The sequence below is a fragment of the Salvia miltiorrhiza genome, chromosome 1, assembly GCF_028751815.1.
Source record: "Salvia miltiorrhiza cultivar Shanhuang (shh) chromosome 1, IMPLAD_Smil_shh, whole genome shotgun sequence".
Taxonomy (NCBI): Eukaryota; Viridiplantae; Streptophyta; class Magnoliopsida; order Lamiales; family Lamiaceae; genus Salvia; species Salvia miltiorrhiza.
The window spans coordinates 63,230,130-63,373,217 of NC_080387.1; the positions used below are offsets into that span (position 1 = coordinate 63,230,130).

A 143,088-nucleotide genomic window follows, 5' to 3' on the forward strand; every position below is an offset into this window, starting at 1 on the left:
GACAAATCCAAGCCTACTAACATGTTTTCTGACCGTAGGTACATCTAAATACGCTTGATTCTTGCACTTCTTACACGGGCACCTAATGTTACCTTGTCCATCTGTGTACGCCGTTTGATTTCTCGCCCACTCAAGGAAAAACTCAAGCCCCGTTTCAAATGCAGTACGATCATTGTATCTCGCGTACATCCATATACGATTATCACTCATTCTTGCAAATTCTAATTGAAAAAAACAAATAAAATATAATAAATTACTTGAAATCCAACAAAATTTCGACAGCATAACCCCACTATCCTAACTACCAAGTGCTCGACTCTACCAGCAACTATAGTGACCATAGTGGTCCTAATTTACTAAGCCTATACTAGGTCTACCTGACCCCCCCAATGTCGAAGCAATAATACAATACAAATAAAAGCAATAAAAATCAGGGTAATTAAATTAAAAACAATCATTTGTTGGGAGAAGATCCTTAAGAAATAATCAATTTCTATCCCAAAGGGAGAAGATCCTTAAGAAATTGATTAAATCTATCCCACAATATATATAATAACATAACATTTCATAAACACATAGCACATAACATTTAATTTAACAAAATTATCCAACATATATAAATTATTCTAACAAACAACTTAAACTAATTGATTAAAATTAATATAATTTAAAATTAATCATGCTTCATAATTTAAAATTAAACTAACAACATATATTAATTGATTAATATAATTTAAAATTAATCATGCTTCATATAATTTAGTTATAAACAAAGTCAATTATAAATTAATTAACTATATATAACAAATAAATCTATTTAATTAATTTATAATTAAATACATAAATAAATTCATAATTAAATAATTAAATAAATAAATAAGAGAAGCGTACGGTGGTGGTTTCCGGCGGGTGTCGTGAAGAAGGCAGTTAAACGAGGTCGTCGAACTACAATAAAGAATATAAGTGAAAATTAAATAATTATATATATATATATATATATATATATATAATTAAAATTAATGAGATATATATATAGATCTAGAGAGAGAGAGAGAGAGAGAGTTACCTGGGCGGCGGCGGTCGGCGACGGCGGCGGTCGGACCGGAAGCAGCAGCAGGGGAGGGGGGGTTTCTTTTCGTGCGGCGCAAAACTGAAAAAAGAAGGGAATACGCTGCCCTATATTTTAACAATTAGCGACGGCAATTGCCGCCGCTAATTAGCGGCGGCAATATCGCCGTCGGTAATTGTATAAAATTAATTAATTATTGCGTATTTTAAAATTAACGGCGGCGATTTTGCCGTCGGTAATTGGCCGGTGATTGCGAAAGTTCGGGTCGCCTGAAATGCCGCCGTCGTGCCGCCGTTAATTACCGACGGCAAAATCGCCGCCGGTAATTACGCGTTTTTTTGTAGTGTGAAGATAATAAAAGTGATAAAGTACGAGAAAGAATGTAATAAGTACTCCTACCTTATTTGGAAATGTGTCGAGATTCGTGGAATGGCCCAACAAAGAATATGTGTCAAGATTCGTGGGACGGATGAAGTATTATTTTTAGAGATTATCTCATCACAAACTCTTTAATTTTTACTTCTACTTTATCAACTTATTTAGGGAAATCTTATTATAGTCCTCTTTCATAAAAACATGAGTTTTATAGCCCTAGTTTATAATAGATAAGTTATATAGCCATTTTAAGTTTAAAAGACTATAACACCCTTTGATTTTTTTGTACTCGATGGTGCCATCGTGTACACCATCGAGTACTTCGATTACTCGATAGTGTTGTAGAAAATCTTCATTTTTTTTATTACTCGATGGTGTATACGATGGTGTCATCGAGTACTCGAAGTTTCAGAAAAGTCAAAGGGTGTTATAGTCTTTTAAGCCTAAAATGACTATATAACTTATCTAGTATAAACTAGGGCTATAAAACTTATGTTTTTAACAAAAATGGCTGTATGTGATAATTCCCACTAAAATTTATCATACATAGCCCTCTACAAATCTCTTACTACATTTGTTTCTAAAACATCTTCCTTTATTTCTTTTTTCATCTGTCTCCAAATATATTTTTCTAATATATTTCTTAGAACTAATTTCACTAACTATTACCCTTACAATTTTCACATATTTAGGTATATTACCATTAATGACTTGTCTCTTTTCAAATTAATTGGTCCATTAGACACTATCATCACTTTTTATATCATCATTTTTTTATAATTTGTGGAACCTCTTTTTAACTTATTAAATACACAATTAATTTTTATTAAAATTCGTGTCGTCTCCTTTTAGAAAGATGTTTTAAGGATGAATGAAATATTTTTTTTTATCTCACTATCATAAGACTACAATGAAAGGGAGTCATTTATTTTACGCATAACACACTCGTCTAACATTTATTAAAATTCGTGTTATCAACAATCATGCATATTCTTAGGAGACGTTTGATTTTATTGATAAAATAATTCACTTTAATTAACTGTTTAATTTACATGATTGATAATTAGGCTCATATCTATTATCCAATTGAATTATTGTTTATCACTCCAAAGTTAAGTGAATTATTCAATTATCCATTCGATCCATGATCAATCTTATTTATCTAATCCACCGAAATAAAAGTCTTTTTTATGAATGAGAGAGAGTATTAATTATGCCGTTCGTGTTTTAGCTAGGCATGTTATCGTTTTCATTGCTATGGATTAAAGTAGTATTGTTATAAAGTTCAACTTATATTAATTTATTCTCTATTATTTAAAAATTCTGCAATAGAAAATCTTCACGATTTTTTGTATTTGAAGTTGATTGGAAATAGTGATTAAGATATAGAACGATTAACATTAAAACTTTGTTTTTTGGAGGACGATGATGGGATCGTTGAAACATCTTCTTGCATTCCATATTGATATGTGATATAAATGGGCCATTGCCATTGATATTGCACTGGTAAATAAAAATAAATTCGTAAAAATATAGATATAATACATTTTCTTCATTTTTAAATAAATGTCATGTAATACAAAAAATATATATCTAGAAAGAAGATACTTTTATATTTGTATCCTTAATTAATTCTTTTTCTGGATTAATATATTATCCCTCAATTGTTAAATTTTTGTTATTTTCGTAATTTTAAGATGAGGATATAATTGAAAGTATAGCACAATTTTATTTACACTAAAATTTTGTGATATGACACTTGAAAAGAGATAAAACAATTTCACAATTGACACTTTAATTTAATTTGATCCAATCTTTTTTCACAAACTCATCAAGATTGACTGAAGAAATACATATTATATAATTAAAATATATTTTTTGCTAAGAAACTTAAGAATGTTGTATATTAAATAAAACGTATTGCCTATGGCGTAGTTTTCCCCTTTTTGTATAGTGTTTTCGCCTACTTATTATTATTTTTTCACTTTTATGTTGTTAGAGATTTTGTCTCTATATGAATTGCTTATTTGATTATATTTAGATACATGTTATAATTCTGATTCAAAAAATATAAAATAAAAGGTACTGCATATATCTGATTATTAAAACCATATTTTGAAAACGTCAAAATTACAATTGACAGAGTGGAATGGACCTTAAATTACACTCCTTATGTAAGAACATTAATTATAGTAATTAAGAAATACATCACCATTTTAAATGAAGATATATATACATTAAAATTAAGAAATATATACATCACAATTTTAAATTACTCCTTTCGTCATAACTATCTAGAGACATTTTTTTAGCACGTAAATTAAAAAATAGTATTTGATGTATAGATGAAAAAGGAAAAAGGTGAATAAAGGTAAACTTTTTATAAATAAGAAAATAGATGGGATGCCCAAAATCATGTGGGACAAACGGAAGGGGAGTTCTGTATACCCCCTCCGTTTTTTTATAAGTGTCCAATTCAGGTCATTTTTTTGTTTCTCAATAAGTGTTTCATTTCAAAATTTGAGAGTATATTTATGATATTTTTTTTATTTTATCTTTATTTAATACTTGTATGAATATAATAATTAGTTGTATATATGCATTTATTATGATAATTATTAAAGTTATAAATATAAAATATCTTATTTTATTGGTATGTGTATTTTGACGATTGGGGACACCTCATCGGATGGAGTATCAATTATGTAAGAACTTTCTTAACTGATGTTTTGTTTAAAATTATATACTCATTGTGATTGCGTCTAGAAACTAGAAATCAATGCAAGTCAATCTTTATCTACATCTAGTCATTACTGCCCTGCAGCTAATCCAAACCAAACATAATCTGAACTTTTCCAAAAACGATTAATCATTAAATATATACTAACCATTTATTCATAACTTTAAATAAGTCTTTTTAGATTTTTGCATACTTATTAAAAAAAATTAATATGAAAGGCAATTCAGTATTAAATTTTATAATATCATTTAGATAAAAATAATTAAAGTTTTTCAAAACTTAGTATTATAAATGGGATGAAGTATAAATTTTAAAACGTTGAACATTTGTTAAACCCAGAAGTAGTAGTTTTTCTGCTGTCACAACTGAACTATGGGTAAAGTTTCCACTCAAAAAAAGGAAAAGAAAATGGAAACTTCATTCAGTGTTGACGGTAGATCGAAATTTGATAATGTCGGAACCAGACAAACCAAACACGGCGCTATTGAGCCGAGTAAGACGGAAGCCGATTAGAGCCGTCAAGCACTGCAGCTACCTAATTAGCTCAGTAAATTACAGTCTAATCACCACTACAAAAATATCCCTCTCTACTAAACCACGGTTTACTATCCGTACATCTCTAGCTGCCGCGTGTCCCGAGAAACGCGCTTCTTTCCTTCACCGCCCTATTTATTAACCCCTCTCCCCTCTCCTCCTCAATTCCTTCTCTCACCTCTACCTCTCTAGATTACTCATTACCTCCATTTTTGCACCGCGATACCAACTCAGATTTCTCCAACTTACGCTTTCACCACCTATTTTTCACATCTTTTCTCTGTTTCATGGCGTAATTGAAAGCCGTTTGATATTAAAATTCGCTTCATTTTCGTTATTCTGTTTGCTTTTTGGGGGGGAAGTGTGACGATTGTGTTCTAATTGCGGGTGTTGATTGAGAAGTGGAACCCAAAAAAAATGGCGTCTGATAATTTGATGGCGATGGAGCAGCCGTGGATGTTCCGCCCGACATTCGGCGACGCTTGGCTCGCCGATATCTTCACCAAGGAAACCGATACCCTAACAAAGGCTCTGCAGAAATCGATCTCGACGACGTCGTCCGACTGTGATGCTTTCTCCGCCGAAATGGTCGATTCGCTCTTTGCGAAGCCGGAGGCCCCGGCGCCGCTCCAGACGCCTACCGCCTCCGGAGGCTCCGAGAACTACGCGCCGGTGTCGAAGCAGCGCCGGAGCGTGCCGCCGAGCGGCAGGGTCGCGAAGCGGAAGTCGCGCGCGTCGAAGCGCGCGACGACTACGTTCATCACGGCGGATCCCGCGAACTTCCGGCAGATGGTGCAGCAGGTGACCGGGGTGAGATTCGGCGGCTTCAGCGAGCAGCTTCCGGTGCTGAAGCCGGAGCCGCAGAGGGCGTTCGGCCGGATGCAGCAGGGCACTGCGTTGCCGACATTCGACACGTCGGTTCGCTTGCTGGATGGCTCCGCCGCGTCTCTGGCGGCGCCGCCGTATATGATGTCGGTGGGAGCGGGTGATGGCGGAACTGGCGCGGGGGGAATTGACTTCGACTCCTTTTGCAGCTTCCCGACCCTGGAGTCGTCGAGGGTTATGTAGTTAGGGAGAAAATTGTAATTGTAGTTCTCTTTCTTTCTTTCCAGTTAGCCTGCAAAGAAACTTGGGGGAGGGGTAAAATGGGGAGCTCTGTTAATATCTGTGGTGGGGGGGTGGGGTGGGGTGGGGGAAGATCAAGGCGTGTAAGGATGGAACTCTGTTTTTCTAATTATCTTTAGTACTATATTTTTTTTCCATCACTATATGATGAAGTATTTTGAGTTAATGATGGTTGTTTAATTGTTTTGAATAGCCGATGTCTATTTGCAAATGATAAACACCATTTTTCTGGCTAATTAATTTCTCTTAATGTAGTTAGGAGGAATTCCAATGGTTTTTTTTTTAGAACAAATGGTATTGATCTTTGATAGTAAGATTAAATTTTACTGTTGTGTTTTGTCGAATGTCATAGTGTTTCTCTAGTTTCCTCACACCGAACATGTAAAACGAATGAAATATTACCTTACAAAGTAACATGAATCAAACTAATAGTGGTATAACTTTATTCAATGAATATAGTGGCAAATTGCTAAAAATATCTTGATCACTTTTTAAGCTCGCACTCTTATTTCTCTAATCACTTTCTTTCGACGGATCCAGTTTTAAGTAGTACGAATAATTGTAGGTTGGTTTAGTATTATTCTTTGATTCCATCTTTAATTGATAGACATAAGTATTTGTTTTTGATGGTATATTTGTAAAGTTTCAAGTAATAAATGTCTGAGTATCTATATGTATTTTAAATTTTAAAGAGTGTGTTCTTTTTGGTTGTAAATTTATCATGAAAAAAGTAAGAATAAACAAAATTTCACCATTTAAATCATTTATTTCTTTTCCCACATTTTCTACTTGACCCTAACTCATTCCTCATTTACACTACAAATGAGGGATAATATTATCACACCATTTTTGGAGGGATAATATTATCCCTCCTTTGTAATATAAATGAGGAATGAGTAAGGGTAAGTAGGATATGTGAGAAAATAAATAGAGGATATAAATGGTGAAATTTTGTTTATCCTTCATTTTCCATGATAAATTTACAATTAAAGAGAAAGCATCGTCCAAAGCGAAGAATACTAAAAATAACAGATAAGTGGTCTTTCCTCCCCATAAGGGATCAAATACTTTTTATGTTCCTAATTCACACGTATATTTCGAGTATTAATTAATCTGAAAATAGTTGCGTGGTCTTTTTAATTTCGTAAAGGAAGTGAAGTAAACGAATGAATATTGTAATAAGCATTGTTCTACGTAGAAATATCTAGCAGAAAATGCATTTTAATCTTCTTAACTTGACCCGAGTCAAGTCTAGTTCAATTAGCTCATCTAATGGCGCCCTGATTAGCTACTTTATAGTTTGTGGAAATTATATATTCTATTATTGTAAATTTATTGCTCACATCCAACTTAATTCATATTATATCATTGAATAATAACCAAATTCACATACCTGCGCGTAACTAATTAGCATTATCATTCATGACGCAATGTTAAACTAACTCAAACGAGTTCGGTAGTGTATCACTTGCTAATTATAGTTTTGTACTCATTAATTAGTACTAATTAAGTACCGTTGCCCGCTATTAACACGTTGATTATTTCTTCTATAGTCTAACAATAAAACTGGGACATCTGTCCTTTTGCCACAATTATATTGATAACAACAGGTTCGATGTGTAATGGCCTAAAATTATGAATTTAAGTTTCGTCAAAATTTAATATGTGTGTGTATACATAGAACCTAAAACTACGAAAGTTTAAAACAATTTATATTTTAAAGTAGGTTAGACTACAAATCGATCCATAGTACTAAAACTCAAATGTTTTTAGTGGGTAATTAGTAAATAAAATTCGTGTGTTTATATACGTGATGTGATTATCGATATGTAATCTTATTACTTATACCTTCTGTGTATTTTCAAACTTAAGTAGCCAGGGACGGATCCAGAATTTTTTTATTGTGGGGCACAAAATATAAGCATACTATAAATTTAAAATATGTTTAAAAAAATTATCTACGTAATAATTCAAGTCTATTACAATTAAAATCTACGAGTTTCATTGACTGAAAAATTTACATAATTGACTATCAAAAATATATTTTTCAATATAGACAATCAAACTATCATTTATCCATTTATCTCCTATTCGATCGTGTAGACAAATACCCTTTCAAATTAAGTACTCCCTCCGTCCCACGAATCTTGACACGTTTTCCTTTTTGGGCCGTTCCACGAATCTTGACACGATTCTATTTTGGGTAATAATTATTACATTTTCTCTCATATTTTATCACTTTTATTACTCTCTCTCTCTCTCTCTCCTACTTTATCACTTTTATATTTTACTATTAACTACACACTTAAAACACTAATCTACAACTCCTTAATTCTCGTGCCGAATCCAAACGTGTCAAGATTCGTGGGACGGAGGGAGTATATATTTATTGGGAATTGAAGATTTAAAAATGTACTTATTTATTATGTATTTTAATTATATATATATATATATATATATATATATATATAATTTGTAAACAAATTTTTTTAAAAATATTGTGGGGCCATGCCCCCGTGGTGCATACCGTGCGTCCGTCACTGTAAGTAGCAAAATAACAGATAGTATTGATAATAATATTTAATTTTTTTTTAGTTAATTGCGTATAATATCACGAACTTTGTTCAAAATTCATTTTCCCCATTAACTTTAGAATATCCAAATTTAATCAAATACTTTGATATCTGTTCGAATTGCCCATGATTTAATTATTGATTATTCAAAACAGATCCCATTAAATCTTGAATATTCAAAATTGATCCATTCAAAAAATAAATTACACAACAACCCCGCCTTTTGAATAAAGGTGTTTAAAAACCTCAATTTCAGACTAATGTCCCTAATGAATTTGTTCTTTTATAACTATAAAACATACGCATCACGTTTTCGCCTAAAATGGTATCAGAGCGAATTTTTATTGAGGAATTATATTATGAGTATTTAATTTATTGAGAAAATCATCGTTAATCACCTAATGTGTCTGTGTGGTTGAATTTTATCTGTAAAAAACAAGAATGATAGACTCTGGGTAATTCACAGTTGTTGCTAAAGGAGGAGTGTTGCAACCATCTCTTGCGAGTGTGTGGTTTGACGTACCCCGGAAGGGCGAAGGGTCTGTAAAACGCAACAAAACAGATCCCAGAAGCAGTTCGACTAAAGGTATAAAGTTGGTTTACGATAATGTTTATATTGAAGTGATACGAAAGCATGTTGGGCCTTATTTTATTATAGCTTTATAATTATAGAAAACTCATAAGGGTAATTCTGTCTGAATAATTACATGTACATGTCCTTTTTAATTTTGTACAAATATTGAAAGGATGTGGGGGTCTTTCTACAATTTTGTATAAATACGGGGTAGGTTTGTAATTATCATAAAAATTGGTATGGGGAGTTTGAAGAGTTTTGAAAGTATTTGATAATTATTGATTTTTTAAAAGTTTGTGAGGAAAATGGATTTTCTTCAAAGTTCGTAATATTACACGCAATTAACCTTTTTTTTTATGAAATCGGAGACATACCCATATATTAAGAATCATCTTCAGCGTCCAAAACAAAAAGCCAACGAGGTAAATTGACTGTCCAATACACTGGCTGCCGATAAGCACAAACTGCGCGAGATTATGAGCTACTCCATTCTCCTCTATATACATATGATTAACACTTAAAAGCATAGACGAACAAGTTACCGTTCTTAAATCTTAAACGAGTAACGGATAGTAATTTTTTTTTAAGAATACGAGAGTTATAATTAAGACATAATAAATAATCTAGAGATGAAAGTTTTTTTAAGAACTAAATAAACACACGTAACGACTTTACCGTGTGCTTAAAACTTTTATTCCAATCATGTTTTTTTTTTTCTCTTCCCAATAAATGACATGTCATACGCCTAAATTAGTTAAAGTGCAAGCAGACTTTATTTAGAAATCGCCATTAAATAATTCAAGTTAAACCACTATATATGGGCATATATTAATTCCAATAATAAAGCAAAAATCTCTTTTTCATATGCAACTATTTATGGCCCACGCAACTTCTTCAACGTACGATGAAAAACGAATGTCTCATTATTCTTAATAAAAGACTCGATTATGCGTAGATGATAGATCTTCACATACTCATATCGTTCGAAATCAAATTCCTTTCCAGCAATTTAAAATTCGAAATTTATGTAAATAAACAAATGAAAGATACTTAGTCAAAAGTATTTGCAGTAACATTAATAATTAAATAACATGTTAGGTAACAGCATTGTATTAGGCTGACTTGGGTCTCGAGATTTCTTTATTTTTGTCCTATTTAATTAGCAGGCAACAAGTTGAAGGTTGGTCGATGCGTTATCTCGAGGAAAGATTATTTTAATTAATTTCAGTTGACCTTTTTCGGTAAAATAGATATATTTTGAGTAATTAAACAAATTTAAGCAAATATATTATTGTAGCATAGATCTGGCATGATTCCCATTCGGAGCCCACTGTTTACTAATAATGACATGAGCATGAAATATTGTTGACATATGTATGAAGATAATTATGATTAATTGTATTGATAATTTTATATGACCTATATTTGTATTAATTAGTTCAAAGTTCAAACGAGATTAGGTAAAGCAACGTAATTACGGTTTCTTATAAACATTGATTCATATGTACCTATTACTCAATCCGTCCCGTATACATAGGTTTGTTTTCTTTTTTGGATGTCTCATTTATATAGGCTTATTTTTATAAAAGAAGATACAACAATCTTTTTTACTCATTTAATATTATATTCTTATTTAATTCTTTAATTTACTCTAACTTTAATTCATCATTAAATAATAAATATGGACATATTAAGAAGTTTACTTATATATTTTCTTATACAAATTGATTGCCTTATGTGAGTAATATGTATTCACTATTCTTGGAGTAAACCTATCCAAATAAATTCTCCAAAAAAACATACTATCTAGATACAGAAATGAAAAATGGGAGTATCAATTTTTTTTGCGAGTTAACTTTGAATCAATTAAATTTTTATATGATTTATGTTTGTCATATGAAAAGAAAGATTGCATAATAAGTAATTAAGTTGTTTCACGAATTGGGCATTATACAAATATATAGAAGCAATATTTTTTTTTTTGATCAATTAAAAATCTATTAAAAAACTGGGACGGTATCAGGAGTACCAAAAACATCATACAAGTGGTGCGTACTCGTTAGAGCACCACAAGGTAAAAGGAACATTGGACTCGACCACATGGTAGATTTTGTTCCAGCTCCAAAGCCTCCCTTTGACCTCATTAACAAGATTGGACACCTCCCAATTCTTGTTCTCAAACCTACTCTCATTCCTATACTTCCAGATCAGTCAAACAGTCCCGATCCAAAGAGCTTTAAGGAAGTTCTTGTTTCTCTTACCTCTTCCTCCTCCAATGAAAGACATGAAATGATGTTCGACTTTTTGTGGTTTAGCCGTTTTCATTCCGATCCATTGATTGATTTTGTCCCACACGCGATCGACTTTCGGACAATGGAGAAAAGAATGTTCAGAATATATAGAAGCAATATAACAAAATGAGTATTGTTGTATATAATTATTGTAAATATAAATAAGTGCACGCGGTTCCGGTGGGAACTAGCTAGTTCTTTATACTGGTCTATCTCTATAAGATATAGTTGAAGTTCTAAAATCATAAATCATACTATTAGTAGTATTTTAATTTTTACGATATATATGATATTATATCATGTAAGGGGTGGGCTAAAATAAAAACATCTTTAAGAATATAAAATAGAATCCATTTTCAGCCCTTAGATCATCAAATATCTACGGTTGATTCATCATCTTAGTGGATGAATTCATGAGTCCGAATTCGAATCCCATAGGTAGCAAAAAAAATTATTTTTCGCAATTCATCATTTACACAACGAATTCATTCATGTTCTACATAAAATTATTACATTTTAGGTAGTTCATATTTTATATGTTAAGAAGTGTTTATATCATAACCCTCCAAAATGTAAGTAAAAATGCAAATACTCTGCCTCTTAATTCTTGGTTTTCAAAAAAGAAAAAAAAAAAAGAGAGGCTAAATGCTTACTAAATCATAGTCGCATTTCAAGCCTGTAGAATTAAATGTTTTCGTCGACAGATTAATATCAAACATAGTAATATTGTGTCAACGTCTTATATATCCCATTAGATTAGTAAAAAATATATATATTTCAATAATAATTTACCATGATTTAAAATGTGGATTTACACTGTACGCTCTTTGAATTACTAGTAATTTGATGTGTGGATGTTAACGCTCCACAATTTTATAATTGCACTGCAATTACTTAATGCACCCACCTAAAAATTTGAAAATTAGTTAAAACATGTAACAACATTTTGTACGTGTATGTAGTTGGTTGAATGGCTTAATATTGCTTGTCCCCCTCAACAAAATAAATTGAAGTATGTTCGATATTGGCATATTTAAATAATTTAATAATTAACTTAATTTTTCAGGGTGATTCATGATTTCTGAGGATATTTTTTAGTTTACATTTGAGGTTATTATTGTTTAATCAAGAACATGAGGAATAGTACTAGTTTTTTGGAGTGTTACTATTTACTAGCAACTTCCATATATACCAATATCAATAATTAATAGATAACACCAAAAGTTTCGGTGTAAACTTATTTTCTTGTGTTTTAAAAAAAATGAGACTTTTTGTACGGTGCTAAATGAGAAAAAGGGTTTCTTCTGATTATTTTTCTCTTAAATTCGTTTATTTTTATGTCTGTATATTTTGCTCTTCTTCTTCCTTTTCTTTTACTTGGGCAATTTTCCAATATTATTCTTTTTTTAATTGGAATTTTTGCCTCTAATAAAATCTATTTTTTCCCAATAATTATATAATTGGAGTGTCATCGAAAGACTAAACTGGTCAAATGATGGGTGCTGTACTTGATTGTACTGTCTTGTCCTTTTCGGTTGACTTGACTTTTAATTCTATATTTTAAATCAGTAATGTTTTGCCTCGGCCCTCAAGTTTTGAAATGCGTCACTTTGATACTTAAATTCTCAAAATGGGCACATAAAGAGTATACTCCCTCCGTCCATGAAAGAACTTCCTAGGAGGGAGTGACACGAGTTTTAATAAAATGTTGTATAGTGTATTGAGAGTGGAGAAAAAGTTGTAAAGTGTATTGTGAATTGTGAAAAAGTATTAATAATTTATTGTGTTGTTTTAATTAATGTTATTTGAGTGGAGGGAATTGTCTTAAAAGGGGAGTATTTTTTAAGTGGTGGGGTATTGTCCCAAAATAGGAAAAAGTAGGAAGTTCTTTCGTGGACGTCCGGAAATAGAAAAATAGGAAGTTCTTTCGTGGACGGAGGGAGTATTATTTAGGCCAATAAAACCTTGATCAAGTGGCAAAAACTAAGAAATTACAAATTTCTTCTTTGTGAAAAAATTTGGGTTCAATTTTATATAGATACAATGTAATTTTTTCACTTGATATTAAGATCCCGTTTACATGTAGTGTAAATTTTTTATTTTTATATGGTGTAGAGATTAAGTGTATATTAAGTACAAACTAGTATACGCCCATACGTGCGATGCACGACGGACATTGAAATTAAACGATAAATTTAAATAAATAGATAAATAAATAAATAAATATAAATAATAAAAATCAAAATATAAACAAATACAACATTCACATCAATTACTCAATAAAATCCTGAATTTAGAAATTTAAATTTTCAATTTATACTAAGTTTAATGATAATTTAGTTATTAAATAAATTTAAAAATTATTCGATAATTAAAATTTGCATTATATATATTACTATTACATAGTATTATTCATCATAATAATTATTTTCATACACAAACATAAATAAAAAGTTTCAATTTTTTAATAAAGAGAGAAAATAAAATATTTTATATTTTTCATAACTTGTGACGTTTAGAAAATAATTAAAATATAAAAAAATAAAAAGAAAAAAATAGTGAAAAAATTGGTGGAAGAAGATAGAAAAAAAAAAGAGAAAAAAATGGAGGGAAAAACTCATCTTTTATATATTATATAGATGTCATAGTCGCTTTGAGGATCCTAGGCTTCCGATCCTTTGCATAATTAACTCATATTCACTTGTCCTAATTCAATTTGAGTTATAAGTTAAACAAATATTTTTCTTTTATTAGATATTCGATTCGAAATTTTAATATTTGTATTTGATATTATACGATTATAAATATTCAATTTCATTCGATTAATATTTAAATATGAATATGAAAATGTGATTTGATTTGAAATTAGTAGATATTCTATTTGACAGAATTCAATTTATTGATAAAAACCTATATAAAAATTCACCCTCCTCTAGATAAATATCGGTCATAAAATTTAAAAATATAACGTTGCATCATGAAAACTGAATTTACATATTTTACATATTTTTTACTTTAGAATTTAAAATCGAATCAAACAGCATGAAAAATAAATCGAATACTCGAATCAAATTGAAAAATCAGAAAACAACATTGTATTGAATTTAGTACTCAAAATTGAATACCGAATCAAATATTAAAATATTTTCACGAATACGAATTGAATATGGTGATATTCGCTTCGATTCAATTAAGTTACAATCCTAAATTCAATGAGCCAAATTTCCTTAGTTGAACTTCGCATTTCTCAACTCTCAAGAGTCGATAGCACATCTCCTTTCTCTTTTCTACTCTAAACATCTTCCTCTACCTCTCCAAAGTAAAATTCCCCTGAAAACTCTTGGAGATGCAGCTCCAGTGCTACCACCTCATTAAAGATGGTCAAATGTCAATTACTCCAAATTGTCACGCTAGCTCCATGAAAATCAGAATGAAATAGGGCATGGTTGCATGTATTTTTTGTGTGCAAAACGTGCCTACTATTCGGGTACAAAATATTGAAAACAAATATGATTTCATTGACATTGATTTTGGAAAAAAAGGTACTATAAAAATTCAAATCTGATGAAGAGTAATATATGCAGAGCAGAGGAATGAACTCGGACAGAGGAATTACCAGGGTTAGAGGAATGGACCTCGCCAGAGGAACGGATTCCGTCAAAGGAATGAGTTCGGCCAGAGGAGTTACTCGGGTCAGAGGAATGGATCCCACCAGAGGAACGCGGCTTACTCAGAGGAATCACCAAAAGAAAAAGGGATAATTTGTCTACGCGCCAGTGCGGAGGAATCGCGCGCCTGCGGGCAGAATTACTATTATGCCCTTGATCACGCGGGGAGCATGTTTCCAGAGATGAAATTACCATTTTACCCTTAGCTTGTACTCTATAAATACCCCATGCATTCCCTTATGTAAACTACGTGCTCTTCATTCAATACAACATCAATATCATTTCTTTCTCGGCAATTCAACTTTTTCTCTCAATTTTTACGCTCAACACTAGGTAAAACTCGCAACTTAGAATTAGGTGTTGATAAGATACTTTATCACCACCTAGCCCAAGAATTGACATTGTCTCACAACGGTAGAAATTTTGAAGACCTTTTCTCCAACGAAACTATTCGGAAATTCGCCTATAAATAGAGCTTGAGGAACGCCTGCAATCTTCACCGGTTCAAAGACTAACGCTGAAGCTCTGTCAAATTCACAGGCCAGCATCAACATAGACAAAACTTTGAATCGAAGAAGAGAGTACTCAATCGTTGTAAAATCAGTCTTAGTGATTACCCAAACTCTCTTAGATATCTAGGAAACTCTTGTTTTATCCTAAGCCTAGAATCGATTACTTGAGAACATGTTCTTAGTAATCTTAGTTGGAAGATTTCAAACCCCTTTTCAACCGAGCGAAAAGAGTGTTTGAGTAAAGCGGAGTTCAGACCAGTGTTCTGACTCCAGAGATCTTAGCCAAGCACTACAAAGGCATTTGTATGCCTTAACGTGCAAAGAGCGAGCAAGAAATCCAACCCAGTGTGTTGGTACTGAAAATTTAATTTTCAGTTCAAGCTTTACTGTGCACCCGTAAGCATTAGCGCAGAGTGTCTGTTAGACTAATCATCTGGCCGTCGTCCGTGGATATAGGAAAGTATTTTTCGAACCACGTAAAAATCCTTGTGTTCTTTATCTGCTTTCAGTTATTCCTTATTTGCATTAAATTCGTTTACAACTAAAACTGACTAACTGAAAAGAGTAACTAATGATTTTATCAAGTGACAAACTTTTCTAAGGCTATTGACACTAAGTTTAAATTTCCGCTGCTGAGTTATTAATCTAGCTGATCAATCAATTGATAGTCAGTAAGATTTATAACTCTACTCTATTTTAACAAACTCTATACTGAAGCCTTACGTGGATATCAGTTAAAGCTCTGTGTTTGATTGAAATCAAAATACTGAAAACATTTCAGTATCAGTCTACAACCACTTTCCAACTGAAATTTGCTTTGTTTGTTTTCCGCCAAAAATAGCCTACATATGTATTCCCACCCATACACCCTCCAGGACCCAACAAGAAGTTTTTTCCCACCAATTTTTCCTTCCCCTGTTCTCTCTTTTCTCCCATCAATTTTTTCACTAATTTTCTCATTTTTTTTTCTCTCTCTCTCTTTCTATTTTTTTATAATTATTTTAGGCAAATGTGCACATTAGGCCCTAAACATGACACCCCTATAGCTTTTACCCACCAGGGTCGGTCAAGGCGCGTTGACCTCCATGAACTTTCGAAAGAAGGGTGCAAATAACACCCCGCGTTAAACAGCTGTTTAACTTTAAATTTTTTTTTCTGGTCATCTTCTTCGATTGAATTTCTTCAATTTTCCGACGACATTCATCTATCGGAAAACACAATCCCCATCGCTTCCATCTCCTTCCACGACGAAAGCACGATTCACTGACCACTGCGGGAAAACTGACCACGAAAGAAGCCTCGATCCTGGCACATGGATGCCGCGGTGGGTGGAGTTCTGGAGCGGCGCCGCCGTGGATCGGCGGCAGAGGAGCTCGAATTCGTCGTTGGATAGGTACATCGACATGTCGAGCTCCGAACTTTAAATCGAAATCAAAATCTATGAGAGGTTGAGATTGCCGACAACAATGGCGTCGTCTTCCTCGCGGAGATGCAGAATGGTCGTACGGCTCACAATGTGTCGTTTTCCTCGCTCCAGAAGAAATTGGATCGGTCGCTGCTCGCTGGTATTCGCGTCGGATTTATGAGGAATTTCATCAGCAATTTGCAGGAGGTTTTACTGGGGAAATCGACGGCGAATTTTTTGAGGAGAAGCCTCAACGCCGGCACGTGGACGCCGCGGTGGTGGAGATCTGGAGCGACGCTGCCGTGGATCGGCAGCGGAGGAGCTCGAATTCGTCGTCGTCGCCGGATAGGTACATCGACATGTCGAGATCCGATTTGCCGAAGTGGGATGGTTTCGCCGAAAAATTGAAGAAATTTAGCTGGAGAAGATGATCAGAAAAAAAAAAAAAAGTTAAATGGCGTTAAACGGCCGTTTAATGCGGGGTGTTATTTGCACCCTTCTTTTGAGAGTGCAGGGAGGTCAACGCGCCTTGACCGATCCTGGGGGTAAAAGCTATAGGGGTGTCATGTTTAGAGGCTAATGTGCACCTTTGCCCATTCTTTTATAACAATCGTGAAATTTGATTCATGAAAAAAATATTCGATATGTATCTTAAATTTAATACGGTATAAAAATCTAAAATATTTTGTTTTCTTTTGACATTAAATTTTTACTTTTCACTTATGTTTGTGAATGTAAATATTTATTTATCTAATAACTACTCTCTCCATCCATGAAATCTTGTCCTAAATTGCCGTTTTAGTCCGTCCACAAAAAAATGTCCTAATATATTTTAGTAATAATTTGTGGATCTCTTGCTCCACTCATTAACATGTGAGCCTCATTCTCCACTCACGAACTTAATTAATTTTTTCCACTTTTCTTCATTTGTTGGTCTTATCTCTACTCAATAAATAAACATCACATTTTTTCTTAAAACTTGTACCTTCCTCCTTTAGAACAACATTTCGTGGACGGATGGAATACACTTTATACAAAATAAAAAAATTTATATTTTCAATATTGAATTTATTGAGTAATTGATGTGAATTATTTTATTTTAAAAATATATTTTAATTTTATTTATTTAAATATATAATTAAATTTTAATGTTCACCGTGCATCGCACAGATGGTCGTACTAGTAGATGAATAATTACACAGAGGGCTGATACTAATTATTTTCATGAAGAGGGCAGATACTAATTAAATACCAACCCCCCTATAAGTCAAGATTGGCATCAATGCGCCTTAGAGCATCCACAGTGGGCTTACTTGATAGTAGGGGACCACATTGAGTAGAAGAGGCCACAGTGGGGTTACTTGATAGCCTACTTGATTTTTATGGTTTTCATTTAACTTTAATTGCTTAAATTTAAATAACACAATTTAATTCAAATTTAAATTGCATTAATTTAAAATCTTACAACATAACAAAAAAAAAACCTAAAGACATAATTTAAAAATACTTACTTGAAGAAGAGAAAAAAAGAAAAAAAAAAAGTAAAATTCACAAACGGTCAAATGGACCGAAAAATAAAAATAAAAATTGGAATTTGCCAAAAAGTTGCCGTTTTCAAAATTTAAATTTTTTTTTTTAATAAGGGCGCGTGTAGAACACGCGCCATAATTTAAGCAAGATCATGTATACTCGAACGAACGAGTAGCCTTCGAATAGGCATGCCTTGCATTGAGTTACTCGAATAAGGGCCATCGAATTGTCCAATGCGGCTGCTCTTATACGCCTTATACAACAAACATTTTCGGTTTCACGAATTAATCTGGTAAAACGAGTCAAATAATCATTATACCTACCTTAATTATTTGTTTTGACAAACAACAATATGAAAACAAATGGGGGTTTACCTTTTGCAAATTCATTTAAAACCTGTCAATTTATCCAACATATACTTTTTCTTTTTTCTATTACTACTTACTTCAAAGCAAGTTCCGTCCATTAATTGTTAAATTTATCTCATCTTAGACTCCCACTGTATAATCCAGTTACTCAAATAAAAATTTGAAATTACAGAATGGGTTCAATCGATCTAACCATGCAATTAAGTCAATTTGTTGACACAAATTCTCCGTGCGAGAAAAATGTTTATAATTAACCTCAAATATTATACCCTAATCTTGTTTATACATACCTTGATAAGCATTAATTTATCCAATGACAAAAACTTAATACCAGGGGGGTGCGTTTGTCTTTTATTCCTTCAAATAGAGAGATAATATATGAGGCATAAATGTATTATTTAAAGTGAGGATTATGTTTTTTATATCTTATTTATTTTGAATAATAATATATCTATCTCAATGTAGGTGGTATAAAATTATAACATTTCCCTTAAGTATAAAATTATACTTTGCCCTATGATGCCCATAATTTTATACGGTTTGGTTAAATTCTTTATTACGTCAAAGCAAATAAAGTATAAGGTACTCCTTGTGCCTATGACATTCACCAAAAGTATGACAATTTCCTTCTTCAGGACATGCATCCCACTGTATTTTTTACCTTTATAAATACTCTTTATTTACAAAAAAAAATCACTCGTCGCTTACACTTGATCCAATCTCAATCACCTATTTCATACAATGATAAGACTTTTTCTCCATTATATATAATTCACCAAATATTATATTAAAACCTATATCGAACTAAATTGTCATAATTTTCATGAACAAAAAAAATTAAAAAAAAAAATATTTATTCCTTATACCTCAAAGCGAACACATTTTCAATGTTTAAGGTACATAATGAACTAACATGCACCTCTCAAAAAAAAAAAAAATGAACTAACATGCATATATAAAAACGGAAGATATAACCTAGTTTGACAAAAAATATTTTGTGCTTCCACCAGCATTCCAAACTCCCAAATTAATGAGTCAATAGAGCGATGTTTGGCTTATTGTATAATTAATTAAAAATAAAGAATATTAATTAAATGTGAATAAGTAGTACTCCCTTCATCCTCATAAAATGTATTTAATTTGTTATTTTCGTCTGTCCTCCTAAAAGGTATTGGATCAATCTATTTTTAACAAGTTTTTTCACTCATAATAAAGTGTAACATTTTCTTTGCTCACAATATATTTTACTACTATTTTATTAAAATTCATAGTACTACTACTTTTTACAAGGAGCGACGAAGTATTATTTAGAAATGGTTGATGACCAGCGATTCAAGTTGCAGTCTTGGGATTCTGTAAGCAGTGACGTGCAATTGACTTTGTCCAAGTCTTTGCCATTTAAATAATTTTCGATCACAACTTTTCTGTCTGTTATATTATTATATTCTTTTGTACTTTTCCACCTGATCTCATGCTTATCATCTAATGATCTCATTATTCAACCAATTAATTCTTTTTCTTTCACAAATTATACATGTCTCGTCTTTGAGAAATTTGATGCTATTTTGATTTACGTCAAGAAATGAGAAATCTAAATTAAAATTTGGTATAAACGCATGTTCCAAGTGTTAAGATATTGTAAGATAATGCATAGCTATCTAATAACTATGGTATGCCCTAGTATACCTATATATACAGATGGTGATTCAAATAAATTTTTTCACTATTCTAATAGTACCCCAATATAAAAACAATATAATATTATATATATTATTCTCATAAAAAAGTATTAGTATAAAATAAATTAAACATCATTATTTAAAATAAAATAAAATAAAATTATATATATATATATATATATATATATATATATATATAGGAATTGGTTCAATTGAGATTTATATATATTTTGAGATTTTGAGATAAATGAACATATAAGTACATTTTGATGAACTTGTCAATTAATTTTTATGAACGCGCGTTGGTCTGGGGTTCAATCCCTACAAGTGGCGTGTTTTTTAAATAAATTAAATAGATTCATATGTTCATCAGTTATATTGGTTATGTTCAAAGAATTTATTGATATGTTCATTTATCTCAAAATCTCAAAAAATTTAAAATCTCAATATAAGCTAACCCTATATATATATATATATATATATATATATATATATATGTATAAAGAAACATTAATCTGCCTAAAGTAAATCTGTTGAATATTTTCACTGAACCCATTACAATTTACAACACAGACAAAAATATCTAATAATCGATGTAAAGTGTTGAAGGCACAATAGTACACGATTCATTTGGTTGAAAGAATTGTAGCATATTACATTACTGTATTATTTTTCTTTGAAATCATCAGATATTTAATTATATAAAGTCTACCTTGACCGTAGTAATAGTCCACATCTCATAATGCTTCTTTGTATCATTGTACGACTAGTAGGAGGAGATACAAATTACAAGTCGTTTCGTTTGAAAAAAGAAAAGAACAACTTTCATGTATAATCACATAATTGATCATTTTTGTTTTTGTTTGAGGGGAATAATTGATCATTTCATGCATACATATTTTAATTTTAGATGACATAGTTTTTCCGATAGGAGCATAGACAAACAATGGCAGAGCCACATGGAGCTAGGAAAAGTTTCAGCCCCTACCAACATTTTTTAAATATCTTTTTATATGTTGTTATAAATTAATCATAAAACTATTAGCACCACCAAATTGAATCAAAAAATGATTTTTCAAAAATTCGAATTCGATATATTAAAAACAGAGTCAAGTACAGACTTTTTCTACCTACACCCTTCAAGGCAAATACACTGCTCCATATGTTCTTGAAAAATATTTTCCTTTTGCTATTTTGGTACTTTCATAAAAAAAAAAAATTATTTCTATTTACAAAAACTATACACAACATATAATCATCAATTCATCAGTTTATTTATCTATTTTATCGCACAGTGAGTCACTTTTTCTATTCACAATACAATTTAAAAAATTACTTAATCCGTGAAATTTGTGGTGACACGCGTATCATAACGTGTTCTACGCCGGGGAGGAGCATTCACGTAAACACAAACATTACAGCAATAAACCAACACAATAATTTAGTAACCCAATTCGGTGAAACACCTAAATTTGGGGATCTCGCCCTAGGAGAAACACTTCACTACCAAGAGATAAGTTACATAGAGGACTTACACAATAAGACTTCCTCCTATTAATCCCTCGATCTTCTCTTGTAGCTCAAGTTAATATTTTTCTTACGTGAATGGTAACAGAATATAAGCACGAACACATCTAGCCATAATCTTAACTGATTATACTTTAAGGGTATAAATGTATCACTTAAAATGGGAACCATATTTTTTATATCTTGTTTGGTTTAAAGGATAATATATATTTATTCACTCCTTATAAGATATATGGTATAAAACTATATCACCATTTCTTAGTTATAAAATTATCCATTTCCCAAGGGATAAGGAGCTACCCGAAAAATTATACAACTTGCCCGGATTTTTTCATACATCAAAGCAAACGAGATATAAGGTGATAAATGATCTTATCCCTTCCTTATACCTCAAAGCAAACACACCCTAACTATAAGGAGATTATAAGTCACAAAATTTTGGAGTCTCACAAATATAAAAGCTTGAAGTATATCTTCTAAAAAGTTACATACATATAGTAGTGTTCGAAGGAGCACCAACCACAACGGATAACAGTCTACATAATGACAATAACTAAAGAGTTCAAATATATTCTAAAATAACTAATTATATTATTAATATTACTTTTAATGAGATCGTTTCTCTTCTCACAATACATTCAATTATTTTTGTTGGGGTCCCGGATGGTTGACTGACAGGTGTATGGGGAGGGGGGAAATACACCTGTAGGCTATTTTTCGCAAATCAAACAAACTTAACCAAATTCAATATGAAAAGGTTGTAGACTGATACTGAAGGTAATTCAGTAAATTGACAGCAGTCGAACACTGGGCTTGACTGATATTCAATTAAGGCTTCAGTCTAGTTTATATAATAGAGTAGAGTTATTAATCTCTCTGACTATCAGTCATCAGTAAGATTAATATCTGAACAACGGAATTTAAACTTAGTGCGAATAGCCTTTAGAAAAAAGTTTGTCACTTGTAAAATTATTCTTTTCACTTTTCAGTTAGTTCAGTTCAGTTGAAAATAGTTAAACATAGAGAAAGGAAATAACTGAAAGCAAGTAAAGAACATAAGGATTTTAACGTGGTTCGGAGACATCTCCCCTACATCCATAGCCAGATTATTTGTCTGACAAATACTCTGGCTTATGCTTAGAGGTGCACAGCAAACCTACCAATCCACCAGGAATTGGATTTAACACTTAGCACGTCCTGACACCGTCATATCCAATCAGCTATGCTAAGGTAATTGGAGTCAGTTCCTTTAAGCTGAACTCCCTCTTAGCTTTCTAGGTGCCAAGGTAACCCAACTGGTTTAGTTTTAAACCGGTACTAAACCACAACCATAACTATTTAATTTTCTGGTACTACACAACAACCACTTGGCTTGACTGGTGCCAAGGGACCATCTGTATGGTTTGGCGGTACCAAACAACCGTTGAGTTCGGTCTTAGTCTCGAACTCTATTACATACTCTCTTCTCTCAGAAAGAAAAAAGTTATGTAATAACCAACTAGGATTACTGAGAACATGCTCTCAAGTAATCATCAATCTAGGCTAAAGATATATCTATTGTTTGCCTATAGATTTTAAGAGAGTTGTAATCAGATATTCTGATTGTATGATCTCTGGTTGCTCTCTTCTTCGATTCAATGCTTGTAGCGGTTGAGCTCGAATTGATCTTTCGATGTAGCTTTATAGTGATGATTGAATCGGATTTTCTCTCTCTCAATCCCCACTTTCTTGAGGTGTCCTCCTGAGCTATTTATAGGCAGCTCTAAAGAATAGATCCGTTGGTGGAGATCTCTTCTTCGAATCCTGCCGTTGTGAGATAACTTCTTGAATCTGCTCAGGTACTCTGTCTTCATTTCTCTTCGACGGATGGAGAGATGGCCTTCTTGTCCCTTGGTACAGATGCTGGAGGCTTTTACACAAAAGGGGAAACTCCGTCCTTTAAGGTCAATGCCTCTGACTTCTTCAAGTGTTGCAACGTATCTTGGAGGCTGTTCACGTGGCCTTCCCGACTTCAGTTGAGGTGAATGCCATGACTTGTGGATTCCTCAGTTGCTTCCGATGCAGTTTCTTTCAGTTGGGATATCTTTCAGTTGAGCCTGCATCTCTTGGTGTGTCCTGGACTTGTGCGCGTCCTTCAGTCAAGCAAGTCTTCAGTTGAGCTGACACCTTCAATCATCTTGTATTCTCTGTCCGGTCTAACTATCCAAGAAGCTCAAAGCACCATCAACTAGAATGTGTCTTTCAGTGATTTTGATATCATCAAAATATAGGGTTGGATATTCTTTCATTTCCCAACAATTTTATTAAAACTTCGTAACATATCCATCCTTCTAGCTAGGACTGGTGGGGAAGGAGGGAGTAATATGTTATTATGTTCTCGACCGAGACGACTTGTGCACACCCACAGGCCACAGGTAAAGAAAAGTGAGAATAATTTGGTGGGATATGTAACTGCTCCAACTCTGCATACATAAAGGTAAGAATCAACATGAAGACTTGGTCTAAAGCAGATAAATGTAAGTGGGCTTCTTGACCCATAAAGATTAATGATTTGTCTTCATTCTTTCCAAAAGGAAAATTCAAGTGATTAATTGTGTTATCTTCTATCAAAGAATTTCTTAGAAATTTTGTTTTTGACCATCCCACTACATTAAAAATCTGGAAAGCAACTCAAAGAAGCCTTCAACGGGGGACAACTTGCAAAAATTCTGAAGTAATTTAGTAGGTTAATTGAGATTTTATTTAGTTTAGGAAAATTAGGCATGACAGCTTGCATGCATTCTAATATATATATATTTTTGAGGGGGTATGCATTCTAAATTAATTTAGTAATAAGTTAAGGATTATGGTTTGAGAAAACGATTTTTAGAATTTTATAGAAATGTAAGTGACAGGGTTGTTGGACCGAATCCAATTATCCAATTAGTGGTGGCCTTAATTTATGAGGAGCCTAGTACGGTATGTATGTTTTTATTAAGTTGCATTCAAATTTGTATATTGATGATCTTAAAAATTCGTATAGAACCGTATCATGGTGAAATAGATCAAGATTCGAATTTGGGTTCAAAGTCATATTGCAAATTTGCAATGACATATTGGACATGCCTTCTAAAAATTGGCATATTGAATTATTATTATTATTTTTTTTTATTTTTTTTGATCGGACAAAGTCATGTTAGATGTTAGTAATTAGTTCCCCATCCACTCCAAGAACCACCTTATCTCTTCATTCACCAAAATCCACCTTATATAATCTCCAATTCGCTCCCAAGAGGGATCGAACCCGGGTCACTTCAGTTAAGTGAGGACCCGGTGGCCAGTGGGCTAAGCCCCCTGGTTATTATTATTATTATTATTATTATTATTGTTGTTGTTGTTGTTGTTGTTGTTGTTTGTTGTTGTTGTTGTAGTACAGAACATATTTATGTCCTAAAATAAATATTATATGTAGGGATTGGTTACAGAAATATTTTGACAATTGTTACATGATTTTCTATAATATTTTTCATGTTTAATTTATACTAATACGTCCATTCTCACGACGAACATAGAAATTAAAAAACATATTTAAATAAATAAATCAATAAAAATATTAAACTAAATTAAAATATAAACAAATACAAAATTTGTTTTAAAAATAAAATAAAATAATTCACATCAATTACTCAATAAAATCCTGAATTCGACAATGTAAATTTTCAACTCTGTATAAAGTTTAATTATAATTACAGTTATTAAATAAATTTAATTTCTTTATAATAAAAATTAGAATTACAAACTATTAAGTATTACGTGCCATAAAAAATAAATAAATATTTTCCTACACAAATATAAATAAAATTTTGAATTTTTTTTAATTAATAGAGAGAAAATAAAATATTTTTATTTTTATTTTTTTTCATAATTTATTCGTTTTAAATTAATTTTTGATGATTTTTATACCAAATTATATTTAAGATGCATATTAATTTTTTTTTCATGAATCAAATTTGATGATGTTTAGAAAATAATAAAAAAATAGTTGAAAAATTTGTGGGAGAAGACAGGGAATTTTTTATTTTATATATATATATATATATATATATATATATATATATATATATATATATAGGGAGAGGTTCAAATAAGAACCACTAAATAAAATTAGAACAGAGAACCATTTTAAACCATTCGATCATCAAGATCTATGGTGGATGCATCATCTTGGTGGATGAATGCAGATCCTGGGTTCGAATCCTGAAGGGAGCAAAAAATTTATTATTTTCGGATGCATTAAATTTAATAGCGAATGCATTAATTTATATAGTAGATGCATTGATTTTAATGGTTCTTATGTTCTCACGATAAGTGTGGTTCTCACTATAACCGCACCCTATATATATATATATATATATTCTAGATTTGGTTTTTTCAGGGGTAGGACCAAATGGCCGAATGGATTTAGTACAAGTAGCACTGGGTTGACTTCAATTGTGGAATTCGTCATGGGCATCAAGGGGCCCAAATAAAATTGGACCTAAAATTAGTCTATAACTATCCAAGTTGGATGATATATGGGCATAGTCTTTATTTGGGTTGTATTTAAATTTGGACCCATGATATTGAACCTCAATCTCAAGTTGGAGGTGAATGAATCTATTTTGGGTAATTCTATTCATAGCCCCCATTTTACTCATCATAACCCCCTATTTAAATAAATAATAAAAATAACTATGAATTTACTATTTTATCCTAAACTTTATAACCCTCTAAATTAAGAGAAATTATTTTCATAACCAAATTAAAAATTTCAAACTTTACTATAGCTCCCAAATCCCAACCACGCAAAGCAGATTCAATTCATCATCTTCAACTTCTTTCTCCTTCACCTCGTTTCCAGGTGTTTCTTTTTTTCCCTACAGATACTTTGCTTATCTCCATGGGAGTTTCGGTGTATAAGAAATAGAGTGTAAAACTATTCCATCTTTTCAATTTTCCTTCCCATGCTTTCCAACCCCTTCACTCGCAAAATCAACAAAGGAATAGCAGTTCAAGAAATTCCACACTGTTATTTCACAAAGGAATATGATGAATGCAGAGACAACAAAATCAACAATACATAATTCAAATTTCACATCAAAATACATACATGATTCAACAAAATGAACACCATCATTCACTCAGATGCCAAAGATTCAATTTTTCAGTCCTACACCTTCTCCTCCTGTTCGCCTCGATTGTGTCTCCCTTGCTCTTGGAAGTCGTTAGAGAAGTCGTGCAAATCACCGATAACAGCTTGAGAGCCGCCGTTAACCACCAGGAAGTCGTTTCGTTGCGGTTATACATAAAATCCCATCTCTTCTGTATTACAAGAAGTCATATAAAGAAAAAGGAAAAAAGAGATGACAATGGAGACAAGGTGAAATAAGCGAGACGACAATGTAAATTAAATTTAATTTCTAGTCATCTTAAAGAAAAATTTGATTTGGAATTTAATATTTTATTAAAATATTCCTTTTAATTTGGGGCTATACAATAAAGGGTAAAATAATAAATTTCTAATTAATTATTATTAATATTTTAAAACGGGGGCTATAAGGAGTAAAACGGGGGCTATGAATAGAATCACCCATCTATTTTTGATAAGTTTGTATCGAATTGATAACAAATCAACTACACTATTTTTTATGCATCTTGTTGGATGAAAAAGGTTGACATTATTGCCCAAGTTGGATTATATTGCTCATAGATACTAAACAACAAGATAAACATCATCGAATCACATATCCAAACTCATAATACAATGATATATTCATGCATGTATTTGTAACTTCAAATTGTATATCATTATGAATTTGGTCCGGATCTTAACTCATCTTATAGTGAGAGAACATCACAGTCTTGATGAGGGGGAAAAAAATTCATACGAAAATTTCCCTAATCCAATATTGGAAAGCGTATTATGTATCGATTTACTTTATGTAGCATCGATTTAATATGTGATAATAGTTCGACCTAATTTGAGTTATCTAATAGCACACCCGATTTACTCGGGCCTTACTGATAAGTAGGACATATATTTGGGGCCCAACCAAGGAAACTAATTCAATATATTCGGGCCGGGTTATACCCTATAAGGATCCGAACCAATTTAAGGTTTAAGTCGGTAGGGCTCCATTTAGACATTCGGGTATGTATAAAACAAAGCAGACACTACGCCCTTGCTAATTCGCATCGCGCTTCGAGCTCGACACTTCAGTGGAAAAAGAAAAGAGAAAAAATCCCAAAATCAGGTTTGCTCCAATTTCCCATTTCGTCGTCGAAACCCTAGGTTTATGCATGTCCGTATTTAGTCGATTCATGTTATTTTTCGATTTGAATCTCTGGTTTACTTCATTTCCTTTCCTCGATTGTCGATCAAATCCCTTTGTAGTTTCTTATGAATAATTGGTATTCCTTTTCTCGCATCTTTATCCTCTCAATTCTATCTTTCCGAGTAAAGAGAACAGTAATTCGAGTTAATTTCTTCGGTTTATGTTATAGGTTGTTGTTGCTGGTTAGTATTTGTGTGTAATAAGTGATTTCTTTTCGATTTAAGCATCTTCTTGCATCGAAGTAATGCATTTTCCTATTTATTTTAGTTTTAGGAGCTGTAGCTAGTATTTTTAGGAGGCTTCCTGTTTATAAGTAGCTGGTTTTGTTTATTTGCTGCAGGATTCCAAATTTAGGGTTTTATATTTTCAGCTTTGGGGGAGTTCGAGGATCAGAAAGATGGATGCCGATTCAGAGATTCAAAAGTTGAAAGAAGAGAGGCAAAAAATGGAGAAGGACCTTGCTGCACTCACTTCTCTAACCTTTGACACTGATCTCTATAGTTCGAACAAGTTTGAAGGCTATGAACAATCTATAGCTGTGAATGAGGATGAGGATAATGCGGATCCGACTGAGAATGAGATTGCTCGAAAGATGGCATCATTTACTGCTCCAAAGCAATATTTTAAGGAGCCTCTGAGATCTGGGGAAGAGGATGAGATGTCCGGGTTCAAGCAGCCAGGCAAGATTATTGATCGCGAAGATGATTATAGAAGGAGGAGGTTAAATAGGATTATATCTCCAGAAAGGAATGATCCATTCCTGGACAAGACCCCTGGTCCTGAAGTGAGGACTTATGCTGATGTCATGAGGGAAGAAGCATTGAAACGGAAGGAAGAGGAGGTGAAGAGGGAGATATCAAAAAGGAAGAAGGAAGAGGAGGAGAACAAGGAGAAGGAGAAAGATGTGGAGAAGCCAAAGAAGAGGAATAGATGGGATATGTCCCAGGATGAGAATGCTGGTGGTACAAAGAAGTCTAAGGCAGCATCTGACTGGGATATGCCTGACTCAACTCCTGGAATTGGGAGGTGGGATGCAACACCGACTCCTGGGAGAATTGGCGATGCAACACCCTCAGTCTCTCGGAAAAATAGATGGGATGAGACTCCAACTCCTGGACGCCTTAATGATTCAGAATCAACTCCTGCTGGAGGTGTTACACCTGGAGCAACACCTGCAGGAATGGCTTGGGACGCCACACCTAAGCTGGGAGGGCTAGCCACTCCGACCCCAAAACGGCAGAGATCGAGGTGGGATGAGACTCCAGCCACTATGGGTAGTGCTACACCCGGTGCAACACCTGCTGCAGCTTATACTCCTGGTGTCACTCCTTTTGGGGCTGTTGACATGGCTACGCCCACACCAAATGCCCTTATGCGAAGTGCGATGACTCCTGAACAGTATAATCTCTTAAGGTGGGAGAAGGACATTGAGGAAAGGAATAGGCCACTGACTGATGAGGAGCTGGATTCAATGTTTCCAGAAGAAGGCTATAAGATTTTGGAACCCCCTGCCTCCTATGTTCCTATCAGAACTCCCGCTCGTAAACTTCTTGCTACACCAACTCCAATGGGGACACCTCTTTATAACATTCCAGAGGAAAATCGAGGACAGCAATTTGATGTGCCTAAAGAGTTGCCTGGAGGTTTGCCGTTTATGAAGCCTGAAGATTATCAGTACTTTGGCTCACTGCTAAATGAAGAAAATGAAGAAGAGCTATCTCCTGAAGAGCAGAAGGAGCGTAAGATCATGAAACTCTTGCTAAAAGTTAAAAATGGCACTCCTCCACAGAGGAAGACTGCTCTGAGACAGCTTACTGATAAGGCCAGGGAATTTGGTGCTGGGCCTCTGTTCAACCGTATTCTGCCGCTCCTCATGCAGCCCACTTTGGAAGACCAGGAGAGGCACTTGTTGGTAAAAGTTATTGATAGAGTGCTTTACAAGTTGGATGAACTAGTTCGTCCATATGTTCACAAAATTTTAGTGGTCATCGAGCCTTTGTTGATTGATGAGGATTACTATGCACGTGTAGAAGGTAGAGAGATCATCTCAAATCTGAGCAAGGCAGCTGGGTTGGCCACTATGATTGCTGCAATGCGTCCAGATATCGATAACATCGATGAGTATGTCAGAAACACCACTGCAAGAGCTTTTAGTGTTGTTGCCTCTGCCCTTGGGATTCCCGCTCTATTGCCATTCTTGAAAGCTGTTTGTCAGAGTAAGAAATCATGGCAAGCTCGGCACACTGGTATCAAGATTGTGCAGCAGATTGCTATTTTAATAGGCTGTGCTGTTCTGCCCCACTTGAGATCCTTGGTTGAGATTATTGAGCACGGGCTTAATGATGAAAATCAGAAAGTCAGAACAATAACAGCTCTGTCTCTGGCTGCTCTTGCTGAGGCTGCTGCCCCATATGGTATTGAAAGCTTTGACTCTGTGTTGAAACCTCTATGGAAGGGTATCAGATCTCATCGTGGGAAAGTACTTGCTGCCTTCCTTAAGGCCATTGGTTTCATCATACCACTTATGGATGCTATATATGCCAGCTACTATACAAAGGAAGTCATGGTTATTCTGATTCGTGAATTCCAATCTCCAGATGAAGAAATGAAGAAGATTGTGTTGAAAGTGGTGAAGCAGTGTGTGAGCACAGAAGGTGTAGAGGCAGAATACATTAGAAATGACATTCTTCCTGAGTTCTTCCGTAATTTTTGGGTCCGGAGGATGGCCTTGGATAGAAGAAATTATAAGCAACTTGTGGAGACAACAGTTGAGATAGCTAACAAAGTTGGGGTTGCTGATATAGTGGGAAGGATTGTTGAAGACCTGAAAGATGAAAGTGAGCCTTATAGAAGGATGGTAATGGAGACAATAGAGAAGGTGGTCGCCAACTTGGGGGCATCCGATATTGATGCTCGCTTGGAAGAGCTACTAATCGATGGTATTCTTTATGCTTTCCAAGAGCAGACCAGTGATGATGCCAATGTTATGCTTAACGGTTTTGGTGCTGTTGTGAACTCCCTTGGCCAGAGAGTGAAGCCATATCTTCCCCAGATATGTGGTACCATAAAATGGCGGCTCAACAATAAGAGTGCCAAGGTGAGACAACAAGCAGCAGATCTTATATCTAGGATTGCTGTGGTTATGAAACAGTGTGGAGAAGAACAACTGATGGGCCATCTTGGTGTCGTCTTGTATGAGTATCTTGGGGAGGAATATCCAGAGGTTTTGGGTTCAATATTGGGTGCTCTCAAGGCCATTGTCAATGTTATTGGTATGACGAAGATGACCCCACCTATCAAGGACTTGCTCCCTCGACTCACTCCTATATTGAAGAATCGCCACGAGAAAGTCCAAGAGAACTGTATCGATCTCGTTGGAAGAATTGCTGATCGTGGAGCTGAATTTGTTCCTGCAAGGGAGTGGATGAGGATATGCTTCGAGCTCCTGGAGATGCTCAAAGCACACAAGAAGGGTATCCGTAGAGCAACTGTGAACACTTTTGGCTACATTGCTAAGGCAATAGGGCCGCAAGATGTCCTAGCAACATTGCTGAACAACCTCAAGGTTCAAGAACGTCAAAATCGTGTGTGCACGACTGTGGCCATAGCAATTGTCGCAGAAACATGCTCACCGTTCACGGTCCTTCCTGCGTTGATGAACGAGTACCGTGTCCCCGAGCTCAACGTGCAGAATGGTGTCCTGAAATCGCTCTCTTTCCTGTTCGAATACATCGGTGAAATGGGAAAAGACTACATATACGCGGTGACTCCACTGCTGGAGGATGCACTCATGGACAGGGATCTGGTTCATCGGCAAACTGCGGCTTCAGCTGTGAAGCACATGGCTCTTGGAGTTGCAGGTCTGGGATGTGAGGATGCTCTGGTCCACCTTATGAACTATGTCTGGCCCAACATTTTTGAGACGTCGCCACACGTCATCAACGCTGTCATGGAAGCTATCGAAGGCATGAGGGTGGCCTTGGGTGCTGCCGTCGTTCTAAACTACTGTCTGCAGGGGCTCTTCCATCCAGCAAGGAAGGTTAGAGAAGTGTATTGGAAGATCTATAATTCGCTCTACATTGGTGCTCAAGACGCCCTTCGTTGCTTCGTACCCCGTGCTCGAGGATGAGGAGAACAACGTATTCTCTAGGCCTGAACTGCATATGTTTGTCTGATCCTGCATTTTTAATTGTTGTAGGTGACATAATTTTACTAGCGGTCTTATGTTTTGCAATTACTGTATTTGAACGCAGCTTATGGTTTAATTTTTTAGGCCGTGTATAACTTTTTATATGTGGAAGTGGAACTAGTTTTGCTCGCATGAATAAACTCTATGATTCAAATCTCTGCAGCTTGTGAGGCAACAACGTAGTAAATATAGAGATCTATTGAAAACAATAACATCATCATTTGAAGTAACTCTGCAAGATTGGGAGGACAAAATCACCATCTTTAGCAGGTACTCTTCCATTTTTGTCTCGAGGAACAGCTTCTCTCTCCTCATCTTGGTCTTTCAGCTCTCTAGTATTACGACAACCCAACAACATAAGCTCTAACATTTTTCTTCGAACATCATAAACTGCATTTGCCTGAACCAAGCAATCTCCTTTGTAAGCTTCTCTGAGAAACACAATCTGATTCTTGCCTCTTGTAGCTACGTAGAAAATCCCAGGATGCTTCAAAAGGAGCTCGCGCACGTTAACCATAATCCCGAGATCTTTTTTAAAATGCGCCAACCTCTCCACCTCCATCATCTTCTCCTCCGTCAAGCTCAGGAGCTCGTGGATGATTCCGACCGCGCGCTTCTCGTACCGCTCGACTCCTCCGCACGTGCGAGCTCGGACGCGAACACGAGCGCTTTCGTAAGGCTTCATGTAGGAAAGCCGCTGCCAGTTCTTCAGCTTCTCCTTAAACCCTGCAACTATCTTAAACCCTGTTGGGAAATCAATGGGGAATGCATATTTCGTCTCGAATTCGCTCAGCCATTTCTCTCTGTACTCTCTCTCTCTCCATTTCTCTACCTCTGCTGTGAAGCTTACCTCCCCTTCTTTCTCTCTCTCGTCCCAATCGATCAATTCCACTATCTCTAAATCTACCATTCTAAATATCTCGGTCCGTTTCCTGATTATCGAATCCCTAAAATTTTCAGGTAACCCTAATTCCCTTCTCATCAATCTGATCGCGTGGATGTGAATTCTCCCATTTTCGGACATGGCTAGAATCTTTTTGATCTTAATCACGTTCGCATCTTCCATTTTAAGCAAGATCTCGTCTTCCAGCTTCAGCAATTCAACAAATTTCCAAGTGAATTTGCAGCACGCGTTCCTTCTCACCGGGTGAGTGAACGCCTCGAAAACGTGCGGGTATTTCCGGATGAGCTCGCCGGCGGTGAGGGTGTCGACGCCGGCGTGCGGGGCCCACCGGGAGAGGAGGTTGACGGAGACGAAGGGGCCGCGTTTCTTGGCGGCGACGAGGTCGTAGAGGCTGAGGACGAGGAGGAGGCGGCGGTGGTGGGAGGCGAGGCGGTCGAGCTTGGGGTCAAGGGTTCGGGTCTCTAGACGGGTCTGGGCTGTGTTGGCGGGCTTCTTGAAACGGATTTGGATTGCGGCGGTAAACGGCCCCCCGGAGAATGGAGAGTGCGATGCGGCGGCGATTTTGTTTAGGATTCTCATACCGCCGGAGCAGACACCTCAGGTTCAGTGTATGTTTGAATTTGTGCTGCAATGTATCCTTAAACAAAGGTTTTTGGCATTTGTTGGAATTCTGTGTTTTAATTACAAATCAAGTGCCACATAATATTATTTAAATTAAATCTATTTGATGTTTTAATATGATTGAATTGAGAGTCTTTATTGAGTGTAGTACAATTTAATCTTTTGATATTAATTTGTTGATTTTTTTAAAAAAATATCTATATATTTATAATTGCAACATAATTTTTAATTTTGTAAATAAAAATGTTTTTCTTTTGTCATAAAGGACGCTACAGTATGAAAGGACAATTTATTTCCATTACACATTGGTTGAGTAAGCTCCTTACTCAATGAAGTGGGGTGGGGGGATCACTTATGAATAAACACCCTATATTATGCTTACTCATTCTCTTTAGTTTTGATTTTTGTAATTTTCATTTAATTTAAAATGCACCAATTTAAATAACACAATTACTTCAAATTAAAATTTCATTAATTTCAAAAACCTAAAAAAATAAAAAAATTAAAGACATAATTAAAAATTACTTTAAAAAAACTAGTTAATTTCCATCACCCCTTTGTCGAGTTAAAATCGCTGCCACTCGATTCCTGTGGATTCTATCTATTCTGGTGTCATGTCGGAGGACTTTATGAATAAGATTCGATCGTCGTGGATCTCTGTTGAGGGCATTCTTTGTGTCGTACAACTTGATCATTCAATCGAGCTTGATGTCGGTATTCGTTATGTACTCCTTGCATTCGGGTGGAGCCTTCGAACCTTGCGACGCCTTTACCTTTCCTTTCCCCTTCGCTGCTCTCTACTAGGGATGGCAATTGGGTACGATGGGCATGGATAGTGACTATCCATAACCATACCCGCGAACTAAATGGATACTAGATTTTAACCATGAAGCTATCCGTGGATATCAAATGCTATCCAAACCCGCCACCCATGAATACCCGCTACCCGTCGGGTATCCGCCACCCACTATCCGTCGAATACCCGCCACTCACTATCCGTCGGATACTCGCGAACATAATTTAAATATAAATTTATAACAAATTTAATAAAAATAAAAAATCACCACAAATTATATACTAGTAGTTTAAATCCACATCTTTTATCCATGTTGAATTAGAGTTTAAGTAGTGCTTGGGCCTTAGGAATTAGGTTGTGTTTAGGCCTTTTTTCATATATGATATGTTGGCCCATATCTGAAATGTATGTTTAAGCTCATATTTTTAGAATATTTTCACGAGTAATTGGCGGGTATTTTCGCGGATAAACAGGTTTCACGGATATGGATAGTAAGTATCCAAACCCATACTCACGAACTAAATGGATAGTGAATTGTAACCACGAAACTATCCGTGTATATCCAATGCCTCTCAAATCCACCCTATTAGGGTCTGATTTTCACGGATATCCGTTACCCGCGGGTAAATTGTCATCCCTACTCTCAACGCCGCCTTCGCCGTTTTGTTTCCAATAGGGCGAAAAGACGTGATTTCCTCACCCGAGGCCGAGGTGGTGAAGTTGTCAGTCTCACTAGTCTTTGTCCTCTTTGTTTGGATCTATTTTAGAAGAGTTCGAGAGAGAAAGCAGACACAAAAAATCCCTAAAGTCAGTGCAAAGTAGTGAAGATCTATGTAAAAACTCAAACACGCCGCTGCCACCCCTTACCCACTCAAACCCGCCGCCCAGCCTCACGCCGGACGGCCTGGAGCTTCTCTCGCTGTCACTCCGTCGCCCGCCCCCAGTCCCCAGCAGCAGCTGCCACCCCTCGCCGCCTCGCCCAACGGTCAACGGCCCGGACTTCGACTCGTGCCTATTCCCAGGCACCCACTCCCCAGCAGCCGCAGCTATTCCGGTGACCCCGCGACCACCCCTTTCCGCCTCGTCAACGGCCGCCTCCGCAGCAGATCGACGCTGTTCTTGCGCCATCCACCAGGCTTCGAGCAGATCTGCAGCCGTGCAGATTTGAGACAGCAGCAGACCGGCGCATCTCCTACGCCACCAAGCAGATCGTTCGGCGCCGCCACCCAGCAGTCCGGCTCCCAGCAGATCTCCGACGCTTAGGAGACAGAGTCGTAGCTGCCACCGGATCCGCCGACGCAGCGTGCAATACTCCCAGCAGACATCACCTTTGCGCAAGATCGGTCAACGCCGGTAGTCACGACGCTATGCTCTGAATCACGCCTACCAGCCACCTATCTCAACGCCTGCAGTCTCTCTCGGCCGATTCCTCCCGCTCTGGCCGGCGTCATCTGCTGTCACTGTACCCAAGTTCCAACGCCAATGTAAGCTTTCTAGTAATGGTTGAAAGCTCTGTCGTTGTGCCGTCCTTCATCCTTATCGTAGTCTCTTCTCTACTATGAAAATGGCGTATGGTTTGGAGTTTGAGATTTGGATTTCACAATACTTCGAATAGAGGCAGTTTACGGATTCATCTTCTACAAACTTATTTTCCTTGGATATGAATGCTTACTGGAATGGATATTTGCAATAGTGGATTACCTTGAATGTTTTACAACTGATCAGTGGCTGTTGAGTTGAATTAATTGTGGAGTAACTTGAAGTTGCTTGGTTGAGAGTTTTTTCCTATTCATTGACCGGAGAGCATGAGTCGCGAGGAGGTTTGGAGGGTGGTGAGGAGAAGAGGGCACGAGAGGACCAGAGAAGAAGGCAATGAGGTGTATCAACGGAGCAATAACTTTCATAGACAGCCGAAGACTTGGAGGACTGGTGCTGGTCGATCGACTGGAGAGGTTAAACCTCCTCCGAGATCACAGAGAATCACCTTCTTCTTCAACAACATCCCCGAACATTGCAGCTTTGATTTCTTAAGAAGGAAGTTTGGTGCCGTCCGCGTTCCGACAGACATTTTCTGTCCCAATAAGAGAGATAAAAAAGGGAAGCCTTTCGGCTTTGTCCGATTCGAAGGTGTCAAGGATACGGAAGGTTTGCTTGAACAGTTGAACAAACTTTGGATTGGAAGCTATAAAATTAGATTTTTTAAACCAAGGTTTGAGAGGGTGGTGAGGGATGAGGAAAAAAAGGGGTTCGACGCCAAAAGAGATATTGGAAAGAAACCGGACTACTTCCATTTTTTGGATTCTGCAAAGAAGAAGCCGGGAATTTCCTTTAAAGAAGTTCTCACTGGAGTCTCTGAAGGAGAACCCAGCACAAGAGAAAAGCTACAATTCAAAACTTCAGAGGAGGATTCAAAGTGGCTTGAAGGAACATTCACAGGTTTCATCAAAGATGATTTCTCCTGGGATGAAATCAAAGAAGAAATCAACAGCGAATGTGCCGGGAAACTGAAAGTTTCGACGATGGGGGGAAGTTTGGTGCTCATCCGAAGTATTTGCGAACTGTCAACACAAGAAGTTCTCATGGAGTTAGATGAATGGAGTGACTTCTGGTTTCTTTGGAAGAGGAAATGGAACTTCGTGGATGTTCACCAGCAGCGATCTATTTGGACGAAATGGATTGGGATCCCGCTTCATGCATGGAACTCTCGTTTCTTTGATTCGGTGACGGCAAAATTTGGGCGGGTTTTGAAAATTCACGAACTCACGAAAGAAAGAGAGAAATTGGACGAAGCTTTGATCCAAATCTCTACAGGTCTCAAATCCATTGAGCAAGTAGTGGAGTGCTGCATTGATGGAGCTAGTTTCACACTTCGCATTGAAGAAATTCAGGATAACCCACTCTCGTCCTTGTTCGGAGAACCGGATTTAGACGAGTCGGAATCGGAATCGGATCCAGGATGGTCGGATGGAGTGGAATCTATGGATCAGGCTAACGCTACCATTGGAATGATGGATGGCATCGGTGTGGAAGATGGAGACGTTTCGGTTCTCCAAGAATTAAACTCTTCGATTCCTTCGCAAGACGTCTCAGTTCTCCAAGAATTGAACTCTCCGATTCCTTCGCAACAAACCGTTGCAGATACGTCAGTAGAGGTTACCAATCATGAGGAGAAAACATTGGGAGGCTCGAGACTGCTTTTGAATGCGAGTGCTGTCGCAGTTTTAAGCCAGTCTTCTTGCAGGGCCGAGCAGGCCTCTCTTTGCGAGGTACCTATTTCCTTGCCCACGGTTCCTGCTGTGAGAGAAAAGAGAGAAAAGGAACCCATTCTTCTACAAGGGGGTATTGATGATCTGGAAGATAACAGTGAGAATCTCGACGGGAATGTTTTTGTAGAAGAAAACAACCATTCTGAGGGAGTGTCTAGGACCGAAAAGGATGATTCTTCGGGCTCCCAAGCAGGGGAAGCTAGGCTGCCTTCCAACAACAAAAGGACTGATCACCGATGCACAAAAGGAAAAAAAGGTAAAGGGAAAAAGAAGAATAGAGCGAGGGAGAAGGAAAATTGGGGGCGTTTCATCTCTGAAATAGAACCACTAAATGGGAGAGAGGAGGAGGCCGCAGAGGAGGAAGACATTGGGGAGAGACAAAAAGGGTTGCTTTTGACAGAGGAGGGGGGAATTTCAGGTCAGAAAATCTGGGACTTTGGGAAGAAGTTAGGTCTTTCAAGTCAGATTGAAGAAGAGGTGATTGTGCGCCAAATCGAGATGCAAGGTAACTTCCTTTCCTTCAATAATGTTGGGAGTCAGATGAATTGTCCATGAATTTACTGTCATACAACATTAGGGGCTTGGGGAGTATTGCGAAACAGCGAGATGTTATGGATCTTGTAAGAGGGCATAAGATTGATATTTGTTGTTTACAAGAGACAAAAATGGAGACTTTTAGTGATGTTTTTTGTAATTCTTGGTGGGGGTTTAATAACACAGATAAGGCAATCAGGAACTCTGAGGGGAGAGCTGGGGGAATTGTGTGTTTATGGAATAGGGAGGTGTTCGAAGCATCTAGTTCTTGGGATTTACCGGGGGCCGTGGTTGTTAACGGTAGGTACAAGGAGGACGGTCTATTGTGTTGCATTATCAATGTTTATGCGCCAACTGAATTAAAGGAAAAGAGGATTCTCTGGGATGCAATTGGTTCTATTGTTGAACAGAATGCGGATCGAAGTGTGTGTATTTTGGGAGATTTTAACGCAGTCAGGAGAAGAGAAGAGAGGGTGGGCAGCGGGGAGACGTTTCGAGCGTCGGATGCGAGGTTTTTCGAGGATTTTATTAGGGGGAACGATCTGAAGGAAATTCATACACAAGGTCGAAAGTACACTTGGTACAAGCCCAATGGCAAATGCAAGAGCAAGATCGATCGTTTCCTTGTTAACGAAACTTGGATGCTTACTTGGGAAGGAAGTTCTGCACGCGGTCTTCAGCGTTCGATCTCGGATCACTGCCCAATTGTTCTCACTACTAGAACGGAGGATTGGGGACCAAGACCTTTTAGGTTCCTAAATGCTTGGACGAATCACCCGGAGTTTGAAGATGTTGTAAAGAAAGTGTGGACGGGGACTGACTATCAGGGATGGAGCTTTTTCGTGGTTAAGGAGAAATTGAAGAAACTTCGCGAGGCTTTAAAAGTTTGGAATCGTACATCCTTTGGTGAGATTGATTCTAAAATTCACGAATTAAAGAAGGAGTTACAACAGAAAGATGAGCTTGACGAGCAGAGTTGTTTAGGCGAAGTGGATGTTATCAGGAGAAATGAGCTCCAAGCTCTCATTTCCCTTCAGATGAAGCATAAGCAGATGACTTTACAACAGAAGGCTAAACTGAAATGGCTTAAGGAGGGAGATGTGAATTCCGGCTTCTTCCATAAGGCGATTAAAGGGAGGCGGTTGAAGAATGACATAGGCGGACTGATCTTTGATAACTCATGGATCTCCAAACCGGAAGAGGTAAAAGCTAGGGTGAGAAATCATTTTGAAACCTTTTTCGAGCGGAAAGATAGACAGATGCCTGTTATTCCCATTGACTTTGTGAGAAGGAAAATCTCTGATGAGGAGAGAAATTGGCTGATTAGAGGTTTCGAACCCGAAGAAGTTAAAGAAGCGGTCTGGAGCTGCTCTGGCGATAAAAGTCCAGGACCTGATGGCTTTAACTTTTCATTCTGGAGATCGGCTTGGCATGTGGTTAAGGAGGATATCCTCCAGGTCTTGAAGGACTTCCACGCGAACGGTAAAATTCCTAAAGGAGGTAATGCTTCTTTCATCGTTTTAATACCGAAGAAAGAAGGGGCTGATTCGTTGAACGAATTTCGTCCAATCTCGCTCATTACCAGCTTGTATAAAATCATTGCAAAGATCTTGGCGGGGAGACTGACGAAGGTAATGGGATCGATGATCTCTGATAATCAAAGCGCTTTCGTTAAAGGGCGGTTCATTCTCGATGGTGCGGTCATTTTGAATGAAGTTGTTCTTGAGTCAAAAAAGAAGCGACGAAGCCGGATATTCTTTAAGATTGACTTTGCCAAAGCTTTCGACTCAGTTCAATGGGATTTTTTGGATACTTTGCTGGATAGAATGAACTTCGATGGGATTTGGAGGAAATGGATTCAAGGGTGTCTACAGTCAGCCACGGCAAGTGTCCTTGTTAACGGGTCATCAACGGGAGATTTCAAAATGGAGAGAGGCTTGAGACAGGGTGACCCGATGTCTCCCTTCTTATTCCTCATTGTTGCGGAAGGATTGAATGCGCTTGTTGAGAGAGCAGTGGAACGACAGTTATTGTTTCCTGTTAAGATTGGTAAGGATGAAGTGCCGATTACACACCTCCAGTACGCGGATGACACCATCTTTATTTTAGAGGCTGATGAGCGTAATGTGGAATCACTGAAAAGTCTGTTGCTTCTCTTTCATTTTGTCTCGGGTCTTGCTGTCAACTTTGCGAAGAGCAGCCTGATGACGGTGGGAGTGAATGTGTCAGTCGAGAGGACATGGGCTTCGTTTCTCCATTGCAAGATTGGTTACTTCCCGTGTCTTTACTTGGGAACCAAAATTGGAGGCCGAAGCAATGGTGTTAGCGAGTGGAAGTTCTTGGTGGATAAAGTCTCAAACAAAATTGCAAGCTGGAGAAAAAGACCTCTCTCGTTGGCAGGGAGGATCACTCTTGTCAAAGCGGTGCTTCAATCTATTCCGGTATATCAACTGGCCTACGCTTTCATTCCCAAGACTGTGCTCAAGAACCTCAATTCCTTGTTCTCAAGATTTCTGTGGGGTGGAGACTCTCAGTCGAGAAGAATCACCTGGTTTAAATGGAGCTCCTTGTGTTCCAATAAGAAAACAGGAGGTCTTGGGTTTCGGGATGTGGAATTGTTTAATCATGTTCTGTTAATTAAATGGCTTTGGAGATTTTTGGTGGATGGGGGAGCTTTGTGGGCGAGAGTGATCAAATCGATTTATGGGGAACTTGTCTGGGGCGAAGAGGGGGATTGCTCGATGGTGGGAAGAAGTAGACAGTTGGGGTGGTGGGCGAAATTTGTGGAGAAAGGGGGAGGAAGAGACGATAGATGGTTCATTGATCACCTTCAACACAGTCTCGGGGATGGAATGAATACAATGTTCTGGGAGGACGTGTGGGCTGTTAACAAACCTCTCAAGTTCTCTTTCCCGAGATTGTATAACTTGTGCTCGAATAAGAAAGCCCTTGTCGGAGAGAGTGGGTTTTGGGAAGGAGAAGAGTGGGTGTGGTCGGTGAATTGGAGGAGGGAATTGAGGGAAAGAGAGAATGGACAGGTGGAGGAACTTTTGAGACTTGTTGCTGCTTTTGTCCCTTCTACAGGTTTAACTGATGGATGGAGTTGGAGGGCAACTACGGACGGTAAATTCTCAACAAAGTCGGCTTATGATTTGGTGGCGGCTTCCAGAGAGGCGCAACAAACTCAACCGGCTGAGATGGCTATGGTTTGGGAGGCTCCAACATCGCACAAAGCCAAGGTGACAGCGTGGAGATGTCTTAGAAATCGTTTGGCTACATGTGACAACTTAAGAAGACGACAAATTCAAATTAGCTGGGAAGAGAGAGGATGCAACGCCTGTGTCGCTGGAGAGGAGACGACGGAACATCTGTTTCTTCATTGCCCGAAAGCTGCGGCGGTGTGGGACCAAATCTTCCAATGGTTACACATCAAAACGACAAATCCTAGAGGTACTCTCCATCATTACACTTCCTTCATCTCTGCTGCCAAAAAGAAGAAAGGAAGAAGATTGCTAAATGCGTTATGGGTGGGAACGGTTTGGACACTATGGGAAAAAAGAAACGAGAGTCGTTTTCAAGGAAAGATTTGGGATATTGAGAGACTTGTTTTACAGATCAAGGGTAGACTTTGGAGTTGGAATGAGGTCTATAAAGTTTTGGAGTTGAGAATCCCTTTCACCATGTGGTGCTCAAAGGGTTTCAATCTTTCCTTCTTGTTTTGATTGGCATCCCTGGTGCCTTGCTTTTTATCTTAATAAAATTTTAATTTTACTGATCAAAAAAAAAAAGAAGAGTTCGAGAGAGAGGGTGAAGAGAAAAATTGAAATAGTGCAAGAGAAAGATGACGAAGAGAATTGTGTGTGTGAAATGTGGTGGATAAATCGGGTATTTATAGAAAGAAAAAAGGCAACGAACAAATAGGGCGAAAGAAAAAAAAAATTCAAATGATCGAATTAAAAAAAAGAAGAAAAAGAATTTTTTTTTATACAAATGGTAGAATAGAATTCAAAAAATTCAATTTTTTTTTAATTATGCACGCGGCTTTAATTTCCGTCATTGAATTGTACTTGAAATAACAAGTAAGTCTTGAGCTCCCCTCCTCCCACATCGACTTACTTAATGGGAGGCTTACTCGAGTAAGTCCCATCAAGTCACTCGATGTGGGTGCTCTTAGTTGCCATGAGCTCAAATAAATTCCTCAACTATTAAATCATCCAAAAATTTAATTGATGTCAGACTGTTTAAAGAATATCAGAGATTTAATAAAATAATCATGTAATATTCAAGAAATTCGTTTAATTTTAATATGGAGTTTTTTAGGGGTAATATGGAGTTTCATATTACTCCAATTATTTTTAATTTATGATTCCGAATTGGTTAAATGTCGATATTCTTTCAAGGAAAAAATATTTGAAATAGTTGGAAAAGGGAAAATACATTACCCTATCTCTGTGCAAAACTCGTGTAAAAGACTCTTCACAAATCCCTTTTTTATTTTCGATTATTCAAAAATACTAGCAACAAAAATATATAGCGAGAGAAAGGCTTATCCATACTTTGGAAAAGCATTGGAGCAATGGCTCTCCTCTTCACCTCTCCTCTCTCCTCTCTTTCTCTAAATTCATCTTCAACTTCCAGAATTTCGGCTAAGCCTTGTAAGTATGAATACCATTTAAGTTGCGCGGCTATTAGGATGCAGTCGAGTATTGCCTCCACGTTTTTGGAAGAATTGTTGATATTCTTTTTTCCCCATTTTTATCTGCGAGAAATTAGCCCATTCATTACCATATAAATGCATTTGTTCTTAGCTTGTAATTGTTCTATTACAGATTTCTTTGTTGACTGACTATAGGAAAGAAATATTGAATTTTGTTTTTGGGTGAGCGCGGCATTTGATCTGGGTGTCGAGGAAAGATCAAATACGTTAACTCGATTCTTTCTTTTCTATTTTAGATTTTTTTGACTACATATTAGGATTCTGCTGTGAAAATCTTGGTCTTAGACTTGCTTTGAGCTGAATTTTAGTTTTTACTTTTAGATTGTGTTACTGTATCTGTTGGGTAATTGTATGAATTTTGCATTACCCCTTTGCTTATAGGTTTGTCTTTGAGGTATTTTCGCAAGCATGTAGTCTGCATTTTGATTGTCGATATCCGCTCCTTTGCAGTTCATGCTTATCTTATAAAGACCTCAAAATCATTGAAAATTTGGCTTGCCAATCTATCTTAATTTATTACGGGGTTAATTATAGTTTTTTTGTCCCTAACTTTCGTCATTTTTCAAAAAATGTTCACAGCTCACATTTTCACTTCAAAAACCTCAAACTTAAAAAAAAAATCGATTTTTACCCTGCACTTTAGAATGCGGCAAAGGAATAATTAATCACCTTGTCGGATTCTTAGGTGGATTAATTTCCCCCTAAGCATCAAAACGACATATAATCTTCGTAAGAATCCAACGAGGTGATTAATCATTCCGTCGCCCAATTATGTAATACGAGATATAAATTGAACTTTTTTCAAAGTTGGGGAATTTTTGAGGTGAAAACGTGAGTTAGTGACTTTTGTTGGAAAAAGTTGAAAGTTAGGGATACAAAGAATGATTACCTTTATTACGCTATGGTTGTGACAGATTGTTTTCTACATGTGGAATTGAAAGCGATATTGTCTTAATATGATGAAGCTCATTCATAACATCTGTTAATAGACTTTCAAATCTGCATCCATTAATGGAGTTGTGAATGCCACTGCAAATGTTTTGTTGTTAGGCTTCAGGGTGCCCCACAATGCCGTTGCTATGCATCAAAGATCCTTCGTGGGAGGCCGGATTCAAGTGCCCTTTGTTCTCAGCAACGGAGGTGCATTGATCGTTAAGGCATCCTCTGATATCGATGGAACAGAGTCCACCACCCCGGAGTCTCCCACCCCTGCTTCAGATGGGAAAGAGAAGAGCACGCCTGTTGAGAACCTCCCTTTGCAGTCCAAGGTTCAGGAACTGGAGCAGCAGAGGCTCAAGATGAAGCTGGCCAAGAAAATCAGGCTGAGGAGGAAGCGCCTCGTGAGGAAGCGCCACCTGAGGAAGAAGGGACGATGGCCACCTTCGAAGATGAAGAAGAACAAGAATGTTTGAACATTGTCTCTAGGAATTTTGCAGATTTACTGCTCACTCATTTCCCTTATTTTTTTTTGTTGCAGCTTCATGAAAAGTCACATTAGAATCCGTTCTTGTTCAATGTATATGTGACCTATTACAGTTAATCAGTTATCATCTTTCATATTACCAGAAGTTTGGTATTGGATGTAATATGATATTCTGAATCAAGTTTTTCCCCTTTTCTCTGTTTGCAGTTGGGCAAATCATATGGATTAAATAGAATTAGTCTTGTGATAATCTGTTTGGTTATGGACACAATTTGGTGCTCAAAATCAATATAGTGCCACATAGAATTAGTCTTGCCTTGTGACAAAATTATTCTTGGGTAATCTTAAACAAATTTAATCTCGATTTATTTCTAACTAATTTTATCTTGAGTAACCGAATGTATAGTTAAGAAATGTCAAATGTATTAGGGGAAATTAAAATTTTATGCCCCAACATTTAAATTCTTTTGAATCTCAACGTATGCGAAATTACAAAATGAATACATATACTATCGTTGTTGTTAACAATTGTATCAACCTATACGACCAGAATCTTGACTTGAGCTACAAAATCTCCAAACTAATTTATCAGCTCGATTTGGTTTTGATGTTGAAGATCGATCCACCTCAAACAATCACGAAACCCTAACTTTGTAGCATCAAATCGATGCGATATCGAAAAACTAGTTTGAGAGGCTTGTATAGTCCAAGTCAAATGGAATTTAGATTGATCGAAATTAATGCTGCAGTAGAAGAAAAATGACTTTTTCAGCAGTATAGAAGAATTGCTAACAATAATAAGTAGTATGCTTATTAATTTATAATTTCACATACATTAAGATTTTATTACGACAAAATAGTTCAAACATTAGGATATAAAATAGTGGAGTACTTTTTACTAGGTATTATTAAAATTTGACAAAACTGATCTGAACTCACCAACTCGATTTTATTGTTGTCAACTTTTGACTAAATATTAGGAGATCATATTTATGATTGGTGAACAATATTGGGTCTGACTAAAACCACTAACCCTATATAATGGAGCACAATCACAAAATCAAATTAGGAGAAATGTCACACTTAATTCCATAACCCTATGTGGTGGAGCCTCTTTGCTTGAAAATTATCAGTTGGAACACTCCAAATTCAGTTGGGCTGAAAAAAAACCAACAATATCACAATCAAAGCACAAAAACCTCAAATAGAGCAAGAAGTAGCATTGTTAATTTCTACTATTATAACTAATGGCCAAAAAGCCCTTCAAATATATCATAATGTAAATCTTCTTACAACTAAGAAAAGACAATAGAGAAAACTGCTCTACATTTCACAGGATTCACCTTTTCTTCCACTGTACAGTAGCTTGCAGATTAGCAAGAAGTTTTTCCCCTCATCTTTTTTTTTGGTGTTCCTGTAAAAGTTACGCGATAATAAGTATAGGGCCGGGATTGGTTAAACCAGAGTGTCGCCTCTGAGAATGTTGAACTTGCAAAGAGGGCATGTAGCGTTGATTCGGAGCCACTTAGTGATGCACTTGTGGTGGAAATGGTGGTGGCAGGGAAGGCTGCATAGCTCTGCTCCGTCTACGTACTTGAAAAGGCAGATGCAGCATTCCTGCACGGTGAAAGAGTCACAGAGAACATTCGATCAGATCAAGTTATAGAATCGGGATAAATATGAGTGTATAATTAGAAGATTAGCATTCCCTAAGGTTGTACTTGAAAAGGAATAAATCAAAGTGACAATGCACAGATTTAAGTTGAAGGTTAAGTAGTGGCTTTTACCAATTCGAATTGAAGGGTCATACGAAATCCATTTATTTATGACATCATATCCATAATTAGTATATTCATTATTTCATCATAGTTAGAAGTTCAGGCTCCAAATCAAGTTAACTAGTATAATTCATCACTCCAACTAGATGAACAAAAAGGTGATGATAGGAAGGACTTCATTCACTTCCTCCTCACACGAAGATGATGTTTAAAACATGAAATATTCACGATGAAGCATAAACGTATGAGGTAGGTTTTCATTTTTCCAATTTCCAAACTTCTAAGCATAAGAAGAAAGACAATCTGCTTATGGGTGATTGGCTGTTGCATATAAGCATTCAAAGATTGAAGCTGCATTAAACCAAGTTGTCGACTGAGGCATAGATTGTTGGTACATAAATAAAAGGCAAGAGATGATAGATACTTACAGAATCCTCCGGTTGAAGAACAAGCTCTGCCATGGAGATGCTATCGCCTTCCAGTGCAGTTAAGTTAACTTCTTGTTTCTTTTCGTTTTGAAAAGCCCCGACAGAATCTTGCTGGCCGATATAAATACTTGGGAAGAGACCTGATATCGTTTTCAGAGGCTCCGTCTCCGATAGTCATTGCATAGGCGACTGTGGCTAAGATCGGGAAACAACAGAACAGCAGAAGGAAAATGATGCACGCCATCGCAATGCAGAAGATCATGAAAAACACATCAAAGGCTAGAAAAACCACTGACAACCTACAGTTTAGACAAAACTGGTATTAACATAAAACTGTTTTTTAACACTCTGATGCATGACTGCATCAAAGTGTACAAGAAATTAAGCACTGCGTACCAGTAAAGACGAGGAGAATCTTGCAGAAGTGGCTGGCCTCCGATTACAATCCAATAAAAACCAAAAACCCACCAGACGGATGAAACAATAGTATTGACGGACTCCAATTTCTTGATGATGCTGAAAATAATAATAATTAAAAAATAATAATAATAATAATAACATGAGAAATTGATATATTCGACTCCTCAGTTATTCGATATGATGACCCACCGGTGTACCATTAGTGTAGAACATGGAACTCGGTGATATAAATGGCCACAGAAAGAAACTTATGGCGGAACGATTTCATCTTCTGTGGCCTCACCAACCTTCAACGCGAGAAACTAATGAAGAGTGACCAAAAAGACTAATTTCCACCTCACATTGCAACTATATGCCACTAATTATCAACCAATTATTTTTTTTGGAAGCTTTGCAGCCAAATTCTCCTCTCTTAACTTCACATATATAACATTACGTACTATTACGTCACATAGCAAACATTCATAACCTTTTTTGTTTTTCCAGATTAATTGGAGGAATCTTCATTACACCATTAGTACATTTTGATTGCCTCATTAAAATAATAACCATTCATATGCATAAGTACAATACTAGATTTGACAGCAGCAGCTTTGGTCCGATGAATGCATTGAGAAATTTTTGGCATAAATCCATAAATGTTTACTGCTGACGCACAAGTCGCGTTGAGGACATGAACTTAAGCCAAATTTTTGCAGTCTTTTATTACATAACATCCGCGAGAGAATGCTTTAACGCGACATAATCCTAAGTCGTAAACAATAATTAGCAAAAGGCTAACCTTTCGCATATAAACAACCCACAATTTGGTCTCAAACCAATAAAATAAAACCAGGGTCAATATCTAACTCCCCAGATTCTACTTCTATTATTGGACAATTCACATAGATGAAAGCTATTATTGCTTCAAGACTTCAAATCCTAGAGGACAGAAGTCTAATTAAAATACTCAACACAAATGAACATATCCACAAAATGCAGCAAAGAATATTCAAAGCTCAACCTCATGTCAAACCCCATCCACCAACATCCCTCTCAAAACAATAATACATAACCAATCACATATAGATATATATAGTAGATTAACATACAATATAAAAAAGTCAACACCTGCAAATGCAATTCCCCTAATCTGTAATTTGCAGCCCAGTAACATGGACAACATAAAAATTAAAATAAAAAATAATCATAAAACAAGAAACAAAACAAAACCCTCCAAAAAACCAACATCAATCAATCAGAAATTCACATAAAAAGTCCAAGATCAAACCAAAAAAAATTACCTATTGTGACAGAAAGCAGAGCACAAAAACCCTCTTGGAAAACAGCACTCTTGCCCCCCATCGCCGCCGCCGCCGCCGCCAACATCATCAAGACTCCGGCTTTGGTACTCATCCCACACAAACCCCACATGCAGAAGGCACTGCAAAGCGTAGCCACAAACCCACAACCTTAAAGGAGTGGAAGGCCGCTCTCGGACAGTGACCAGCAGCACGAAAACGGACACCACAACAAATGCCAAGTTCCATATCATGTCGAGGAACAGAAAGGGCCTCGAGTAGCCACAGTCTCTCGTCAGCGGAGCTAGAGAATCGCCGCTCTCATCGTCTTCATCACCATCAGCATCGTCGCCATTACTGTAAATTTCAGGTTCCACGTCAATCAAGACTCGATTTTGGTCGGAGTTGGCGGATGTTCTGGTAAAAGGGCGTGAAAAGGAGGTTCTTGCGAACCCTATATCGCTGCCGCTGAGTAAAAGCCGCGGAAACTCTTGGTTCATCATGAGAGAGAGAGAGAGGTCTGAGCTGGGGAGTGGTGGGAGATGAAGACTGGTGGAGGAACTGGTTGAGAAGGGAAGATGAAAATGGTTTTGTGTAGTTTGGTGGTGGGGGCCACTGGTGGGGTTTGAGGGAGAGGGGGTGGGGGTGGGGTGGCAGGTGAGCTTAGTCATACGACACAAATGGTTTGACTAAAAGACAAGTAGACAACATAAATCCTCGTACAAATGCATTTATCCTTAAATATCCTCAAATTTTAATATTTAAAAAAAATATTATTACTATTATTTTATTCAAAAACACTTAATTTTTAATATTTTTTTAAAAATATTTAATTATATAAAATTTGATAACAAAATAATAAGTCAACTTATCAAATTTTAGATGAAGGGAAGTTGTTTTATTAGACTATGTGAAAGAAATATCACTAACAATTCAATGAAATGACTCATTATTCTATAGTCGACTTTTATATAAAATACTTTTTAAAAAATATTAAAAATATAGATATCTTTTGAGAAATGTTAAAAGTTGAAAATACAAAATATGAGTAACATACGAAAAGAGTGGAAAAAAAAGAGTTGAAGGGAAAATCCAAAAGCCTATTTTTCTTTGATATTTGTCTCTTATTTTGCATCATTTTCCTGAATTTGGGATCCTTACATTAATTTGGTACTGCTTTTTGTTTCAAAAATTAATGGGGAATCGTAATTGTATGATATGGAGATAGATTTGAACGTGGGTGGGGATTTGGCAATATTACCCATTTGAAAAAGACACTATGCTGAAAATGTGATGAAATAGTGAAATTAGTTAAAAAGCAATAACTTTCTACTACAAGAAAACAACGGGGAAAAGGGGAATGGGATGCCTTCGCAGGGTTAAAGTTGTAAATTCAACCACTCCTTGTCCACAATGTTATCATCACCCTCACCCCTTTTCTATACAGAATTTTGCTTTGTTTGAGCCATTTATATACTAAAAATAAGAGAATAAGGCAGTTCGCAGATTTTGGACCAAATAAATGTTTGCACTAAATTATTACAATCATTGAATGATTATGTGCCAAATTAAGTAGGTTCGGTTTAAAGGGATTTGACCCATAATTAGACTCAACTATTCTATTCAATCGAGTTCCCTTTTTGTTGGGCCTATCGCAAGCCTAGCCCATAGGTTCTTCTTAATTGTAGTCTTTAGATTACATTCAACACTTAAATTATTACTACTAGCTATTTTCCTTTTTATTTGCTGATATAACTTTTGATTTATAAATTTTTGTAATTAAATTTTGGTAACATGAATCTAAAAAGTCTCGTTTTACTATAACGAGCTTAATATCGTTTGGCAGGATCATTTTATTTGAAACTCAATTATTTTAATCGAAAGAAATTGAGAATTTAGTATTTCAACTGCCGCACTTTAAAAGTCATACATTACAATTACAAAACCGACCAAAGCTTTTTTTTTTTCTTTTCTTTAAGCAATCATTCGTAGATACTTAGCATGAGTTTGTAGATATCATATTGACTAAGATTAGAGAACAAAACATTTATTTCCCTAAGAAAAAACAAAACATTTATTATTAGGGGTTGGCCGAATTTGTTATATCCACCTCATTCTTTTTTATTTCTCAAATATAAATTTTTCTTATACTTTTCGCTTTAGTCAATCGGAACACGTAATCAAATTTAATCTTTTTCTTTAGTAATATAACAGCATATGTAACTACTAACTAGAAACGAAAATTGCTTAAAGAAATGAGAAAACAAACACCATCATCTTATTTACTTTTCGTATTATTACCATTTTAATTCATTAAAACATATATCCAGATAGAATCATTCCCTCCCTCAGTAGGAAGATACATCAACAGAATCAGATCCCACAGTTGTGATGATATGGTTGGAGTTTATTAACAAGTCAATAGATGTCAAAGAATGTGGAGGAACCACCACATCCATCTCCTCCCCCACTTCGTCTAGCTGACTCTTCGTCGGCACCACCTGCAGACGAGGATAAACAAGAATCGAAGATGAAACACAAACAAGATTAACGCAATGCAGCGACTAGCGAGAGAAAAACATCGTCTCGTGCAAGAATAACTCTAGTCTGCATGGTTTGGACTATACGCAAGCAGGCAGGGCAGGGGTGGACGGAGAAAAAAATCTTGACAGGAGTTGTATTTTTTGAATTTCAATTTCGAGGTTTTTGGAAGACAATTTTCCTATGATTAGGGGCTTTTTGCACAAACATTCACCCAAAAATAAGATAATTTGATGAATTTATAAGAATAATAAATAATTTGCTTGGTGGGGGCTCGAGCCCCCCTCCCTCTCCCCTGTGTCCGCTAGCTGTCCAAGGAGTAAGGACAGGGCCGGCCGGGGCTGGGGTGGCCCCGCCCACAGACCTTTTTTTCGGCCTGCCTGGTCTGGAAAATGGGTTATAGTGTAAAATACCCAGGCCGGGGAAAATGCACTATTCGGGCCGGGCGGATTTTAGATAGCTTTACAAAGCAGGCATAACTATGTCAAGTTGGGGCAGAAAAAATGTGTGATCCAAGTACCTTGTTTGGCGCTTGGAAAGAATTCTCGTCCTTCACGTTGCCAGATGTCAGCACGACCTTGGTCGATCCCGATGATTGCAATGAGTTAACCTCCAACCCATCAACCGAAATCTGGAGTGTCACATTGTTGCTTCCAAAATTCACCGACCTACAAAAATTATGTTTGAACTTGTTGAATTTCTAACCATCTAAGAAGAAGCTAAGGCTTTTTAGCAGTTGGGAAAATTTAACGAACGTACCTTTATCCTCAGGTGTTTCCTGTTGTCTGCATCTTTCCACGTGATGGCAGAAGCAATGAGAGAGCTCGAAGGGTTGGACCGAAGGGAAGAATCAAGGAGGGTCGCCCCGTTTGACTCCCGGAAGAAATGCTGCATCCAGTAACTAGGAGTTCCATACGCGTGGGAAGAGTCGAACACAATTGCATCCGGGTTCCACCTAAAGCCAAAAGAGCAGCTTGACATGAGACACGCGAAGAATCTAAACGAGATGAAGAAATTAGAACGAGAGAACCAACACGTACGTCCTGTCGTTGGTGTTCACGAATAGAGGCGCATAACTTGCCATCTCGACAGCATCACTGCAGAGGAGGCAGAGGAAAGAGAAGTGCTCATCAGAATTACCAACGAGGAAGTCAAAGAGTCACACGTGCAGGCGGACCCAGAAAAAATCCCTGGTGGGGGGGGGGGGTATATTTTCTAAATTTTAAGTATGAGACTTCAAAAGGACAATTTTCTTACGATTTGATCGAGTGATAGAGGCTATTGTACAATGGTTCACACAAAATACCGATAATTTGACGATTTCAAAAGAGTTATATATATAAAAAATATCTTTTGTCAGTGCACATGTTCAAGGCAGCGTGTATATTTTGGAATACGACAAGATTAATACCAGTTCTTTTCAAGCCCGATGAGAAAGCCCGCTTCAGCAATCGCTGCTAAGAGACTACCATTGCCAGCATCGTCTCCTGTGACAGCATACTCGCTCACAAAAGCCTGCACCATTAATCACATCACCTAAGGGGGCGTTTACTTTGCATGATTGATAAAATAGAGGATTGAGTATTTTTATCCTCAAGAGTAGGATTATTTCAATCCCACTCTTTTGATGGGATAAGAATCAAGCAAAACTAGCTTAAATGATAAAAATAATCAAGGGCCTTGAGATATCCCAAAGTTTCAATCCAACAAAGTAAACAAGGGAATTAGCCTTACTATTTTTATCTATCAAGGCTAATCCTTCAAAGTAAACGCCCCCTAAGCATATTAGCCTGCACCAAACTTCTAACACTTGAAACTGGAAAATGTCGAAAGCAAACCTTTGGACCACTCCGTGGTGCTTTATCAAACTTTTGAGCTGTTCCAAAGACACTACTTCGCGCTGCTATATATCTGTCAGCATGGAAATAGAGGATTAGCGATAGATACATTACATCCGTAAAATACGAAGAAAGATAAATTCTTACATGATAATCATAAAAATCAGCTGGATGATCCAAAGGCTTGGAAGAACCATCACAATTTGATATTATTTTGATGTCGGGATAAGCACGCTTTATTGCATCGTAGAACCTGAGGTAGTTCCCTGCATCATCAGAAAATAAAGAAAAATCTCAGAAGATCATGCAACCGATCTATATTTTCTCGATTTTTAATTTTTGGTTCATTATTTTATACCGAGGTAATATTTCTTTCCACAATCCTCATTCCCCACTGCAACATATTTCAGGTCAAAGGGTTCCGGATGGCCCAATGCTGCTCGAACCGAACCCCATTTTGAATGAGCATCGCCTCGTGCAAATTCAAGACCGTCCAATATTTCCTGCAATGTGTAAAGAGCACATATCACTGTGAAACACACTAAAGCAGAACTCCAAACATAAGGAGCAGTCGATAGAAATAAATTTATTTGATAGGGACAGCAGGCTGTCGTTTCTAACATGTATTAGCAAGAAGAGAAAGGAATACATCTGTTTTTGAGACAGAGCTTCGACTGACTAGATCTCTAGAAGATGATCAAGTTCATACCTAAAACAGAATTTCCTTGCAGAAAACTTCACTATTTCCATAAACAGTAGCAAATTAAAAAAGAGAGTTTGAGGCTGTACTTTTATGAAAGGGGAGACGCTGGAAGTCTCAACTTCATCATTGTGGCTGACTCCTGAAAATAATAAAACGTTACGAACGAAGAAGTTAGAGTTAAAGCGACAAGCAATTAAAGAGATCTATTTATGTAGTATAAACTGTACCGTTGTTGAACACCCATATAGGTGATGTACCCAAATCCTCCGCTAGCTGCCAAAGAATTATATTTAAAAAGAACAAAAGAGACATTGAGGTAGTGAGAATATCAGCACTTATTCCCGTCGACTAAGCTTCAAATACAATGACATCATAAATCTTACCTGGAGAAATTCGAAATGGCCGAGCCCATCATCAGTCCAATAATGCCAGACGTCACCGAAATGCCCTGGCCGCTCCTCCCAGGGCCCGATAGTTTCCTTCCATCGGAATGCATTTCTTAACCAATCACCTTCGACAAAACAACCACCTGACACCGTGGAAAGATGTTATATCCAAAGTGAGGCACCACATAACAACACGAGTATGGTATAGTTATAGAGAATTTCCTATAGAACAAAAAAATTAACTCAAAATAGTGGATCTGCACTATAATCAGCTGCTGGTTTTCACTGGTCAAGTGTAGACAAGATTAATCCAAAACAGATTAATCTTTGAATTAAAGAAGATTGAAAAACTAAGAAAATTTTACTGGTTGTACCTGGAAATCTCATAAACCCCGGTTTCAAATCTTTCAGCATAGCAAACAGATCATTGCGAAAGCCATGTCCCTGTGTTAAGAAATAGTAGTCGCCTTTAATCAAATGTCATGACAGGTCTAACTCTTGATAACTTGGCATTTGGATGCTCACATAAGAGTCCATTATTCAAGTGACATGTAACGACGAGAAACTTAGCACCAGGTAAGCATTTGCACCTTATATGTGTCTGTGGGCATTAATGATACTTGATCAAACCATATGACACCTTTCTTGGTTGTTGTCAGTTGAAGTCTTGCTTTTGCATCACTTCCTTTTGCTTGTAAAGTAGCTTCCATCTTAGTCCAGTTTGAAACGTCAGAGGCTCTGTAAAACCATACACAACTTGAGGTTTAATAGAAGCAGGATTTGCTTGGTTATCAAAACTATACAAGGTATGAGTCACCGATTCTTACACAATGTTAGTAGCAGCCAGCATCTGCAGTCCAGTTGACCCAGTAAGTGACACAGACAAATTAATGGGCCCCGATGAACGTCCATAAAAAACCAACTTATACGTCTTCCCTTGTTCAATATTCTGCGAAAAAAAAATCAATACAGTTAACAAAAGTCAGCTGAAAGGTCGTAGAGGAACAACATAAGCTGGTTTTTTTTTTTTTGAGGGTAGAACGAACTGTTAAACAGTAGTCATTCAAGTATGTATCTTTGTCGAGATAGTATGTAAATCATGTCATTCCCTATTACTTATAGCTAAGAATCACGAATGCGTTTAGATTTCTAAAGAGAATGAGTTATACCATTCCCCAGAAACCGGGGTTGTATATACCGACACCTCCAGCTGGACAAGCTTTGGAACCTTCACCACAAAGCACCTCCATTCGTAATGCAATTTTATTTCGCTCAAAGCATGATGTACGGTCTGTCGATACAATCACAGATGATTCGTTCCCAATGAAAGACCAAGGATCGATATTTGAAGGCACGTTGGGGCCACCAGCTTCAAAACCTGCAGTTACTTACATAAGTCTCCACAAAAGAAGTTCATAACCTGTCTCATGCTAGCTTAAAAATAAGAGATCATAATTGCTAAAACTATGACATTATTATTATTATTATTATTATTATTATGTCCCTAATGGAAAATTCAAGCAAGAAAGAAGTTCAAAATCAAAATTCCTCACGAAAATCAAAATTTTATAACATTATTATCAGCAAGCATATAAGAAAGTATTCTTCAACCGACCTCTGTTGCTGACAAGCTCCGCCCACAATCCTCCGGCTCCAGCATGATTAATCTCCTGCAGATATCACAAAGAATCTCATCGACAAGCTCAATATACGATAGCCAACATGGCCATCACTTTACGTGCGTGCCATTTTGATTAGCAAATACATTTTCCGTTTTTTTAGCTGATATATTAAATTGGTGCTGCAAGATGTGTAACTGATGCTGATGAGCTATGGTGTATATACAAAATTCCGTGAACGCTGATCAAACTCACCTCAAAAAATATACCAAACAAGGTTTTTGGTATCTTTTTTGCTGATGCTTCGGACGCATTTACATAAAGAGCAACGGGTTGGTCTGCTTCGATCCCATCAGCAGAAGATTGGTAGAATGCACTCAGCGCAATGAAAAAGAAGAAAATTCCGGGCCACAGACTAATTGCACCCATCTCTTCCGTGACGTATCCAGTGTATGGTCAGCCTATTGTAAGAACATATGAATGCTAATTCAGTTTTCTTCTATCAGTCAAGAGGAGCAAACCAATTGACAGAAGCAAAGTACCACGACTAGACGTGAAATGGCTGTCTTTTATAACAACTTGATAAGATCTACATTACAACAGGTCAAATCTGCAAAACTTTTAGCTTTAAACTTTACATATCTAGGGACTAACTCGTACAAATTACAATCCTCTATCAACCTATCAAACTATCCTCTTTTTCTTTTCTCTTTTTTGAAAGTAATTTGATTTTATGACCTCAAACCATCTACCATCTGTTTATTTAGACATTGGTGTAAACACACAGCAACCAAAGAAGTTCGAGGACCAAAATATTGTCTGAAATCAGAATGCCAGTTTCTTTAACTATAGTTTTCATACAGATTAGTGTGATCTCTCCCATGTCACATTCTTTAAATAATTCTATGAATCCTAACACCCATATATGAAAGGAGAAAGAGTAGACTGGTAAAGATCATGTCTGATCATAAATTGGATGTACTAATAAAGGCTAAACTGCATGCTTTACAATGCCATGCAACAATCTTTTTCACTAATTTTCATCAATTTCTAATCATCAATCTCTTCCCCTATTGATGGTACACACTACATAAGAAAGTCAACGCTTTTGCCCAAAACAGCAAAAAAAATCAATAGCAGAATATGCCTGGCGCAATACCTTTTAAGGGACACAAACAAAACAATTTTCCTCTATAAAATATTCATCTCTATCAAGAATTGAAATAGAACAGACTATAAATAGAACAGAAGCTGGAATTGGAATCAACATCAAACGAGAAAGGATTCCACCGTCAAGTTTAACATCACAAAACTCAGAGATTAATTATTCAAGAATTGGTCTCCAATTGTACCCAAAAAATAAAAGCTAAAACAGAGTAAAAACTGAAACTTTATTCAGTAAAGCCAAGATTTCCTTATTTTGTCAAGGTAATTTTACCTGGAAATGGTCCGACCAGGTAAGAAGGTCTTGCGCCGAGATTTCTAGTTTTTTTTATTTATGTGCGACTGTGTGAGAGAAAAAAAGGATGCTCGCAAATTGCAATCTTGGAGTGAAAGATGATAGTGATGAATGGCGATGACGACGATGCTGATGACGAGAGAGAGAGAGAGAGAGAGGCAGTTAAATAGTGAGCTCGCAACTCCTTGCTTGCTTGTGATTACCATTAATCACTTTAATGGCGTTGAAATTTGTTGCCAAAAGCACACTGTGTGTGTGCCAGTGTGTGTCTTTTTCTTGCTTGAAGACACAAAATTATGGCTGCGAGAAGCAGCAAGTCCAGATTTTGATCTTTATCTTTGGCTTAACGTAAGCGGCTTCTGAAGGTTGGCTACTTGGCTTTTCTTGCAAATATGCTTTTGTTGAGAATCTTGAGATTAATGTTTGAGAAAATTGCTTTGTGCAGATTACTAACTTAATTTCTATGTGTTTAGATATGTTAATGGGACTCTTAATTTCCGTCACTTCCTAATTCCCATTTTAAGTTTGAATTCCTTATCAATAAACATATGTATAGTTAGTCTGTGCGTGCGTTAGCCTAACAATCAAACGTGATTAATATATAAAATTATGAGCGAAAATTTGAAGTAGTCAAAATGAAGCATAAAATACTGTTTATGATCACTCATTGAAAAATTATAAAATTTGGTATTTTTTAATGATTTCAAGTGTTTTTACCCTTAATTAGACGGACCGGGTAGGATTAGGCACGCGGGCCAGGTTAAACACTTATGACACTATTAGTGTCATAAATGTCAAGATTTTACTTAGTTTTATTTTGAATTTCCGTTTGCACTATGTCATAAGTGCCAACGAAAATTCAAAATAAAACCAAGTAAAATGATTATTTAGGCACTTATGACACTATTAGTGTCAACGAAAATCCAAAATAAAATCAAGTAAAATGGTCATTTTGGCACTTATGGCATTATTAGTGTCATGCGTGCAGCACAAATATAGAAACAACAACAATAGAATCAATAAATCATGATGTGAAGAAGATGAAACACATGAAACAAACAAACAAACAAAAAACCCTAAATGGATAATCTAAACCCTAAATGAATAATCTAAACCCTAAATGGAAGATCTAAAATGGTCCTTTTGGTAAGTGCCATATGTGCGCCATAAGTGTCATACGTGCACAACACAAATACAGAAACAACATAATAGAATGAAGAAATCGTGATGTGAAGAAGATAAAACACATGAAACAAACAAACAACCAAAAAACAAACAAAACCTCGCACCAAAACTCGTCGGCTCACTGCAAATTCGTCGAAAGCGGCGAGAGAGAGAGAGAGAGAGGGGGGGAAGCACGACTGCGAAATTGGAATCAAAATGGTACTATACTGATTTCTGCTCTTCATCGACGCGGAGGGAGAGAGGAAGGGAAGCTGGGATCTGAGGGATGAATTTTGAACCTGATTGGGGCTGGATCTGAGGATCCAACGGGTTAAAAGGGTATGTTAGTCACACAGCTTAAAAAATGGGCCAATTTTTTTTTTTTTTTCAATTGCGGGTTAAAAATTGTGTTTGTAACTTCAATAGGGCCATCTTGCCCTATTGTTTCTAAAATTATTGACCGAATTTATGGTCACAATCTGAGAACACGGTAATCAACCTATATAATTATTGTATTCATAGTTAAATTTATCGTATTAAATAAAAATAAATTTCTCCCTCTAAAATTCGAACACAAACGCTTCACTATATAATCTGCATTGCATCCAAATAGATGTTCACAGACAGTCAAATGACGGAGAATGATTCTCCATTCTCATTTTAAATCACGGTTCTCATTTGTAGATGGTTCTCATTTTAAATGATGGAGAATGATTCTCCATTTTAAATCACGATTCTCCATATATATATATATATATATATATATATAGTGGGCCGGCCGCTCCAATGAGACCCCCTAATTTTAGTGAGATTTAGGGCACGATCTGATGCGTTTATTTTATCAATCCTATGACTGATATTGTATCTGGATGGTGATTTTTTTCGCAGGGTTTGAATCCTAGAGGGAGCAGAATATTTTAAATTTTGTTATTCATCAGTATATACTGCATTGTTCATCAGTATATACGGCCCTATTCATCAGTATATATGTTTTATTCATTACGAATTTTTTAAATTTTATTTTTCATCAGTATATACATCTTGTTCATTAGTATTATATGTCTTATTCATTGTACTCATGTTACACGAAAAATAGGAGGTCTCACTGGAGCGCGCCCCTATATATATATATAGGAAGAGGTTCAAGAAAGAACCACTAAATAAAAGAATAATGGAGAACCATTTTCAGTTATTCGATCATCAAGATCAACGGTGGATGCATCATCTTGTTGGATGAATGCAGATCTTGGGTTCGAATCCTGAAGTGAGCAATTTTTTTTTTATTTTTTTGAGTGCATTAATTTTAACAGCGAATGCATTAATTTTTACAATGGATGCATTAGGTTTGATGGTTCTCATATTCTCACAAATAATGTAGTTCTCTCTAGAAGAGAGAGAGAGAGAGAGAGAGAGAGAGAGATAATGGTTCCAATTAAATTCCTCATATATGATGAAATTTTAGATTAATTTGTAGATGTTGATTTAATGCATAGTACGACTAATATTTACTAGATGAAAAAATTTAGAGTAAAAATTAAAGTCCACTTTTATTATGTTGTAATTAAAAATACTCATTTTTATAAAATTAATATGTTTATGCCCAAATTGACTTAATTATCCTTAATGACTCAATCAATATATTTGCATAAACAAAAATAGCTGTGTCAGAAAAGTGTAAGACTTTACAAAAAAAAGTAATGTAAAGCCATCAATATCCAATGACAATTTAGATCATTCACTTTCATTTGGGCATATGATCAAATTTTTAATAAAAATTGACATTTTTAATTAGAAGTTATAAATATGAGCATTTTTACCTAATAATACAAAAAGTTATATGAATTCGAATTTTGAAGGAAGCGAAAATTTACTAATTTTTTTAATATCATTCTTCAACACTATATAATATCTTATTCTGGATTTAATTAATTATATATTGGAGGTGTGAGGTTGTTGAAATAGGTGGTGGGTTCTGTCCCCAAATACATTTCCGTGGGTCAAATTTGGATTTAATTAATTTTTCAAAATTAATGTAAAAAGAACATCAATTAAATTTATTAAAATATCCAATTTAAAATAAAATTAATAAGACTATTAAAAAAATGAATTTACCTCAAAATTTTAAAAATCACAAATTAAACATATAATCATTTATCCATAAAATTAGAAATATACTTAAAACACTAAACGTTAATTCTTTAAATCTTGTGCCCAAAAGTAACTGGGGAATTTGGGACGAATATAGTATAATACTTCACAAATTAATATTTGGATTGTAAATTTATAGATTTAACAAAAAGTAAAAGCTCGATTTATTCAATCTTTTTTGTTTAACCTTAATTAGATGAATAAAAGAGTAAAACGAATTTTAATTTTATATATAAAATGTAAATTTTAACTTTAACCTTAACTCTTTTGATATGTAATGTCGATGGTGTTCATGATACATGTTCACAACAGGTGAACGACATATCACATGCATATGCATCACATACCTTATGTCAAAATGTTACGTTCTATTTATATTTTGTTTAAATTTTTTAATGATACGAGTTATCCATGAGAATTCGAATTAAAAAATCATTAATATTACTAAATCATGTACTCTAAAAAAACATGACAAAAATAAATGTATAATCACGCTTAAAAAAAAAACCCTATCCAATTAAATCTAGAAGTGGAATAAAATTCACGCTAAAAAAATAAGCCTATGCTATGTTCCATTTTGAGTAAATTAAAATACATGTATAATTCAATCATTCTTTGCCACCCTTGTAAGACTTTATCGAGAACAAGATCAAGAAAAGTTATAGAAATAGCTTTTTCTTCTTCTTGAAAACTAATCTAAGTTTATAATTTTGCAGTTTATTCACATTGTTAGTTAGTTGAGCCTTTCAGAAATAGTATGTCAATAATTATTTTTTTATTACCAAAGTGATACACTGACTCTAATAAAATGTTTACAAACTATTCATCTTCATTAAATAAAAATATGAGGTGATCTTGGATACACCTCCAGCCTCCAGGTGTACCGTACAATTGGGTTATACATTCACTTAAATTTTGACATGAACCCTGATTTGAATTCATATCCTAATCCAACCCATATAATATAAATAATATTATTCTGGATACGGGTCAACCCGATTGTACGGTATACTCAGATATGCCCAAGATTTTGTGTAAAAATAAATGGAATGCTCGCTGAAACTTATCATCAAATACATTCAACAAATTTGATGAAATTCCACCTTAAAGTAACATTTAACTTGTTATCCCTTACTTATTAGTCGATTTCTTCCCCTATCTTTTGCAACGCGTAGTTGTGAGTTAGTATCTTTTTTCCTTGAGGAAAATTAGTTACGTCTTTACTAATTCAAGAATATTTTATTATTTTTAAACTCTGAGATTTGGCAGTTCAAATTTTATTTTATTTTTCAAATTCATACATTATTTTTATTTACTATTTGATGATCATTATTTAACTTATTTACACTTTTTAGAATTTCAAATGGACCCAAAAGAAAAGAACACTGCTACAGTTTTCATTAGGAAAGGGGATAAGCTGGTCAATAAGTGATTTTCTAAGATATTGAAACTTTACTAATGTCATCCAAAATTTATTACTCCATTAGCTCCCCAAAGCTTGAGCATTATTTTTTTTCGGGTTATCCCGCGAAGTTTGAACACTTTAATTTTTTTATATGAAAAAAGATTTTTTTTATTCATTTTTTTACTTTTTCACCTATCACATTTAACATATAAAATACTAATTCCTTAAAACTCATGCCGAAAAGAAATTGCCCAAGTAGCACGGGACAGAGGGAGTATAAACTACGAATGAGCATTTCTCAATAAATAAAATGGGTATCACCAAGAGATAATAAGTGCAGTAAAAATGGGACACGAGTCCATTAATCCGTGAGCATTTTACTCTACTTTTTCTTTCATTCAATTTATCATCTCATCTTGCGGTAAGCAATCTATATTGTTCTCTATTTTTGTTTTATGATATTTTTCGGTGATTAATTATTTGAAAGCTAATAAATATGATGATTCACCGAGTGATTATACATCTCTCATGTAAAAATTGAGGTCAATAATTCAATTATATCGCTATGTCAAAAAAGAAGGTAAAGGGTATTATAGACTTATATAGTAGTGCCAGATGATTTATTAGATTTTAATATGATTTTTTTTTATAAATTTTTAATATGAATTTTAAAAAATAGTTTAGATCCAAACCGATTACAAGCTATAGACTAATTCAAGTTGTAAAGTTGTTAAACAAAATTCGTCTTGGCGACATCTAATGAACATATTGCTTGTGTAAAAAGGAGAGAGGTTCGAAAATACTAACCTAAACAGACTTTGCTAAAAATCTTACCGAAAAAAGAATATAATGGATAGAAACAATATTATATTTATATTTTATAGAAAAAAGTAATAGAAATTCATCTGATGTAACAATATTATATTTAATATAATGGATAGAAACAATATCTGTCTAAGGCTACTACAATAAAAGAAAAAAGTAATAGAAATTCAATAAAAGCAAAAAAAACACTATATATGAGATGTCTTTGAGCTATAGATAGATATAGTATATAGTTTCGGCAATCATACCTAAAAGTGGTGATTTATTTGAAAATCTGAATTAATTGATAACATATCACATGGGTCATAAATCGAAAAGAAAAATAAATACTGTAATTTTTTTTTTCTTTTTTTTTACATTGAAGGTAGGGGAACGGTGGGGTTTGAACCCTAGACCTCACTGTTTGTAGACAGGAGCTCACACCGCTTGATGTCCCATAAGAAACATATTGTAATTATGTTGGACGTTATATCGCTCCAATTGAAAATAAAGACAAAATGTAATTAATAATAATAAAAAGAATTTCCCATATCGCACAAACATATATTTTTATCTTTTTATTGGGGGTGTAGATAGCGTTGGATCTTAAACAATTAATAAACTTAGCCCATTATAAATAAATAAATAATGATTATAGACTATTTTACGAGGCTCGTTCTATGCCTTATTTTATTCTTTTTAACACTTAATCTAAAATTATAATAAAATATAATAATTAAAAATTTATTATTTTATTCTTTACTCTATGACATTACCCCAAATTAATTGATTTAGCGGGGCGGACTATAATTTATGGCTAATCAAACTATTATTATTATTATTATTATTATTATTATTATTATTATTATTATTATTATTATTATTATTATTATTATTATTATTATAAAGTGAAAATTTTAAATGCTCTATTTCTTAAGTTATATATGAAAAATGTTCTTTTTTCATAAACATAAGTTTCTTATGCCATATTCTTTAAAGAGCTAATTGCCGCTAAATTCATAGACTTTTTCAAAATTTGGTTTTTTCCCATGACAAAAAAAACCTGAACTAGAATCCATGAATTGGAAAATTGATAATAATTTTCCCCCGCGTCCTTTTTTTTCCCCAAATTCAATCTGAGCTGGCAGTCGGAGATCCAGCGTGTCATCGTCATCCGTTAAATGAAACGACCTATTTAGATTTAAATAAAACGGCATCGTTTTACTATCGCTAGCTGTTGAAAAATTAAACCTAAAATTAAGGGTTTTGATTCATTTCCAATCAATTGGGGTAGACGAGTTAGGGTTCTTCGAGAAAAATGTCCCAAAACTTAGCCACAAGCTCGAATTCAGGAGCAAATCAATCGAATGCACATTGTGGATGTGGAATTCCAGCCAGCCTTCGCGTATCTCACACCGAGAAAAATCCATTTAGACGATTCCTTTGTTGTAGAAATGTAAAGGTTGGTTTTTTTTTTTGCATCTTTGTTTTTTGGGTTGAATTTGTTGATAATTATTTAGTATTATAGGGCAATTGTGGCTTCTAGAAACGGGTGGATCCCGAGCTATCGCCGTATTACAAGGCCACTATACTGAATTTGGAAGCTCAGGCCGTGGATGGTGTAGATGGAGATGGATGTTCCGATGGGTTGTACTTTGCTAAATCAAATGATGGAGAATCAGTTAGTGTGGATGAAGTGAATAATATTTTGGCAAAATTGGAGAATGATGTGAAGAATCTTGAATGAAAGATTCAAGCTTTATTGGTTTTGTTTGTAGCTTGTACTTTGTTTGTTTATTTTGGCTAATTAGTTTGAATGTAAAGACTTCTTCTTGTAACATTGTTTTGATGATCAATGGAATGCTTAGTTGCTCATTTTGAATGTGTAAATGTTCCAAGCAATGGCTCAAAATCTGAACCTGAACAATGGACAAGGTCTTAACAAAATTTGGAAATGTTTCCACTCGCTAGGTTTGTGTACACCCCAACTCCTTTCTTAGAGAAATTCAATTCCCTTGAAATGACAGCTGATGTAGAATTACTTTGAGCTTGGGAGGGTGCTTGGGAGGTTGTGGGTTTTTCCTTGCTAGGCCTTCCTCTTTTATTCTGTGTAAAGAAGAATGAATGTAAAAACAAGTTTCCAAAATAATTGAAACAAAGTAAATTATCTATCAAGATCTCATCAGTTGACTCACTCTCTACAGGAACATAATCATCATCATCACTCTCTTTCTCAAAGTAATTATCTATCAAGATCTCATCAGGGTCCCAGATAGTTCCCTCAACCTCTCTAGTCACATTCTCAAACTCCCTGTTTTGCTCACTTACACCATAGATATCCCCACCCTCAATGAACACATCAACGTGCCTGTAATCCTCACTAATATCACTCAACATCGACATAACTCCCTTATCATCAACAATTTGTTCCTTACTGCTATCCTTCAGTTTTACATACCACAACCCATTCCAGTTTTTAATACCTAACTTATCTACTTCATTTTTGAGGTCAAAATAACCGAATAAATATAAGTTTACGCCGTACCTCCCAGTTGCAAATCCTCCAACGTAGCAATCAATTCCATCCTTGTTGCCATTTATTTCTTCAAATTGACCTCCATAGTAGAGGAAGAGGTCGAAGGTACTGCTGCAAAAAAGGGGGCAAACAACAATAAACAATTTTCACCAACCAAAGCAAGCTAATAAAGAATTCAATGTGGCCCTACCTGTTTGCCATCACACCAACGACCGAGAGAGAGAAAGAGGGAATACTTTGAGGGACCACTAATACACTGTATACTTAGACTATTTACTTAGTCAATGGTAAAAAGTGAAGCTTTTACAGTGCTATTGACTCAATGAGAAGGAATCTCTGAAAATCGCAGAGAAGGAATTTAGGGTTTGAAGTGTTAGGTGGAAAATGAGAGGATTTTCGTTAATTTAGGGTAAAATTAGGGGAATAGCAGAGGTGGAAAACATGTGTTATGTGGCTACCATGTCACACTTTTATTTTAACACTTGGAATCAATGAAGCCACGTTGGATAGGAGTTCTTTCGGAGATCGCCGGAAAATGGATGCGGAGGAAAATTACTTTCAATTTTTCAATTCATGGATTCTAGTTCAGATTTTTCTTTTTTCTTTTGTCATGGAAAAAAAACCGAATTCTGAAAAAATATATGGATTTAGCGGCAATTAGTCCATTCTTTAAATACCCTTGACGTTGATGGATTTGCTTGGTTTTTTGTGAAAGTATTACACATTTGACCGATTTAACAACTATCAGTCAACGATTTGCAGCTATCAGTCAAGAGTACACATGACCGGTGGATGGCTAGATTATTTGATCGCCCGGACGGTTAGATCATTTCATCGGGCGGTCACATAATTTTACCGGCCGGATCATCTGACCGACCAATAAAATCATGTGACCGCTTAGTGAAATGATCTGACCGCTCGGACGGTTAGATAATCTAGCCACCTACCGATCATGTGTACTCTTGATCTGATCAGCCGGTAAAATCATGTGATCGTCCGGTGAAATGATCTGACCGCCCAAGCGTTCAAATAATCTAGCCACCCACCGATCATGTGTACTCTTGACTGATAACTGTTAAATCGTTGACTGATAGCTATTAAATCAATCAAATATGTAAGACTTTCACAAAAAATCAAGCAAACACATCAACATCAACTGGTAAAATAAGTTCTTTACTTAATTTGAGTATAAAATACTTAAATTTATAAAATAAGGTATTTTTAACATACAATTTAAGGAATATGATATTTTTGCCTATTAACACTATTATTTAATGCGGCTGCAACTAGAATATTGACAATTTATATTGAAGAAACTTATAAAAAAAATACCAAATTTTAAAAGTGATATGTTTTTTAGCATCTCTTTAAAACTACTCCTAACTCTTTTGTATATCAAAATGAATTAAAAAACTTTAATTTTCGTGCAACATTACACGTGCCCACGATGGTGGACACGACATGATCATGCCCATCGTGTCCACGATCGCGGGCACGTGTCATATTGCGCGAAAATTAAAATAATAGGGACCGTAAAAGATATTTTATTCTTTTAATTCATTTTTAAAAATTGGTATTTATAATCTTGAACCCCATTCATATTTACTGCGTCTGCATGTGTATTACCTTTTGTATTTACTTTCCCCAATAAAAAAATTACTCGTATTTCCTCGACTACATTTCCTAAAATTAGTGCGTTCAAAAAAAGTCAAATTAGTAATCTAAAATATTGTTGTAAAATACTAGTATAAATTATTTAAAATTTTTAAAATATAATTCACTTTTAATTTTCCTAAATTGCACCTAGCTAGTCTAACCATTTTGAATTTTCCCTCAAAAAGATCTTGCACGAACTACTATTTAGCTGTCCATGTTCTACTTGATAAGTATGGTGGTAAAAACTCTCTTTCTGATGAGTTATGGGAAGTTTTTGAGCAGGCTCGCAATCATTTGATTTCTGGATTTCTGTCACGTTCGTAGATTTGCAAACACGGTGGCACATGAGCTAGCCCAATTTGCTTTGTTTTCTCATGATGTAATGATTTGAAAGTCGAATTTTCCGTCTTGACTTCTAGATATTTACATTCGAACTTGGAGTAATATTGAAGCTCGTCTTTCGTTTCAATTTTTTTTTCTTTCTAAAATCACTAATTACATCATACATTAATTAAATGTATATAAAAAATATTGAGTTGACGTTAACAATGTAAAAGTCACGCTTATTTCTTATTGCTAATTTTCATGTTTTGATTTTGCCTCTTATATTATTGGATAAATATTATTACGCCCTTATACTCATTTTATTAAAAATATTTTGAATTATAAAAAATATTTTTTAAAATTCCAAATTATTAGGTTTATATTAGAAATGTCCTACGTCCATTTTCCAGTCTTCAAAATCATAACGTGGTTCGTCGGATGCTATAATATAATTTATACATTTTTTATTTTAAATGACATAACACAAAACGACGTCGTATTGTGTCATATCATATAAAAAACAACGGTTCTTTGTGTTACTTCAGTTGATTCAAATCACGTTGAATGTCAGTTTATCCAATATTGACTTAATTTTTAAAAATGATATGACATAAAATAACGTGGTTTCATGCCATGTCATATCAAAAAAATAAAATATAAATTACATGGTAGCATCCAGTGAGCCATGTTATGATTATGGAGATTGGAAATGGACGCTAGACATTTTTAATACAATCTACTAATTTGGGGGGTTTTAAAAATATCAGTTATTATAATTCGGGATATTTTTGATAAAATGAGTATAATTTTGGATTTAATATGATATTTACCTAATATTATTTGTACCAAATCGCCCAAAATTACAAGGACGTGCATGCATAATATGATATTTACCTAATACTCCCTCCGTCCCAGCTTTTTGTATCCACTTTAGTGGTATTTAAAACTAAAAGTGGATACAAAAAGCTGGAACGGAGGGAGTAGTATAATTTGAGTAGGGATGTCAATGCAGCCCGAAACCCGTGGGCCGACCCGAATAACCCGATGAAATTAGAAGGTTAGGGTTGAAAAATCGCAACCCGAAAAAACCTCCAGCCCGATTAGCCCGCACCCGACTAACCCGAAACCCGATAGGGCTAGCCCGAAAATCCGGTGGGCTGGCCCGATGGGCTGACGGAATTGTGACTGATGCATCCAGTTACAACTTCTGCTATGTTTAGATCTATGGTATTTGCTTAAATATATATATGTAGCCTCATTAAAAAAAGTGAAATTAATTAGTTAGAATATATATGTGTATGTGTGTGTGCAATCTCATTAAAAAAAGTGAAATTAATTACGAATTTTTTGTAGAAATTGATTATTAGTATCTCATTAGTTAGAAATTAATTATTAGTATCTCATTTTAAAGTGATACTATTTATTTTTATTTATTTTTATTTTTTGTCAATGAGACGTGCATGGCAAATCCACTAATTATTCAGTAATAATCCAGATTGATTCTAGTGCATTGATACATGTTACTCCCTCTGTCACGCTAAAGTTGGCTACATTTGTTTCGGCACGGAGATTAAGAAATGGAGTGTTATGTTTTAATTGAGTGGGGCCCATCAAAATTAAGGTATTTAATTAAATCTGTCTTCTTCTCCAATGCGTCTCTGCATCTGTTTCATTTTCTGATCGACGCCGGCGGCGCCGGCGCCGACAATCGCCCCTCGCCCCTCTATCAAATCGCAAATCAGACACCCAAATCAAATTTCTCAAAGAGAATCGCATAGACAGAAATCATAAGAAATTTCTCCAGATCTTCAGATCTTGCCAATAAATTTCTCCAGATCTTCAAATCGCATAGACACCCAAACCAGATTTCTCCAAGAAATTCTTCAAGAAATTTCTTCATTTTCTTGCCCAAACCAGATCGCTCACGAAATTCACGCATAGATCCAAGATCTCCTTCTATTCTTTCTTCAATTCTCGGCGACTGCACGGCCGGAAGACCGCCGCCGCCGAGCCCTAGATCCTCCATTCGCGGCCCCTACTCTCTTCCTATTTCCGGTGACATCAACTGATCTACGCCTTGCCGCTGTCAACCACACCACCTCAGATCTAGGCGCCGGCGGCCATGGGGGTGGCGAGAGAGAGATAGTTGAGACGATGGACATGGAGGTCAGAGGTGGGGCGAGAGGGAGAGAGCAGAGGCCCGGGAGAAGGAAAGGGTCGGCGGTGGTCGCGGCGAAGACCACGACGACGGCGGCCGGAGGGGCGAGAGGAGGCGGCGGCGACCATGGGGGTGGCACCCGCCGGAGAAGAAGAGAGAAGGGGTGGGGCGCTGGGGGAGGTGGGGTGGCTGTGTGCGTGTGTTAGTGTGTGTTTTGTGTGTGTGTTTTTAAATAAAGATGATTTAGATTTAATTAGAAAATTTTAATTAAATTAACTAATTGGAACTTAACTAAAATAAATAGTGGCTTTAATTAAGTTAATTTTTTTTGCCATTTTTAGAAAGTGACCAACTTTAGTGGAACACCCAAAATGGAAATGTAGCCAACTTTAATGGGACGGAGGGAGTATATTTTACTATCTCATTTTAATATAATTCTGTTTATGTAATTTTGAATATCTTATATTTTTGCATTTTATGCTTTGCTATATAATTTATATCTTTAATATCTATGTATATTTTATACATTATACATTAGATCATTAGGAATAATAAAATACAAATGATAATTTTATTTTTACGCCTTTAACCTGATTAGCCCGATGGGCTAGCCCGAAACCCGAAAGTTTAGGGTTAGGGTTGAGGATTTATAACCCGAAAAAATCTCCAACCCTATTAGCCCGCATCCGACTAACCCGGAACCCGATAGGGCTAGCCCGAAAATCCGATGGGCTGTCACGACATCCCTAAATTTGAGTATATGATATTATAGGTGCTTGTATAATATTTCAAAATTACAAGGACGTGCATGCAAAATTAGCGCTATAATAATTTTTTTAAGGCAAAGCGCTATAATTTCTTACATACTTTAAAAACACTTTATTTATTTATTTGAGATACAAAAGCACTTTAAATTTACTCTTCCAACACAAATAACGCAGAAGCCTTCCTCAACCCAAGAGCCAAGAGGTATCTCTCTCTCTCTCTCTCTCTCTCTCTCTAAACCTCTGAATCTCGGATTGGTTTTTCTTCATTCCAAAACCTCTTGAAAAACTAAATTGTTTCTCTTTCTTCTATTCATGTTTTCGTTTTGATTTCCACCCCCTTGTTGGATGTTCATTTGCTTTAATTCCGGCATCTCAGAAACTTCGAAGCAAAAAAAGTGTCTTTTATCTTTAATCTCAAAAGTTGGAGCTAATTGTTCGTAGCCCTGCATGTTTAGTGCTTTTACACTCCCAACTTCTAGCTCGTTTTTTATGGGTTTTTGAGGATGGAACTTAAAATTAGGGATCTGCTAATTCTGAAAAAGTTGTGATTTTTAATTGATAAATTTGGTCAAATTTTGATTATGCCGCTATGCATGTTGCAGGAAGCTGATGCTTTGCTGGTTTTGAATAAGCCATGTAATTGAAGCTGGTGTTGTTAATTTGCAGTAATAAATGGTGTTTGTATGTATAATGATGGATGTGCATTTTTTGGTTGTTGAGAGCAATTAGGAAATCATTGCTGCTGATAGCTTCTCAATATAAGTTAAGCACTCATTTATCAGTTGATTGAAAGGAAATTTAGGAGTAGTGTTGTGTGTTTATAAATGGAGCAAGGTTTGGGATCTAATTCAAATGCTAATCCTGGGTCAATTGATAAGTCTAGGGTTTTAGATGTGAGGCCATTGAGAACCCTAGCCCCTGTTTTCCCAAATCCACCCGGTATGTCTTCAGTTGCAACCCCTCAACCCACGCCCTTTACATGTGTCCCGCCCTCTGGCCCGTTTCCTCCTGGAATCCAACCATTTTTCCCTTTTCTTGCTAGTGACACTCGGCAAGCCGGGCTGGGTGCACATAGTCAGTCTGGTAACTTTGGGTTTGGTAGCAGCATACCGGCTCCCATCCCTTTAAATTCGTTTAGGACCCCTACGCCTCAGGCGAATGGGGGCAGCAGTCAGCGTAAGAGGGCTTCCAAAGCACGTGGGCGGCCGCCTATAGTAATAGAGGATGACGGATATAGTGACTCGCAGAATCAGAGTGATCAGTATGGGAGTGGGTTTAGCACGCATGATGGTGATGCAGATGTTGCCAGTAATTCACGTAAGAGAAGGGGTCGGCCTAGGAGAGTAGCCGAGAATGGTGAAGGGTATGAGTCGTATGACATTGAATCATTAGTGGACAGCTTCATGGCGTCGTTTAAGCTTAATAATTTTGATGAGTTCAGAAATACCAACAGCGACAAGGACATTGTCAGGACCATACTCTTGACCTTTGATTTGATTAGGCGACGGGTCGCCCAACTTGAAGAAGCCAAGGATGCGTCTCGTGGGGCTGCTAGACGCCCGGACCTGAAAGCTGGTGCTCTCTTGATGAACAAAGGAGTCAGAGCAAATCACCCGAAGAGGATGGGGCATGTTCCTGGGGTCGAAGTTGGTGATATCTTTTTCTTCAGAATGGAGTTATGCATTGTGGGGGCACACACTCCGAGTATGGCCGGTATAGATTATATCACCATGAAACTTTCCGTGAATGAAGAACCCATGGCCATCAGCATTGTTTCATCTGGAGGATATGATGATAATGGAGACGATACTGATGTGTTGATTTACACTGGTCATGGCGGGCAGGCGGGGAAAGATGGGAAAATGTCTGATCAGAAACTAGAACGGGGAAATCTTGCTCTTGAGAAGAGTCTGCATCGTTCCAATGATGTAAGAGTCATAAGAGGTATAAAAGATACTGTTGGTGTTGGTAAGATCTATGTTTACGATGGTTTGTATAAAATTCAGGAGTCATGGGCTGAGAAAAACAAATCTGGATGCAATGTGTTTAAGTACAAGCTGGGCAGGGTACCTGGGCAGCCAGAAGCTTTTTCATTGTGGAAATCGATTCAGCAGTGGAAGGACGGATCTGCTATCCAGCCTGGAGTTATCCTTCCCGATCTAACTTCAGGAGCTGAAAGTCAGCCAGTCACACTTGTGAACGATGTTGATGGTGAAAAGGGACCTGCTCATTTCACATATATTTCTAGTCTCAGATACACAAAGCCTTTCCTGCTTCTAAACATTCCTCAGGTTGTCATTGCTTGGGTGGATGTCAACCAGGTGATTACAACTGTCCTTGCAATCAGAAAAACGAGGGCCTACTCCCGTACTCTTCAATCGGGGTTCTACTGACTAATCAATCTTTGATACATGAGTGTGGACAGGCATGTGCTTGTCCACCAAACTGCAGGAATCGAATGTCTCAGGCTGGTGTGAAGGTCCACCTGGAAGTTTTCAAGACAAAGAACAGAGGTTGGGGGCTTAGGTCTTGGGATCCCATTCGAGCTGGAGGTTTTATCTGTGAGTACGCAGGGGATGTCGTTAAGGAATTTACTGCAAATGATGTTGGGAAGGGTAAGGATGATAATTATATTTTTGATGCCACCCGTTACTACGAGCCATTAGAATCTGTACGTGATGATTCAGCTGGATTTGAAAAATCTCCTCACCCCCTTTGTGTGAATGCAAAAAATAATGGGAATGTAGCCCGCTTCATGAACCATAGTTGTTCCCCAAATGTGATGTGGCGGCCGGTTTTACGTGAACTAAACAGTGACTCGTATCTGCATATTGCTTTCTTTGCTATCCGACACATTCCTCCTATGCAAGAGTTGGCATATGACTATGGGATTGTTTCACCTGAGAAAGGAGGAGACAAAGGGAAGAAAAAGTGCTTGTGTGGAACTGCAAAGTGCAGGGGGTACTTTTATTGATGATGCCATGTGGCCGTAGCGGGTAAATTTTGTGGTGCTTAGATCCCTCGGGATAAAAGGTTAGTCAATTTCAGTTCATGAATTATCTGAATCTCGTGCTTATTTATATACTGTCATTATATCTTACCTGTCGATTTTCGTTTGCTGTCTTGGTAAATAGTGAGTTAGAACGTGCTAAAGAACTTGAGGATGAAAAACCATCGGCCTCAAGGCTACTTCAGCTATTTGTGATTTTAAACTCCATGGAGGCGTCAATATGAGATATTTTAACTCCTTAACAAATTGCTATACTTGGTAAACAGTAGTTGCTAAGTCCTATAGTATATTTGCACAAATAAGTTTATCCTATATAAGTGATTGCTATATATGTAAAAATTCATGATATTGTTTGTTTACATCCCTAAGTAGACGCACAGAGGGAAGAAAAGACCAAAAACAATTGTCTAGAGGATAATAATTTCTTACTTCAATTTTGAAAAAGGCACATGCTCGTGATTTTTGTCGAGTCAAAGTTCTGTGGAAGCCAAATCTTTTTAGTCCCATACTAGGTGAGCAGATAGGTTAACTGTTAATGACTTAATGGATGCATCTAACACAATGAGTCTGCTAAATGTTTTCACTTTTAAGAAAAATCACCAAGATATTGGGGCAACGAGGTTTAATTTTATGTAAACAATTGGATTGCCTAGTCCTTGCATTCTAACACAGGCAACACTTATTATGTATAGCTACTGTCCCATTTTATGCAATTAGGCCTCATTAGCACACTCATTGTGTTTGTTGTATTATATATACTCATAATATTACATTTAATATGACGTATTGGAGAAAGTCTACTTCTATTAATGATAAATTTTTCAACAACGTCATATTGTTTAAATGTTGCATTGATAGATCCATTCGAATGTCTGGTACTTAGTTTTCTGAATTTTTTTTCCATACTACACAATACACATGCTTATATTTTATATAACTTGCTGATTTTCTTATCATAAAAGAGCATGTCCTATCTTCAAACTTTGATTTAGATTTATGTGGCCGGATCAATGAAATTTTGTGATATCACTCTCTAAGTACCTTTTATATGTAGCTAACCAGATAAATTCTTACCCTGCTGCACTTATCATTTTTCAGTTCATGGAAGGATGAAGGTAGGATGGAGCTCTCGCCCCAAAACATGTAGTATTAGAAGTTGCAGGTATGCAATGAACCAGACTCTTTTAGTGAAAGGTAGCAATTGGTGCATATGCACACAGTCTTAGGTTTATGTATGTAGTTTGTATGTAAGATTATGCTGGAAAAAAGAAGCTGTAGTTTCTGACTTGGTGAGACGTAGCTCTTTTAGATCTCACTCGTGCTTTACATTTTGGCATCACTACTAACTCGAATTAGGAGGCTTGATGTTTGCAAACCCCGCCTCCATATTTAAGTCATGAAAGCGCGCAACTGTGTTTGTGTTGTGGATTTATGAATCGAGGCCCTTATGTGGGTCTCATTCTTGATTTTGTAGTCGTTATCTGTGGGTGTGCTCTGGCTAAATCCGCGTATTATTGTATGAATGAATGAATTTTGCCTGCTGGAATGTTGAGAATTGAAAATGTGACCAATTTCTGCCCTTTTGACGTTTGATTGATTGATTTTCTGCCCTTACAAAACTTACATTTTTTGTTTAATCGACTCGGTTTTGTTGGATTAGATTTGGAGTGTGTGTACATTATTGTAATAAGTTGAAAAATGTAAATACCTGAAGATTGAAAGTGATTTGATACAAAGATCGGAAAAAGTCTGGCGCTTTTCGTGACAGTTATATTTCCCTTTTAGTCCAAACCGTAAGTCCTAAACCAACGACTCCAAAGATATGGTTTATTTTGTCAAAGAGAGATTTGTCCTAATAAATAAAGACTCAGAGTAAGTACTAGATTCAGTGATGTATTAAAATTACAAATTAATCTTTAAATGCAATACAAAAGATCACGCAGATGGATATAATTATTAAGCTAACCAATACAACTATTAAATAAAGTTGATTTTATAAAATTTCCTCGTCAACTTCAAAACATAAATGATATATTATAATTAGAATCATTGTATCAAGTTATATAAAGTCAGTACATAAAACTGCAATTCACACCGTGGAAAATAAAAAACTACGAGGGGTGTATTCAATTTAGAATTTGAAAATTTTTGACAGATTTTTTATAATCTATAAATTCTGTCAAATTTCATAGATTGTTTAATTCTATCTAGAGTTCAAGAGATTTTGTTAGATTGATTAATCTATGTTTTCATAGATTTTATAAGTGTGTAGATTATTATAATAATTATTCCTCATAGTTGATCATCTGCAAATTTTGTCTGGACGAAAGTATCTCCAATGGCATGAGTTGAGAATCCATTCCTGCCATACGATGTGATAGAGCCTAATCACGTCTGCCCCACAATTCAAACATATAGCCCAAATGGGCAGGATTAATTGTGCAGCTGGAAAAGATTATCAATTGTTTGGGGAATAGTGAATCATCTAGGAATAGGATTGCCCTTATTTAAGGGTGAATATAGTGAGGCAGATGATAACTCTATCAACGCAAATGTTCGTCTTATAATTTTCGCAGGGGAGAGATTATACACTACTTAAAAATCTCTTGTGGAGAAGTGAGATATGTTTGTATTTATACTAAAATCCTCCAAAATCTATGACATATTAAAATTCTTGAAAGTTTCATTACCATTAGATTTAGTTGAATATTTAAAAGTCATAATTGAATACCAATAGATTTTTAAGGATTTTTTAAAATCTGAATTGAATATCTATTAATATTTGAAATACAAAAAAATCTTATAGAATCTGAATTGAATACACCCTGGTGGAGATACATTTTAATAAAATGAGTCGTGATTTTTTTATTTATAGATTAACAATATTAAATAAAGAAATTTAGAGATCGCGTCATTGTGGACTCGAATCCAAAACTTTTGACATTAGGCATTAATCACTCTATCGCTTAGCCAACACACGCACACATAAATGGTGATTTTTATGTAGTAGATAAATGATCCTATCATTATATGAAATCTGTGGTTGAAATTGAACTAAATGTATTTTTTTGTTAATAATGTGTATATTTATAAGGATAAAAGATAATGAAAAAATGATGTTACGTGTTCTAAAAAAATGTTATATTTTTTATGAAGTGGACATAAAAAATGACAAAAATATCTTACTTTTTGATGGACGGAGAAAGTAGAATTTTAATATATTGCATATATTAATTGAAAAGGCGTAATTTCAATTGTATTAACACTGATCTTCAAAATATTCAATATAAATATATAGGCTTGGTGGCAAAAACATAAATACAAAAATCAAACATATTTATTACCAGCGCGCGCGCGAAAAATCCGCATAAATTAGGAGAAGATGAAAACCAACCGTTTTGCAACTTCCAAGAATAGTGGGATTTGTAAGAGAAGCAGAGAGACATGGCTAGGAAATCATTTACGTTGTGAGAGAGGGCTGTAGAGCAGAGGGGGCCAGTGGCTAATGGTGAGGCAAAAATTACCCAGAAAAAAGAAAATTTAAATAAAAAAGGGAAGTTTTTTGCCATCCTCTCCATGTCTCCAACTGCTGGCCCATCTGAGAAATCCTGATTTTCTCTCACCCATTTTAGGGCAATTTTGTTTTTGTTTGCAGAAAATTTTTAGGGGAAAACTAAAGAAATAATAATTTATAGGGCAAAAATTAGGTGAGCAATTTTTCTCGATGGGTGGGCAAAAGTTCCCAGATTTTGCTCCACCCTCTAAATGCACTGATCGTCCCTCGGCGAAGAAAAGGCTCTATCAAGTTTGGAGGGGTCGAAATGTAAGATATTTCTTCCTCATTTTTTTAAAAAATTTTATTGTTAAACGCTAGTATTTCTTTATTAAATGTGTATCATGGAAGGTGGTTGTTTTTCCCATTTCATGGTTTAGTATAGTTTTGATTTAAGTTTTTCTTCATAGAAGTTTTGCTGTGGGAAAAAAAAATTTAATGTAGAACTAGGGTTTCATGCAATGGGATAGTTTTGTGTTTGGCTTGTCTCTGCAATGCCTGTGCTTACATTCATATCAGCTTGCTTAAAAATGTAGTTACGATGAACTCTGTTTTTCCTTTTCAGAAATTTTTATGTGGCGGGAGATTGGTCTTTGGTCCTGATGCAGGATCAGTCGTTTTGTCGACGGTCCTCATAGGTGGTCCTGCATTAACATTCTGTATAAAGATGCTTATGAGGATCTCAGAGGTCGATTTCTTGTACGGGCGCATTGTATTGACTGGGGGATTTTTCCTCACATTTTTGGTGGGCAAACCTCTATATATGTTGCATTTATCAGGAATAATTTTGAATGAGTTTTCTCACTTGTCATTGCATTGTTTGCAGGCTTTGACATTTCTCTACATGACAGCTGCAAGAAATCCTGGTATAGTTCCTAGGAACAACCGGCCACCGGTTGATTGTGAGGTAGAGTCGGTTAGATCCATGGATTGGGTCAGCTGTGGAACTCCTTCGTTCAAGATACCAAGGACGAAGGACGTTATGGTGAATGGCCACACAGTTAGAGTCAAGTTTTGTGATACTTGCTTGTTGTATCGCCCACCACGTGCATCCCATTGCTCTATCTGCAACAACTGTGTCCAGAGGTTCGATCACCACTGTCCGTGGGTGGGCCAGTGTATTGGAGTTGTAAGTCTCTGGATCAAATTTGGGATATATGCTAAATCTTGCTAAGAATTGAATCATTTGTGTTTCTCTTAGGGAGTTTGAATATTAACTAGTGAGAAATATGAACTTGTGCTCATCAGTGTCGATGCATCTTTGTGCTTCATGACTCGATTATTTGATTTGATGCAGCGAAACTACAGGACCTTCTTCTTGTTTGTGACAACATCAACAGCCTTGTGCATATACGTTTTCACGTTCTCTTTGTTGAACCTACTCAAGAAACCAGGTCCCCTGTGGCGAAACATGTCAAACGATGTTGTATCAGTTACCCTAATCGTTTACTGCTTCATCTCCGTGTGGTTTGTTGGTGGGCTCAGCGTCTTCCATTCCTATCTCGTATCAACCAACCAGGTTAGCCAACCTTCAACATTCGAAAGACCTTCTGTTTTGAGCTGTTGATATTGTGGGAGTTGTTGAGTTTCAACCAGCGCATATCATGATTCGAGCTAAATATTTGAACAGACGACGTATGAGAACTTCAGGTACCGTTATGATAGGAAGGAGAATCCATACAATCGCGGGATAGCCAAGAACATCAAGGAGATCTTCTTCTCTAAGCCAGTAGCTACTCCGATAAACTTCCGGGAATGGGTGGACGAAGCAGATTTCTACATAGAATCCATATCTAGAAAGTTCAGCGCCGACTTTATCAAGACACACGGGAAGCTAGACCTAGAACTCGGTGTTGTTGGCAAGGACGGCAAACCACTCCCGGGCATTCTGCAGCATCTGGATTACAACGGAATCGAGGAGAGCTTGAAGAAGGCCAAAGGAGGGAAGGTAATTCTTGATCCTTATTTCCTTCCCTCCGATCACGAAGACAGATACACAACAGGGGATAGTTTCACTGACGATGATCGGTCTGAGTTTAGCTCTCAGAGAACATCTTCTGCAGTGTTTCGTAGATAAGGTAAGCTGGTATTTTCTGCAATTTTCGAGTCTTATGCTCTATTTTTCGCAGTTTGAAAGAGTTTTTTTGTAGCATGAAGGTTGAATGGCTGATCACAATCACACAGCAAAACTTGCTTAAACCGCATTGACAGAGAAGAATATGGAAAGAAATGTGTATAGTTACACCTCTTTTACTGTTTGTGGCTGCATAGATTTTTCATTTTTCCTTGTTCTTTTATGGCTCTCATTTTTAGGGCTTTCCATTGTGATTTTCTTTTTTAATTTTTTGGTTAGGAAATATTTTTGCATTTTGTCACAGCAGGAAAGAGATGTATTCTGCGGTTTACAGTTTTACCAATTTTGCTACAAAAAGTTCCACAGCAGACTTCGTATTTTCCATTGTTTTTAACTTATTAGAGTATTGCCGTGATGGTGTTGTAATGTATTTGTGTAAAATACAGAGATTGGAACATGATACGAAGTTTAAAATTGAACTGCAAAATATTTGTCTGCTTTCATTTTTATTTATATGCATAAATATTTTGATTAAGCAGAGTAGTCTCCTCCTGTCATGGATTTTCTTGTTGAATGACAAAGTCTGACAGATGTTTAAGATATCTGACAAACATCGTGCTGGCTGATCAGGGTACCAATAATTTATTAAGAAATCATCCTCGAATATTACTACACAATTAAAAAGTTACTTATTATTTCAAATTTCCACATTTTTTCTCTTGGTAAAACAAAATAATAGTAAATGAGATTAATTCAAGAGTAAACCGCCACATTGTGGCCACCCACAATTTAACTAAGTAGAATATATTTAATTTATTTAACTTATTTTTAAAATAAAAATAAGATTTAGTTATTTTATCATATTCTCTACATTATAGTTATTTTTTTGCAATTTTTTGGTAACTTTTTTATTTTTATTAAAAAATAAATTAAAAATAAAAAATACAAAAAAATAAAATAAAAAAATAAGTACAATGTAGAGAATATAATAAAATAACTAAATCTTATTTTTATTTAAAAATAAATTAAATAAATCAAGATTATCCTCATTATATTAGTGTGTGGGTGGCCACAATGTAGTTGCATAGATTTATTGAAATTTAAAATGCTCTATTCCTTAAGTTTTATAGTAAAAATGCACTCTTTTATAAATATAAACATTTTATGCCCTATTATTTAAATACCATTTGATTTGATGGGTTTGCTTGGTTTTCTATGAAAGTCTTACACATTTGACCGATTTGACAGTTATCAGTCATAAAAGTCAACGTTTTGACAGCTATCAGTCAAGAACACATATGAACGATGAGTGGCTAGATCATGTGTCCGTCCGGACGGACACATAATTTCACCTGTCGGACACATGATCTGGGTGGCAGATCATGTGTCCGACCGATAAAATCATGTGTCCGGTCCGGCGGACACATGATCTAGCTACCCACCGATCATATGTACTCTTGACTGATAGCTGTCAAATCGTTGACTTTTATGATTGATGGCTGTCAAATCGGTCAAATGTGTAAGACTTTCACAAAAAATCAAGCAAACTCATCAACAACAAAAGGTAAAATAAGTACTTCATATAATTAGAGTATCGAATGCTTTGTATAATAACTTAGGACATTTTTACAAAAAAAACTTAAGAAAGTGGGCATTTTTGCCAATTAACTACTTAATTCAATATGCTTACAAAGTAACTTGCATTCCAATATTAAAATCTTTTTCCTTCGTTTTTACTCTAATATGCTGGCTTATAATATTGTAAATATATTAACTTCCATCGATGTCTTTTTTACTCTGTTATTTTAATAGAACACACGTCTGATAACCAACACATCAAATGGGAATCTATACAACTGGATCTTAGTAAAAATGGAACTATTCAATTTAGTTTTCTGTGAGGCGTTTTTGTAGGGTGTCACTTTTTATTTGAATTAATACAACGTGGGACACCTAATTCTTCCAAAAGATAGCTACAAGTGATTAACATTAACATGGGATTAACTCAAATAATCAGAGTTTAGACTATATTAATTGTGTCATAATTAATATGTTTATAGCCACCGTTCGAAAAAAAAGAAGTAACAACAACAAACCCTTCTTCTTAGCTGGTTTGATGCAAATTTGCACTGTTTTTTTTTTTTAGAAAAATTTTAGTAGATGCAAATTTGTTTATAATTACTCTATAAAATGTAGATACCTTGTATAGATTAATACTAGATAATATTACGTGGATTTTTTAAGCGAATGTTGACTTATACTACTACTATTTTAAGGTGGTCTTGGGTACATCCGAGTTGACCCGTACTCAAATCCTGATCCGCATCTTGATCTAAACTCGCATCCTAACTCAAATCGCGTAAATGACACTATTCGATTTTACAAATGACACTGTATGTAATTAACACTATTATGTTAAATAAATGACACTGTGTATAAATAACACTATAACATTATAAATGACACTGTGTATAATTGACACTATTCAGAAATATAAATGACATTTCCTGTAAATGACATTATAAGATTGTAAATGACATTATAATATTTTAAAGGGTTAATAGCCAGAAAATACACGAACTTTCTTCGAAATTGCATATTGCACACGACCTTCAAAAATAGCCCCATAATACACCACCTTTTAATTTAATCGCAAATTGCATCACGATTGGGTACTTCAAAGGTGCAATTTGCGACTAAATTAAAAGGTGGTGTATTATGGGGCTATTTTTGAAGGTCGTGTGCAATATGCAATTCCGATGAAAGTTCGTGTATTTTCTGGCTATTAACCCTATTTTAAATAACACTATAATATTGAAAATGACACTATAACATTTTAAATGTTACAGTGTCATTTATATAATTGAATAGTGTCAATTATAAACAATGTCATTTGTATAACTAAATAGTCTCATTTACACGACTTGGGTCAGGATGAGGGTTTGAATTAGCATGCGGGTCAGAATTTGTGTACATATCAACCCGAGTGTACAAAAGATTTTGTGTACTACTCTAGTGACTTTTTATCCCAATTTATTACTTTAGTTTTCGAATTATTTATATTATATATATGAATATATGATGATTGATTCTCTCTCTCAAATTGTATCACACAAGCATTCAAAGAAAGCATGCCCATCCTAATTCTGAATTCTGTACGTTTTAACAGTAAAATAAACATTTTGGAATCCCCCATTATTCCATTAACACAGAAATAGTATATCAAAATAAACAAGCACGAAAAAATATTTAAAGAGAAGAATTTTCCACGACAATTTGAACTTTCTGTCTTTCTCCACGTACAGACATAGTAGTAGTAATATAGGGATATTTAAAATGAAGAAAATTTTGAATCTGAATGCTGTGCCTGCACGTTCACCGTTCGGTGAAGTGATGTACATTAATTATTATGCTGTATATTTTCAATAAATACAAAGATATTTAAAAAAATTATACTATGTATATTTCTTTTAAAAACTCTTCAGTTATTTACCTCAAAAAAAAAAAAAAAAACTCTACAGTTATAACTTCCATACAAGTAGTTGATTATAGCGTTGACTCGTTAAATTAATTAATAACAAAATCCGCAATGTTAATTATTAGTATGATAGTAATTAAATTTTTACGAAGAGGACGGCTTAGATTATTGTCTCTGTCAATTTAATTATTGAAACATTTTGAATGGGATTGTATATAATTAATAGATTAGGCATTCTAAAGAAAATGGGAAAAATGAATATTCAATTTTTTGCATAATTTTTTCTACTATTGGAGCAATAAATTTGAAAAATAAATTTTATCACAACTTGAAAAAAAAGGAAATTTCGAATCACAACAAAAAAAAGGAAAAATAAAGAAAAAGGAAATACTAGTACTAAAGTAACCCTTGGAGTGCAGAAAATAGAAAAAATAAAAATAAAACACATTAACAGTTGGAAGATCCGCCAGCAGCAAAAACAGTTAATTAGTTAATTAAGAATTATCTGAAGAAATTAAAAAAAGAATTAAGCACAGATTTCAAAATTTTCGAAATAAACTAACAGAAGCAGATGCGAGGAGACGAACAAACATTCGGCCTAAGAAAATCCGTCTTGAGAGGGCGATGGCAGCTGTTCCTTGACCACCCACCCCATTTCCAACATTTCCTACTTCTCTCTCTCTCACAGCCAAACCCCATATAACAATTCTTGAAATCCAAACCCTCCACTCATAAAACTCTGTAATTAATGCATGTTCGTGCATGCAACAATTAATCAGCAACGGTGAAAAGGCGCGACTTTTGGGATCTTTGATGTCATTTCCTATGTCTATGTGGGCTTCTGTGACAGAACGAAGCAGTGGAGGAAAGAGAGGAGCTTTCACTATTGGAAATTAAGAGCAAAATCTGAATTGGGGTTTTGGGTTTTCTTTGTCATGGACCTGGGAAAACCCGAAACTAGGAGGCTTTATCAAGTTTGGAGAGGGAGTAATGTAATCCCTTTTCCCCTTTTTGATTGACTGTTTGGTGATGAATGAGAATCCCATTTGCTGATTTTGAAGTTTCCTGCTTTTTTCTTAGCGAAATGAACTGTGTTTTTGTAGTTAATATACTGTCACTGTGTTGTAATTAGTTTCTTGATTAGTGGATCTGTGTTTTGAGGTATTGTCTTATGAATTTTACATGCTTACAAGTTCGAGTTCACACTTCCGAATTCCAAATTTTTGGGTTCGAATGTATTTCATTTTTATTAAATTCAGAAATTAATGTGGATGCTGTTTAATGAGGGGCTATGCGTTCCTTTGTGTGTCAATATCTGCACTTAGATGATTCTTGTATATATGAATCCTATTTATGACATTTTTGGCACGATATTTAAAATCAAGCACTTATATGAAAATTTTGGTTTATGTTCTTTGGATGTTGCAGAGGTTCTTCTTTGGAGGAAGATTGATATTTGGCCCAGATGTGGCTTCTTTGTATTTATCCACATTCTTGATTGCAAGTCCAGCTGTTGCATTTTGTATAAAGATATTTCTCATCTCTAGGCATCGGCTCAAAGAAAATCAAAATGTCGTTCCTTGCTATGCTGTGCTTGTCGTGGCTATAGTGCTAACCATTTTGGTAAGCACTCCGAAACTTGCACTAATTCTTTCCTGATCAGCTCTACTTGAAAAGTTAAAATTTAAAGTTTGTATTAGCAATTTACAGTGATTAGTGTATTATGCTGGAAGTTGCTGCTCTGCACAACATGCTATTGATCTTTGTTTCATTCCTCTCTGTCCTTACTTTTTCTCTCCCTTTTTGGCCCGAGGCTACAAAATTACTGTAATCTAATCATTATTTGTAGTCGAGGTATGCTGAAGTGATGGCATATATGATTAGAAGGTTTACCTCATATTGTGGCTCACTAGGAAGAAAGAAATTGCTACCATCACGTTTCCTTATCTTGTGCAGGATATATTCTTTCTCTTCCTTGCGTCTAGTAGAGATCCCGGAATTGTTCCTAGGAACAAGAAACCCCCCGAGTGTGATGAGACAATCGAAATGAACACACCTTCAATGGAGTGGGTCAACGGTAGAACTCCTCATCTGAGACTTCCCCGAACAAAGGATGTCACTGTAAATGGACACACAGTCAAGGTGAAATTCTGCGACACCTGTCTGCTCTACCGCCCTCCCCGTGCATCACACTGCTCCATCTGCAACAACTGTGTCCAGAGATTCGATCATCATTGTCCATGGGTTGGACAATGCATTGGTGTAGTGAGTATTATCTTCTAATTTCACTTTCTTGGCATCACATTAACTTAATTGTATTTGGTTTTTGTGCATTCATCTAATTTTGCTTCACATAAATCTTCCTTGTGAAACTAACATGATCATCTTCTTCTTCTCTTATATCTGCAGCGTAATTATAGATTCTTCTACATGTTCATATCAACATCAACGCTCTTGTGCGCATACATTTTTGTTGTCTCATGGTGCAATATTGTCACCAGGAAAGGCACCGTGTGGAAAGCAATGACATCTGATTATCTGTCAGATATTCTCATCCTCTACTGCTTCGTTACCTTTTGGTTCGTAGGCGGCCTTACAGTTTTCCACTTCTACTTAATCAGCACCAACCAGGTGATCTTTCCCCATCAATCTGTATCATTTTCTATCGCAAGAAATTAGGTTGCTTGCACGAATATATGTTGTTTTCATTTGTTCTACGCCTCATTTGTGCACTCGTCGATGCAGACAACGTATGAGAACTTCAGGTATCGATATGATAAGAAGGAGAATCCTTACAACAGAGGGATGATTAGCAACTTCAAAGAAGTGTTCTTCTCTACAATCCCACCTTCTATGAATGATTTCCGTGCAATTGTCAAGGAAGACGATGCTGTGATCATGGAAACAACGGGCCAGAATTTCATGGGAGATGTCACTAGCAAGAAGGAGAAAATAGACATCGAGATGGGGTCAAGTTTTGTTGACAGCAATGGTATTGTGATTCCTGATCTTCTACGGAATCTTGAATTCGATGACATTGAAGACAATGTGAAGCACAAGGAAGGGAGTGAAGGATCCGACTCAACAGAGCCGACAAGTAGCCTAGCCGTTGAAGCCGAGGCCAACAAATATGATGCAACAATATCTGAACATAACATTAACGAAGGATGATGGAGATGCAGAAGAGTTTCTACTTTCATGTTTGAAGTGCCTGGTGTGTTGCTGCTGGATTTCTTTGTCGTATTTGAGCTTACAGCCGAAACAATGCTGTTGAGAGAGCAATCTTGCAGCAGAATGAGGGAGAAATCATGTCAGTACCAAGATGTGGATTGGTTCATATACATGTGCAGTTTGTTTATTGTGTTGAGAAAAATTTGTGTATTTTGTAAACATATAGTATTCTTTTCGGAGGCTGAATATATAGGGAGGGGTTCAACTTTTTTTTTTTTTTTTTTTGTTGGTTGAGTTAACAACTGCAGTTTATATACAAACATACCAACTTACGAATAGCTACTCTGCCTCATTAAGTGCGGGAGGAAAGTATTTGGCGGAAATGGTTAGTGTTCGTGTTTATTTGCATTGTCTGGGGCGTTTGATTTGATGGATATGATAGATAAAATTAGAGAGTGATTAAATAATTCATCAAATTTTGGAGTGATAAATAAATAATCATTTAATTACATAATTAGAGTCTTATTCATTTTTGGTCTAATCATTCAAATTAATACTTAATTAAATTGGATTATTTTATTAATAATATTTCATCACTAAAACTAAAACGCCCTTTTAGAGTACTAGCAGAAAGAGCTTACGTTGTACCCATAATTAATGTTATTTTATTTGATAAAATAAAAAATATGAATATAATATTTATTATATTTAATTTTTCAATTAACAATTTGGTCTATTTAATTTTATTATCTCTTACAACATTTTTTTTAAAATCTAATACTCCCTCCTATTCAAAATAAAAGTCGTTTTAGGGGTTTGCACAATTTTTAATGATAAAAATTTAGGCCTATAATAACCTTATTTAATGATTATTTTTACCATAAATGTTAGAATGAAAAACATAACAAATAAGCGGTCGATTAAAGGAGACAATTAATAATGGTAAATAAATGGGGTTAATTTTGGAATCTAAATCTAAAACGACTTATATAATGAAACTAATGAAAAACATTAAAACGACTTTTATTTTGAATAGGAGGGAGTAGTTCATTACTTCTACTAAATATAATTATTAGATAGATATATTTATTTATAAGCCTTATCAATAGCTATAGATATATATCACATATATTTAGTGTAATATTTAATGAATTGATATATTCTTACAAAATAATTTTAAAATAAAAGAGTAAAATAGACAATCCACGTATTATTCTCAAGGCTCTTTTTATATTGGTATACATATTCATACTTTTATACATAAGTTAAAGAAGTTATAACAAATTTTTCACAATAAAATTTAACAAAACACAAACATGTCTAAAATCTTAAATGGAGAGAGGTACACCACAAGAACACTTGAACCCCAAAAACCCAAAAACCACGATTTGCAAATCAAGATGGCCAATAGGAAAATTCCACGTGTCAGGCTCCAATTTATCTCCTAGATCTTCATTGGATGAGATTAGATTCATCCAAATTATATAACGCGAACGTCTCATCCCACCAAAAAAAACACCACACTTCAAATTTCTGCTGGAAATTCTGTAGAGAATGGCAGCAGAAATGGCTCTAGTGAAACCCATTTCCAAATTCAACAACTCCATCCCAAAATTCGGCAGCTCGGGACGCCCGAAGACAAGATTTTTCACCGTGAAAATGTCTTCCACCGCCACCCCGCCGCCGGCGACCGCCGCGAGCAAGAAGAAGACTCAGAAGCAGGAGATCAAGGAGTCCCTTTTGACGCCGCGGTTCTACACGACGGATTTCGATGAAATGGAGCAGCTCTTCAACACCGAGATCAACAAGAACTTGAACATGGCGGAGTTCGAGGCTCTGCTGCAGGAGTTCAAGACCGACTTCAACCAGACACATTTCGTGAGGAATAAGGAATTCAAGGAGGCTGCTGACAAGCTGCAGGGGCCGTTGAGACAAATTTTTGTCGAATTCTTGGAGAGGTCTTGCACTGCTGAGTTCTCTGGTTTCCTTCTCTACAAGGAGCTCGGACGCAGGCTTAAGGTATCTGTGTGTGTTTCATGAATTCTTGATTGGTTTTTCTGTATGAATTGATTCAAGTGTTTCTTGTGTTTTATGGTTCTAGTGATTTGGCTCAATGTTGGAGCTATTTAGTTTTATGATTGAGTTAAAGTCTTGTTTTTTAGTAGTGCTACTTGCTTATGATTAATTTTCTCTGATTGTGTTAGTGCATTGATCGCAGCGTGTTTCCCTAGTTGGTAGTGCTTGATGTAGTTATTGCAAACTGCTTACTACTTCAATTTTGATCTTTGAGGTCTACTTATTTAGGTTTTGATAAATGTGAGACGTTTACAACCTACAACTGCATGTTTGTATTTCTTGAATTATTGATTGGTTTTGTTGTATGAATTGATTCAAGTGTTTCTTTTGTTTTATGATTCTAATGATTTTTGCTCAATGTTGGAGCTAGTTAGTCTTATGATTGAGTTAAAGTCCTTTTATTTATTTATGCCAACCTTAAATTTAAAGTCTTGTTTTTTATTAGTGCTAATTGTTTATGATTAGATTTGTTTTATCATTTTAGTGCATTGATTGCAGTGTGTTCCCTAGTTGGTAGTGCTTGATGTGGTAATTGTAAACTGGTTTACCACAATTTCGAGGTCTACTTATTTAGGTTTTGATAAACATGAGAAATTTACAACTGCATGTAACAGAAATCTTGTACTTAATCACACCTTGTTAAGACAGCATTGCTTGCTAATTTTAGACAATAGTATTGTTGTCTACCACATCAAATGGCCTATCTTGAAATAGCCGTTTCTTTCAAATCATCTCATTGTTGGCTGCTTTTGCAGAAAACTAACCCTATGGTTGCCGAGATTTTCTCTCTGATGTCCAGAGACGAAGCGCGCCACGCAGGGTAAGTAAGACTCCCTTTTGACTTCCCAAGAGGCTGCCATGGATGCTGATAATTAAGGTTTTATGCAGGTTCTTGAACAAAGGTTTGTCAGACTTCAATTTGGCTCTGGACTTGGGGTTCCTCACAAAGGCCAGAAAATACACTTTCTTCAAGCCTAAGTTCATCTTCTATGCAACATACTTGTCTGAGAAGATTGGATACTGGAGATACATCACCATATACCGCCACCTCAAGGAGAACCCCGAGTACCAATGCTACCCGATCTTCAAGTACTTCGAGAACTGGTGCCAGGACGAGAATCGCCATGGTGACTTCTTCTCCGCGTTGATGAAGGCTCAGCCTCAGTTCCTCAATGACTGGAAGGCGAAGCTGTGGTCCCGGTTCTTCTGTCTCTCTGTAATCGCCTCGATTCCTACCTGCTTGTTTTGTTGTTTTTGTTTGAAGGCTTGTGATGCATCTATTCTTACATCTTTTGAGGTTGGATTTGCAGGTTTATGTGACAATGTACCTTAATGACTGCCAAAGAAGTGCTTTCTATGAAGGCATTGGTCTTGACACAAAGGAATTTGATATGCATGTCATCATCGAGGTAAAATAAAAAACTATTTCTTGTAGTGTTTTTGCAGATTCACGTCCAAGAATGGCTGAATCTTGGTGTCATTTCATGCAGACGAATCGCACGACTGCAAGGATCTTCCCTGCTGTGCTGGATGTTGAGAACCCAGAGTTCAAGAGGAAGTTGGACAGGATGGTGGAGATCAACACACGGCTGCTCGCAGTCGGGGACACCGATGACATCCCGTTGGTGAAGAACCTGAAGAGGATCCCTCTCATTGCAGCTCTGGCTAATGAGTTGCTCGCTGCGTATCTCATGAAACCCATTGAATCTGGTTCAGTGGACCTTGCTGAGTTTGAGCCACAACTTGTTTACTAATTTTTTTTTTCATGGAGTGTTAAATTCATTTTCAATCTTTAGAGTAGAGTATTGCAGCTTGTCATTGTATAATAACTATGATACAAATCATTGTATGCATCTGGCATTCTGCAGTTTCTCATGTTAGTAAAAAAAAAGTTGGAACAATGCATTAGGTTTCAATGTCTTGATTTCCTGCTTACATAGACCTTCTTCAACTACATGATTGAAGGTAGACATAAACAGTAAAGCATGACTTAAAAATTGCATCTTTTACTGTACAATTACTAAATGATAAACAACAGCGCGTTCAATCTGATTTTTCCAGCTTCTGCTGTGGGGAAGTCGCCTTCTTGACAGCAGAGCGCTCGTCCTTCTTCATCCGAAACAGTATCCCAGACAGCCAAACGGCTAGCAGAGTGGCCTCGACTGGCGCAAGGCAGTAAACAATCAAATGCTCTTTGGTGATGTGTTGGCGATTAGCAAAAGCCCAGCCCATTACCTGAGAGGAAGAGAGAGATTTTAGAGGGGGTGAGATGAGACGAAGAAGGAAAGAAATACTTACGGGAGCTGGATTCATGCATCCGCCTGTTAGATCTGCAGCAAGAATGTGGAGAGTAAGCTTGGCAAGGCTGGAAATCCAAGTCTTGGTAAGGAAATCCTGTGTAGCCAAGCCAAGGGTGATTGTGACGATGGCGAATGCCAGGAGACCTTCTGTCAGTGCGCCCGTTGCAATGTCAACTTTCAAGTGTGGGGCGTGCCCTATTCCAGGGAAGGTCCACAGGATGAGCCTCACACCATAAACTGACCCAACCACCTTTTCCAAAAAGAATCACAGATGCAACACTATTAAGCTTTGCCAAACACATATAACAACAAAGGCTAGGAGTCCATAGCTTCACGCCCTCAACTACCCCAAAACATAAACAAAAGATCGTTTTGATCATAGATCCACTAAACGCACGCCCTTCTCATTAACTACACCACTAACTTGGAAAATCAACAACGACTATAAATCCACAACAATTTCATCTATCTTCATTTTTTTTCTCTCCAACTCACAATTATCCCTTTAACAATTCATATGCTTCTTAGACATTAGCCTAAATCCTGTTCAAAATATGCAAATACACAAAATTTAACGGAAACAAAATAAACCAAGTCGTAGTAGCTCCTCCAACAACGAGCACCGCAGAGGAAAAAGTAACATAACAATTCCAACATCAATCCAAAAATTTCAAAAATCCTCCATGGAAATCATATCTAGCTCAAACACCAAATTAATAAAATGGGGGAAATAAAGGAACCTGTGCAGGGATTCGGGCGCCGACAGTGAAAATGAAATTCGAGAAATCTCCCGAAATGGCGGGGGCCAAGACGGAGAGTGGATTGTACGCGCCGCCGTCGGTGGCCTTGCTCATGTAGGCGAAGGCGAACATGTTGACAACGGCGAGGGCACATCTAGCAATGTCGCCCTCCAGCTGACTAGCGGCGTTACCCATCACGCTCTGCACGAAAATCTTGATTAGCTCGTTCGAGAACACCCACGTTAGCGAAATCGCGAAATCCGCCGCGAGCAGCCGCCGTGCGCCCGCCATTTGGGGGGAGGCCGAATCAGAGGAGCATGCGACGACGGACGAAGGTCGGAATTTTGAGCGCGTGAAGAAGCGGGGACGCCGTTTTGACTTTTATAGGAATATCTATCTCCGGCATTCCATTTGGTTGAAGATGATGGCTTCTTGGTAACGCTTTAATCTCTCTGGCTATGATTTTTCCAAGCTCACATACATGTTTGTTTAATAATGACAAGTCCAATGAAATAATTTTGCTTTTCAAAATAAATGGAGTAGAATAAATTTATAATGTTGGGAAAAACGAACAAGATATAATTGAATATTTTTTCTAAAAGAATAGTAATGCTATGAAATTTTTGACAGTAATAACGAACAAGAAAAATCAATGAAAATTAAACAATACACATAAAGAGTTAACTATTTTAACAAAAAATAACTAGTATAATATTTTTATTTTGTTTTTCTAGGTTTATTCATTTTATACATAATGGTAATTAGTTTAACAAAATAACAACAATAATAATCAAATCTTTATCTGAGCTAATAAAACTTAAATTATATGCTTGTGAATAATATATTTTCTACATAACATAACCACGGAGCTCTCTCCCAGTTGACGCTGTCGCTCGTAGGGTAAAGTCCTGCTCTCTCTCACACACACACGCACGCTTGCACACACGCGCGAAGAAGGATATACTAGCTCGTAATCGGACTACAGTTGTAACAATTCGTTAATCTCCGATTGTGAGCAGGTTATAGTGATTGCGATCGGTCACGGATTTCGAATCGATTTCATTTCTGTGCGCGAGGTACGGTTTACTTTCAGATTTGTTTTCTTTTTGTTAACACCGCAGATTTTGTGCGTTTGAATCTCTTAGAGGACTTCGATTTAGTATGTATGAACATTCAATCCCTTGAAAATCGTTTAGAGTCTTGAGTTTCTCACGATTGCTAGTCTAGAGAATTTATTTGTTTAAAGGTGGCAATGACATCGTAGCAGCTTATGTTTTGATTAATTTCGTCATATCAGTCGGTCTTATTTAAGATCTTTTCTGGTCATCCCCCAAATCTCGGGGGATGGACATGTGCGTGTAAATGTGTTGTTTGAATTTTCTGTGCTTTATATTGCAGAATTTAAGCTCTTACTATTATTTTTGCAGCTAGTGATTTCGAAATCCTTGAGGACATAACCTCTCAAATATTGTCACTAGTATGAAAAATGAATGTTTTCACAGTTTGAAGAACATCCAGAAATTGGAACGGAATGAGCTAAGGGGGGAATGGGATGGAGGTAGGAATGGTATGAAGGTAGGCTGTAGTAAGCAAGCCATGACAAACTTTGGATGATTCATATGCTTGGTATGCTCAACGAATATGGAATTGTGATTTTCCTATTATTGTAGGATTAATATATTATATTTGAAATTGATTGACAGCTTCATATCGCAATAAAATTTAGTGGAATCGTATGGCAGCCTATCCGCATGCCTGAGACTAGCTGCCTAGAACTGGAGATCATCTATGGCTTAAGAGAGAGAGAGAGAGAGAGAGAGAGAGAGAGAGAGAGAGAGAGAGAGATTTCACAGAGGTATGATTCTATTTTAGGAGAGATGCCCTATATTTTCTATGGCTAAAATTGTCAAATCATAAAATATAGTATATGGGTAATTTTGTTAAAACATAATTTTAGAAGGATTAGGAATGACTATTAGTTTAATACCGTACGTTGAGGAAGAAATGACTATTTCTAATCTAGTAGGAATGGTGTGATTCATCAGAAAAAGTTATACCAAGCATTAAGCAAAAGAATTGAAGGAAAGTAGGAATGGCCATTTCATTTCCTCCATAACATCATCATTCAAGCACCTCGTTAGTGTATTTCAATGTGAGTATTGTGTACTGGATCCATACTGTTTCTTCCTTGGATTAGATTTTTGTGGTGTCAAATAAACTGGTGATTAAATCATCTCTTGCAAGTCTCTCGAACCAATGTTTTCTTGATTCAGAAGTTTGTGCTGCTGTGCAAGCCCGGCAGCTTGATGCTTAACTGCCTATAGATTATTAGGCTTATTTATTTCTTAAGATATTTCCAAAGAAAGATCCCTATATTCTAACTTTCAACAAACAACTTTTAAGCGTATCTTTAGATATCGAAAAGGGGATGGATTTTGGCATCCTCATCCCCGCTTAACTGAAGGACCGGGGCAAGCTGGGGGTAGGTGGGGGTGAGGAATCTCCATGTTTTTTTAATTTTTTTTTTGAGTTAATAGAAAAATGGTCTAGGATTGGGTCGAGGATGGTTCCACTTGGATTATTTTTCATTCTTAAAATTAAGTTAGAAAGTATGGATCAGCTGCAGCTTTTGTTGTTCTTATTTGCTTTAACCAACTATAACCAAACAATCAAAGTATATCATTCATGCGCTTGATCACAGTAACCTTGTTTTTATAGGATCTCATCAGTTTTTATAGTTAATCGTGGCTGATGGTTACCAATTAATATTAATAAAATTGCAGTTACCAACGGTGTTACTATTTAATGAAAACCAACCATTTCATTTACTTGCACTGCTGCCATTCTGATCCTTTTTACTTGTGTATCCACATTTCATAAATAATATCAATAGCATCACTAATTTGATCCCCGTGTCTTAATAGCAGGAACAACGTGGGCTTTCGCTTTAAAGCAAAATGGCTGGTTCTAGGGTCGCTCATGCCACTTTGAAAGGTCCGAGTGTGGTCAAGGAGATTCTCATTGGAACTGCACTTGGCATTGTAGCGGGTGGCGTATGGAAGATGCACCACTGGAACGAGCAGCGAAAAGTTAGAGCATTCTACGACATGTTGGAGAAAGGTGAAATCTCTGTCGTTGCAGCAGAAGAGTGAAAACTCTGCTATTTCTTGCATTACTGATATCCTTATTGGTTCAATGGTGATTTTCTATCTTCATCGATTGACTCTTGAACCGAACACGAGCTCTTTTGGTTTCAAAATATTATTGAAATAAGTAGTATGGAACCACTTAACTGCAAATTCTGAAGCTTTCAAGGTTATTGTGTTGTTACTTTGTCTGAAAATTTGATTAATCATTTAATGGTTCTTTGTCTTGTACTACGCATACAAGTTACATATGTATGTTTCTTTACTATTTTGCATATGTTTCTAAATATATAAACTTTTAACATATTTTGATTTTGCATATCAATTAAAAATTTTGCTTTCCAAATACAAGAATTTGTAATTTGTTCTTACTTTTCACAAAGTTATCAATTCCCCGTAAATTAATATTGACGTGGACTAATGTAATATCTATATATGGTTAAAACAATGTAATTGAATACCTACACCGTTTAACTAGTCATATCACTTTACTTCGTCATGATGATATTAGTTTATAATTCAATTAGTCACGATGATATTAATTTATCGATAATTATTAATCGTGTGAAAAATTAGAACAATGAAAAATTTGGGGTTAATTTGGTATAAATACATCAATTTTCCACGATTTTGAAATTAGACATAAGCTTTGAAATCTTCCTGACAATACTCAATCTTTGCACCCATTTTTAATTTTGGCCCGCCTAAATTTCTTTGGTTGTAATAAACCTTTAATTTTATTATAACTACAAAATTGTCACTCAATTTTAAAATTGATTTTCAATTGAAAATTGTCTTTTTAATATGTTATAAATAACAGATGTTAATTAATAAATCATCGTCATTCCTTTTTTTTTAAATATATATATTTTTTTTTGATCGGTCAAAGTCATGTTAGATGTTAGTAATTAGTTCCCCATCCACTCCAAGAACTACCTTATCTCTCAATTCACCAAATCCACCTTATATCTCCAATCTCCAATTCGCTCCCAAGAGGGATCGAATTCGAGTAAGTTACTCAATTTTTTTAAATAAATTATTGAGTAAGTTTATAAATTGCATCACAATAAACTCGAATTCGAGAATTTTGATTTTAAACATTAATCAACTGTATTTGCTTAGCCGGCGGAGCTACTTGGTCTTGTTTGACTTAATTAGTGTAATTTATAAAGAAATTAGTAGTACGTTCGTCCGTACGATGCACATGAACATTAAAATTAGACCATATTATAAATAATATATCGTTTCAAGTCTACTTTTATATTTTATATTAGTATATATAAACTTAAGAGTAATAATATTTCAAACTAATGCGTACAACTTAAACATTGATTTTGTCGTATTTCTATTTAAACATTAATTATAAAGAATTAATATATCAGTCCATCCCAATTCATATAACAAAAGGAAAATTTCTATTTAAACATTAATTATAAAGAATTAATATATCAGTCTATCCCAATTCATATAACAAAAGGAAAATTTAACCATGTAAATAAAAAATCGGAAATTATAACCTTTTAGATATAAATATACTAATTTGCCCTTAATGATTTTTTTTAAATAAAATAATTCAAAAATAAGTTAAAGAAAAATAGCCACTCTTCTTGAACCCATCGCCCCTATCTCCTCGGGATAGCGCAGCCCTCCTCCCCGCCAGGGGCACCGCCACTCTCGCCGCGCTCGGATCAAGTGAGAGCCACATTCTTTTCGTGAGAACGGAGAAGTATGAACTAAACACATAAAGTACATGAACAAGAGATGATGAGGCCGTGAACAATTTATGTATTTGTTTATGGTTCTCCATCCTCCAAAAAGATGTGGTTCTCACTTGATCATTTACCTATATTTTTACGGTAGCCCTTCCTTAGGTTCTATGGAGAAATTATATAATTTGTGAAATTGCGAAACGTTGAATAAATCAATAATTTTGATGAATACACATTCTAGAGGGTAATTATTGAAAATCCCATCACTCCCGAATGTCTATTCATCAAAATTATTGATTTATTCAACGTTTCATAATTTCGCAAAAATATATATGGAAATAAATAAATTCAAAATAAATATGGAACGTAGGATCAATCAAGTTAAGTGGCTGAGATTTCTTCTCCATTCTCTAAATATTTCCATTTCTCTACGGATCTTCTCTCTCTCTCTCTCTCTCTCTCTCTATATATATATATATATATATATATATGAGTGCGCTCTAGTGAGACCCCCTATTTTTCGTGTAACATGAGTACAATGAATAAGACATATAATACTAATGAACAAGACATATATCTAACAAACAAGATGTATATACTGATGAAAAATAAAATTTTAAAAATTGGTAATGAATAAGACATATATACTGATGAACAAGACAATATATACTGATGAACAATGCGCAGTATATACTCATGAATAACAAAATTTAAAATATTCTGCTCCCTCCAGGATTCAAACACTGTGAAAAAAAATCACCATCCAGATACAATATCAGCCATAGGATTGATAAAATAAACGCACCAGATCGTACGTGCCCTAGATCTCACTAAAATTAGGGGGTCTCGTTGTAGCGCCCATATATATATATATATGAAAATGTTCAATTGAGAATGCTAAATGTGCTGAGAATTCAGAATTGGTCCGAACAACTGAGAACAAATCAATTTATTTTGATGAACATATTAATAATTTTTATGAACGGGCGTTTTGGTCTGGGTTCGAATCCTGGAGGTGACGTGGTTTTTAACAAATTAAATAAATATATATATGTTCATCAGTTATACTTGTATGTTCAGAAAATTTATTGATTTTGTTCATTATTCGCATTTCTTACGAAAATCAAATTCTCAATAGGAAAAGGTTCAATAGAGAAATGTAAATGTTGAAAGAAGGGATAAATAAATCTCGTGTCCAAATTTTGATGAACATCTCGCACTCTCAGGATTCGATCCCCAAAGATTCAATAAAAATATTGGTATGTTCATAAAAAAAAATATTGATATATTCAACGTTTCTAAATTTCTCAAAAAAATTAATTTATCCATAGAAACTAACCCTATATATATATATATATGGAGAAGTTCTATTGAGAAGCACAAATGTCATGAGAAGTGAGAATCAATCTAAATAGGCCTAGGGTTCGAACAAGTTAGTACATTTTGATGAACATGTCAATTAATTTTGTTGAACGCGCATTTGGTCTAGGGTTCGATCCCTGGCGGTAACATGTTTTTTAATAAATTAAATAGATTCGTATGTTCATAAGTTATATTGGTATGTTCAATGAATTAACTTATATGTTCATTAATCACTATTTTTTTGCTTCTTCCTTCTCCGTAAACCCTAGCTGACACTACTCCAAATTCGCTCATACTCTACAGTTTTAAACTGTAGAGTATGTGCATTTCGCTCTGTAGAGAAAAGTAGTGTAGAGAAAGACCCCCCCATTCTCTCTACGGTAGTAAAACCGTAGTCTATAATTAATGTAGACTACAGTATATCACGTACATACTCTACAACGTTCAACCGTAGTCTATTGTGTTCAATCGTAGTTTATTTATTTCGAACTGTAGTGTATTTGTACTTTTGTCTACGGTTTTAATGGATAATTGTAGTCTATATTTTCGAAATATTAAAGTTACGATGTTATAGAATATAGTTTAAAACCGTAGTCTTTATGAAATATAGACTACGGTGTTAATATCGTAGTTTATACCTATTACTACGGTATCATATTGTAGTTTGCTTGTTTTAAAACTCTAGAATCCAAAACGAAATTAAAATACAAGAAATTTCATTTGCATTCAAAATCAAAATATTTCATCCAGCAATCTTGTAGCAAGTATTAATACAAATGTCAAACCCAAAATTCAATTCAAAATTTACAATATCAAGTATTGACATATTACATAGCTAAAATAAAAATCTGTCATACTATATGTGTTCCAGCAACAAGCTTGCCCGCTCAACACGAACTTCATCAATGTCTTTTTGGCCATAAGTTCGATATCCTGTATATGTTAACAATTAAAAATTTAATTATTAACACTATTTTATATAAACAAAAAAAAAATAAAAAAAATAAAATGCATGTGTTAATCTTACAAAATCTTCAATTCATATATATAGTCTTCTTTAACTTCTCAACTTCTCGTCTTCTATGTCACCACTTCTAGGCACTCGTACTTTCTTCCACATGATAGCTCCATCTACATCATTTTTGCTGCATAATTCATCCTTCTACAATTATAATAGATCAAGCTTAAGAAAATATTGGAACAAAATGTTATAAAATAAAAACAAAACATAAATTTTCTCATAAATTTTAAAACAAAATGTTTTAAAAGATGAACTATTTTCTCATGAATGCTCACTGTCAGATTTTAGGATGGTTAAAACAGTCTGTTTGCGAGAGGATTTTATGGTCTTCTCGTCATCAAAATGTAATGAAAATTTTACAATGTCTACCTATATGTTCAGAGTTAACATACACCAAATTTCAGCCTAGTTGGTCTCTGTTTAGGGTTATTAGCCTGTAAATACACGAACTTTTTATATTTTTTGAAATTTAACACGACTTTTATTTTTAGTCCACAAATACACGAACTTTGCATTTTTTCTGATTTTTGACATCGACAAGAAAAAATTCTAATTTACTATTAACCTGAAGGTCGGTATACCATGTCATCCACTCTCTAATTAAAATAATGAATCAAATTACTCTATTCAAGTGCATATTTCGTAGTCCACGTCATGTATTCCGACCTCCACCTCAACAGTAAATAGAGTTTTTTCAAGTCGATGTTAAAAATAAGAAAAAATACTAAGTTCATGTATTTATGAGCTAAAAATAAAAGTCATATTAAATTTCAGAAAATATAAAAACTTCGTGTGTTTACAGGCTAATAAGCCCTCTGTTTACTATGACAATAAATTTTTACAAGTTTACTACACAAAATAGTGAAACTTTCCGGGAGAAACAGTTTTACGGGAGGATTTCATGATTTCTTTCTCTCCCTCTTTTCTCTCTTCTCGTCCAAGCTGTGGATGTTGCGGGTGCAGTCGAAAATTCTTCCACTGAAGAACCAGTGTCCAAGTTTGGTTTCGCAAATTTCTGTAATCCCCACATATATGCATGATTATTTCTTGTTCCTATATTCATTGGTTGGTTTCATTGCCTGAAATTTGATCCTTGTTTTGTTCATATTCTTGGAGCGCCATGTTTGATTAGGATACGTTTTCATATTGTATAGATAGAGATACTATTAATTCATACTCACTTATATTATTCGCATATGTATGCGTTTTCTTATTCATAGCGATACTATTACTTGATAATATTCCTACATATATACGCGTTTTCTTATTCCCTCTCGAAAAACGTGACGGCTGCCGTCTGAAGCGACCCCACCCTGCCCGTCTGCCTGAGTGTGGCAATGAGGGAGCCCTCGTCCTCCGACAGCAGCGAGCAGACAGTGGAGTTGAGCGGAAGCAACACTTGCACCGAGCACGTGTATTGGGGAACCACGAAGGCCAGCTGCTCCAACGAAGATTGGGCAATAGCAGTAATGCTGAAGGATCCCTCAGCATTCGTCGTGTTTCCCCCCACGTTCCTAGTAAAAAGTCGCACATTGCAGTTCAGGGACACGACGGCGCCGGCTACCGGGCTGCCGGGGCAGTTGCCATCATTGGTGCAGCAGAGCTGGCCGGTGACGCGCAGCCCTTCCGGCAAGATTTGGGCGTGGGCTCGTGGATTGCAGATCGCCAACAAAATGAGAGAGACAAACAAAGCCTTACTCATGGATTACTAATCAACCTAAAAAATCAAAATTATTTGATTTTGTGGTGTGTTGATGGGTGACGAAACTACAACTATTTATATATACACATATGAGTGTGTGTGTGTGTGTTTCTCTCTCGTAATTCAGATTTTGTTAGGCATTAATTAATTTTGTTTGAAAATTTTGGAGGAAGAGGGTTCAGGGTTGGGCTGCACTAAATAGCTAGGTTTTCAATAATAGTAGATGGAGTTGCCTTTCTTTTTTAGAAGAATGCATATATATTCTAATTAATATGTTTTATATAAGTTATACTAGTGTGTAACCCGTCGAAAATTCGACGGATAATTATTTTAATTATATTTATAATTATAATAAATAAAATAATATTTATTTCAAAATAATGAATTTTCTATGTAAATAAAGATTTCACTATTTTTTCTCATCACAAAAATGTATTGCAACATGTGATAAATATTCACACATATATATACATTTATAAATATAATTTATCACAATAATTAGTTATTCGTCTCAATAAAGACTCGAATATTAAAGAATAAACATTCATATACAAAATTAAGAGATTATAAATTAGAAGAAAAAATATGTAAACATGTTGATAAAATGTTCGTACGCGTCAAGAATGTATGTTACTCATATCCATATAATTTGAATAACAAAACACTTAAAATTAGAGAAAATTCCACGAAGACATGTTGATAAATGTTGTTACCCGTCTAAAATGTATATACTCGTACTCGTCTCAATTTTGATTAGTTACACAAACTCATTTAATTTTATAAATACAAGTTATTATAAATTTATATATTTATTTCCGTTTATATTTTATATACTCACCTTAATCTAAAATTCAATTAAAATATATTTTTGTACCCATTCATGTCTCAATCTCTTACATCCGCTACTTATATAACATACTCCCTTCGTCCCCCAAATAACTTTTTTATCCATTTTTGAGACACTACTCCACCACTAATAATACCCCATTTATTCTTATTCTTCATCTTTTCACCACTTTCAATACTAATTAAGTATAAGACTATCTTTATCAACAACTCATCTTAACCTAACCTTTTAATAAAATCGAAAAGAGGTACCACTAAAAATTATTTATTTTGAAAACCTTATTTATTTGTCGAACTTAAGAAATACTTCCTCCGACTCACAAAAACATAAACAAAGAGAAATGACACGGGTCTTAAGAAATGTTAGTTGAGAGTTAAAAGTAAGTGGAAAAGGAGTCCCACTTTAAAAAGTATTGTGAGAGTAATGAATTAATTAAGAAAAGATAGTGGTGTGCCATAATGGTTTTTCTGTAAATAAGTGTAAAAAGGAGGGATGAAAAATAAGAGGATAATTTTCAAAAATAGTAATGTTCATGTTTTTGTGAGACGCCCCAAAATGGAAAAACGTTCATGTTTTTGTGAGACGGAGGGAGTAGTATAAATCAAAATACATGTGATATTCTAAATTATTAATGATTTACAATTAGAGTAAAAAGGCTAGAATTCAACTACTCAAAACCCGTATGTATTACTCCCTCCGTCCCACGAATCTTGACACGTTTTCCTTTTTGGGCCGTCCCACGAATCTTGACACGTTTTCATTTCGGGTAATAATTATTACCTTCTCTCTCCTACTTTATCACTTTTATTACTCTCTCTCTCTCCTACTTTATCCATTTTATTATCTTCTCTCTCCTACTTTATCACTTTTATATTTTATTAACTACACATTTAAAACACTAATCTACAACTCTTTAATTTCCGTGCCGAATTCAAACGTGTCAAGATTCGTGGGACGGAGGGAGTATATAAATACACGTACCCGTCATAGACCACTTAAAAGTGATTTTATTATTAATTCTAATCTCAAATACGCGTATTACACTCACTATTTACCCGAACCTATGTGAATTTATAAAAATATAGTATATTGTCACACTAATTGATTATCTGTCACAGTAACAAATCGACATTACAAAGTAAATATTAATATAAATAAATTAAATAACATAATTAAGATTAAAAAAGGTAAAAAAAAATATATATTATGTAGTCATATCGATTAATGTTTGAACCAATTTACAATTTATAAACTTGAACCAATCTCAAATATAATTAAAAAAATTATTTTACAACTCGTTCTCGTCCCGAACTCGTATAATAATACTCACTTATTACCCAAGCTCATTTATAATCGTTTTTCTAATTTAGATTCAAAGTTAAGATTGTGAATATTATTGAAACATAAAAATTGTAACATATGTTTAAAGAAAATTATAATATTAAAAATTATATACTTTTTGAATAGTTATATTGATTTTATTTCACCAAATATTAGAATTCCATGAATCAAATAATTACATGTATATAATATTTTCAAATACAATAAAAATTATACTGTGTAAAAATGAGAGAGACGAGAGAAAAATATTTTATTTAAAACTTCTAGCTTGTACGAATTTCTTTGTTTAAATCTATTATTTACATATATATCAAATTAAAGCTCTTGCCACGATTTTTAATTTGATATGTATATTGAATATTTTTAATTAATTAAAAAAATATTTATAGGAAAAAAAAGAAAGATAAAAATGAGAATAAAAAGAAAAAAGTGAAAAGAAATTAAGAAAATATGATAATAATTATAAAAAAAATTCTATGTTTAGTTTGAGATTTTCCATACTGAAGAGATTTCCATGTTTAAATTTATACTACAAGTTCTAGAATTGCATGGATTTAAAATAAAGATCTGTCATGATGCCACGTAGGACCTAGAATTAAGGGGAGGCCTTGAATCTCAAACTGTATTATATAATGATGATGATATCTGACCTATGACCTAGCTCACATCATCATCATCATCATCATCATCGTTGTCTAGTTATGAATTTGTACAACTCGCTTATATTCTACTGCTTCCAGTATTAGTTAACACTTGATAGATCGCCCTAAAATTAATTAGTAAAATGAAATAACAAATCAAATGTATCGATCATGCATATTGTGACTCTCATAATTAAATATGATGTATAATGAGTGAGCAAATTATCTTTAATTAGTTCTATGTACGATCATCTTCCCTATTTATTGATGATTGTGCATGGAGCATAAATTAGTTTCAACATATGTCATACAAAAGTTACACGCTATAAGTTCAGTTTATATATAGAGAGAAAGTTGTTTAAAAAACATTCCCTATTCTGTTATTTATGAACGCATATTTGTACATATAAAATTCAGCTCTGGGCTGGGATTGCTCATATCTAAGTAGGGGTGGCACAGTACGGTATACCTTATTAAATCGACCATACCTTATACCTTACATTTACCTCCGGTATGGAGAAAATTCATACCTTTACCTTACCTTTACCTACGGTATACCTTAGTTCGGTATACCTTAAGTACGGTATGAAGAATATACAAAACCTTTACCGTACCTTTATTTCGGTATACCTTACCGAATTTCGGTATACCGTACTTTCACGGTATACCGCACTTTAACGGTATACCAAAATAATCGGTATTATCAAAATCGAAAAAATTCAATTGGTATACCGTACTTTATATTCGCATACTTGTATGCATTCATGTAATATATAATAAATTATATAAATGTTATAAGTTACATATAATTTATATGTTAGAAGTAATATTATTTATAATATAATACTAATATTATAACTATGCTATTATATATGTAACTATTATAAGTTAGATGTATAATTTATTGTAAAACAATAATTTTAGTTATATATTATAACTATACTATAATATCAACATAAATAATTTTATTTTATTGTATAACTTATACTATATACTATATTTTATTTGTTTTTGTATCATTTGATGATATTTATAAATTTATAAGTTATATAGTATATACTATACTATATAGATGTTATAAGTTATATGAGATTTATAAGTTAGATGTAATCTAAGTTATAATATAATATCAATATTAATTATAGCTATGTTATTATATACATAGATGTTACACGTCAGATGTATAATTTATTGTAAAACAATAATCTTAGTTATATAATATAGAATATTATATTATAACTGTACAATAATCTTAGTTATATAATATAGAATATTATATTATAACTGTGTTATGATATCAATATAAATAATTCAGTTATATTAAATTATATAACTTACATACTATGTTATATTTTATTCACTTTTATATCATTTGATGATATTTATATTCGCATACTCGTATGCATTCATGTAATATATAGTAAATTATATAGATGTTATCAGTTACATATAATTTATATGTTAGACGTAATATTATTTATAATATAATACTAATATTATAACTATGCTATTATATATGTAACTATTATAAGTTAGATGTATAATCTATTGTAAAACAATAATTTTAGTTATATATTATAACTATACTATAATATCAAAATAAATAATTTTATTTTATTGTATGACTTATACTATATACTATATTTTATTTATTTTTGTATCATTTGATGATATTTATAAATTCATGTACAATTGTATATATTCACATAATATAGATTATATACATCATTTTATAAAATTTATAAATATTTTTAAAAATATAGACATAAAAATAAATATTATATATTTTAAAACTATAGATTTTGATACGATATATACCGCGATTTTCGGTATACCAATATATACGGACAACTGTGGTATATCAGAATAAGGTATTGTACCTTATTACCGGTATATACCGAATATTAAGGTATACCAGAATAAGATATGATACCGCATCACCGGTATATGCAGTAATATTCGGTATACCAGTAATACAGTATCATACCGTATTTTGGTATATACCTTTAATACGGTATTTATTGATTTTTTCGGTATATACCGCGGTATCGGTATACACTGGTATACCCCAGTATTTGGAAAATCCATACCTTTACCTTACCGTAAATCTTCGGTACGGTATCATACCTTACCAAAAAAAAACCGGTATACCTTAAATTCGGTATTTTACGATATTTTACGGTACGGTATGGCCGGTATACCGAATTTTCAGTATATTTTTCCAGCCCTATATCTAAGAATACATTATTATAACAAAAAAAATATTTTATCAGATAAATTAAAATTAAAATTTTTTTACTACTCCCTCCGTCCCGCCGAGCTTGGGGCGATTCTTTTGGGCACGAGAATTAAGAAGTTGTAGATTAGTGTTTTAAGTGTGTAGTATAAAAGTGATAAAGTATGAGAGGAAAGGTAATAAAGTGATAAAGTAGGAGATAGAATGTGATAAAGTGATAAAGTATACGAGAGAGAAGGTAATAAATGGCGCAATTAGTTCTGTAAATTAGTGTTTTAAATTGTCTATTTTTTGCCAAAAAAGAAAATGACTCAAGCTCGGTGGGACAGCCTGAAAAAGAATACGACTCAAGTTCGGTGGGACGGAGGGAGTATCATTTTTCTTATATGGCAATTTTTTTTCTAACCTTTTCATTTCTAAACTACCACACTATAAACACTAGTTCCTCAAAATCCGTGCCGAAAAGAAAGTGATCAAGCTAGGTGGGACGGAGAGAGTAATTAATATTATTTGATAATTTTGGAGGGAGAGGGTTTAGGGTTGGGCTGCTCTACATATAGGTTTTCAATAATACAAAAAATAGTTATTTTTTGCTATATATTTTGGAGCATCCACAAAAATTAGTCTATTTTCATTTTTAGAAATTTTCTATGACATGATGTTCCTTTTTCTCCACTCACAATACAATTAATGATCATTATTAATATTATATTTTAAGTGAGATCCTTTTTTCCACTCATAAAATATTAATTATTTTTATTAAAATTCGTTTTGTCTCCTTCCAGTTAGGATTATTTTTTGTGGACGGAGAGATTAATAAATGTGAAGTTGACTTTTTTAAGAATAAGAGTCAATATACATAATTATCCATGTATTCATCAAGATAAAAAAATAAAAAATAGTAATTAATTTTCGTGTAAGATTTAATTATTGTCCTTATCTTATTGAATAAATTATATAGGGCTACAAACGAGTTGAGCTGAGTCAATACTAGCTGGCACGAGCTCAATTCGTTTGAACATTTAGGTGTTCGAGATTGATTCAAGCTTCTGTCTTATTGATTCAACTCTTCTCGCCATACGATTATTGATCTCGACTAGTATGGTGCCTAGATATGTATGCTATTTGTTGTTATTTTCATTTATTTAGTTAAATAGTTAGATTCTATATATAAGTTTTTAGGATTCTAAACAAAGTGCCAGATATATATCAAATAGATTTGGATAATATAATGTAACTAATTTTATAGTATTTTATTATAGTATTAAAATATATTTTTATAATATTTTAATATCTAATGAATTAATATATTCTTCTAAATAGATAAATTAACATATATTATATTCTTTTAAATATATAATACTATATAATTTACATAATTATCCTTAAAGTTAAATACTCCCACCGTCCCAATAAATATGGCCATCTTTCCTCTTTGGTTTGTCCTACTAAAAGTGGCCACTTCCTTAAATAGTAAAAATTAGGGCTTCATTAAGCAATTAATGAAGCTGTTAATCTATTCTTAAAATAATCCTACAATTTACTTATTCCTACCTAACCCTAGCTAAATCATTTCACCTCTCACACTCTCTCTCTCATCCGCCGCTGAGTTTCTTTCTCTCATCCGCTGCTCTCACTATGAACTCCAAACGAGTCTCCGGCCGTTTGCCGTGGAGGTTTGAAACCGTTGTTGGTGATTTTTAGATTTTGAAGGGCTTAGATGTTGTGCAGCAGTCCCCTTATTTATAGATTAAGTTAGACAGCCTTTTGATGTTTTCAAGATTGTAAAAACTGGCGCCCAATTTTGGGTTTTCATTTCAATGAAGAATTTGGAATCTGCCGCCTTTTGCCCACTATTCAATTTTTTAATTTTAGTGTTTCTTATTTTAATGGTTGTTGCAGATTTTAATGGTATATTTATGTGTGTCCAAAGTGTACAGATTTAAGAACTCCATCTCTAATTGTTCGAAAATTTTACTGTTCAAAATTAATTAAAATTCCAGATTAAATTTTACTGTTAATTTAAATTAATTAAATTTTTAATCTCAATTTTAAAATTAAATTAAAGTTAGAAATATAAAAAGATGAAAAAGGTTGTTATAAGTAATTAACTCACTAATAAAGTCATTAAAAGAGTGGACCACACATGATTAAAGCTTAACCATCACTTTCTTAATCTCCGTGCTGAAAAGAAAGTGGCCACATTTATTGGGACGGAGAGAGTATGCAATAGGAATATAAGATTATCCACAACGGTGACCTTTCTCTGAGGTCACCCATATAAGACCAAAAAAATGTTAAAAGTTATAAAATTGTATGACCTAGGTGCCAAACACCATAAGTCACCATGTCATCTTTTTTCTTTTTTCTTTTTTTGAGAACATGTCATCTTTTTTCTATATTTTGTAGTACTTGGCATTTTTCAGTTCGCGTATAACAATTTTATCTTAAAACACATTTTTTATTATTGTAAAATTAAAAATTGTCCACAAAAATAAAAATAATAAAAAATAGCCAATTTTTGAACAAAAAGACGGAAATACCCCTCCCCTGAAAATAAAAATTTCTCTCAATCTGTCCGGTACTCTCTCTCTTCTTCTCCCCCCTCTCTCTCTCTCTCCACTCTCTCTTCTCTCTCAGCTCTCTGTCGCCCCGGCGCCGCCCTCTGATTCTCGGCGAGCAGCGGTTACAAGGCTGCCACCACCGCGATTCTCAGCCGCCTGAGGCCGAGCAGTTCATCGCCGGAAAAAATGGCCTCTTTTACCAATCTATCTCCTTCTCATGCTCGATCTCCAGTTCAGATCTAAGCTCCACTAGCCCTTCCACGCAGCGACAGAGCTGGCCCGCCACCGGGTCACGCCGCCCTCCACCACCTTCGCCCGGTTCCGCCCCCACGAGCAGAGCTCTGATACAAGCTTCAACGCCGACTTCTTCGCCGGAAAAAATGGATCCTCTCTTACATACTGAGATTTGAGCGAAATAGAAGTTGATCTACTGAGATTTGGGCGAATTGGTGATTTTAGTGAGAAGTTTTGTTGATTTGATGGATCCTCTTACTATTGTAGGAATTCAATATCGAGAAGCTGCAGTTGGTGGAGGCTGAGAAGAAGAAGATCAAACAGGAATACGAGCGCAAGGAGAAACAAGTTCAAGTGCGCAAGAAGATCTAAGATTTTATGGTTTCATTTGAATTAATCGATGTATAGAAAGCACGCAGATGCCCGCATGAACCCTGCAGCTAGCTAGAAAGCTTAGCTTTTTCATTCACGAGAGACTTTGGAAATCGGATAATTAATCATAGTTGGTAATGATTTTTGGATGCAGATAAGTGAAATTGTTTAGTTAATTTGTTTGATTTTTTAAATGATTTTTCCATACTATAAAGGAAGCGTATTTACATTGATATGATGATGTTAATGTGTTGGTTTTCTGAATGACTCTTATTTATTGGCAATTTCTTGAATTCACGACTAAATGTATCAATTCACATTTTAATATTTTTGAATTCACAACTTGATGTTCTTAAATTCACAATCAGATCTATAAATTCACAACTTAATGTTCTTGAATTCACGATCACATCTATAAATTCACAATCAGATTTATGAATTCACAACTAAAACTCGAAATCACAACCAAAATAAATTCTAGTTTTAGTTGTGAATTCAAACTTTAAAAACTCAAATTCACAACTACTTGAATTTACAACTAAAATAAATTTTGGTTGTGAATTAAATTCTAGTTGTTAATTCTACTGGTTGTGAATTCACAACAAAAAAATTCTGATTGTGAATTAAATTTTGGTTGTGAATTCACAACTAAAAAATTATGGCTGTGAATTCACAAACAAAAAATTTTGGTTGTGAATTCGACTGGTTGTAAATTGTGAATTCACAACCAGTGTGAATTCACAACCAACAAATTTTGGTTGTGAATTCACACTAATTGTGAATTGCGGGATTTTTTAAAGGGGTGATGTTTAAAGGGTAAAATGAAATGGACATTTTTTAATTTTTAATGTAAAGGGTATTTTGGTAACACTGGTCATTTTTTAATATTTTTATATTAGTGGACAATTTTTAATTTTACAATATGAAAGTGGCCATTTTAAAAATTCACTCTTTTATTATATATAGTTCTTTATAAAATTTTATAAGAATTATATTAAACTTCTTATTGATTTTTTGACTTTAGGTAGAGCCTAGCTAATTTTGTTAGAGCATCTCCAGTGAAAAAGACTATAAGGTTCTAATGCATTGGCTCTAAGAAAGGTTCTAATTTCTCCATTTTCATTTTATTCCATTTTTCAATTTTCAATTCCAACAGTTCCTTAAAATTAAATTTAAACCCTACATTAAGTAAAATAAAAATTACAATAATTAAAATTAAAATTACAATAATTAAAATCTAGACTAAATCAATCATCGACGTTTATGACTTCTCTGAGCATATTGTTGTGCAATGCCAACGGCCCAACTGTGCTTCTGACATCTTTGAAGTGTCTGCATTTAGAATTTTCAAATCAACAATATCTATTTTCACATCGACAACTTTATTTTTAGCATTGGCGGCTACCTAGTGGGAGGTGCTAAAGAGCTCGATTCGTCTGATGACGCGTTCTAGTGCGTTGTAGTATTGAGCTTTATCCTCACTCGTTGAGAACTTTACCTTTTTCCCATTGCCTTCGTCGCGCTTGGCCGCTTTCTGGCCTTGGGGCCTCTCCCTAGTCATTTTGTTTTTATTTTTTTCATTGTTTTTCAAGTGTAATTTTTCAGTCCAAGTGTCATTTTTTTGTCCATAAAGTCATTTCCGACGACCACAGTGTCATTTCCGTTGGCCACGTAGGATTTAATTTGGGGAAAACCGATGATCAGACCTAAATGAGAAAGAAAGAAAAAAACAAAAGATTATGGATCTTGAGAAGAAAAAAAAGTGCAATTCACGAATTCAATAAAACGTTTTGAATTTCACAAAATTTCCTATACACTCGGGTCGTACCAGACCCGGATCTGACTCAAATGGACTATCCTACCCGAATGTCAAGTGTTAGTGTCATTTTGATATAGTATTAGTGTCATTTCAATATAGTGTTAGTGTCATTTTACACGTAGTGTTAGTGTCATTTCAATATAATGTTAGTGTCATTTTCAAAATAGTATCATTTGTAAAACAAAATAGTGTTAGTGTTATTTTCGAAATAGTGTCATTTGTAAACAAAATTGAGTTAGTGTCATTCCAAGATCGTGTTAGTGTTAGTGTCATTTCAAGAAAAAAATAGGTCAGAATAGTCTAACTGGGTCAGGATCCGGGTCGAGTACAACACAAGTGTACGGTACGTCCGGATGTACAGGAGACTACCTCTTTGAATTTACAAGCAATTAACCCTTCATTTTATTCCATTTAGAGATCTAATATGGTGAATAGCCAAAATTTTTAGTATTATCTTGTCTATAAGCCTCATCCCATTTCAATACTTCATCCGTCCCACTACAAATATCTCATTTCCTTTTTTGGCAATACACTCTCTCTCTATACTTAATATTTAAACAATTTTGATCAACCCACTTTATCTACTTTATATACATTTCTTAATCTCTGTGCCCAAAAGAAAGGAGACATTTAGAGCAGGACGGAGGAAGTATTTTTTTTTTATGATAAATGGGATGACGTTATATTTGGTCGATCAGTGTGTCTAGCATATCATTATTGATGGCCACGTTAGATTAAAATTGGGAAAAATCGACGACCGGTCTAAAATTGAATATATATATATATAGAGGTGGCCAAAAAAACCGGAACCGGGAACCGAACCGGAAAACCAGACCGTCCGGGACAGTTCTGGAACCGGAACCGTGATACAAGGTTCCAAACCGGAACCGAAACCGTGCTCGGCCGGTTCGATTACGGTTCCGATTTCTCAAACCGCCGGTTCCCGGTTCCGAACCGGAACCGGAACCGGAACCGGGAACCGGGAACCGTGCCAGAACCGCCTTGGAACCGTGAATCGAAGGTTCCACGGTTAGAACCGGGAACCGTGGAACCGTGCCTAGAACCGCCTTTTAATTTTAGTTATTTGGTTAAATAATTATTGTCGTAAGAAAAAAATAACAATTGATATGAATAAATGTAATATTTTTAGAAAAGATGAAATAATTGGAAAAAAAATATATATAAAAAATGTGAAAATAAAAAATTAACGAAAAAATAAAGAAAATAAAGAAAATCATTTACTAAAATAAAATAAAGAAAATATTTGGTCAAATAATTATTGTCGTAAGAAAATTCTTTACTATTAATATGATGAAAGGTAATCTATAAAAAATATTACTACAATTTTTCATATTGATAGTGTCACCAAAGGTAAGACGAAGGTAAGAGAACTACGTAGACTTTGATTCCTTCGGGATACGTAGGCAACTCAATTATAACTTAAATGTTATAATTAAGCTCAAGTTCTATTTCCTTTATTTCTTTTTTTCCCCAATTAAAAGTTGTAAACTAAATTGTCTTAATTTTATTTTAGCATTCAAATATTGTAATTTGTAAATTTTATTTACAAGAGTTGTAAGGTATAACTTTGAATTATAAGTTCAATTTAGAAAAGAATGTATATGAACTTTATATTTTCTTGTGTCATTTATTTTATTAAAGCAAATTTCATTAAATTTTACACAACAATACATAAAATAATAAAAATTACATTAAAAAAAAACGGACGGTTCTAACGGTTCGAACCGGAACCGGCGGTTCGGAACCGGAACCGCCGGTTCACGGTTTGGAACCGAAACCGTGAGGGTTATTTTTCGGTTTGGTTCCGGTTCCAGTTTTTGGAACCGGGAACCGGCGGTTCCGGTTCCGGTTCGAACCGGGAACCGAACCGTGGCCACCTCTATACAGAGCCGGCCCTTTCATTAGGCCGAAGGGGCAATGGCCTAGGGCCCCCAAATTTTAGGGGCCCCAAAAAATGTAAAGCCCAATATTATTATTGACCCAATTAAAAAAAAAATTATGTTTCCTACTTTTCCTAAGCCCAAAATAAACGTCACTAATCTCTCTCTCTTAATTCTTTTTTCTTTTCCCAATTCCCAGCAAGTTAATAATGTCTCTGATCTCTCTCTCTCTTAATTCATTTTTCTCTTCCAATTCCTAATTCTTTTTTCTTTCCCAATTCCCAGCAAGTTAATGTCCCTGATCTCTCTCTCTCTCTCTCTTAATTCTTTTTTCTCTTCCAATTCCCAACAAACTAACGTCTCTCTCTCATTTCTTTTTTTCCCCAATGTCTCACTCTCTCTGAATTGATAGAAGACTGAGTGCTCTGCTCTCTCTCAAGACTCTCATTCTCTCTCTCATTCTAACTCTATCTTATTCTTAATTCTCTCTATTTGCTTGTGAATTTCAATTTGATTATCTCATTATCTGCTCAAAATGCTAGGAGATCTAAATTTGTTTCTATAATTATTTGATCATTGTTTTCTAATTTATTGCACTTTATAGTTAATGTTACACGATGCTACAACTTCTAGAACCTTCATCTTTTAAGGGGCCCCTTTTTTCCTTTTCGCCTAGGGCCCCCGGAATGTCAGGGCCGGCCCTGCCTCTATATATATATATTCCCCCGTCGTCCAAAAAACTTCTTATCTTTCTTTTTTAAGTTGTCCTCCAAATAATTTTCTATTTATTTTTTTGACACTATCCCACCACTAATAACATCTCATTTATTAATTTTCATCTTTTTACCACTCTCAATACTCTTAAATGCCATTCCAAAACATTTTGAATATACAAGTAATAATTAACAAATACCAAAATATAGTCAAAAGGTGGCTATGGAGTTCATAAGTGTATATAGTCTATTAAGTTTGGCTAATTTTATCTCCAAAAGTCAGCTCAATTGAATTTTTTTTCTCAAATCACTTAATCATTCGTTGAACCAGACAAGTTCTTCTATAATCTTCATTTTGTAGGTTTAATATAAAACATATATTACCATCATCCTTGGGGCATAAATCGTAGGTAAATAAACCACGAGTATTTAATTATATTTCACCAAATGTAGCATTTATATATACCCTACTTTTCAAACTATCAAGAAAGCAAAGGAAAGGGCATATAGAAAAGGAACAAGGAGTTATATTATCCAAAGCTCCCATCTAAATATAGTACAAGAGAACAAATTGATAAACAAAAGTGAAAAGACACAAGAAGTCGATACGATGTTTCATAATCTCTTCAAGCTTTTCTTCCTAGCATCTATCTTCTTCTTGTCCACCGGAACCTTCGCCAGTGCGGCCTCCTTCTTCAGCGTCGTCGGAGCTGCTTTCGATCCACTCACTCCTATCTCAGCCGACGACGGCATTCCTGCTGACAGATCTTGCCCGTTCTCTGGTTTGGGGGCCAACGGTGAGGGCAACGGGGGAGCACCACCGGATATGGCAATCTTTTGATCGGCACACTTTGCCGAGGCATTAGTCTGGTCCACGTTCAACGCATCCGGCTCGGAAATTGCTCCAGATTTCAGCTTCGGCTTCGGCTTCATACCATGTATTCCAGTGAAAATCCTGATGTTTTAGGCATTTTCATCATCATCTTCACACAGGTTTTTACATTTATTATAAAAAGTGTGCATAAATTTCAACAACGGGGTAGCTCACCTCGCGTGTCTGGCATACTCATCGTAATTTTCTAGCAGCATCTTGCCAGCCTGCTCGTTCAGAGCCGACTCTGGAAATGGTTCGATCAGCAAGCATCTGATCACCTGTTCAATCACACGAACCCCGAATGAGAAACATAAGCAAACAAGTGCCTTTCCTGGGCTATTACCAAATCCTTGAGATATACGTAGAAAACCCAACAGGACTTACAGTCAAAACATGCCGTAAGCCAAGAGTTGGATTCCAGTCTCGCTTCAATGCATTAACACAGATCTCACCATTGGATGCAATATTAGGATGAAAAATCTTGGTCATGAAATAGCCTGACAGTAAGATAATAGCTTAAAATAGTTACAATCATCGCATTCATGCATGTTGTAACAATTATTGACCCAAAACTAAATCAAACCAAAAAAGCAGCATCAGAGGGAAAATTTTCAGCACAAAAACAGTTATGAACAAGAAGCAGTCGTCAAAAGGATTTATTATGGAAGTATGAGAATAACAGTAGGAGCATCAAAAGATGTTTGATTCTTCGTTCATGTGTAATAATATATTAAGCAAGAAAATGAAAATAAGTTATGCAATTGGAAATATTCATCCAAATAGGAGCATCAAAAGATGTTTGATTCTTCGTTCATGTGTAATAATATATTAAGCAAGAAAATGAAAATAAGTTATGCAATTGGAAATATTCATCCAAATAGGCTAAGTGTTGGATCACAAACCTTTTGGAGGAGAGTGTGGGAAGTCCTGTGACAATATCAACCTCATCCGGAAAACGCCATTCTCATACGGCGTCCCAGCTGCAAGGTTACACATAATCAATCACAAAAGTCTTGACGTCAGTTTGAAAAAGCTAAAGTTTGAAATAGGTACCCGGGCCTTCAATATCAGCAAATATAACTGAAAAGTTGTCATCATTTACGCCAACTTTAATGCCTTCTGGAGGGGTTTCATCGAGATTCTTAAGTTCTTTCGCGAGTTGTTTTATGACATTTGGAGGAAGGTTCTCATTTGTTGCCTGCAGGAAGGTTCTTTTGACTCAGATACCCTATTAACCTAGGCATTATTTGTCAACACAAACATCAAGAGAATATTACCATCGCAGATTGCGTGAGAGTGTAAAATGTGTACTCTCAGCAGCTGCTTTGCGAAACTACCGCGTGATACAATCCCAAACAGGATCCTATAAAGACAACAAAATTAGCCTCTTAGATCACTTGGAATGGCATGGGTATTATTCTCGCATTTTATATAGATTCACAAAGTATGTACAGAATACAAAAACATTGGAAATGTATATTCTGGCAAATGAATGCAACTTCAGGAAATGCATAAAGTTCCTGGATTTTTTAAGCTAGCGCACGGCACATTGACTAAATTTCTGACAAGTAATATGCATTTTCATCAATAAACAAGTTTCAATTTCCAAAGCAGTGCATAAAATAGGACAATTCAGTTGAATTCTAGGTCATCATTCAACTCACAAAACTTAATGTGATTGCGGCAGTTCAGTTTGAATCTTGACATAACCCTCAGGGATACAAGTTTCTAATGATTTTCTTAGCAGAAATCACAATTGCTTGAAACGTGATATCGAAGAAATTTAGAGAAATCGGATTATGTCATCTCCCCATTTTGAAATCTAACCCCAAACTACCACCAAAGCTCATAAATCTGATATTCTCATACCTTCTCTCCTAAATTATCCACTGCAAAAATTTAGTAATCAACCTAATGATATTCTACACAAGTCACCATAAACCAATTAAGTGGACGGAAAAATTACATGACCAATTTAGACAGAAAAATAGTCAAAATAGTACCCCCAGAAAGGCTGTTGTCTAATGACCTTGCGCCTAAAATATTCTCTAACATACAAATTTCAGTCATTTAACTTTCTGAGTGGGTGAATTACACAATTCTATCATAAAAACAAGGAGAAATTTGGCTTTGCAAGTAAAGATCGAGCTGAAAATTTCGGTATCTCTGAAGCATTAACCTCGCAACAAAGCAAAGCACTTTACACATGAGAACACTAAAAAGGCCACGTTTTTCGGATCGGATTCACAGGAAGCAAAGTATAAACCCTAAAATTGAATCGCTCAAGAAGCCACCTAAAATAATCAAGAATAAATAGGGAAATTCACAACGAGGAAATAAAATCGAGGATAACCCCCAAAACAAAATCTTGACAGAAAATCGGGAAGCCCAATTCCGATATGATCTCAATTAGCCCCAAAATACATTGATAACACAAGAATCCAAGAACTCCAAACACCAGAAAAATGCAGTACTTAAATGGAGGGTTGAAAGAAAATCCAGAAGGAAAAAAGAATACCTTGGACCAAAAGAGGGAGAGAGACTAAATGGGAAATGGCATTAGAGTGATAAGAGAAAGAGGGAATGAGGGCGTGCGAATTTCTCTATGCTTTCGCTTTCTTTGGTAGACAGATATATTATCAGACTTCGCAAATGCCACAAAAGGATTTCAGATAGCGATCGATCTTCCCTTGTATGTGATTGAGGAATTGATTTTTAGCAAGGCAGAGAGAGAGAGAAAGTGAGTATTACGTATAGATTTGATATATACTCGCCGATATAAGGGGTAGGGATTAGGAATGGGTGAATTTATATCGGCACACCAAAATGTGCTGTCGCCACTATTTAGATTGTACCGTTACAATACAGCCCAGTAGCCCACGATACAGCTGCAGCCTTACAAATTTTGCATTTCGACTTTCTCTAATGATTTTGTGCCGGGAATCAAAATTAAGGAATAATTTTTACTACATTAAAATTAACTATACTTTAAATCGCCTAATTTAAAATTTTGGGCAAATCATAATCTTTGGCTAGGAATGCATGAATGTCATAGCGTTTGAGACTTGACAAATCTATGCCTAAGTATTATACAATTAATCTATCTACGACATGACTGCCCATACACTAGTTAAATATATAAAAAAAAATATTTAATTTATTTTTTAAAATAAAAAAGGATTTCATTATTTTTCTATATTGTCTACATTGTAGCTATTTTTTATATTTTTTTTGAAATTTTTTGTTTTTATTTTTTAAAATAAAAATAACTATAATGTGAAGTTGTGAACAAATATAGTAAAATAATAAAATCTTTTTTTTATTAAAAAAATAAATGAAATAAAAAAATTATGTTGAACCATAATAGAGCTATTTAGCATCACTCAATATTATAATATTCGTTTATTTTACATTTTTACTGTCACTAAATGTTGTTTATTGGTAAGAAGCTAATATCCATATTGTACTTGTCCCAAGTTCACAATAAATAGAAATGTATCTATGAGCTTCGTGATTTTATTATAAAAAAAATTGAAATATTTTGTATCAATTGGTCAAATTTTAAATGTTATGACATTATTGCAAAATTATCAAACATTATGACGATACATGGTACTGATCATTAAAATACTAGTAATAAAATATTGTAACCAAATGGTGCTATTATAGCATATAAAATAAGCAGAATATCATATCTATATCAACTTACACGCGAAAACATATATTTGTAACTGGACAAATAATTCCAAAAAAAAAAAAAAAAGATTCAGATAAACAATATAGAAAATACTAACTCTAGGATATGTAATGGCTCAACTATATAAACTCATGCATTCAACTTAATAATTCAAGTATCAGTTTAATCCAATCTTTGATAAAAACATCACACAATTATTCATACCGTCTCTCTCGAGTAGTTCATGAAATTTGATTAATAAAATATCTATCTTCATTAAGACTCAATAAAATTTAGTAACTCTAAAAGTGTTAGGAAATTAGACGCAACTAATTCCGCCCGGGATCAAGTGTGACTCAATATTGTGGATATCGACCGATATGAAACGAGAAGAAAAAATGACACCGATATTTTTAACGTGGTTCGGCCAAACTGCTTACGTCCACGGACCCACACCAATATATTAGAGAATCTCAAAAGGAGGAGTACAACAAAAATACCACACTGTATTTTGTATATGCCTACGCAGAGGCTATCTCTCAACTCACTTTTATCACTCGTGTATAACTTCCACACTGAAGTTTTCTCTCACAAGAATTTTCTCTCTCTCTCTCTTTCTCTATCTCTCTCTAGCTGAAAGTTAGATTGTTGTTTGGTGTTGTGTGTTGGATGCTGCAGAAGAGCTCTCTATTTATAGGAAGATTTGGAGGTGGTAGGTGAGAAATGGTGGTAGGTGGCAAATGGTGGAGGTGGTAGGTGGCTACCTACCTCTATTTTTTCTAACAATCTCCCACTTGAAGACTGATTTCAATCTGTCTTCACACCTCGATCAACGCAGCAGCCTTTCTGTCTTTGTCATTCTAGCAAACCAATTGAAGCTGAGCACAACTTCAATTTATCAATGGTTACTGCCTTTGTAAGCATGTCGGCTGGATTTTGAGCTCCTTGGATCTTTTCAAGTATTAACACCTCATCCTCCAACAGAGATCTGATGAAATGATAACGAAGTCCAATATGTTTCGTTCTAGAATGAAATGCTGAATTCTTTGCCAGATGTATCGCACTCTGACTATCGCTGTGCAAGACATTCTTCGTCTGATCAAAACCCAATTCTGCCAACAACCCTTGTAACCAGATCATTTCTTTGCTAGCCTCGGTGATTGCCACGTACTCTGCTTCTGTAGTGGATAAAGCAACAATCTTTTGTATCTGCGAGATCCAACTAACAGCAGTCGTGCCAACAGTAAAGACATAACCGGTAGTGCTTCTCCTGCGATCTACCTCACCGGCAAAATCTGCATCTACAAAACCTTGTAGTGCTACATCACCTCGTCGAAAGCATAAGCATCTATCAGTAGATCCACGTAGATATCTCAATATCCACTTTACTGCTTCCCAATGCTGCTTTCCTGGATTTGCCATAAATCTGCTCACAACTCCCACTGCATGAGCGATATCTGGTCTAGTACAGACCATGACATACATCAGACTTCCAATGGCTGAGGTGTAAGGAATTTTAGCCATGAAGTCTCTTTCCTCCTTAGTCTTTGGAGAGTGCTCTTTGGATAGGCGGAAATGGTTAGCTAATGCTGAGCTAACCGGCTTAGCACTGCTCATGTTGAATCTTTGCAAGATTCGATTGACGTAGTTGGCCTGAGACAACTGCAAAACACCTTTTTGCTTGTCTCTGTAAATTCTCATCCCAAGAATTTGCTTTGCTTCTCCTAAGTCCTTCATCTCGAACTCCGCTGAAAGCTGTCTTTTCAACTTCTTGATTTCGTTCAAGTCTGAGCCGGCTACTAACATGTCATCAACATAAAGTAGCAAGATGATATAGCTGGACTCGAACCTCTTGAAGTAACAACAATGGTCAGCATTGCACTTCATGTAGCCATTTTTCTGCATGAATCCATCAAACTTCTTGTACCATTGCTTTGGAGCTTGCTTCAAGCCATACAGGCTCTTTTTCAACTTGCACACTAGCTTCTCCTTTCCTTTGACAGAGAATCCATCTGGTTGTTGCATGTATATTTCCTCCTCTAAGTCACCATTGAGGAAAGCAATTTTCACATCTAACTGCTCTAGATGCAAGTCCTCCGTTGCAACAATACTCAGGACCGATCGGATTGTTGTCAACTTTACAACCGGAGCAAAGATATCTGTGTAGTCAATTCCTTCTTCCTGTTGGAAACCTTTGACTACCAATCTTGCCTTATATCGCTTTGAACCATCATGCTCTTCTTTGATTCTGTACACCCATTTGTTGTGTAGAGCTTTCTTTCCTTTGGGCAACTCAACTAGTTCCCACGTCATATTAGAGATAAGAGATTTTATCTCTTCTTTCATTGCAAGCTCCCACTTGACAGAGTCTCCGACTTGACATGCTTCTTCATAGAATTCAGGTTCACCAGCATCGGTCAGTAACATTTGATTCATGTACTTCCTGTTTGGAACATGAGGTCGAGATGACCTCCTGGGTATAGGAGTTGGAGCTGGAACTGGAGACTGTGGTGGATCAGCCTCAGAGTTGGGCTCCTCCGTCTGCAAACCTTCATCTGTTTGCTTTGATGTACTGCACTCTGCAGTATCATCTGGATCAACGTATGTTGGATCGTCACTTGTTGTGTCGGTGGACTGCACTGCATTCCTGTCCTTGTACATCACATTTTCATTGAATATGACATTCCTGCTTCGAATGACCTTCCTGTTTTTGTCATCCCAAAAACGGTACCCGAACTCATCTCCACCATATCCAATGAAAGTACATTTTAGTGATTTGGAGTCGAGCTTACTCCTGGCATTATCACTAATGTGTACATACGCGACACAACCAAATACTTTCAAGTGAGAAAGTTTAATTTCTTTGCCGCTCCAAACTTCCTCAGGTATTCTGTACTCCAATGGTACAGATGGCCCATGGTTAACGAGATATGCCGCTGTGTTGACAGCTTCTGCCCAAAATTGTGTTGGCAGTCCTGCATGTATCCTCATGCTCCTAGCTCTTTCTGTCAACGTCCGGTTCATGCGTTCTGCAATTCCATTTTGTTGTGGTGTCCCTGGCAACGTCCTTTCTAACTTGATGCCATCCTGGTAACAAAATTTCTTGAACGCCATATCTTCGTATTCTCCACCATTATCGGATCTCAACTTCTTTATCCGTAAGCCAGTTTCATTTTCCACCATGGCCTTCCACTTCTTGAACGCCTCGAACACCTCTGACTTGTGTCTCAAGAAGTAAACCCACACCTTTCTCGAGTGGTCATCGATGAAAGTCACAAAGTAAGACTTTCCGCCATTGGATGAAACTGCTGCTGGGCCCCAAACATCTGTGTGGACTAACTCAAGCTTTACTTGCTTCGGAGTTCTACCACTGGTATTGAAACTCACCCTCTTCTGCTTCCCGTAGATACAACTTTCGCAAAAGTCTATATCAACAGACTGAAGCTCTGGTAGTTTCCCTTTCGAATGCATATACTTGAGCCCTTTCTGGCTCATGTGCCCAAGTCTTTGGTGCCACAAATTTGCATTCTTCTTGCTATCAGCAACTGCAATTGTCACACACGCATTCATCGTTGTGTATAGGCTTCCAGTATCCTTGCCACGTGCAAGAATCATTGCGCCCTTAGTGATTTTCCAATAATCACCTGAGAAGTGTGTATCACATCCTTCTCTTGACAATTGCTTGACGGAGATCAAGTTCTTCCTCAACTCTGGAATGTGTCTCACGTCCTTCAATTTCCATACAGATCCATTGAGTTTGATCTGTACTTCTCCTATGCCCACCACGCTGCATGGGTGATCATCTCCGAGATATACTTCTCCGAAATTTCCCGACATGTAATTTATGAAGGAATTTCGATTCGAGGTGGCATGGAAAGATGCTCCAGAGTCTATGACCCAATACTCGGCCCTTTTCTCCATGGAACATATCAAGGCATCGCCTTCTTCTTCAGCCACAACATTGGCTTCGGTCTTTGTCTCGTTTCCCTTTGAAGGTACTTTACACTGCGTTCTGTAGTGTCCGACCTGACCACAGTTCCAACATTCAACAGACTTTGATTTGTTGGAATTCTTGTGGATCCTGGAGCTCTGCCTGCCATTCCTTGACTTGCTCCGTCCACGCCCTTGACTTCTGTTTGAGTTTCTGCCTCTGCTTTCTGCATTTAAAGCGGCACCTGAAGTGGAGACTACATCTGACTGCCTCCGGATCTCCTCGGTTAAGATCATGCTCACGACATCATCGAACTTCATTTTGGACTTACCGGCAGAGCTGCTAATGGCCGTGACTGTGCCATTCCAGCTCTCAGGTAACTGCCCAAGAATTAACAAAGCCCGGACCTCATCATTGAATTCGATGTCCACCGTGGTAAGTTGGTCTGTCACTTCGTTGAACTCGTTCAAATGTTCTCCAAATCTTCCGCTCTCCGTCATTTTCATATTGAACAATTTCTTGATCAAATGAACTTTATTTGCTGCAGACGGCTGCTCGTACATGCTGGATAAAGCTTTCATGAGAGACGCTGTTGTCTTCTCATGCTTTATGTTGAAGGCGACTGACTTTGATAAGGTCAGTCTGATTGCGCCGAGTGCTTTTCGATCAAGCACCTCCCACTCGTCGTCCTTCATATCCACTGGCTTTTCCTTCAAGGGCTTATACAGGTCCTTCTGGTACAAGTAATCCTCCATTTGCATTTTCCAAAATCCAAAATTCACACCATTGAATTTCTCCATTTTGGAAATTTTATCGTCTGTCGACATTGCTCCCACTCGATCAAAAACACGATAATTTTCTCAAAAAATTCGTTTCTGATGTGGAGGTTCAGTTTACACTGCAACCACAGAGCATACTAAGAATTTTAAAAGAATAATTACCGTTGCGCACGAAACACTGTTCGCAAAATTTACTATTCACGAATTCACTATTCACGTGAATAGTACCAGCGCAAGAAAAAAAAAATTTCGCCACCAACGTGGCTCTGATACCAGTTGTTAGGAAATTAGACGCAACTAATTCCGCCCGGGATCAAGTGTGACTCAATATTGTGGATATCGACCGATATGAAACGAGAAGAAAAAATGACACCGATATTTTTAACGTGGTTCGGCCAAACTGCTTACGTCCACGGACCCACACCAATATATTAGAGAATCTCAAAAGGAGGAGTACAACAAAAATACCACACTGTATTTTGTATATGCCTACGCAGAGGCTATCTCTCAACTCACTTTTATCACTCGTGTATAACTTCCACACTGAAGTTTTCTCTCACAAGAATTTTCTCTCTCTCTCTCTTTCTCTATCTCTCTCTAGCTGAAAGTTAGATTGTTGTTTGGTGTTGTGTGTTGGATGCTGCAGAAGAGCTCTCTATTTATAGGAAGATTTGGAGGTGGTAGGTGAGAAATGGTGGTAGGTGGCAAATGGTGGAGGTGGTAGGTGGCTACCTACCTCTATTTTTTCTAACAAAAAGGTACACAAAAAATAACTTCTTATAATCCATCTATTTGTGACTCAAAGTAAAAATCATATTATATATTCCTGAATCATCTTAACAATTATCAATTATATGTCTCAAATTGAACAATTAAACATACACAATATTTGATCAGGTAAACAAACACCATCAAATCATAAATCAAAGACTCGAAGACAATTTGGTATTAATAAATAAAAAATATAAATTCAATTAAACATATAAACCCCATAATCAGTTATTAAACTAGCCACATAATTAAATAAACACAAAAGAAAAATAATTGAATTAAATCATAGACAATCCCATAAGCGATTTCACGGTGAGCAAACTTGAATCTTCAGTTTTGTAAAAAATAAATTAAAGCTCTAGAAATTTTAAAAACTAATAAAGCAAATAAAGAATTATAAAACTTAAATTATGATTTGAAACCTCTAATAGGTGCACGTGAGGACCTACATATAGGTACATGGCAAAAAACAATTTAATTCTCTAAAATACATTGAGAAATTTGCAGTATAGCTGAAATCGGACAAACTCAAGGACCATGCTTGTGGGTCACCGAGTTGCTTAAGAATTTTTTCACAAACTCGACGATCGTCGAGTGGGTCGCCAAGATGCACCTCGCTTTCCAGTTTGTCGAGCGATCCATATGGTGATCGCAAAATTACTCCTAGCACCTTCACAAACTCGGCGATCTAGACGATGGTTGTCGAGTATTTTCATTTCTTTGTTTTTTGTTCATTTCTTTAATTCTCAACTCTGCTATTGGTCCCGTGGTGAGTATGTACTGATGTATGGGGGAAAATATACCAATTAGCATTTTTGAATATTTTTCAATTTGAATGTTCTAAGGCAGGCAGGCTGATAATGAGTCAGCCTGATAGATACAAATTAGTGAACTAGTGTTTGCATACTGATGTTCATGAAAACCCTGCTTAACATATAATCATTTATCTACTCTGTTGATTACTCGTCACCAAGTCAGTCATGCACGAAAATATGGTGGTAAATTTTAACTCGCTTAGAAAATCTTTTAACTTCTCATTTCACCTCATGCAGAGTTTAGTTTAAGAATCATTGACTTAAGTCAGACTGTTAAAATTTGAAGAACAACAATTTTATGCTTATGCTGAGTGCATTGGAGTGATCAGTGAGCTGAAAGATTTAGCAGATAAAGCAACAATGAGCAGAAATATAGATTGTAAAAACACAATCAGTTTTCTTGGTTTGAAGGTGTTCAATTTGTTGATATGTTTGAAAAGCGGTTTGAGCAAGAACAACAAAATTGAAATAAAAACATATAAATTATAGCAAGCAAGCAGCTTAATGTGGTTCAGAGCAACCCCTTCTATATCCACGACCTTGATAAACAGGGGGGGTCCCTTAACCTTGGATTCCTTATTTTATAGGCAAGTCAGCTTGATCAGTCAGTCTCTTAAATTAATCATACGGGTTACACGGTCATGACCGTTGAGCAATTTACGCGGTTGCAATATAGTATTTGACAATTTACGTAGGTTGTCAACCGTATACTATTTTTCGGTAGCTCATGTTACTTTGTCAACTTTTAGACTTCTCACTTGAATCTTACTTTTTAACTTTTTTTTACTTCTTCACTTATCTTTTACAATGAGTGCGATGTTCAAAATGGGAGTTTCTCCAATTTAAGTGAACAAACTGTTACAATTAAGAACAATTGGAAAGATCAATGTGTTTGGATCTAAGCTTAAGATGTTTACAATGAAGAACACCACTAGTTTAAGAACTGCAATTTCAAGTATGAACTTGAAATTTTACATTGAAGAATGAGTTCCTGCTCAGGAAATTGTTATAAATGAAAGATTTTATAGAACTTAGCATTGTCTGGGAGTCGTCTCATTGTGTATCTTAATCTTCTGTGTTATATATAGACATGAGATTGAATAGAGCCGTTGGAGAGAGCTTTCTTCAATTTCAATCTGTTGTCTGTTGAAATCATCCAATTATATCAATGAATAGCCGTGATAGCTGGATCTGCACATCTGTAAGTTGATGTTGACATTCTGCAGACATTCTTGTACATTTTTTTGAAAAATGAGATTCACATTCAATGTGAACTCTGTAGCGTTAAATGTCTGGGATGACTTAATACGCTTTAAAGGTTGACTTCAATTTAAGCTTGTTGACTTCACAACTGACGTGGTATAAGTGTGTCTGAACTCGTGCTAGCTTCGAATCCTTTAGTCAGTCAGCTTGAGTAGATTGATGCTTCCATCAGTTTCCGTTTCTCATTAGTTAGATCGTCTGTTGGTTTTCCTTTGCAGTTTGATCTTCAGCTGTGATTTTGGTAGACTTAGACTTCTTCACAAAATTTCTCTAAGTAATTTCTTCTTGGACTTAGGTTTCAGCATATTGCATTTTAGCTTAAAATTTTCTGATCATTTAGCTGGTTTTTATCATCACCAGGCTTCACTTCGTTGTGTTTTGACATTAATCAAAACAAAGAATTTTTCCAACACCTGTTTCTCTTCATTCTTAATCCTCCGATGCGTGCTATGATTTGCTATTTCTGAAACACTCAAATCTACATCAATTGATCAAAAATGTATCCTAACATGACATCAACGAAAAAAAAAATCAAAAAACATCATATAAGTGCACAATTCCAACACAACATGCACGATAAAACAAGTAAAAATAATGTAAAATGAATGTTTATCAACTCTTTAAATTTAAACCATTATTCGTCCTCAAATAATGAGAAGAAAATAAACAAATAAACATGCACAGAAAACGTTCCAGATAACTGATGCGTCGGAACAATAAATAAAAGAATACCTAACATAATACTTATATTAATTGATATACATAAAGACATAATTGATATACATAAGGTAAATTAAAGGAATCACGATTCCTAAAATCATACATATTGCGATCTATTTTATTTAATAGGCATGTTTTTTATGAACTATAAAGAATTCAATCTATTTAATTATTTCTAATTATTTACAAAAAGAATACCTAACATAATACTTAATTGATATACATAAAGACATAATTGATATACATAAGGCAAATTAAAGGAATCACGATTCCTAAAATCATACACATTGCGAGACTATAAAGAATTCAATCTATTTAATTATTTCTAATTATTTGCAACCACAGGTTGTTATATGAAGTTATGGTTCAATATATCAATTTTAAAACGACAATTTATTCGATAAAATAAGTCAAAGTTATAACGAGATATGCTTTGACTATACTCGTACATATTGATTCATTTAGACTTATTTAATAGACATACTTCATATAACGATAAAATATGTATGTGTTATGCCTAAATGGATCAAAACATTAAATCGACTAGTCTAGGTGGAATTTTCTTCATTTTTCAAAATCTTTTATTTAAACTTTTGTGATGCTCAAGTTTTTATTGTATGTGTATATAAGCCTAAATTGATCAAAACATTAAATCGACTAGTCTAGGTGGAATTTTCTTCATTTTTCAAAATCTTCTGTTTAAACTTAGTTTGTGATGCTCAAGTTTTTATTGAGATGTATAATCAATAATTGCAATAATTTGTATTTATAAATTCAAACGTATATAAGTAATTATCGAGTATTACTATACAACTTGAGACGAGAATGTGTTATAAAATCACTTTTTATAAACACAAAAATTCATGTGAAACCAATTTCACAATGACACTACTTCAACATACAAATGATACTGTAACATTTTAAAGTGTCATTTGTATGTTGAAGTAGTGTCATTCACAAAACTAGTTTCACCGTGAAATATGCATTCTATACAAGACTATCTAATTTTACGAAAGACCATCTCTTTTATAAATTGAATATGAGATGAGTATGTGTATATGCATTCTATACAAGACTATTAAATAGGGTAAATTTGGTTTAAAACTATAATAAATTTTCAAATTTTGGTTTTTCTCACAAACTTTCATTCTTGTTTCAAAATACATAATAAATCTCTTTTTTTGGAATTTCCCATAGTGTGATTTTCCGGCGAATTTTTTGAATGACGTGGCTCCGAATTTGAATGATGTGGCATATTTAAGGGTTAAGTGCCACTTTTTCCCTCAACGTTGACACTCATATCGCCTTTAACACCCTAACGTCAGAGTTGACACTGTTTACTACCTCAACGTTTCAAAATTGAAGCAAAATGCCCGCACGTTTTAACGGCTGCCCCAAGCGCAGCTCTAACAGAATCAAGCACCATTAAAACGCAGGAGACAATTAGATTGTCATGTCACATAATTTCTATATAATTACATTGTATTGCCACGTCATTTAAATTTTTAATCGGAATCTGTCATCGTGGGAAATTCCAAAAAAAAAGATTTATTACGTATTTTAAAACAAAAATGAAAGATTGTGGGAAAAATCAAAATTTGAAAATTTATTATGATTTTATACCAAATTTACCCTTTTAAATATTAATGGCGCCGTCTTATTTCATGTACATACAATCTCTATTCTAATTTTATCTTACATACTCATTTATGTTCTAATTTTTATTTATTTATTCTTAAATTTCCTTCATTAACATTTTTTTCTTAATTATCTTCCATTCATTTTTTTTCTTCTTCCAAATTTAGAATCGCACATTGATTTTCATGAGACTTCGTTGATTGAAAACTAAATAAAATGATTTATATTGAGTAATTAGTGAGTATATTAATATGCGGGTACGAGACCGAAATAATTAGCAAAATAGTTTTATTATTTTTATTTATGTAGGGGTATATTAATTCTAAAGCGATTTGAATATTAATCAGCATGTCCAAGAGAAATTTTCTCTGTTTGTATATGTTTAGTTATTTATACCATTTATTATTAATATTTGCTTAATGTTCATGTTTATATCGAAACACATAATTAATTATTGTAAAAAAAATTATTTATGAATTTAAATAGATTCAAATATTTAGCAGGTATTACGATACGAGGGTTAAGACCAAAATACGTAATAAAATCATTTTTAGTTGGATTTATAATATGTATGGATATAGATAATTTTCTTGAAGCAATCTTCCTCTTATTTTAGGGATGCCTAAGACAATTTTTGAAAGCTTTATATTTTCAGATAATAAGAAAAGTCCTTCAATAGCCATTAATAAATCATTCACCCCTCCGTCACAACACTCTCATTTGTGAGAGGTTTTGGGTTCAATTTCGTTTGCATGTGATGTATTACAGGCCATCTATATGCGATATAGTTTATTTTTCACGTTTGTATAGTGTATATAGATGTTCGTTTATATACAATGTAATTTATTTTTCATTTTTATATAATGTAGAAGTCTTGTCTATAGTAACTTATTTGACGATACTCATACACATATATATGCCATGTAATTGAAGAAAAAATCGTAATAGTAAGTAATTCAATTGCTCAACAGCTGTTTGGACTAAAAACGAATAATTGAGTTGCGATGATCTACATGAATTACATAAAAGCAAAAATAAGGTGGAAATAGCCTTAAATAAAAAATCGTAGCGGGAATACAATAAATAAATTTAAAGGAGCGTATATAGTAAGACAATGATTGAAGTATTATTGGTGGCATATTTGCAATCACAATTCAAATAAATAAATAAATAAAATGTGGAGTTTTGTTTATGTGCTATTGTGGGAAACGACGTGTCGGCAGATAAGACAGCTTGGTTGCACAATGCGATTAACGGAATTACAGAAATACCCTAATCCAAATTCTTCCAGCATTCCACTGGTCAAACGGCCAGCGAGGACATGATGGGGAGATTACTTTGGTTTCATATTTCCCTATGTACAACTCACTTTTTTTATGGTTAAACTGAAGTGGCAAAATAGGGAACATAATTGACATGACAAACTAAAAAACTTTAGAAACCTTCCTCAAAAAAAAAAAACTTTAGAAGCCTACAGGATATAATTAATCACTAATAACATCTAATAAAAATAAGATAAATATGTTTTTTTTTTTATCAGTAAAATATAACTTTTATTGAAAGAAAAGGAATCAAGGCATCAGGAATGCCAATCAACACAACAATACAAGTTTGAAATCTTTGGAACACCAAGAAGTAAAAGAAATTCCTAACTCCACGATTTTGTAGGCCTCGTTCCAACTCCAAAGTCTCCCCTTAATCTGTAATACAAGTCTATCAATATCCCAAGCCTTGTCCTGGAAACGACTACCATTCCTGCTTTCCCAGATCAACCACACTGTTCCCACCCACAAAGCTTTAAGCAGTCTTCTTTCTCTCTTCTTTTTTCCAACCGCAATGAAAGAAATGAAGTGTTGGAAAATACCTCTCGGATTTGCAGTTTTGATGTCAAGCCATTGAAAGATCTGGTCCCACACCGCCGCTGCTTTCGGGCAATGGAGGAACAGGTGTTCCGTCGTTTCCTCACTAGAAACACAGGCATTGCACCATCTCTCCTCTACGCTGATCTGGACATTTCTTCTACTCAGATTATCACATGTTGTCAATCTGTTTCTAAGACATCTCCATGCCGTCACCTTGGCTTTATTTGGTGTTGGGGCCTTCCAAACCTTTGCCATCTCCAAAGGTAAAACTTGTTGCACCTCTCTAATTTTTGCCACTATTTCATATGCCGACTTGATTGTGAAGCATCCATCTGATGTCGCCTTCCAGTTCCATCCGTCTGTTACATCTACAGAAGGAGCAAACTCAGCAATCGCCAATCGGAGATCCTCCGCAAACCCTTTCTCCCTGTCCCTTAACTCCCTCCTCCACTCCACCCTCCACACCCATGAGCCTCCCTCCCAAAACCCGCTTTCACCAACCAGGCTTTTCTTGTTCAGGCTCAAATTATACAATCTCGGAAACACAAACTTAAGGGGTTTGTCAACCGCCCACACATCCTCCCAGAAGCTGGTCTCAAGCCCATCCCCAATTTTTCGCCTCAAATAAGATAAATATGTTATATTCATATGTTAGTTTAAATAATAGAAACTGTAGAAATTTAATACTTGAAATTAAAAATATTGGATTCGAATGTATCGTAACACAAACTTCAAATTTTTTGTTATTCAATAATAAAAAGAAAAGATAATTGGGGCTTATCTGTTTAAAGTGAGCTAAAAACATCGTGCATCAATTTAAACAGAGTATGACCTATTGACATTATCACTGAAAACGAGTATTTATTATTATTATTAGAAATTTAACTTTTGAGGCTCCGAAGATGTCGGTGCTCGGCCGCAGCTTACAAAATTCAATATTAGCCTACCGAGAATATGACCGTTGACGCGTTAGTTTCACAAATAGCCGTTATGCACAGCAGCCTACAGTTTTTAATTAATTTATTTCCCACCCCATTTTCGAGCCCGTCTTACGTATTAAAATTCGTAAAATTATAAATATTTAAATATTTCATTAAATATAAATTCAGATTCATGCGTAAATTTGATTAGTGGAATAATCACACTTAAATCCCCCCCCCCCCGTGTTTGTAAATGTACCATCTTGATTTTTTTTCCTTATTTTGCTATAAAGTGTTCCATTTCAAAATTTTAAATTTCCTTACTTTCTTGGTATGCAGAGCAGCAGATGTAGGTTTTATTAAAACAATAATAAGGTTAAATATATAATTTTCCTACTTTCGCTGCTAATCTATGGTATGCAGATGTAGGTTTTATTAAAACAATAATAAGGTTAAAAATATAATTTTCCTACTTTCGCTGCTAATCTAACTATCGTTTATATTTCTGTATTTTAATAGCTGGCATAAGGTATTTATGATTCTAACAAGAATTAGAGATAGATACATATTATATTTCAGTATATCATTCTCATTATGTAGACAATTATTCTTGAAGTATCTTCGGATGTTCTGGTACTTTGGCTGATACATTCCTGTGCGGGTTTTCAGCAATTTTGTGATTTTTTAACAGAATATTCTTGGTTGAGTATATCACGTCTCTTATGGATATATCTCACATTATATTATCAATATGCACGAAATATTGAGGGATCGCAATTATAGATTTTGAGTATATCATCCTCATTAGAGTTCTTTTCAAGATATAACTCTTACTACGGTTTGCCTATTTAAGGAGAAAGAGGAAAGCGTTTTTGGCTGCTGATTTCATTGATATTCTTCTACATATTGGAGAGTAATTTCGTGGGCTTCAGATCATACAATTCTTGAGTGTGTGTGATCTTGTTCGATTGCTTTTTAATTGTTTTCTTGAGCAATCTGTTGGGGTAGTGCTATCTTATTTGTTTATTGCTTTCACCAGCCTGTTGGTGAATGTTATTTTCGTGGGTGGAAGTGGTGAGTGAATATCATTCACACTTAGAGAGTTGGTTGTTGTCCGACTCTCAATTATTCACGGTTGTGAGGGTTTGGGAAGATATCGAAGCTAGAAGGCTAGAGAGTCTATCGTATAAGTCCTGTATATATCTTATCTTCACTAGTGGATAATTTACTTTGGGCGTGGCCCCCTAGACGTAGGTGTTTTATCACCGAACTGGGTGAAGAATTCTGACGTTCTGTGTTCTGACTTTCTGTAGTATGTTTGCTGTTACTTTGTGCTACATATACTCATGTTTTGTGTGTGCGAGATTCATGTGTATGGATAGGTGATACTTTCAAGAGAAATTTAATAGAAAACTACAATACCAAAAGATTCGTCCAAATATCACAAATAATTTTTTTTTAAAGGAAATCTCACAAATAATTTTAGTTGACTTTTTGTGTGTGACTATTTTAATATAAAAATTGAACCTTAATATCATGATGATGTTATTCAAATAGTTAAAAAAAATATGGTGGTAGAGTATGAATACTCTATATTGTATTATCATTATGTAGACTGTTACAAAGACCGTAATACATATATCTGGTATATGTGGAGTTACAAATTGTCAGACATAATATTCTTAAGGATAAACACAAGACTCATGCTTGAAATATAATTATTGTATGAATAAATTAACTTCTTATTAATCTAATAGTAATAACCCACGAAGCATGCGATTGGACTCTTATTATGAAGAATCGTTATCAAATTAATTGCACAACACTATTCGGACGAGTTCTTTTCAAGTTAGGACTTCTACAAAGCTACATCTATATAAATGTGGAGAGAAGAAACTGGATCAATGATGCACGCATTCATTATTCTCGTACATCTGTAGAATATTTTTGTAAATCCAATCAGTCATTATTCTCATATATTTTAGAATATTTCGTGAGTCTTGACCAGGTCATACGTTGAGTTTTTGTGTGATCTTGTGATATCGCTTTTTCATGTTCTTGTGAGCTATTGTGTTCGTGATTTGTTTTCTTTTTATAAGTTGTTGGTGATATCGAGTTTTTGTATGATCTTGTGATATCGCTTTTTCATGTTCTTGTGAGCTATTGTGTTCGTGATTTGTTTTCTTTCTATAAGTTGTTGGTGATATCGAGTTGTAAGTGATTAGGTGGTGTTTTCTGGAGTCCACATCTAAAAGGCTAATCAACGTCTAACTTTCAATATTCTACCGTTGGTAAGGTTTTGAAAAGTTATAAAGGCTAAGTAAGATCGAGTCTTATTATAAGTCTTATTGTAACTTAACTTCATATAGTGGAACGATTTTTCTGAACTAGGTCTCTAAACGTAGGTGTTCTATCACCGAACTGGGTTATGAATTTTGGTGTTTTTGTTTATTACATTATCTATTATATTCAATGTTATAGTATTATTCTGTGTGCTAACGTTGTCCGCTGCAAGATTAGATATATGGACTTAAACCGGTAGTAATTTCACATGGAAATGTATTTAATGGGCAATCGGCTTTTTATGTTTCTGCACCAAACGAGGCTTTATTTTATTTTACTAAATATTGCAGTCTGTCAAAATAGAAAACCAAGCACAGCAGCCCTTTTTCTAACTAAACTAGTCTAATGATTCCAATATCTTTTATTTGAGTTTTTGAAATTTTAAAGAAGACAAGCATTAAATTAGCATACAGCTTCATTTGCCGTTCAGATCATTAATTAGGAAATGCGATGATTCAAAAAGAAAAGAGAAATAGATAACTCATGACTCAACTAATGATTCTGTTCACCAAATTTGTGTTTTTCCACTTAGTGCTGAGGCTTGACTTAATTACACACAATAAAAAAATACGTGAAGAGAAATAGAAGAAGAAAAGCTAAATCTCAGTACAAAGAGAAGTGAATGTAATTTGCTTTCACTTTGAGATATTCTAATTTTATCATAATTTATAACATGATCTTATTTTGGCAACCATGTCACATCTAAGTTCTAAATCAACAACAATTAATTAAAATATACACTAGAGCTAGTGGAATCGATGCTTTTGACCGATTATTCTGTAATGATATAATTATAAGCATAGTTTGGCATTAGATTCCAATTGTTATGATTTTGCATATCTATTAGGAGAAGTTGATTGGTATGGAATTTCTCGACATTGGGAATCCACATCATAATTTATTTCTTTGATATGATTAGTGGGACAGCAAAATGATTGATCTATTTGTTAATTATTTGTGAAGTATGTCACAGCCACCCATTCATTTTTCGTATATTTTCATAGTGATATGATTTTTTTTTTATATATTTTTTTTCTGATAGAATAGTGTTATCCTTGCTAATTCTGAAAGAAATCTAGATAAAACACTGTCCGTGCAATGTATTTGGATCATTTCTGAGTATTTGTGTCTTGAAAAATCTCAGTTTTGAGCATGGGGGTGACGTAAATAATTATTTTAGGCGGAGTATTAGTTTCTTTCCTAAAAAAAATTTGTAAATTTATCATGAGAAAATAAGAAATAAATAAAATTTCATCCTTTAAATCATTTTTTCTTTTCCTCATTTCCTACAACATAAAATTGGACCCTTAGGGTGCGTTCTCTTTTATTGTAAATTTATCATGGAAAAAAAAGGATAAACAAAATTTCACCCTTTAAATCCTTCATTTCTTTTCCCACATTTTTTACTTGGCCCTTACTTATTCCTCATTTACACTACAAAGGATGGATAATATTATCACACCATTTTTGGAGGGATAATATTATCCCTCCTTTGTAGTGTAAATGTGGAATGAGTAAGGGCCAAATGGGATATGTGGAAAAAGAAAGAAATAATTTAAAAAATGAAATTTTGTTTATCCTTCATTTTCTCATGATAAATTTACAATCAAAGAGAACGCACCCTTACTCATTACTTATTTTCGCTACAAAGGAGCTAAGGTCCACAGTCCACACTCGGGGAACAACGGCGTTGCTGAACAAAAATCAAGAAATATGCAACATGTTAGTACAGTTACTAACCAAATTACACGAATTTGTTCCAAGAAAAGAGAGGCTTGAATGAAAAACCAAAAACATATATCACAAAAACAACTACTAATCTGCATCCATTTCTTCAAGTGCAGCTTTAGCTGCTGATTTAGCTTCCTCTAAGAGATTATCCGGAACCTGGTAACACAAACATACTCAAAACACATCAACTTCACTGAGGAGTTGGGCCAAGGACGATTCTATCCAACAAAACAAAATATCAAAACAGACATATGGATTATGGAATAGCATCTATCAACAACTTAAATCTTCTCAAAGCCTACTAAAGTAGCACAGTTGTATTTTAACAACAAATTCCATGATCCCAAGCTCAGTTACCAAATCAACATTTACATAGTTCACTGACCAAAAGGAGAAAACAGGATTTAGCAAACATTATTTAAAAGTGGCATGCACTTGTAATGAAACTCGTATTCAACATCTTTTGTTGGGGGGTAAGAGTATTATTTTACATTGGAGGTGTTTGACGGCTATTTGGTCTTTGTGTATGGAGAAAATAAAAGGTGGGGGAGAGATGTGGAATATCACCGGTTGATGTATAAACACACAAGTTAATTTACCTTTTGATGCTGACGGTTGGATTCGTCACAAACCCAACTCATCTCCAATTCAAAGGCCTTGTCTTTCACTTCATCGTGTACTCCATAAATACTGCTTTATCAGAAGAGAATACACCAAAAGATGAAGAAGCTGGCAACAGTAATACTATAAAGGAAAAGCCAGACCAATAATACCACCAAAACTGTAAGTTTGTAATAAAATCCACATGCTTTCAAAACGAAAACCTTATATGTGCACTCGATATACTGTACATCTACATTCAAAGGTTCAGTTCACTAACACGCAATTCTTAACTGCAAAAGTAAAATCATGACTTTTGACTAAATTTATTTTAAACAGGACGAGTAACTCAATTTGTCTTTATGACCTTTAAGAACTTGTTGTAAAGCACTACAGTTCAACAAGCATATAATAGCAGAAGCATCTGTGGCCCTGATATGTATTCTTTGAAAGATAGCTGCAAGACTATATAATCAGAGTAAAAAAAGATGCATGGACAGAAAACACAGAAAGCAGAAGAAAGTTATATGTATTCTTTGAAAGATAGCTGCAAGACTATATAATCAGCGTAAAAAAAGATGCATGAACAGAAAACACAGGGAGCAGAAGAGAGTTATCATTTGATAGATAGCCTACAAACAAAAATGTTACGAAGCATATGGTTTACGCAAAATATCATATTAGACATAATTTAGAAGTTAAACTCACATCTTGGCCACCTCAATAACCCCTTGTCGGCATGTCATCTCAGAAAGCTTTAACTTTTCAATCTCTCTGAAAAATAGAAAAACTGATTAACACAACCTGCTGGAGTAGCTTGCCTGCAGCAATAAGAATGCAAACACAGCAGCTAACAGATAACTTACGTTTTAGCAGCTTGCCTGCCCTTCCCAATGGCAGCACCAAAGTATCTCTGCAGCCGTGATAATCATAAATTGAAAGACAATTCACAGATAACCAAAAGTACAGTTTAAAGTAATGAAGTAAATATTAACGGAAAATCAGAATGTGCTGCCACTTAATCCGATATTCTAGATGCAGGACATAAGGAAAGGCAGACATTAAATTCACACAAACAACAACTCACATACGAAACTCCAGATGGTTCGACCATGTACAGCTGCGGTCCATCTCTATCATAACCTCCCAAAATCACTCCACAGCCAAAAGGCCTGCAGATCTCATATTGGATTCATATGCAGACATAAGACAAATACAAGCAAGTCTATCAAACAAGAATTATGTACTAACCAACCTGAGCCACCAATAGAGTGTGCACAAGTGCACATAACTAGCTACGCGTTGCGCAAGTTCTTTCACAGGAATCGCTTCACCATACACACTACAAATCGTAAATACATACTTATTTGTTACCTAACACAGCATCGAGTCATATTAAAGAAGGTATTTAACAGATAAAGTAGAAGGAAACAGAAAAGTAGACCACACAAGAAACTAAAGAACAAAAACCTTTCATAGTTAGTTGCTTCAGATTTTGCTCTTGTGACAATTTGTCGGCCATCTGCTGCCAGCCCAGCAACAGCCTGCGAAGGCGGAAGAACAAGAGTTACTTAGTAATGATATCTCCTTGGTTCATACAACAACTTTGACGTAAGTACAAAATTAATCGCTGCCAAATTCCAATAACCATGAAACCATTGTCATCAATTTAACCATGCCATTCTTCAACAACTTAGGTTTGCATTCATAATCATTATGGACTCATTAGAAGCAACCACATGAACTATTTAAACCATGAAAAGTACTATTTATACAACATAATTTAAGCACGTCATTAGCTTGTTATCATTGAGAGAAAAAACAGTACATTATACATTGCATAAGGCCAAATTAAGTTGGTATTAACATAGAATGAGCAACCAGCAAGATATTCTCAGATTAATAACTAATAGTTCCGTCCCTATCAAACAGTCCGTATACAAGTATACAACAATCATAGCATTCTACTTTAGAGAGAGAGGGATTGAATAGCTTAAAGGTACCATGCCAGAACGGCGATGAACGGCGTGGATTCTTCTATTAGAGCCAGGTAACATCATCTTCGAAGCAATCAGTTTTTCCACTCCCTACAATAACGCCAAAGCAAACCAAAGCCCCTGATTTAGAAACCTAATCAGGAAAATCAATCTAAAATTTTCCAGAAGTCTTGGTTAATTACACACCATAACAACGCCATCTTTGCATCTAATTGCAACCACAGTGCCGCTATTGTCAACAGCTTTGGCGGCGTATTCGATCTGGAACACTCGGCCGTCCGGCGAGAATGTCGTCACCGACAGATCGTAGCCTGTGCCTATGCTGCTCATTTTCCCTTGCTCTCTCTACAACTGTTAGCCTAGTTCCTGTAGCTGGGTTTGCTATCTCTGCTCTCTAGAACTTGCGCTACTTCTCTCTCTCTCCTAGGGATGGCAATTTACCCGCGGATACCCGCGAAAATTTGATCCTATTAGGGTGGGTTTGAGTGGCATGTGAATTTCTTTCTGGGATTACAAGTAAAGCAGACTAAAGAAGAAATATTGATCAATCAGTCAAAGTATGCCAAAGAAGATCGACAAGTTCACATTCAGCATATGAAATCAGTTAAGATTCCAATAAACACCAACTGGAAGGTGGGTCCAGGATTTGAAGAAAATCTGTATCATCAACAAAGTACAGAGAAATCATTGGATTACTACTCTATTTGACTGCTAGCAGACAAGACATTGCCTTTGCAGTCAGAGTTTGTGCGAGATATCACAAGGAAGCTTATATGGATGCTGCAAAGCGCATTTTAAGATATCTCAAAGGCACACCCAACATAGGTCTTTGGTATCTAGCCGACGACGACTTCAAGCTTGCCGTATACTCAAATTCAGATTTTGCAGGATGTAAAATTGATCGAAAAACAATTTCGGGAACCTGTCAGTTCCTAGGCAACAAGCTCATTTCATGGTTTTCAAAAAAGCAGACTTCAGTCGCCACATCTACAACTGAAGCTGAATATGTTGCTACGGGAAATTGCTGTTCACAAATCCTATGGCTAGTCCAACAACTAAAGGAGTACGGGGTCGAAGAAAGAGAAGTTCCAATCTATTGCGATAGCTCTAGTGCTATTGCAATCTCTCATAATCCAATTCACCACACCAAAGTCAAACATATCGCAATTTGTCATCACTTCATCCGTGACCATGTGGAAAAAAAGAACATATCAGTTGCATGGATTCCAACTTCAGTCCAGAGAGCAGACTTGCTGACCAAAGCCCTTCCGGAAGATAGGTTCAACGATCTCTGTGGAATGATCGGTCTAATCAACCCGAAGAATGATGCTGCTTTCGAAGATTTCAACTGCAATCACGACGACTGATGATCAGTCAGCAGGTGCTCCTCAGCTGATAACGTGGCAACCAAAGAAGATGAGTCTTTATCTGAAGGGGAACTTATCCTTTTAAGTCAAATAAAATCGTGGTATCGACCGACTACAATGATCAGTCGACCAGTAAGTATCTTCAACTTACCTTGACTTTTGTCTATCAGTTAATTCAGTTATGAGTTTTTAATAGTCATAAAATCTTTCTCTAACTGATCAGTTTCTTTATATTGCCTTAACTGATTGTTGGAAACAAAAAATAAAATATATGTGATGGACAAGTATCTTTAATAGTATTTAAAATGTTTTAACTTGTCTTGATCCTTAAATTTGCTAAAATATTTCCAACTATTTTGCCTCTGCAATAAAAATCGTGAAAATCTCATTGATTTGACAAATTGCAATGATTTTTATTCTTTTTCTACCTTTTGAGTAGGGGTGAGCAAAACCGGACCAAAACCGACGGACCGGACCGAACCGATCGGTTTTTTCGGTCCGGGTCGGTTTTGGTCCATGTATTGGTCCGGTCCGGTCCTATTTTCTTGGACCAAAAATATTTCGATTCGGTCCCGGTCCCGGGGAGGCCAAAACCGACGAAAACCGGACCGAACCGAATATATATATTTTAAATATATAATTAATATTTTTATTAATATTATTAATATTTATATTAATTTCTAATATTTTTATTAATATTTTTATTAATGTATTACTCCCTCCGTCCGCCAAAAGTAGACTACTTTGGTTGGGCACGGGATTTAATAAAATTGGTGATGATTTTGATGTAGTGGAGAAAGGGTCCCACCACTTTATGGGATGTGTGGTTGAGATTGAATTTGGGGTGAGTTTTATTGTAAATAAAGAGTGTTTGTAAGGATAAAAGATTAAAGTGGGTGGTGGGACCATTTCCATAAAAGGAAAGTGGTATACTCTTTGCGGACGCCCAATATAGTAAAAGTGGTATACTTTTGGCGGACAGAGGGAGTAATATTTTTATTAATTTCTAATGTTTTTATTAATATTTTTATTAATTTCTAATATTTTTATTAATATTTTTATTAATATTATTAATTTTTTTATTAATTTTTAATATTTTAAAAATGGTCGGTTTTGGACCGAACCGGACCGAGGACCGATGGCGGTTTCGGTCCGGTTTTGGTTCGGTCCTAAGGTTTTGGTTGGTCCGGTTCGGTCCAAATTTTTTTGAAAATTCGGTCCTCGGTTTCGTCGGTCCGGTCCGGATCAACTGCTCACCCCTACTTTTGAGGCTTACGTCATCTATAGTGACAACGAACGTCAAAATTTCGTCAAATTGCTTCAAGGCACAAAAATCAAACAGCTTTTCATCTTCTCATACTTAGTATTTTAAATACTTTAAACCTGTAATTTTTCTTCATCACAACTTACAACTTTCCACAGACTCTTCTGTGAGAACACTTTCTAAAGTTGCAGACAACCTTCATTCCGACCATGGAGAGATCAATGACACACAGTCATGGAGTAGGAGAATAATACTCGCACACTTAGTCTACACCGGACCCTTCCACTAGATCACAACACTTCTCCGAAGTCAAGTTTGTTTCTACTCTCACTTGTATCCAGTGACAAGAGTGTCTTTCATCCTAATGCCAGGCGCCAAGAAGCTTCTAAGCTTCAGGAGGTTATCAAGCTTGTCTCACATATCTTGCCCACCTCCATGGCATGCAACAACAACGAGCTCTTTCTCATTGTTTGCCGGCATCCCCAGCCGCACATGGTCTTCTCAACATAGACCTCGTGCCGGCAAATCGACAGTGCTAGTCCTTACGACTGTCACTGATTTGATTTTCGCCTCTCACACCCATCTCACATACTCTCCCTCTTTCTCCACCCTATTCTCATTTCTCTCCATCACAAACCCTCCTATTCTTCTTTAAGGTCCGTGTGCATGGCCGCTCTTACTCTGTCTACCTTAAAGAGCCATGCATACCCACCTTTTTCCCCTCTCACCTTCTCTTCATCCACGCTTCTCTTCTCCATCCCAAGCCCTACTCTTCTCCGTCTCCCTCGTCATCTCCCTTCCCACTAGCGTCTTCCTCTTCTACATCTCAATACTCACACTCCTCTTAAATCTTCTTACGAGCTTCTGAGACTCGGAGTTAGGTACCTTCTGATCATAACTTCCATCATCAACTCTTTTAACTGTCAAAGGTTGTGTTGGTTTGTTTTCAAGTTTTTGATTTAAAATAGCCTATAGGTGTATTGCCCCCCTCCCCATACACCTATTCGAGACCTTCCGGGACCTAATATTGTGTGTGTGAATAACAGGGGGGCGGCGGGCAGGTGCCGGCGGTAGTGGCGGCAATGGGCGACGGGTGGAGAAGGTGAAATTAGGGTTTAGAGTGGGGGAGAAGGGCGAAGAAAGATGTGTATGATCGACGTCAAGTGTGTGAATTCGGAGCTATGGAAGGGGCCGGCGGTGGTGGCGGCAGGGGCACTGACGGCGGGTGGGGGAAAGGAAATTAGGGCTTGGGGGTGGAACGAAAGGGGGAAGAAGACGGGTAAAAGGGTTGGGGGGGATTTTTCTATTTTTTTTTATTTCACATGTCAAAAATAAATCTAAGTGTCATTTCCGGCTGCTCTGTGTCAATTTTCGACGTCCACGTAGGAAATTGACCGATTACCGGACAAATTTGGGACGAAAATCAAACGCTATGGATTTAAAAAGTCACTTTTTCAGATATGATACAGTAACAAAGATCTGATATACATTATGGATTTACAGACAATTAGCCATATATTCATTAATCCCACATCGAATTTTTATTTAATAATAGTATTTATTTTGTTTCGCTTTAAGTGTCATATATAGTTCAAGCGAACAACAATAAAAATATCATTGCCGTTATAAGGAATTAGAAAGTTAACTATTCTAAGCCATCCACTATGCTAGGAAGTTAGATGGGTAGTAAAATGCTTCCTCCATAGTGACACACCAAATTTAAGAAAGTAAAAATTGGGTAGCAAACAAAAATAAGCAAAAATACAAGTAAGAAAGTGGAGGGCAAAACATATTTTTTAATTGAAAATTGTGACAATAATAATAATAATAGTGGGGTTTATAAATAGTTAAATATGAGGTAGTGGCACAGTGGAGAAAATATGAGGTAGTTGTTGAAGTGGCACACATGTGGCACCACTATGGGGTAGCACCATAGTGGATGCTCTTAGACTTTGGGTTGAGTAAAAAAAGTCTTCAAATTAATTAAGTGTTTGACCTCAAAAATTTATATATATATATATATATAGAGAGAGAGAGAGAGAGAGGTTCAAATAAGAACCACTAAATAAAATTAGAACAGAGAACCATTTTAAACCATTCGATCATCAAGATCTACGGTGGATGCATCATCTTGGTGGATGAATGCAGATCTTGGGTTCGAATCCTGAGAACCACACTTATCGTGAGAACATAAGAACCATTAAAATCAATGCATCTACTATATAAATTAATGCATTCGGTATTAAATTTAATGCATCCGAAAATAATAAATTTTTTGCTCCCTTCAGGATTCGAACCCAGGATCTGCATTCATCCACCAAGATGATGCATCCACCGTAGATCTTGATGATCGAATGGTTTAAAATGATTCTCTGTTCTAATTTTATTTAGTGGTTCTTATTTAAACCTCTCCCTATATATATATATATATATATATATATATATATATATATATAGTGTGTGATTTTAGAGAGAACTACATTATTTGTGAGAACGTGAGAACCATCAAATCGAATGCATCCACTGTAAAAATTAATGCATTCGCTGTTAAAATTAATGCACTCAAAAAAATAAAATAAAAAATTACTCACTTCAGGATTTGAACCCAGGATCTGCATTCATCCAACAAGATGATGCATCCACCGTAGATCTTGATCGAATGACTGAAAATGGTTCTCCGTTCTTCTTTTATTTAGTGGTTCTTTGTTGAACCCCTCCCTATATATGTATAGGGGTAGGTTCTAGTGAAATTGCTATTTTTCGTGAGATCATGAGTATAATGAATAAGATAGTATATAGTGTTGAATAACAATATTCAACAAATTAATAAATTTTTCGCTCCCTCCAGTAGGATTCGAACTCAGGTAGAAATTTTCTCCGTCCAAATAAATTAATATCAGTCATATGATATATTAAATCGACGCATATAAATCAATTTAAGATCTCATCACATATTAGAAATCTCATTGAAACGATACCATATATATATATATATATATATATATATATAGGGGAGGGCTAGAATAAAAACTCTTTTAAGTGTATAAAATATGTATGAATTTTGACCATTAGATCTTGATTGATCTAATGGCTTGAAATTAGCTTAATAATATTTTAATTAACAACCGAAAATTATGTAGAGGACAACCTAGTAATTTAGTCAATCTATATTTTCGGTAAGAAGATATGTGTTTGTGATCAAATCTTTATCTTTTTCCATTTAATAATTAATCACTAAACACATTTGCCACATTACGCCTCCATTATAACCTAGAACTTAATTTTTTTTGCATCATCAAGCGTCAATAATCAACGAAATCAAACTTTCTGGATTTCATCCCTTTTTTTCGAGAGATAATCTCATGGAGTTTGTGCGCATTTCATTAGTTATGTTACGAATTATGTTGGCAGAAAGTTTACACGATTTAAATTTTACTAATTATGTTACGAATTAATAATTGTTCAGTTGTTTTGTTTCTGTTATATTGTTTGATATCAAATTGAACTTCTATTACTTTTGATTTTCAGATTCAGAGTCTCACGAAGGCGAAATATAATTCGTAACAAAATACTTTCAATTCGTAGCATAAATTAAAATTCATGACACAAATTAATTCGTAACAAAAATACATGCAATTCGTAACATAAATCATACATATAAATTAAATTAATTACTGGTAGATGACATGCACATAAGTCCTGACAAAATTCAACGATAGTTTTAATTCTGAAAATTTATCCTACCAAATCATACAAAAATAATTTGAAATTCGTAACACGTTTATTCAGTAGTAAATAACATATTAATTGGCTTTTGACAGGAATCACGAGTGACAGATCATTTATTCTCAAAAATCATTCGCATAATTCTTTCCATAATAAAGAGTATTTAGTAATAAATTAATTGTCTACTGACAGGAATCACGTGTAATTCATATTAAAATCCTGTCAATGTATTCAAATTCATAATCAATTCGTAATTAAATACAATATCTGCATTATACAATGATTCTAATTCCCAAATTTCATTATTAAAATTCTTTACACTAAACTATGCAATTCGTAACAACACATGTGCTCCATAATTAGTCATAATGAATAATCTCATTTTCTAATGTATTTCAAATCCTCAATATTCTGAAGAAATTTTCACAATTTGAACGTGTATTATACTAACAATGACACAATTACGTAATCAATAATAAAATAACCTTCATTTATTCAGTAGGAATATAATAAAAAACATCCAGATGCATCCTCAACAGGGTCGGCCCTGCTGTGTATTTGGTGGGGCAATTGCCCTGGGCCTCCAATTTTTGGGGGCCCCATAATATTAGTGT

The 143,088-nt window shown here is 35.2% G+C and overlaps 12 protein-coding genes and 1 pseudogene across 40 annotated transcripts; 7 read left to right on the top strand and 6 right to left on the bottom strand.

Annotated features, from left to right (window-relative positions):
• Positions 1–4,620: 4,620 nt before the first annotated feature.
• LOC131003941 (calmodulin-binding protein 25) lies at positions 4,621–6,187 on the top strand. Its single transcript, XM_057930509.1, has one exon. The coding sequence runs from the start codon at positions 5,136–5,138 to the stop codon at positions 5,784–5,786; it is 651 nt and encodes a 216-aa protein (XP_057786492.1). The 5' UTR covers positions 4,621–5,135; the 3' UTR covers positions 5,787–6,187.
• Positions 6,188–28,127: 21,940 nt separating this feature from the next.
• On the top strand, positions 28,128–32,668 carry LOC131003130 (uncharacterized). The gene is made up of 2 exons (XM_057929608.1): positions 28,128–28,242; positions 28,664–32,668. The coding sequence occupies exon 2, from the start codon at positions 28,721–28,723 to the stop codon at positions 32,450–32,452; it is 3,732 nt and encodes a 1,243-aa protein (XP_057785591.1). The 5' UTR covers positions 28,128–28,242; positions 28,664–28,720; the 3' UTR covers positions 32,453–32,668.
• Positions 32,669–32,693: 25 nt separating this feature from the next.
• Positions 32,694–34,131, bottom strand: LOC131003531 (protein ROOT PRIMORDIUM DEFECTIVE 1). The gene has a single exon (XM_057930040.1). The coding sequence runs from the start codon at positions 33,993–33,995 to the stop codon at positions 32,730–32,732; it is 1,266 nt and encodes a 421-aa protein (XP_057786023.1). The 5' UTR covers positions 33,996–34,131; the 3' UTR covers positions 32,694–32,729.
• Positions 34,132–43,054: 8,923 nt separating this feature from the next.
• Positions 43,055–44,975, top strand: LOC131004051 (50S ribosomal protein 5, chloroplastic). Its single transcript, XM_057930629.1, has 2 exons — positions 43,055–43,288; positions 44,401–44,975. The coding sequence occupies exons 1-2, from the start codon at positions 43,210–43,212 to the stop codon at positions 44,760–44,762; spliced, it is 441 nt and encodes a 146-aa protein (XP_057786612.1). The 5' UTR covers positions 43,055–43,209; the 3' UTR covers positions 44,763–44,975.
• Positions 44,976–45,990: 1,015 nt separating this feature from the next.
• LOC131003679 (E3 ubiquitin-protein ligase At4g11680-like) lies at positions 45,991–49,268 on the bottom strand (annotated as a pseudogene).
• Positions 49,269–50,935: 1,667 nt separating this feature from the next.
• On the bottom strand, positions 50,936–57,645 carry LOC131004065 (alpha-L-arabinofuranosidase 1-like). Its single transcript, XM_057930653.1, has 18 exons — positions 57,205–57,645; positions 56,022–56,227; positions 55,763–55,817; positions 55,317–55,525; positions 54,975–55,096; positions 54,738–54,885; positions 54,522–54,591; positions 54,145–54,290; positions 53,989–54,034; positions 53,848–53,900; positions 53,417–53,561; positions 53,186–53,324; positions 53,059–53,110; positions 52,632–52,735; positions 52,261–52,317; positions 51,978–52,175; positions 51,741–51,885; positions 50,936–51,180 (listed from the first exon to the last, which is right to left on the bottom strand). Exons 2-18 carry the CDS (start codon positions 56,193–56,195, stop codon positions 51,028–51,030), a joined length of 2,016 nt encoding a protein of 671 aa, XP_057786636.1. The 5' UTR covers positions 56,196–56,227; positions 57,205–57,645; the 3' UTR covers positions 50,936–51,027.
• A 12,653-nt stretch (positions 57,646–70,298) lies between these two features.
• On the top strand, positions 70,299–74,743 carry LOC131003238 (histone-lysine N-methyltransferase, H3 lysine-9 specific SUVH1-like). Its single transcript, XM_057929722.1, has 4 exons — positions 70,299–70,389; positions 70,790–72,508; positions 72,613–73,220; positions 74,296–74,743. Exons 2-3 carry the CDS (start codon positions 71,012–71,014, stop codon positions 73,159–73,161), a joined length of 2,046 nt encoding a protein of 681 aa, XP_057785705.1. The 5' UTR covers positions 70,299–70,389; positions 70,790–71,011; the 3' UTR covers positions 73,162–73,220; positions 74,296–74,743.
• Positions 74,744–76,518: 1,775 nt separating this feature from the next.
• LOC131003493 (probable protein S-acyltransferase 1) lies at positions 76,519–79,311 on the top strand. Of its 4 annotated transcripts, none has more exons than XM_057930000.1 (6): positions 76,519–77,020; positions 77,316–77,495; positions 77,577–77,879; positions 78,048–78,269; positions 78,381–78,828; positions 78,901–79,311. In XM_057930000.1, the coding sequence occupies exons 1-5, from the start codon at positions 76,922–76,924 to the stop codon at positions 78,825–78,827; spliced, it is 1,251 nt and encodes a 416-aa protein (XP_057785983.1). In that variant the 5' UTR covers positions 76,519–76,921; the 3' UTR covers position 78,828; positions 78,901–79,311. The 4 variants fall into 4 exon arrangements, with proteins under 4 accessions (XP_057785983.1, XP_057785991.1, XP_057785974.1 ...); XM_057930008.1 differs by having other exon boundaries at positions 76,523–77,020; positions 78,908–79,311; XM_057929991.1 differs by having other exon boundaries at positions 76,592–77,020; positions 77,316–77,879; positions 78,908–79,311.
• A 3,520-nt stretch (positions 79,312–82,831) lies between these two features.
• LOC131003654 (probable protein S-acyltransferase 4) lies at positions 82,832–85,741 on the top strand. Its single transcript, XM_057930200.1, has 5 exons — positions 82,832–83,294; positions 83,731–83,925; positions 84,259–84,567; positions 84,712–84,933; positions 85,048–85,741. The coding sequence occupies exons 1-5, from the start codon at positions 83,238–83,240 to the stop codon at positions 85,471–85,473; spliced, it is 1,209 nt and encodes a 402-aa protein (XP_057786183.1). The 5' UTR covers positions 82,832–83,237; the 3' UTR covers positions 85,474–85,741.
• Positions 85,742–86,843: 1,102 nt separating this feature from the next.
• Positions 86,844–93,969, top strand: LOC131003537 (magnesium-protoporphyrin IX monomethyl ester [oxidative] cyclase, chloroplastic). 23 transcript variants are annotated; one of them, XM_057930152.1, is made up of 10 exons: positions 86,844–87,492; positions 88,305–88,369; positions 88,438–88,765; positions 88,860–88,958; positions 89,040–91,489; positions 91,609–91,665; positions 92,017–92,164; positions 92,293–92,444; positions 92,635–92,741; positions 93,514–93,969. In XM_057930152.1, the coding sequence occupies exons 1-5, from the start codon at positions 87,028–87,030 to the stop codon at positions 89,301–89,303; spliced, it is 1,221 nt and encodes a 406-aa protein (XP_057786135.1). In that variant the 5' UTR covers positions 86,844–87,027; the 3' UTR covers positions 89,304–91,489; positions 91,609–91,665; positions 92,017–92,164; positions 92,293–92,444; positions 92,635–92,741; positions 93,514–93,969. The 23 variants fall into 23 exon arrangements, with proteins under 23 accessions (XP_057786135.1, XP_057786077.1, XP_057786068.1 ...); XM_057930094.1 differs by lacking the exon at positions 92,635–92,741 and having other exon boundaries at positions 92,017–92,215; positions 93,517–93,969; XM_057930085.1 differs by lacking the exon at positions 92,635–92,741.
• LOC131003831 (probable aquaporin SIP2-1) lies at positions 89,394–90,880 on the bottom strand. 2 transcript variants are annotated; one of them, XM_057930389.1, is made up of 3 exons: positions 90,590–90,880; positions 89,848–90,099; positions 89,394–89,784 (listed from the first exon to the last, which is right to left on the bottom strand). In XM_057930389.1, the coding sequence occupies exons 1-3, from the start codon at positions 90,878–90,880 to the stop codon at positions 89,593–89,595; spliced, it is 735 nt and encodes a 244-aa protein (XP_057786372.1). In that variant the 3' UTR covers positions 89,394–89,592. The 2 variants fall into 2 exon arrangements, with proteins under 2 accessions (XP_057786372.1, XP_057786368.1); XM_057930385.1 differs by having other exon boundaries at positions 89,394–90,099.
• Positions 93,970–112,604: 18,635 nt separating the features above from the next.
• LOC131003841 (ubiquitin-conjugating enzyme E2 22) lies at positions 112,605–115,917 on the bottom strand. Of its 3 annotated transcripts, none has more exons than XM_057930395.1 (7): positions 115,590–115,917; positions 114,349–114,434; positions 114,125–114,269; positions 113,974–114,051; positions 113,456–113,568; positions 113,246–113,349; positions 112,605–113,152 (listed from the first exon to the last, which is right to left on the bottom strand). In XM_057930395.1, the coding sequence occupies exons 2-7, from the start codon at positions 114,349–114,351 to the stop codon at positions 112,813–112,815; spliced, it is 783 nt and encodes a 260-aa protein (XP_057786378.1). In that variant the 5' UTR covers positions 114,352–114,434; positions 115,590–115,917; the 3' UTR covers positions 112,605–112,812. The 3 variants fall into 3 exon arrangements, with proteins under 3 accessions (XP_057786378.1, XP_057786384.1, XP_057786392.1); XM_057930401.1 differs by having other exon boundaries at positions 115,425–115,597; XM_057930409.1 differs by having other exon boundaries at positions 115,251–115,597.
• A 17,549-nt stretch (positions 115,918–133,466) lies between these two features.
• Positions 133,467–136,695, bottom strand: LOC131003903 (proteasome subunit alpha type-3-like). The gene is made up of 9 exons (XM_057930474.1): positions 136,304–136,695; positions 136,124–136,207; positions 135,591–135,664; positions 135,376–135,462; positions 135,208–135,292; positions 134,987–135,033; positions 134,829–134,894; positions 134,120–134,210; positions 133,467–133,676 (listed from the first exon to the last, which is right to left on the bottom strand). Exons 1-9 carry the CDS (start codon positions 136,445–136,447, stop codon positions 133,605–133,607), a joined length of 750 nt encoding a protein of 249 aa, XP_057786457.1. The 5' UTR covers positions 136,448–136,695; the 3' UTR covers positions 133,467–133,604.
• Between the last annotated feature and the right edge of the window lie 6,393 nt (positions 136,696–143,088).

Coding starts and splice junctions, on each gene's coding strand:
- LOC131003941 (XM_057930509.1), top strand. CDS start 5,136: ATGGCGTCTGATAATTTGATGGCGATGGAGCAGCCGTGGATGTTCCGC.
- LOC131003130 (XM_057929608.1), top strand. CDS start 28,721: ATGGATGCCGATTCAGAGATTCAAAAGTTGAAAGAAGAGAGGCAAAAA.
- LOC131003531 (XM_057930040.1), bottom strand. CDS start 33,995: ATGAGAATCCTAAACAAAATCGCCGCCGCATCGCACTCTCCATTCTCC.
- LOC131004051 (XM_057930629.1), top strand. CDS start 43,210: ATGGCTCTCCTCTTCACCTCTCCTCTCTCCTCTCTTTCTCTAAATTCA. Junction 43,289..44,400: donor CAGAATTTCGGCTAAGCCTT/GTAAGTATGAAT, acceptor TTTTGTTGTTAG/GCTTCAGGGTGCCCCACAAT.
- LOC131004065 (XM_057930653.1), bottom strand. CDS start 56,195: ATGGGTGCAATTAGTCTGTGGCCCGGAATTTTCTTCTTTTTCATTGCG. Junction 55,097..55,316: donor ACCCCGGTTTCTGGGGAATG/GTATAACTCATT, acceptor TTTTTTTCGCAG/AATATTGAACAAGGGAAGAC. Junction 51,181..51,740: donor CTTTCCAAGCGCCAAACAAG/GTACTTGGATCA, acceptor CCTCGTCTGCAG/GTGGTGCCGACGAAGAGTCA.
- LOC131003238 (XM_057929722.1), top strand. CDS start 71,012: ATGGAGCAAGGTTTGGGATCTAATTCAAATGCTAATCCTGGGTCAATT. Junction 72,509..72,612: donor CTTGGGTGGATGTCAACCAG/GTGATTACAACT, acceptor GAGTGTGGACAG/GCATGTGCTTGTCCACCAAA.
- LOC131003493 (XM_057929991.1), top strand. CDS start 76,922: ATGGGTGGGCAAAAGTTCCCAGATTTTGCTCCACCCTCTAAATGCACT. Junction 77,880..78,047: donor TGGGCCAGTGTATTGGAGTT/GTAAGTCTCTGG, acceptor GATTTGATGCAG/CGAAACTACAGGACCTTCTT. Junction 78,270..78,380: donor ATCTCGTATCAACCAACCAG/GTTAGCCAACCT, acceptor ATATTTGAACAG/ACGACGTATGAGAACTTCAG.
- LOC131003654 (XM_057930200.1), top strand. CDS start 83,238: ATGGACCTGGGAAAACCCGAAACTAGGAGGCTTTATCAAGTTTGGAGA. Junction 83,926..84,258: donor CTATAGTGCTAACCATTTTG/GTAAGCACTCCG, acceptor TATCTTGTGCAG/GATATATTCTTTCTCTTCCT. Junction 84,934..85,047: donor ACTTAATCAGCACCAACCAG/GTGATCTTTCCC, acceptor TCGTCGATGCAG/ACAACGTATGAGAACTTCAG.
- LOC131003537 (XM_057930070.1), top strand. CDS start 87,028: ATGGCAGCAGAAATGGCTCTAGTGAAACCCATTTCCAAATTCAACAAC. Junction 87,493..88,304: donor AGCTCGGACGCAGGCTTAAG/GTATCTGTGTGT, acceptor CTGCTTTTGCAG/AAAACTAACCCTATGGTTGC. Junction 88,766..88,859: donor CCCGGTTCTTCTGTCTCTCT/GTAATCGCCTCG, acceptor TTGGATTTGCAG/GTTTATGTGACAATGTACCT.
- LOC131003831 (XM_057930385.1), bottom strand. CDS start 90,880: ATGGCGGGCGCACGGCGGCTGCTCGCGGCGGATTTCGCGATTTCGCTA. Junction 90,100..90,589: donor GCGCCCGAATCCCTGCACAG/GTTCCTTTATTT, acceptor TTTTTGGAAAAG/GTGGTTGGGTCAGTTTATGG.
- LOC131003841 (XM_057930395.1), bottom strand. Junction 113,569..113,973: donor CCCACACTCTCCTCCAAAAG/GTTTGTGATCCA, acceptor TCTTACTGTCAG/GCTATTTCATGACCAAGATT. Junction 113,153..113,245: donor GAGTATGCCAGACACGCGAG/GTGAGCTACCCC, acceptor CTAAAACATCAG/GATTTTCACTGGAATACATG.
- LOC131003903 (XM_057930474.1), bottom strand. CDS start 136,447: ATGAGCAGCATAGGCACAGGCTACGATCTGTCGGTGACGACATTCTCG. Junction 135,665..136,123: donor TTCATCGCCGTTCTGGCATG/GTACCTTTAAGC, acceptor CCGCCTTCGCAG/GCTGTTGCTGGGCTGGCAGC. Junction 135,293..135,375: donor ACACTCTATTGGTGGCTCAG/GTTGGTTAGTAC, acceptor TGAGATCTGCAG/GCCTTTTGGCTGTGGAGTGA.